The following is a 144,179-nucleotide window of genomic DNA, read 5'->3' on the forward strand; positions in this document are numbered from 1 at the left end:
TGGAATTCTCTGCCTTGGGAACCTGTAGAGGCTACCTCATTAAGTATATTTAACACAGTTAGATTTTTGCACAGCTGGGAATTAAGGATTATGGGGAAAAGGCAGGTGGGAGGAGCTGAGTCCACTGCCAAATCAATTATAATCTTGTTGAATGGCAGAGTAGGCTCAACAGGTCAGATGCCCTAATCAGAATTAGGTTTAATATTACTGGCATTTATTGTGAAATTTGCTAACTTTGCAGTAGCAGTACAATGCAATACATGAAAATATAGACAAATAAATAAGTAAATCAATTACAGTAAGTATATTAAATAGTTAAATTAAAAATAGCACAAAAACAGAAATGAAAAAGTGAGGTAGTGTTCAAGGGTTCAATGTCCATTTAGGAATCCGATGGCAGAGGGAAAGAAGCTGTTCCTGAATCATTGAGTGTGTGCCTTCAGGCTTTTGTACCTACTTCCTGACAGTAACAATGAGAAGAGGGCATGTCCTGGGTGATAGGGGTACTTAATAATGGATGTCACCTTTCTGAGGCACCGCTCGTTGAAGATGTCTTGGAGACTAGTACCCAAGATGGAGCTGACTAATTTTACAACTTTCTGTAGCTTCTTTCAATCCCGTACAGTAGCACCTCCACCCCAAACCAGCCCCTATGCCTATTATGCTCTTTGTTATGATGCCATCTGCAAGTATGTAGTATGCCTGTAGGTGTGATGAACCTGTGGCACATGTATCAAAGATGGCACTCAAAAAAATATTTGTTGCCATGTGCACAGGAATTGTACAGTGTAGCTGTGGACCAGGGAGGCATCACAGTGAAAGTGAAGCGTTGGTGAAAGCAATGTCACAACTAGATACATTGGTAATAATGTTGTTGGGCACACTGGCCTTCATAAGTCAAGGCACTGAGTTTAGGAGTTGAGAGGTTATGTTGCAAAAGAGCTTTTACCATCGGGCAATTGGACATCAGAATTTGGACAGGAGGGGACTTCAGTCAGGACCACTGCTGGAGGATAAAAGGCAGCAGCAGGTCATGGCAGTGACAAAAAGCTCTGAACAGTGGCCAATCTGGACATCAGAAGTTTGGAGAGGAGGGGACTTCAGTCAGGACCACTGTCTTAAGGATAAAAGGCAGCAGCAGGTCATGGCAGCGAAAAAGAGCTTTGATCAGTGGCTAATTGGACATCAAAAGTTTGGAGAGGAGAGGCTTCAATCAGCTCCACTGGCTGAGAATAAAAGGGAGCAGGGGGTTGCAGCAGCAAAATGGAGCTTTGACCTGTGACCAGTCGGCGTTTGGGATTAGAAACATTAAAGATTCAATTCTGTCACGAGCCTTGTGGCCCATCAGGCTGGTGCTTATGCTGGTTAGAAACACAGAAACATAGAAAACATACAGCACAATACAGGCCCTTTGGCCCACAAAGCTGTGCCACACATGTCCCTACCTTAGAACTACCTAGGCCTTACCCATAGCCCTCTATTTTTCTAAGCTCCATATAGCCATCCAGGAGTCTCTTAAAAGCCCACTTCATGCACTCACCACTCTCTACGTAAAAAAATTACCCCTGACATCTCCTCTGTACTTACTTCCAAGTATTCTAAGGATTGATTAGTAAGAGCAAATTAAAGGAAGGCAGGGGCAAGTGCAGTGGCCATCATCTGAGTGGACAGACCTAGAGTGGTGATCTTAAAATTTTAGCTGTTCGAGGCTTCAACGAAGAGTGGCCTCACGCAGAGAAATCAAAGAAAAGAAAAGTTAAATTTCTTTCTTTCTTCTCTTCTTTATATCTGCTTAGCTAGGACAGTAGACATGCCAGGCAGGATAGGGAAATGCTTCTCTTGTGGGATGTGGGAAGGCAGAGACATCCTGACAATTACAACTGCAAGAAGTGCATCCAACTACAGCTTCTAACTACCCACTTTAACGAATTGGGCCGGCTGGTGGCGCAGTGAGATCAGCGCTGGACTCCGCAGTGAAGGTTCCCGGGTTTGAATCCAGGTTGGGCCACCCCCGAGCACGCTTTCCATCCGTGCCGGGTCGAGTGTCGAGCTAGCCTCTCGGCCTCGCAAAAAATACAAGGGTTGAGTCAGGAACGTTCATAATGTGACCCGGTTAATCCTGACACCATGTGCCAGACAAGAATGGCTGAATGTCTGGTATGACACGCTTAAAAAAAAAAAAAAAAAAATGAGTTGGAGCTGGAACTGGTTGAACTCCAGAGCATTCAGGTGATAGATAAGACATGTAGAGAAGTAGTTACACCCACGCTGCAGGACACAGGAGACTGGGTGACAGTTTGGAAGGGAAAGGGGTTAAGGAGCCAGTGCCATTCCCCTCAACAACTGGTCTAACACTTTGGATACTTTTGGGGGGGGGTGTTGACCTAACAGAGGAAAGTCACAGTGGGCGGGTCTCAGGCACTAAGTCCTCTGTGATTCTGAAGGGAAGGGGAGAGAAGAGGCACACTGTGGTGATAAGGGATTCATTAGTTACGGGAACAGACAAGAGGCTCGGTAGGTGAGAACAAGATTCCCAGATTGTATGTTGCCTTCTGGTCAGGGTCCAGAATATCTTGAATCGAGCCCTCAGTACTCTTAAGTGGGAGGGTGAAGAGCCAGAAGTCGTGGCCCATGTAGGTACCAATGACATAGATGGTATTAGTGACAAGGTGATGCAAAGGGAGTTCAGGGAATTAGGTGCTAAGTTAAAGGACAGGACCTCCAGGATTGTGATTTCATAATTGCTACCTGTGCCACATGCTAGTGAGGCAAAATCTAGAAATATTATGCAGTTTAATACATGGCTAAGGAGTTGGTGTAGGAGGAAGGGCATAAGATTTTTGGATCATTGGCCTCTCTTCCAGGGAAGGTGGGACCTGTATAGAAGAGATGATGGTTAGCACCTGGAGGGTTACTGGAGAGGTTGTGGAGGCAGATGTTGGTTAGACCTGAGACAAAGTTAGGAATCAGAAGTTGAGCATGGTGCAACTAGTGTCCTGAGCTGCCTATACTTCAATGCAAGAAATATTGTAGGAAAGTCAGATAATATTGCTGAAGATGAGATAGCTGGTTTACTAACAGAGGCAATGTGTAGTGAGGAGAAGCTGTTGATACGGGCAAAGTTGCAGTCAATGGGACGAGTTGCAACATAATAGGTGGACAAAATCTTCTTTTCCATCTGGATAGCCGCCAACCTGATGGCATGAACATTGATTTCTAGAACTTCCGGTTATGGGCCCCTGTTGTGTCTGCGCAACTACATATAAATTAAATAAAAGCACGCATGTGGGAGATGGCTTTAACTGGTGTATTTACAGTGCAGAGAGAACAATGTGCATGTGTAGACAACAAATCAATACACTTGCAAAGACAATAGATCAATATATAGTGCTAAGAGGGAAGTTATTGCTCTTAAAAAAAAAATAGATCCATACATTACACTTCCTCCTCCTTTAGATTAATGCAACATAAAACTGCATATGTACAAAACATTCAATTTCCCTTTCATAAACCATATTCTAAATAAACATGCTTTCACAATAACAGTCCACAACTAACTTCACTATACTAAAGATTTTGTCTTTTGGGTGCTGCTCTATTTCTTTCTAGATAGCACCTCTGGCTCTGTGGAGTGCACTTGGGTTTGGCAGATGCCTTGTCCATGATAACGTTCTCATAGTACTTCTGGACCTGTGGAGTGGTATCAGGTTTGGTAGGTGTGCCTTGTCTAAGACAATGTTCTCAGTTGCCGGTGTCATGTTGCTGTCAGTGACATCATTTCTAAGAATTAACTCTGGTGGCTGTAATATGTCTGTCTTGTTGGATGCAATTGACTCGGGTATGTTCTTTGGTTGAGCACCCAGTATCTGATCCACATGATGTCTCCATGTATGACCTCCAACATCCACTGTGTACATCAGTGACTCAGCTCTTGTAGCTATCCTACTAGGATTCCACTTGTCTTTTCGGTAATCATGGCTAGGACTTCCTTTCCAACCATGAAGCTCCTTGATGCTTCACTTGGCAACTGGTTGAACTGTGTGTTCTGCACTTCCCTTTGTAGTTCAGGTTTCTGGAGGTCTATGCGAGATCTCAGACTCAAGTTCATTAAGAGCATTTCAGGTGTTTGATTTGCTGTCATGTGAACAGAGTTCCAATACGCAAAAAGGAAATTGTCCACCTTGTGCTGTAGAGAAAAGTACTCCTTGTCCATAGCTTTAATGAGCTTTTTGAAGATTTGGATAAATCTTTCCATGGTGATGAGGGCCACTCCCATGGGTTTAACAGTGCCTGTGCGGGTGCATTTTGAACATCTTGGCACCCTGTAGAGCTTTTGGCCAAATCTCCAATCTGTTTATCTATTCCCGGCCACTACACATAGCTCCAGGTGAGACTCTTCACCTTGACTGTGCCTAGGTGTCCGCACAGTTTCTCTAACACTCGGGTGTGCAGTTTAGGGGGAGCCACAATATGAGATCCACGCATCAGCATTCTTTGACATACTGACAGTTGGTCTCGTCTCACTGAGAACTCTGGAAACATAGGGTTACCATGAGCTGGCCATTCTTGCATGGTGATTTCATAGACTTCTGACAATGTTGAGCCATTCCTTGTTTCCCTTTGTATTTCAGAATTTTTTACCAGCAACTGGTCTACCAATGCCGTGTGGAACACTTCTGCTGGGTCATGGTAGAACATGGAACATAGAAAACCTACAGCACAATACAGGCCCTTTGGCCCACAAAGCTGTGCCGAACATGTCCTTACCTGAGAGGTGACCTAGGGTTACCCATAGCCCTCTATTTTTCTAAGCTCCATGTACCTGTCCAGGTGTCTCTTAAAAGACCCTGTCGTATCCACCTCCACCACCATTGCTGGCAGCCCATTCCATGCACTCACCACTCTCTGCGTAAAAAAAAATTACACCTGATATCTCCTCTGTATCTATTTCTAAGCATCTTAAAACTGTGCCCTCTCGTTCTAGCCACTTCAGCCCTGGGAAAAAGCCTCTGATTATCCACATGATCAATGCCTCTCATCATGTTATACACCTCTATCAGGTCACCTCTCATCCTCCGTTGCTCCAAGGAAAAAAGGCCGAGTTCACTCAACTTATACTCATATTCTCAGTATGAAGACTTTTTCTTCAGTTACCAATAGTGGAAGACATGACAAACTGTCAGTGTTGCTGTGATGTTTAGCACTCTAGAATTTTATGTCATAAGAGTCTGCTCCTACAAACAGTGCCCAACCTTGTAACTGGGTAGCAGGCATCACTGGAATTCACTTCCCGGGATTGAAAATAGACGCCGGGGCTGGTGATCTGTCACTAGTGTAAACTTTTGTCTGCAGAAGTAGTGGTGGAACTTCTGTATTCCCCGTACTAGACTAAGGGTCTCTCAGTTGATCTGTGATTAGTTGCATTTTGCACTTTAGATTATGAGAACACTCAGTCCTCTTTTATTGTCATTTAGAAATGCATACATGCACTTGTCAGTGTTCTTGAAGCAAATTCAATGGACGTTCAGATCCATCTTTCATAGTGTGTGATAAAATGGCCCCAATGCCATAAGCAGTCACATTGTATGCCAGTCTGATGGGCAGAGATGGATCATAATGGATGAGCAGTTTATCGGATATTATTAGTCTCTTTTTTTTCTTGAATGCTCTTTCACATCTTTCTGACTATTCCCACTTTGCTCCTGTCTGCAACAGTTCATTGGAAGAAACCAGTGGTAGTAGTTTACAAGACCCAAGTATGACCTGAGTTGTGAACATTTCCAGTTTGGGTGCCTGTAGCCTCTTCTCTTGTGACTTCTGTAAACCACGTTTGTCAATAACACATCCACAATATGAGATTTCATTCTTGAAAAACTCACATTTCTCTCTCTTTGCACACAGACTATACTCTCTCAGCCTTGTAAGAACATTACCAAGGTTCTGGAGGTGCTGTTCATCATTCTTGCTAGTCACACTGATGTCATCAAGGTGACATTGTGTTCCTGGGATATCTTGGAGCACTTCGTCCATTGCTCTTTGCCAAATTGTTGGAACTGATGAAATGCCAAAGATGAGATGATTATACTGGAACAGTCCCTTATGAGTGTTGGTTGTGAAGAATTTCCTGCTTGACTTCTCCATCTCTATTTGCAGATCAATCTTTGAAAACCTCTCCCCACCTGTCATATATTCATGGCAGGGGATATTGCACAGTACGCCACACCAGGTTGATACTCACTTTGAAATCCCTACATGAATATGTGAATAGCTCTGACCTTTCCTTTCTTGATTACCGGGACAATGAGCATGGCCCAATTGCTTCACTCAGCCTTGGAGAGAATTCCAGATGCTTCCAAGCTCTGAAGTTCACCATCCAGTTTAGGACATTATGCGTAAGGCACTGGTCTTGCTTTATGGAATCTAGATGTTGCTGCCTCATCCAGTTTAATTCTCTCCTTCATGCCTTTGAGTTTACCAATACCCGTCTCAAAAACCTTCTCATTAGCATTAAGCAGCTGTGACAGTCTCTGGTTAGTGCTACTGTCTGGGCTGCAGTTGTCTGTTGTTGACATATTAAGAGCTTTGATTGTGTGCCAGTCTAGTTGGATTTTCCCCAAACATTCACATCTGAAAAGTACTGGTCCTCCACCTTTCAATACATGAAACTCTAACTACTGTGTTTGGCCTCCATATGTCCTATTCACCTTCAGTTTGCCTTTGGAAGACACCTTTTCACCTGTGTCAGTCTTTAGCATTTTTTTTCTATTGGTGGCTTAGAAAACAGTTTGTTGTTGTCAGCCTCTGAAATTAGAGACAAAGTATATCCAGTTCCATTTTCAGTTTTACACCAGACACATTTATTGTGATTCAAATGATTTTGTGATCTGCTTCAGTAATACTATGCAGTTCTAGGCATGACAACTCACTTTTGTCAGACTCTGTGTTGCCTGATTCTGTTTTACATTCAGGCACTTTATGCATTTGCTTAGTTTTATGTTTGAAACCGTTCACTTGGTGTGATGATTCTCTTTGGTTGTGATTTTTGTCTGCCTTGCATGCTGTCTCTATGTGACCTTGCCTGTGATACTTTCTGCAAACTTTGTCTTTCAACCAACATTATGGGAGGATTTGGCTCATCAATAGCATTTTTAGCTTTTTGCACCATTCAGGGGCATTTTGTGCATTTCACATTCTAATCTCTTTTTCTATAGTTCTGTTGTATTCTTTTCAGCAGTCTCTAACAATATTGCAATAGTCAATGCCCGTTCTAAGGTTAGTTCTTTCTGACAGTAGCCTCTTCTGAATGCATGCCACATACAAACCAGTCCCTTAATGCACCAGAAAGTCCATCTCTAAAGTCACAGTACTGGGAAGGTTTGTGCAGTTCTGTAATGTATTCAGAAATGCTTTCATCCTTTGATTGGTTCCTTTTGTAAAATCTAAATCTCTCAGCTATTACCAGTGGTTTAAGGCTCAAGCAATTTTGTAAAATTGTAATAATTTTGTTGAATGTCTTGCATGCTGGCTTTTCAGGGGTTGCTAAGTTGCATAAGAGAGGTTCATCCTAGGGCCCATTAAGCTAAGAAGTGTGGGGGCTTTCTTTTGCTCAACCATGTTTTTTTGCCTTACAATATAGTTCAACCTTCTCAACATATGATCCCCAGCCTTCAATAGCGCTATTGAATTCATCAACCTTCCCAAATGAAGCCATTGACACATTATTTTCACTTTAAATTTCCTAGTTGCATCTTCGCTGTGTACTATGTACTGTTACTCATGTGTTCTTTCTTAGTGTCCATAATGGCTGCCTCTGTACTGTTTAACTCTTTCTTCTTGTTGTCTCACCCCATAATTGTCGGTGCAGTTGCTGATATTCTCTGATATTCAGGTTTGTACCCATCACCAATCTGTTGTGTCTGTGCAACTATATATCAATTAAATAAAGCATGCACACGGGAGATGTCTTTAGCTGGTGTATTCACATTGCAGCCAGAGAACAATGTGCATGAGTAGACAACAGATCAATATGTAGTGCTAAGGGAAGTCATTTCTCTAAAAGAAATAGATCCATACATTACAACCTTTCCTTCACCATTACCCATTCACATTTCCCTATCTCACCTTGTCTCCTTATCTGTCCATCACCTCCCTCTGGTGTTCCTCCCCCTTCGTCACTGCCTTCTCTCCTCTCCTGTCAGATTTCCCCTTCTCCAGCCTTAATCTCTTTCACTAATTGACTTCCGAGTCAACATAAAAGCCAAAGGGAGGACATATGATGGAGCAAAAAATAATGGGAAGTTAGAGGACTGGGAAGCAGAAGACAACTAAAAAGTTATTAAGAAGGTAAAGATGAAATACAAAAGTAAGCTAGTCAATAATATTAAAGAGGATACCAAAAGTTTCTTCAGATATATAAAGTGTAAAAGAGAGGCGAGACTGGATATCGGACCACTGGAAAATGATGCTGGAGAGGTAGTAATGCAGGACAACAAAATGGCAGTTGAACTGAATGAGTATTTTGCACCAGTCTTCACTGTGGAAGATACTGCAGTATGGTGTAAGTTCCTGGTGTCAGGAGGCATGAAATGTGTATAGTTACCACTACTAGGGAAAAGGTTCTTGGGAAACTGAAAGGTCTGAAGATAGATAAGTCACTTGGTCCAGATAGTGTACACCTCAGAGTGCTGAAAGAGATAGTGAAGGCATTGGTAAAGATCTTTCAAGAATCACTAGATTCTGGAATGGTTCTGGAAGACTGGAAAAGTGCAAATGTCGCTCCACTCTTCAAGAAGGGAGAGAGGCAGAAGAAAGGAAACTAGGCCGGCTAGTCTGACCTGTGGTTGGGAAGATGTTGGAGTCAATTATTAAGGATGAGGTCTCAGGGTACTTGGAGACACATGATAAAATAGGCTGTAGTCAGGATGGTTTCCTCAAGGGAAGATTTTGCCTGAGAAATCTGTTGGAATTCTTTGAAGAAATAACAAGCAAGATGGGCAAAGGAGAATCGGTTGATGTTGTATACATGGATTTCCACAAGGTCTTTGACAAGGTGCCACAGATGAGGCTGTTTAATAAGCTATGAGACCATGGTATTACAGAAAGATTCTAGCATGGATAAAACAGTGGCTGATTGGCAGGAGGCAAAGAATGGGAATAAAGGGAGCCTTCTCTGGCATTCCAGAGGGGTCTGTGTTAGGACTGATTCTTTTTACATTATATGTCAATGATTTGGATGGTGTTCTGACATTCATTCTTCTAATCCCCAGAGAGCATTTATTAATGATTTCCAAATCCTGTGACTTTCAATGCATTACAATGAAGGAAATAACTTATTTACATTCTTTAGGTTCAATATGGTCAGTTCAGATTTTTTTTAACTGTATCTCCCTTTATTTTGTTTTTACACATAAATTACTTGCTTTAAGCACCATAGTACCCATTACTTCTAATGTAAAATGAATATAAATTAAGCTTGCTACTTCCTTATTATTCACCTTCATATCTGCATATCATTAATAGGTCTACGTTCACCTTCATAACTTCTCAATGCTCAGCACCCTCAATGTGTCAATAGCTCCTCAAGGTGCTTCAACAAAGTGCACAAAGTTCTTGTTATCCACTGATTATCCAAACATCTGCATCCTCTGAGAGGAAGTGCGAATAAATGTTTGTTTCTCCATAGCCCTCTCCTGAGATGCGATGTCTGTTGGATCCTGTGAGTTGGACTGTACCTGACAAAGTGAAACTTGCAGTGAAATGGTTATACCGTACATAGGTTGAGTACTGCATGTCAATGCACTCTTAGTAGCACTGCTAGTGGCTTTAGCGATTTCAACACGATATCCATGCTGCTAACCCTTGTGAATAACAGGGTGGCAAGGTAGCACAGCGGTCAGCACAATTCTTTACAGTACAGGTGTCCTGGTTCAATTCCTGCCACTTGTTTATTCTCCCCGTGACCGCATGGGTTTCCCCTGGGTGATCCGATTTCCACCCGCTGTCCAAGTTGGTAGATTAGTCATTGTAAATTGTCCTGTGATTAGGCTAGGGTTAAATCAGAGGATTGCTGGGTGGCACGGCTGGAAAGGCCAGAAGGGGCTATTCCACATTGTATCTCAATAATCATAAATAATAACAATAATGATTTAGTGTAGTGCATTACAAAATACTGACAACAGGCCAACTTTTTCCAAAGATGAGAGGATTTGAAGAATGTTTATAAAGAAGTGGAGAAATGAAAATAGCTCTCAATGCAGTTGAGGTGACAATCACAATACTGGGGTGGAGGAAGTCATATCCCACAAAAGAATCTGGCTGTGTAGGAATCCTCAGCTCTGTAGAAAGCCATATAGAGAGGACCAAGATATCAGGACTAATACAAGCACAAAAGGTAAAAATTCTAAAATCAAGATGCCACCAGTCTCAGAAGCATTACAGATCAAACAGCACAAGTGCGATGGTTGAATGGGTTCAAAGTTAGGATCTAGGTAACAGAATTTATATGTCCACTTATAAGATGTGGCAGATCAGTGATTCACCATATCAGTGGAATAAAAGTAGGGAGTCAACGAAGGGATGAATATATTTTCTTGGCAAAAGGTACAACATAAAGTGCAGTCACAGATGAATTTACTCCAATACAAAAGCAGCTCAGGACCCCAAAAAATCCATGTGTAGATACACAAACACAGTTGACAAACAAGGTGCAAAGCAATGTTAAACTAAAAAGTTTTACACCAGGGATGGGCAACCTGTGGCGCATTGGATGATTAGAAGTGGCGCATTGCACCCCAGTAATAATAATAAAAGTAAGCCTACTCATGCAAAAAGTATTGACCAAAAATCGATTTGTAGAAAAAAATCTATAACAGAAACTCAAGTAGCTTGGAGCTAGAAATGGGTTTTTACTGAGAATAAGCCTAAACTTAGCAATTATTTTTAGTGCTTTTATTATTTTGTGCACTTCTTTTGGTGAATGTTATTTTCTTTCACATTAATCTGTTTTCAATTAAAAAATGTTCAATGAGTCAAACTAGGAAAGAAGGACTTTTGTTCTGCAGTCGTTCCATAACAGTTCAATACACGTTTGATACTTGTTTGATCCTGAGGAGCCAGGCGTCTGCACCAGCGGTGCGTCACAGGTTTTTGCCAGTCACTTTACAATTGCCACTCGTGCGCTACAGAGTTGTGCTTTGTTCATCCTTTGTGAACATTTATAGATTTGTACTTTTTCGAAAATTAAGCCTTGTTTTTACATTCAGCTACCCATCACAGTGCAAAAGAAAATGAGCAAAAGAAAAGCAGAAAGTGATAGTAAACATGCATTCAATGAACAGTGGGAAAATGTGTTCTTATTTATAGCGGGTCTGTCAGGAAAACCGTTGTGCTTTGTTTGCGAAAACACTTTCGCACATAATAAAAGACATGATCTTAATAGACACGATAAAACACAACATCAGACTGAAATAGAAGGAAAACTGAAGCTAGCACTTGGGTCTGAGTTACGGAAAGAATATGTGATTAAGAAAAAGGAAGAAATCAAAAGAAGACAAAATATATTTGTTAAAAGAAGTCTCATTAAGGTAAGTAATGTTTATCTTGTTTTTATATTAAATCAATATATCACGTAAAAATGCTAAATATATCTATATTAACATTTTTACAAGAATTGAATGGGGGTACAAGAGTTGTGCGGCGCATCTGAACTCGTGCGTGAAAAAATTGACGCATGGAAAGTAAAAGGTTGACCACCCGTGGTTTACACTAATAAGAAACTTAGCAGGTCTCACAAACAAAGCAAAAGACTGGAGGTGCAAAAAAAGGTAAATAAATACAATTTTAACAAAATATGGAGTAGTAAGAGCTTTACAAATACTAAAAGAGAAATATTTACATTGCAAACAAGAGAAAATCTGCAGATGCTAGAAACCCAAGCAACACACACAAAATGCTGGAGGAATTCAGCAGGCTAGGCAGCATCTATGGAAAAAAGTACAGTCGACGTTTCAGGACAAGACCCTTTCGCAGGTTTTATTCTTCTTCTTACAGCTAGGAATTAATTGCAGTTGTTTGTCTATCCATTGTTACCTCAGATTCTTGGCATCTCTGTCACTGGGCCACTTACTTTTCATTTAGATTTTGACACTCAGCACATCAGTTTCACAGAGATGGGCATGGGCATTCCAGCCACAGCTACATTCTCCCTACTGTATTCATCTGACCTCCAGTGCAGTGCTCTTTTGTCCATCCCATATTATCCAAAAACAAGATACTAATTAAATGTCCAAGTTATGATTTTCACTGTAAAACTGAAAACTACCAAGTTCTATTGTAAGATCTCAAAATGAAGACACACTCAACCTTTTAGAAACAGCTTCTTCCCTTCCGCCATTGGATTTCATAACAGGCAATGAACTCACCATTATTTTTTTTTCATAACTTACTGTAATTTGTACTTTTTCATTATAATGTATTGCACTATACAGCCACCTCAAATTCAGCAAATTTCACAACATATACCAAAGATATTAAACCTGATTCTGATTCCCTCAGATTTCACATCTTTCTTCTATCTACAGGCTTGCAAATCCATGCAAAATGCAGAGTATAGCCAGAACACTGTAACTTTCTGTAGCTCATTCAGGTTTGCTCTGATCAGCATGACACTACTCATTGCTAATTCAAAAGAAAAGTCAATGTTCCACAGATGCTAATATTATATCTGATAAGAAATATAAAAATATGGATTTGATGCCAGTTTTATATTCCAGTTTTTCAACATGATTTATAAGATTTATAAAATGTACAAAAGATCTTGAGAAGATTCGAGCAAATAGACTGCACTAATTTTCCTCTTAGGCATCCGTTAGTCTTGCAAGACCATGGATCTGCGCCTGGAAGGTCTTCACTCTCCAGGGCGCAGGCCTGGGCAAGGTTGTATGGAAGACCAGCAGTTGCCCATGCTGCAAGCCTCCCCTCTCCACGACACCAATGTTGTCCAAGGGAAGGGCATTAGGACCCATACAGCTTGGCACCAGTGTCATCGCATATTTTAAACGGAAGAGATTCTGCAAATGCTGTAAATCCAGACCAACATGCACAAAATGCTAGATGAACTCAGTAGGTCAGGCAGAAGAAGACAGTGCCAGCGAACAATGGTCCCTCTCACTTGCTGCTGTCAGAGGAATGTGCTGATGGGCTTCTCTCGTGCTGCTCCTGGGGTCTTGGTTTAATTGGAGTGGTTAGTGGATTGGACTCTGTAGTTGATGTTGTGATGTCTTTCTCTTTACTCCCCTTTTATTGCTATTATGTGTGATTTTGAATGGGGTGGACTGCCTCTGCAGCCTGCAGTCAATGAACGATACAGTGTTAAATTGAACATCCCAAAACTGTTTCAATGGTTTGATGTTTTATATCACAGTCATACTTTATTGATCCCAGGGGGAAATTGGTTTTCATTACAGTTGCACCATAAATAATAAATAGTCATAGAACCATAAATAGTTAAATAGCAATATGTAAATTATGCCAGTAAATTATGAAATAAGTCCAGGACCAGTCTATCGGCACAGGGTGTCTGACCCTCCAAGGGAGGAGTTGTAAAGTTTGATGGCCACAGGCAGGAATGACATCCTATGACGCTCTGTGCTACATAGTGGAGGAATGAGTCTCTGGCTGAATGTACTCCTGTGCCACTCAGTACATTATGTAGTGGATGGGAGACATTGACCAAGATGGCATGCAACTTAGACAGCATCCTCTTTTCAGACACCAACGTGAGAGAGTCCAGTTCCATCCCCACAACATTACTGGCCTTACGAATGAGTTTGTTGATTCTGTTGGTGTCTGCTACCCTGAATATCATACTTTCTGCTCATTTTTTTTGCCATTTGTTTAATCTGTTTTTTTTTGTGCGTTGGGCATCTTAATGTTTTCTTTGAAAGGATTCCATGGTGTTTCTTTTTTCGTGGCTGTCTGCGGGAGATGAATCTCAGGGATGTAGACTGCATATACTGTACTCCGATGATAAATGTACTTTGAATTTATGGAAATTAATAAACATTTGATGTTTCAGCCCAAGACCTTTCGTTCTAGAACACAGAACAACACAGGAACAGGTCCTTTGGCACACGTTATGCCGAACCAATTAAATTAATAATCAAATGGCTAACTAATCTCTTCTGCCTACACAATGCCCATACCCTTCTATTTTCTGCACATTCATGTGTCTATCTAAACATTTCTTAAGTCTTTAATGTTTCTGTCTCTGCCACCATTCCAGGTACCCATTGCTGTGTAAAAATTTGCCTTTACATCTCTTTTGAAATTACCCCCACACCTTAAATACACGCCCTCTGGTATTAGACATTTCAACACTTGGAAAACATATTGTCTGTCCAATCTATCTATGCCTCTCATAATCTTATAAACCTCCATCAGATCTCTCCTCAGTTTCCGCCACTCCAGAGAAAATAGCCCAAGTTTGTCCAACCTCTCGTTATAGCATATGCCCTCTAATCCATTCAACATCCTGGCGAATGTCTCCAAAACCTCAACATCCTTCCTATAATGGGGACAACTAGAACTGCATGCAATACTCCAGGTATGGCCTAACCGAAGTTTAATAAAGCTGCAACATAACTTCCTGGCTTTTGAACTCAGTGCCTCAACTAATGAAGGCAAGCATGTTATATGCCTTCTTACCCCTGCTATCAACCTGTGTAGCCACTTTCAGAGAGCTATGAACTTGGACCCGAAGATCTTTCTGCTCATCAACACCATAAAGGATCTTACCCATAACAGTGTATTGTCTCTTTTACATTTGACTTACCAAAGTGCAACACTTTATACTTGGCCGGGTTAAACTCCATCTGCCATTTCTCTGCCCATAAATACAACTGAACTATATCATGTTGTATTCTTTGCCAGTCTTCAACACTATCCATAACACCACCAATCTTTGTATCATCTGCAAACTTACTAACCAGTATCTGTGTGTGTGTTTTACTAGAATTATATTTCATGCTTGTTAATACAATTCCTCTTTTTAAACTTAAGATGACAAGACATCAAATCAATAGTAGGTTTCAGCAACGAATCATTCGTTTAACAAAACCTTAATATTCCAGGCTTGATTTGATTGTATGTAACCTTGACAGGCTGAAATTAAAGGCCTTTGTTTATTTCTAGTGTAAGTTAGTGTTTTTATAAAAAAACAGGAGTCCTCCAGAAAGTATGCCTCACTTTTAAATTCTCTTGTAAAGAAGAAACCCCTGATGCAAATATTAAATTTATTTTATCTCAAGATTTCCAGAACAATGAACATCATGAGTACTTTATTTCTTGTCTACAAGTTGATAAGCCAATCAGGTACACACCAGGCAGTTCTAAAATTAGCCAGGCTGAAACTGATAAACATCAATTCAATTTCAGAGTTCAGAATCCATCCAATTCTGAGGGGCTAGGGGATTTTGGGGTTTTAAAGGTTTTATTTCTTTTTCTTTTTCATGTATAGGGAATTGATGTATGGTCTTTCTGTATTTCATTGCTATCTGGAGAAGACAAATATCAGAGTTATATTGTACATGCACATTTTGAGAATAAAATGAACTTTTTGAACCCTTTGAACACCTGAGTATTTCCAACATTCCCTGTAGACACACAAAAAGAGCTGAAAGTGCCACTGATCTATAGGTGGACCCTCACAACGTCACTGGTATAGATTGTCCGGTTGCATTTCAAGCAGGAAGGTGTTGAAGATTTCTGTCGCTCAGACAAACAGGGCCTGCAGATCAGGTGTCCACACAACAATCTGTACACTACCAAGTGTTTGGAATATGCGGAGAATGCCTCACTGCAGCCGCTGCAGGCTTCATCAGACCTAACTGGCCTTTGCTCTGTGGATAAGAAGTTAAAACAGTGAAAAAGTGAAGTTTGCATTGCTGTAGCCACAGTTTGAAGAGGTTGCATTTCTCTTGCCTATGATTCTGACTCTTAGTAAACCAATTTTCTTGATAAAAGCAAAATATTGCAAGGAATGCATACTAGCAACAGAAAAGACTGGAAGAATTTAACAGGTCAGGCAGCATCTTTGTGGAGAGACGGTGTGGCTCTGTTGATAAAAAATGAAATGCATTCTTTAGAAAGAGGTGACATAGGGTCAGAAGGTGTTGAATTGTTGTGGGTTGAGCAAAGGAACTTGAGAAGAAGAAAGCCCTTAACTCCAAGTGGAATCATCGGGACGCCGTCATGACGGCGTTTTTTTTTTAGCCGGCTGACTTGCTAGCTCGGCGCTCAACCCAGCACGGATGGAAAGCGTGTAAGGGAGCCGGCTGGATTCGAACTCGGGAGCCTTCATTCCAAAGTCCGGCGCTGAAGCCACTACACCACCAGCCGGCAAGCGAAGGAACTGTAAGGGTAAAAAAAAAAACCCTGCTGGGAATTACAGACTCCCAAAAGCTGGCCAAAATTGATTGGAAAAGAACGGGGGTGATGGCAGAGCAGCAATGGCTGAAATCTCTGGAAGCAATTCAGAAGGCAGAGGATATCTACATTCCAAAAAGGAAGATGTATTCTAAAGGCAAGATGACACAACTCTGGCTAACAAGAGAAATCAAAGCCAACATAAAAGGCAAAGAGAGGGCATAAAATAGAGCAAAAAATCTGGCAGTAAGTTAGATTGGGAAATTTTCAAATACCAACAGCACGCAATTAAGAAAGTAATTAGGAAGGAAAAGATGGACTACAAAAGTAAGCTAGCCAATAATATTAAAGAGGATATCAAACATTTCTTCAGATACATAAAGTGTAAAATAGAGGTGAGAGTGGATATCGAATCACTGGAAAACAATGTTGGAAGGTAGTAATGTGGGACAAACTGAATAAGTATTTTGCATCTGTCTTCACTGTGGAAGACACTAGCAGTATGTCGTAGTTTCAAGAGTGTCAGAAATGTGTGAAGTTGCCATTACTAGGGAAAAAATTCTTGGGAAACTAAAAGGTCTGAAGGCAGATAAATCACACAGACCAGATGGTGTACACCACAGGGTTCTGAAAGAGGTGGCTGAAGAGATTCTGGAGGCATCAGTAATGATCTTTCAAGAATCACCAGATTTTGAAATGGTTCTGGAAGACTGGAAAATTTCAAATGTCATTTCACTCTTCAAGAAGGGAGAGGGGCAGAAGAAAGGAAATTAAAGGCCAGTTAGTCTGACCTCAGTGGTTGGGAAGATGGTGGAGTCGAACGTTAAGGATGTGGCTCTGGGTACGTAGATGCACATAAAATAGGTGGTAGCCAGCTTGGGTTCCACAAGGGAAAGTGTTATCTGACAAATCTGTTGGAATTCTTTGAAGAAAGAGCAAGCAGATTAGCACTTGGATATTCAGAAGGCCTTTGACAAGGTGCCACACCTGAAGCTGCTTAACAAATTAAGAGCCCATGGTATTACAGGAAAGACGCTAGCATGGATAAAGCAATGGCTGATTGATAGGCAGCTAAGAGTGGGAATAAAGGGATCCTTTTCTGGTTGGCTGTCAGTGACCTCTGTTGGGACTGCTTCTTTTTACCTTGTATGTCAATGAGGTGGATGATGGAATGGATGTCTTTGTTGCAGTTTGCAGGTGACACAAACATAGGTGGAGGGGCAGGTAGTTTTGAGGAAGTACAGAGGCTACAGAAGGACTTAAATTAGGAGAATGGGCAAAGAGGTGGCAGATGGAATACAGTGTTGGGAATTGTATGGTCATGCACTTTGGTAGAAGAAATAAAACAGTAGATTATTTTCTAAGTGGAGAGAAAATTCAAAAGATTGAGGCACAAACGGAGTTGGAAGTTCTTGTGCAGGATTCCCTAAAGATTAATTAGCAGGTTGAATCTGCAGTGAGGACAGCAATGTGATGGTAGCAATAATTTCAAGAAGACTAGTATACAAAAGCAAAAATTTAATGTTGAGACTTTATAAAGCACTGGTGAAGCATCAATTGGAGTATTGTAAACAGATTGGGTCCCTTATCTTAGAAAGGATATGGTGAAATTGGACAGCATTCAAAGGAGGTTCATAAAAATGATTCCAAGATTGAACGGCTTGTCATATGAAGAGCATTTGATGGTTTTGGGCCTGTATTCACTAGAATTCAGAAGAATGAGAGTTGACCTAATTGAAACCTATTGAATGGTGAAAGGTCTTGAAAGAGTGGATGCAGAGGGTGTTATTTTCCTATGGTGGGAGAGTCGAGGACCAGAGTACACAGCCTCGGTATAGAGGGGTATCCTTTTAAAACGGAAATGAGGAACAATTTCTTCAGCTAGAGATTGGTAAATCTGTGGAATTCTTTGCCACAGGCAGCTGTGGAGGCCAAGTTTTTACTGATATTTAAGGCAAAGGTTGATAGATTCTTGACTGGTCAAGGATTGAAGGGCTATGGGGAGAAGACAGATTGGGGCTGAGAGGAAAAATGTATCAGCCAAGATGAAATGGTGCAACAGACTTGATGGGCCAAATGGCTTAATTCTGCTCCTGTATCATACAGTCTTATGGCCTTAATTGTTTTACGTTGTGACTGTTTATCATAAGATCATATGACAAAAGTCAATTGTCCTGAAAAATTAACTACGCCTCTCTACAGCTGCTGCCTGTCCTAAATACTTCCAGGACCTTTTGATTTACTTTAATTCCTTGGACAACTTGCTAATGTTGGTGAGATTTTGATAAAGAATTCTTGTTCAAGACAATGGATCGTAGCATATTGCTCACAGCATTTCTTCAAATTATTCCACTTCATTGTCTAAGTATTCATTTAGGGCCTGTGTGTAGCATACTATTCCAAAGCTGCCACCGCTGGTAGGTTTTAAAACCATTTAGTGCCGATGCATGGTTTTGCTGGCAGGTTGGCATTTGTTGCCCATCCTCAACTGCCCTCGTGAAGATGGTGATGAGTCATTACCTTAAATCACTGAGGCCCTTTTTGGTGACAGTACTTGGGGTAGAGAATTTCAGGATATGAAGGAAGGGCTTGGAGGTGTGATGTTTCTATACACTCTCCATCCTGGTCCTTTTTGGCAACAGAAGTGTTAGGGTGCAGCATCTGTTCAGCCTCTCAAACAGATATTTATATATTCATTTTAAGGGATATGATCAATGCAAGGCCATCATTTCTGACTTCTCTATTTAATTGAGAAAGCAGTAAAATCATACAGTGCAGCACAGTAAGAGCCCATCTCATCCTGTCCCACTGTGATGCCTCTCTATAGTAACCTATGTGGCATGTTTGTTTAGAGGATGTCACAGTAGTGTAATGGTTAGCGTAATGCCTTACAGCATTAATGACACAGGTTCAAATCAGCTGCTGTCTGGAAGGAGTTTGTATGTTCTCCCTGTGACCATGTGAGTTTGTTCTGGGTGATCTGGGTTTCTCCCGCATTCCAAAAACACAAAGTTAGGATTAATGAGTTGTGGGCATGCTATATTGGTGACAAAAGCACAGCAACGCTTGTGAGCTGCACCCAGCACAACTTCAGACTGTGTTGGTTGTGCACACAAACAACATATCTTTCTATAGGCTTCGATGGACATGTGACAAATAAAGCTAATCACTCGTTACCTAACTTTATATGCCTACTTTAGGCCTAAGTTCCTCCGAGCCTTTCCAATACATGTATCTGATCAAATACCAAATAAATATTGTATCTGCCTCTACCACCTCCTACTAAGGCAGCTCGTTCCAGATAACCACCACTCTGTGTGGTATAACTTGCCTCTCAAATCCTCTTTAAGTTACTCTTTACTGAGAGGGCAGGATCCAGTATTGAGTTACCATCTTGAACCACTCCACTTGCTTAAACTAACAGTGTGGGTTTGATCCCACTACTTCCAGATCACTGACACAGTAGGAATTTAAATATTTTATATGTATACTTACTGCAATTTAGTTTTTATTATTATATATTGAAATGTACTGCTGCCACAAACAAATTTCATGACACATGCCAGTGATATTAAAACTGCTTCTGATAATGTTGATATATGTGATAGAGGTGTATAAGATGATGAGAAGCATTGAACGTATGGATAGCTAGAGGCTTTTTCCCAGGGCTGAAATGGTTAACATGAGGGGGCATAGTTTAAAGGTACTTAGAAGTAGATCGGGGTAAGTTTTTCCACACAGAGAGTGGTGGGTGCATTAAATGCATTGCCGGAAACGGTGGTAGAGGCAGATACAATAGGGTCTTTAAAGAGACTCTTAGATACGTACATGGTGCTTAGAAAGATAGAGGGTTATGCAGTAGGGTAATTCTAGGCCAGCGGTCCCCAACCACCGGTCCGCAAAGCATGCACTACCGGACCGTGAGGAAACAATATGAGTCAGCTGCACCTTTCCTCCTTCCCTGTCACACACTGTTGAACTTGAACATAGGATTGCCAACTGTCTCATATATTGGGCTAAATTAGTTTGTCCCATACGGGACCACCCTTCTCCTGTATTTCCCCCGCTAAGGTAGAGCGTTCCTATGAAACCTTTCGTGCCGAAATGGTGTAAAGTGAAGAAGCAATTGCCATTAATTTATATGGGAAAAATTTTTTGAGCGTTCCCAGACCCAAAAAATAACCTAACAAATCATACCAAATAACACATAAAACCAAAAATGAGTAACAATAACATATAGTAAAAGCAAGAGTGATATGATAAATACACAGCCTGTATAAAGTAGAAATAATGTATGTACAGTATAGACGGGAAGGCGGCAAAACCGATTTGTCGGAGGAAAAAAATCGGCATGTAAGCACATGCGCACGTCATGCTTGTGCACACAGGTGCCCACACAAGGCTTCATGGTCATGGTGGTCTTTCTTGGGGTAAAGTGTCCCGGGATTTGACTGCTATTTTTGTCCCTTATTTGGGAGTGAGAAAGCTGGCAACCCTAACTGTAAAAGACATGTTGAGGTGACTTTATCCCTACTTGAACACCACCCCTCCCTCCACCGCGGTAGGCTGGTCCGCAAGAATATTGTTAATATTAAACCGGTCCGCAGTGCAATAAAGGTTGGAGACCCCTGTTATAGGCAGTTTCTAGAGTAGGTTACATGGTCGATACAACATTGTGGGCCGAAGGGGCTGTAATGTGCTGTAGATTTCTATGTTCTATGTCAGTTGACAATGACTGCAACACTACAAACCGGATCAGAATTACATTTCATATACAGTACCTTGCAGACAGTCAGCATTGCTGCCACCTGCTGGCTGTAGTTTGTATTGACTTTGTTTGGCAGTAAAGGATGGAAATGTGCTTAAGACGGAAGCCAATGCGCTGTCCAGACTCTGTGCTAACTTCTGCTCATGTGATACCAACCCTGTTGGACACAGATCATATGTCAATCACACTTAGTCAGAAAAATGCAAATCTCTACAGGATTATGTCAAACAAGAATGTGCACAGGAGATCCAATAGATGTTTCCTCCACGATGGGAAGTGTTCAAAAAGACAAAATTAGTATCTCCAACATGGGTCAATAACCACAGGTCATCTCAAATGTTATAATGCTTTAAAAAAAAAAAAAAAACAGTTTCTTAGTAGTCAAATATATCTATGTTACTACATGTCAGGAGATTCCTAGATTCAACACTCAGGCCAATGTTTGGCAAGATAGTCAACCTTGAGCAGGATAGTGACACACTTAATATAGGTGCTGGCTCACAGGTTCAGTGACTTCAGCTCAATCCTGATCCCCAGTGCAGTTTGTGCAGTTCACTCTCTCTATGTGACAAACAACAGAAAATCTGCTGATGCTGGAAATCCAAGCAACACACACAAAATGCTGGAAGAACTCAGCAGGCCAGGCAGCATCGATGGAAAAAAGTATAGTCGACGTTTCGGCAGAGACCCTTCATCAGAACTGAGAGAAAAGCCGAGGAGTCAGTGTTAGAAGGTGGGGGGAGGGGAGGAAGAAACACAAGGTGATAGGTGAAACCAGGAGGGGGGAAGGGGTGAAGTTAAATGCTGGGAAGTCGATTGGTGAAAGAGATAGAGGGCTGGAGAAGGGGAAATCTGATAGGAGAGGACAGAAGGCCATGGAAGAAAGAAGAGGGGGGAGGACCATCAGAGGGTGATGACGGGCAGGTAAAGAGATAAGGTGAGAAAGGGAAAAGGGAACGGGTAATGGTGGGGGGGGGGGCAATTACTCTTAAGTTCGAGAAATTGATATTCATGCCATCAAGTTGGAGGCTAACCAGAGAGAATATAAGGTGTTGCTCCTCCAGCTTGAGTATGGCCTCATCGCGACAGTAGAGGAAGCCATGGACTGACAAGTTGGAATGGAAATGGGAAGAGGAAGTGGATTTAAAATGGGTGGGCACTCTATGTGGGGCTGCCTGGAAGTCATTATTTCTAACATTCCAAAGGTGTGAGCTTGTGGGTTAATTGGACACTGCGATTTACCCCTAGCATATCAGAGTGTGGTAGAATATTTAAGGAATTGATATGAGTGTGGAGAGAATAAAGTGGGTTTCTTACATGATCAGTGTAAATTGATATTTTATGGTTGATAGAGTTGGCCAGCCAAGCTTTCACAAACCATAACAGGCTAACATGGTTCCCTTGACCACAGGCATGATAGCTGTTAGAAACTCAGCAAGTCAAAAAACAGCTGACGTTTCAAACACAGACCCTTCATCGGGAGCCTGAAATGTTGACTGTTTATCCCTTTCCATAGATGCTGCCTGACCTGTTGAGTTCCTCCAGCATTTTGTGTGTGTGTGTAACTGAGGAATTTATCAAGGATACCTACATTGATAACAGCTTCTTGAATTCAGCACTTTCCTGACTACCAGTCCTAAGACATCCATTGTCCCCTAACCAAAGAGTCAATATAAAAATTTTACGAGGCCAAAGAAACTGGAGTTGAAGAAACTGAGTATTAGAGCCAGAGTCACGCAGCATATAGCACAGCAGGTCCTTTGCCCCATCTACTCCATGCTGAACTATTATTCTGCCTAGTCCCTTTGACCCACAGCTGGACCAGAGCCCTCCGTTACTCTGCCATCCATGCATTCTTGTATGTGTTACAATGCATTTTCAGCATCTGCAGAATCTCTTGTGCTTGTAATAGAATTTGATTTGGTGATTCTGCTACAATACACTTTTTTTTGACAAAACAGAAGGAAAAATAAAGGATTCTAAAATTTACAGTGAAATCCACTCAAGTCTTGACAAAAACCCAAACCAAATAGGTGAGCATTATTGTTCTCTTGTCACAGTTTTGGAAATCTTCCTACAATCTTCATTTAGACTCGCTCCTTAATTTGCCAGATGGCTTATGGACTGTGGATTTTCCAAAGTGAATATATGAATATGAGAAGGTCACCCAGTAACCTGCTCCATTATTCAATAACACCATGGCTGACCTGACTGTAACATCCACCCTAAATTCCTGCTTCCCGCTGTAATAATTATTTCGCTCTCTTTTATACTTGTGTACCAGAAATGACATTGAACAATCTTGAATCTCTCATCCCTTGGCTGTTCTAAAATTTATCCAGTGTTTCCTTAAAATATCTGAAGACTGATCAGCACTCTTTGAGGAACAGAATTCCAAAACTCTCAGCCTTCTGAGAGGAAAACATATTGCCCCGTCTTTATCTGAAATGGACATCCCTTAATTTCTTCTATTCCAATCTTCCTTTTTTAACTTCACCTTACAAACATCTAGGCTAATTTCCCAGTATGCAAAAGCCTGCTCCATATTTGTACTGTTCTGAAAAAAGGATATGTCCTGAATTCTTTACATTAATATTAGATGGGTGTTCTCATTAGCCAATCACTGTTATCTCTTGCAACAACTCAGAAAAGATGGATCCTGACCTTGGATCATCTATAAACTGCCCTTGTTCTGTAATCTATCCACATGCCCATAAGGAATGGTCACTTGCAGAGAGATAATTGATATTGGGTAGAACAGGACCCCAGTTCTCATCCATAGCTTTGGAAGATAAAATTTGTAAATGCAGTATCACACACTGACAAAGTGTAAAAAACAATGAGAGTATACCCAAACTTTTCTCAGACTTCTGCGGTTCTTTCACTTCTGCTTTGAATCTCTTTTCATTAGAATCTGACACAGATGAATAATTTGAACTAGTGCAGGCACTTATTTGTTCAGAGACAGGATTCATGTCTGCATCCTGTATGGAGTCTGATTTTCTCTTCACTGCAGATGAGGCAACAAAACCAACGCGACTTCTCCCCACAATGTCATGGCCTGGTATTGTGCTGTGCAACACAAAGTAGTCTAGCCTTGCTTTAAGAGTCAAGTGAGGCACAGGCTTTGAGTGGTGGCTGAAAGGGACACCGGTGAAGGGATCATTTGGCACCCTGCCCCACGTAGCTTCATTCCGGCTATATTTGTCCAGTGTGCTCTGATCGATTACTTTACCACTAGGAAGCAACATTGGAAGGACCATGATTTCAGAAGTTATGGGGTCCAGAAACTCCTCTGGAATGCTCCCACCAGGTAGCGGAGATCCATGGGTACTGGGCTGTAGGCTATCACCAGGTGTATTGTTAGACGGTGCGGTAGAAGCAATTCCTTGCTTGATCACAGGAATTGATTGCTCAGCCTTGTATTCTTGGTAAGCCTTGAAGACACTTTCAATAAGTTTAAGAGGGGATGATCTAGATGGTTGTCCCCAGATGTCCAGCTTTCTGAAACAAGGCACACGACCCCCTGAAACATAAGTGATGCAAATCCTGAGGTGATTTATGTTCGTCAATGAAAATTGTCCCTTGTTCCACAAATCCTGTTTGGAGGTATGGCTGTCAACAGCAGAAAGCTCATTAAGCTCATTGAAAGGAGCTCTGGGTTTGTATGCTTTGTGCCTAAAGGATACTTTGTTTTGGTTTTTCAGCACAACCTTCCCAACTAATGTGAAAACATCTTTGTCAGTAAAGGTCTGGCAAGCAGGCTGAGAGCTCTGAAAGGAATTTTCCGTCCATGCCTGAGTCTTATTACATGTTGTACAGGTATAGATGTCCAATCCTAAAGAGTTTTGCAAGCCCGAGACTTCCAGGTCAATTCTACAAAGCTCCACATTAAATGGGAATGACACCGTAACATGTAGAGGAGGTTTGATGAAGTATTCGGCACGGAATCCACACCTTGTCTTCACGGGATCTGCAGATATCAAGTTGCTTACGTCATAGCCGTCAGCACAGACCTGAACAAAACGCACAAAAGTAAGTGAGAGTATTTTGTCACTATAATTACAGTACAAACTTTATCTGATGCATTGTTGATACTGAGCTGTCAGGCAAAGCAGCAGGAAGGGTTGGGCTAGATCTCCCATAGCAATATGTTGCCAATTAATACAGATTGATGAGGAAGTGGGTGAAGAATCTGTCATCTTTCTGCAACAAGAAAGAGACAAAAAGAGATCACAGATTGGCATCCTTGACTGCTATATCCAATTCAACTAACTAAGCAGCTGGTCGATTGTACTGTCTACCTTCTGTAAGGCCCTGGTTCATATTTTTACTGTTATGCTGTATGTATTTCATTTTGGCAGTTCTGTCAGAGCAGTTCTGTTTTCAGCTTATGTTTGGGTTATTGTTGAAGATAAGGGATGAGGAGAAATGTGTGCCATCCAATTAGGATGGTCAAATTTAGGGGAGGTTTCTCTGGTGAGAGACACTAAGGTTGGGCTTGGGGCTTTAGTTCGAGAGGAGATGAAGAGGGAAGACGCCGGAGTGAAGAGGTCGTGGGATTCGACCTGGAGTGGGACCGTGATTCGACAAAGCCCGGGATGAGATGGCTTGAGGATCGGTGACTTAGAGAAACGTGAGCTCCAACTGGTGAATATTTGACTGTTTCATTAAAATGGCCCCTTTTCTTTTTTTGTTCTTTTCTTTACTAACCCTTTAGTCAAATTAAGAATCATAAAGATAATCTTTTAATCGTATGTGGTGTGCTGTCTGTTATTTCATGGCACTAATTTGTAACAGGGTATCGAATTACACAGCATTTGCACAAACAGGAGTTTGGGGTGGGAGTGTGCCTCAATCTTACGAGTTTGGCGGGGACAGAGATTGCCTTCCCTAGACTTACGCAGCCGAGAACACCAGGGTGTTTCACTTCTCAGCAGCCGAGGGTCAGGTACAAGTGAGACACTATGTGCTGAGTTACAAAGACTTCACTGGGAGGCTAAAAACCAAATACGTTAAAGATCTTTAAGATTGAGGTAATTAGTAGGGTGGATGTTTATATGATATTTCCAAGTTATGGTTGGGCTGGAGTGACTGGCAGTGGCAGTGAGGTCTAAAATGATATAGTCACTAATAAACACAATAAAGAACCTTGGAAATACTTCTTTGCCCAGGGGATGCACACTTCATGGACAGCCAAGGTCTGAAGCAGAGACAGCTACAAGGAACAGATAGGGTACAATGAAGTACATTGGGAGGAAGCTCACATGGAGCATAAGTGCCACAGAGACCATGTGGAATAAATCAATCACAAATTAGTAGACTACAGAAAGAGCCAATGGGATTGAGTCTACACTCTTCCCCATTATTTTTACTACATATTGACCAAATTCACTTTTGAATGCCCTACCTAAATGCATAGTCACCACTCTACCATACGGTTCATTTAAAATCCTGTCCAAACATTGTACAAGTTATTCCATTACATTGCCTTTTTCTTTTGCCTGTTTGGTTTTAACTTAGTGACTGCATGAGGTTCTTCTTCCTTATTCTAAATCTGTCAGCTCTTAACAACTCTCCCCCTAAACATCTCTGCTCTGAGAAGAACTGTCTTCCACCACTATAAATGTACTCTTGGAATAATTCTGCTAAAATTTATTCTGCAACCTTGAAAAACCTCTATTTCCTTACAAAAATATGATGCTGAGAACTGGGTGCAAAGCACCATTTGGACATAGTAGATTTTCTTTAAGATAACTCACTGGACTTGCTTTTATGAAGTCCTGGATCCACATTGGAAATCACTAATCTCTCCACCATCTTCAAATATCTATCCGAGCACATCTTACAGTATACTATTTGAAACTTTAACACACTAAAAAGAAAAAAAAAGACAATAAATCCTCTCAGAAGGCATTTTTCCTGCACCTACTTCTACCTGTTATGCCTCTGTTAATAATTGCACCATCAAATCCATAAAGTCTTTTAATATCTTAACTCTGCTGTCTTTCTACAGATGCTGCCTGACCATAGATGAGAACCTCCAGTATTTTCTGCTTTACTTCAAGGGATAAATCTCCTTGAACTCATCCTGAAGCCACTTATTGGATCAAAGGGGTCTAATATCCTAGCAGGCAGGTTTAATAGAGCTGTCAGGGAGGGTTTAAATCAACTTGGCAATACATCCTTTTTGAGATATCTGGCCCAAAACTGTTGACAGTATTCCAAGTGTGGCCTGACTAGTGTCTTATAAAGGCTCATCATTATCGCCTTGCTTTTGTATTCTATTTCCCTTGAAATAAATGCCAACATTGCATTTGCCTTATCTACCACAGATCCAACCTGTTAATTAACCTACTGGGAGTCTTGCATGAGGACTCATAAGTCCCTCTGCACCTCTGATGTTTGAACCTTTTCCCCATTTTGATAATAGTCTGCACTGTTGCTCTTTTTACCAAAATGCACATTCGTACATTTCCCAACTCTGTATTCCATCTGCCACTTTTTGGCCTAGTCTTCCAACTTGTCTAAGTGCTGCTGCAATCGCATTGCTACCTCAGTATTACCTACCCCTCCACCTATCTTCATATCATCCAGAAATTTAGCCACAAAGACAGCAATTCCATTATCTAAATCACTGACTAACAATATGAAAAGTAGCAGTCCCAATACTGACCCCCACGGAACACCACTAAGTCACTAGCAGCCAACCAGAAAAGGCCCCTTTTATTCCCAGTTACTGCTCGTGCCTGTCAGCCATTCCACTATCCATGCTAATATCTTTCCTGTAATGACATAGGATTTTACCCTGTTAAGCAGCCTCATGCGTGGCACCTTATCAAACACCTTCTGAAATCCAAGTAAATGGCATCCACTGTCTCTCCCTTGTCTGCTCGTTACTTCCTTGAAGAAATTTAACAGATCTGCCAGGCAAGATTTCCCTTTACAAAAACCATGGTGACTTTGGCTTATTTTATCATTAGTCTCCAAGTACTTCGAAACCTCATCCTTAATAATAGACTCCAACACTTTCCCAACCACTGAGGTTAAGCTAAGTAGCCTATAATTTCTTTTCTTTTGCCTTCCTCTCTTCTTAAAGAGTTAAATGACACTTGCAATCTTCCATTCCTCTGGGACCATGCCAGAATCAAGTGATTCTTGAAAGATCATGACTAATGCATCCATTATCTCTTCAGCAACCTCCCTTAGTACTTTGGGATGTATGGGGTTGAATGGGACCCAGGATCAGCCATGATGGAATGGCGGAGCGGACTCGATGGGTTGAGTGGCCTAATTCTGCTTCTATGTCTTATGGTCTTATGGTACAAGTCCATAGCTTCCTGAAAGCAGGGATACAGGTAGATAGTGAGAAAGGAGTTTAGTATGCTTGCTTTCACACTCGAAACATTGAGTATATAAAAGATCAGATGTCATGTAACAGTTGTACAAAATACTGTTTCCACTGCACATGGAATATTAAATACAGTTCTGATGGTCACATTATAGGAAGGATTGGTAGCAATAGAGAGAATGTAGAAGAGATTCACCAGCATGATGCCTGGAATTGAGGGCTGTAGTTAAAAGGAGAGATTGGGTATGCTGAGTATATTCTCACTGGAACATAGAAGGTTGAGGAGTGACCTTATAGAGATTTATAAACTTATGACGTACATTCATAGGATAGGTAGTCAGAATCTCTTTTCCCTGGACAGGAGAGTCTAGAACTAGAGGGTACAGGTTAGAAGCGAAGGGGGAAATTTAAAGGAGATCTGAGAGAGTAAGTTTTTCATGCAGAGGGTGATGAATATCTGTTACAATGACAATCTTCAGAAGATTGGATAGGAAAGATGTAGAAGGATATGGGTAGGCCTATGGGATTAGCAGAGACAGGCATAACCGTTAGTATGGATGAGATGTTCCTACGCTGTGCATTTCTACAATTCTATTGAAATGGATCTGTTTTTATCCAGACAAATGGACAGTATTCCACCACTTGACTTGGAAAACCAATGAAAATATTAGTTTCGCTAAGGAAGAGAAAAAAATTGGCAAAGGTACCGGGGATAATCGGCCTGCTATTTGAAATTGTATAGTGGAATCCTTACATGCATCAGGAGAACTTGCTGGTTTTTAACCACCCTCCCTTTAGTACTGGGGCTTCTGATTCCGATGTTGTCATCATCTTTCTGGATGAATTAAGATAATCCATGGACAATCCTCACCACGAGGAATTCTGCAGATGCTGGAAATTCAAGCAACACACATCAAAGTTGCTGGTGAACGCAGCATGCCAGGCAGCATCGTTAGGAAGAGGTACAGTCAACGTTTCGTGCTGAGACTCTTCCTCAGGACTAACGTCCTGACGAAGCGTCTCGGCCCGAAACGTCGACTGTACCTCTTCCTAGAGATGCTGCGTTCACCAGCAACTTTGATGTGTGTTGCGACAATCCTCACCGATTACTTTTCCAATTTTATAACATTACTTTCCTCACTTCCCACTGATCACAGCAATTGGATCAGAGAGGGAACAGAGGTGGGATGTTTCAACAGGCCTCGGCCTCAGGTAAGCCATATACTAGTGCCAAATTCTCATGCTACTGGGAAAATACGAGCTGAGCCAGAAGAAGGATCTCAGAAAATGTTTAGCATGCCTTTTATATCACCAGTGATCGTCAGTATATATTGTCATGCCTATACCCCAAAAATAAGAGTTGTGGCTAGTATTTACATCTTAACATTGCCTACAGTAAGAAATCTCTCTCAAGCAAGCTGCATGAATGACTGGTATCCACTCTCCTAAAACGGGGTGTTTCATTCAATGAACTACAGAGCTTGGTATTCATGAATTATTTGCCTTGAAAAGCATTTGGATTTCATTATCAGCCAACACCGAGTGAAGACTGCAAGCAGTCAAAGAAATTGATGATTTCTAAACAACATCCCTTACCTCACCCCACCCTATCCCAGTCACTACAATCCCCTAAAGAGAAAAATAGATATTAGGGAGAAGTAATTTTGTTTGCACTGGGAACCAGACATTTTGATTTAAAATTCCAGGTAATAACTCTATAAAGTATTCAGATACCTTATTGCACTGTATCCTTGGGTGAAAGTTTGGGAGGCAAAGGTTTATCATCGTCTGCAATCAGATTAAGAATAAATCCAAAAGATGTTTCTTCTGTAATGGAGGGGAAAAAAATTAACATGAAGTCAACTTGAACCACAATCAGCATGTAATAACTCATGAATGGCATTCCATACGACCCTAAGACACAGAACCAGATTAGGCCATTTAGCCCATCAAGTCTGCTCTGCCATTTCATCACACTGATCAATTTTTTCCTCTCAGCCCCAATCTCCCGCATTCTCCATGTATTCCTTCATGCCCTGACTAATCAAGAACCTATAAACCTCTGCCTTAAATATACAGACAGACTCGGCCTCCAGAGGTACCAGCGGCAACAAATTCCACAGATTCACTACTACCTTGCTATAGAAATTGCTCCTCATCCCTGCTCTAAAAGGATGCCCCTCTGTTCAGAGGCTGTGTCCTCTGGTTTGAGACTCTCCCACCATAGGAAACATCCAATCCACATCCCCTCTGTCAAGGCCTTTCACCATTCGATAGGTTTCAATTAGGTCACCGCATATTCTCCTGAATTCTAGTGAATGCAGGCCCAGAGCCATCAAATGCTCTTCTTCTGACAAACTGTTCAAACCTGGAATAATTTTCGTGAGCATCCTTTGAACCCTCTCCAGTTTCAGCACTTCCTTTCTAAGATAAGGGGCTCAAAACTGCTCACAATTCTCCAAGTAAGGCTTCAATAGTGCTTTATAAATTCTCAACATTACCTCTTTGCTTTTATATTCCAGTCCTCTTGAAATGAGTGCTAACGTTGCATTTGCCCTCCTCACTATAAATTCGACCTGCAAATTAACCTTTAGGGAATCCCGCACAAGCACTCCCAGGTCCCTATGCATCTCAGATTTTTGTATTTTCTCTCCATTTAGAAAATGGTCAGCACTTTCATTTCTTCTAAGTACATGGATGGCCTGCACTTCCCGACACTGTATTCCATCAGCTACTTCTTTGCCCATTCTCCTAAATTGTCTAAGTCCTTCTGTAGCCTCTTGACTTCCTCAACCTGATCTGCCACTCCACCTATCCTCTCCAAACTTGGCAACAAAGCCATCAATTTCCTCATGCAAATTACTGACATATAACATAAAAAGAATCGGTTCCAACACAGAACCCTGTAGTACACCCACTTGTCACTGGCAGCCAACCAGAAAAGGCTCCCTTTGTATCCACTCTTGCCTCCTGCCAGTCAGCCACTGCTTCATCCATGCTAGAATCTTCCCCGTAGCTTGTTAAACAGCCTCATGTGTAGTACCTTGTCAAAGGCCTTCTGAAAATACAAATACACAACATCAACCGATTCTCCTAAGGCTATCTGCTTGTTATTTCTTCAAAGAATTCCAACAGGTTTGTCAGGCAAGATTTTTTTCTTGAGGAAACCATGCTGAGTATGGCCTATTTTATCATGTGCCAAGTGCCCCGACATCATATCCTTAACAGTCGACTCGAATATCTTCCCAACCACTGAAGTCAGACCAACCGACCTCTAATTTCCTTTCTTCTAACTCTTTTCCTTCTTGAAGAGTGGAGTGGAGTACAAATTTCCAGTTTTCCAGAATCATTCCAGAATCTAGAGATTCTTGAAAGATCATTACTAATGCCTCCACAATCTCTTCAGCCACCTCTTTCAGAACCTGGGATGTGCACCATCTGGTCCAGGTGACTCAACTACCTTCAGACCTTTCAGTTTCCCAAGAACCCTTACCCTAGTAATGGTAATTTCACACACTTAATGCTCCCTGACACCTGGAACTTCCACCATACTGCTGTATCTTGCACAGTGAATCCGCTTTTTCCTTATCCAATACTATTACCCCTCCAGCTTTGTTTTCCAAGGGTCCAATATCCACTCTCACCTCTTTTACATTTGAGGTGTCTGAAGAAACTTTTGGTATCTTCTTTAATATTATTGGCCAGCTTACTTTTGCATTCCATCTTTACCTTCTTAATTACTTTTTTAGTTGCCTTTAACTTACCAATAACCCACAAATTATTATATGCCCTTTCTTTGGCTTTTATGTTGGCTTTGACTTCTCTTGTTAGGCATGGTTGTGTCCTCTGCCTATAGAATACTTCCTCTTTGGTATGTATATGTCCTGTGCCTTCCAAACTGCTTCCAGAAATTCCAGCTATTGCTGCTCTGCCATCATCCCTGCCGGTATTCTTTTCCAATCAATTCTGGCCAACTCCTCTCTCATGCCTCTGTAATTTCCTTTACTCCACTGTAATACTGATATACCTGACTTTGGCTTCTCTTTCTCAAAATTCAAGGTGAATTCGATCCTATTATGTTCACTTGTCCCAACAGGTCGAAATCCAGCATCAAACCAATTTTTCCAAACTGCCTGCATATTGAATTCCACCCACCCACCCACCTGACGATTGTAACAGTACCCTGTTGGCATGCTGTTTCTATCTCCTATTGTAATTTGTAAACCACATCCTTACTACTGTTTGGGGTCTGCATACAACTCCCATCAGAATCTTTTTACCCTCACAGTTCCTTAGCTCTATCCACAATAATTCAACACCTTTTGACCCCAAGTCACATTTTTCTAATGATTTGATTTAATTTTTTACCAACAGAGCAACACAGCCCCCTCTGCCTTTCTGCCTATCCTTTCGATACAATGTGTATCCTTGGGGATTAATCTCCCAGCTATAACTTTCTTTCAGCCATGATTCATACATGCCAATATGTAACTGTGCAACAAATTCATTTAACTTATTCTGTGAACCGCATGCATTCAAATATAATACCTTCAGTCCTGTATTCACCCTTTTCGATTGTGCCCACCTTTTACATTGCAACTCATCCTGTTGACTGCGATTTTGTCCTATCACCAGCTTCTCCTTACTAGGAGTCTCACTATACATTGCCTCTGTTTGAAAACCAACTACCTCATCTTCAGCACTGTCACTCCAGTTCCCATCCCCCTGACAAATTAGTATCAACCCATCCAAACCACTCTAGCCAATGAGCCTGCAATGATATTGGTCCCCCTCAGGTTCAGGTGTAACTTGCTTATCCCTGATGAGTCAAAGCTGCTCTAAACACTGGCATGCTCCAAATGAATGGCCCTCTGCTTGAACTTGAATTATTCTTATTGGCCTTTTCTAATGAATCCCTCCTACTGATTGGTCACTCCTCAACTCAAGAGAAACTGCAGCAAAACTCTGCCTTTGAAATCTCAATCACCTTCCTGGTTAAAAGGTAGCTCTTTTTATGCAGTCTTTATGTGGATTTGGTGGCTTTGGGTCTGTACATGTAGTTCAAATGGATGTGGGAGTATCCCATTATTACAGACTGTTCTGAAAGGCCTAAATAGAGGGGACATGGAGAGGATGTTTCCATTAGGAGAGCCTGAAGGCACAGCTTAAGAGTAAAGGGATGTCCCTTTAGAACCAAGATGAGGACTTCTTCAACTGAAAGTAGTGAATCTGTCACCACAGAGAGCAGCAGACAAGTCATTGGGTGAGTTTAAGGCACAAATTCATAGATTCTCGATTGGCATAGGAGTTAAGGCAGAAGAAAGGGGCTAAGAAATTCAGCCATGATTGAATGAATGGAGCAGACTTGATGGGACAAATGGCCTAATTCTGTTCCTGTATCTTCTGGCCTTATGAGCAATAAACTTGCCCATAGCTGCACTGGAACACTTAAGTGACAATTACCCTTACCATTTATCATAGACCTTGTATCAGTCATGCACAGAGATGGAATAACTTGGGGCTGGTCCTCAGCATCAAATGGTTTTAACACTTAAGCTTTTGACATCTTGTCTTCGCTGTTGCATTTTAACCCTCATTCAGCAATTCCCCATACAGTAAAGATGGGCAAGTTACTTACTGCTGCGCTGATGAGATATCAGTCACATCCATGCAAAAATAAGTAATCTGGCATGCCAGACAAACAAAATCTATCATGTTCTTTTCTGATCACTTTATAAATCACTCAGGATTGCAAAACAGACAGCCACTGACATTTCAGTGGTTGTCAAATTCAATGCAACATATTTCAAAGTTTTTATTGGAGATATTCCTCTGAAATCAAGGGCTTTGAAGTACCTACTGGACATCAGACTTTTGGATCAAGAATGACTGATTTCATTTTCGAGGTTTTATAATTTTTTTCTTTTATTACCTTTTGCATTTTTGACAATGAATTTCTGTGTAAAGAACTGACTTTAGTCAATTAACATTTTGAACCCATAAGCAATTTTATTACTTTGCTAGGTTCTAGCAGCGATGCACAGAATCAGACAACTAATTTCTTCTGACACGGTGTCACAATTTACCAAACCAGCACAAGGCTTATCCCTTTAAAAATAAGCACAATTCTATTGTAGCACTTTTGAACATTTATCTACATAAAACAAATTTAGATACAATACATCTACAAAAAATCAGAAAACCTTCATAGATTCTTGTTTCTTCACATTATTGATGAGTCTTCAGAGCCACAATAAAATGATTCAGAATTACCCAAATGGTTAAATCAATATCATAAAAAATGCTGTTTTTGCATCACTAATAAGACTCAACATAATAAACATCTTTGAAAGTCCTCCACTGTCCCACCATGTAGCTAAACGTTTGTACTGTATGTAAACTACAGACTACAAAGGCTCCATGAGAAATGAATAACCTGATTAATGGAAATCCAGCCTAACACGAATTCTCTCATCCATGTTTAAAAGCAAGCAAACATGTGGATACTATAGAGAGACTGCAGAGGAGATTTACAAGGATGTTGCCTGGATTGGAGGGTGTACCTTATGAGAATAGGTTGAGTAAACTTGGCCTTTTCTCCTTGGAGCGATGGAGGATGAGAGGTGACCTGATACAGGTGTATAAGATGATGAGGAGCATTGATCCTGTGGGTAGTCAGAGGCTTTTTCCCAGGGCTGAAATGGCTAATGTGGTACTTGGAAATAGGTACCGAGGGGGTGTCAGGGGCAAGTTTTTCACAGAGAGTGGCAAGTGCGTGGAATGCACTGCCAGCGGCAGTGGTGGAAGCGGATACATTAGGGTCTTTTAAGAGCCTCTTACATAGGTACATGAAGCTTAGAAAAATAGAGGGTTATGTGCTAGGGAAATTTTAGGCAGTTTCTAGAGAGTTTCATGGTCGGCACAACATTGTGGGTTGAAGGGCCTGTAATGTGCTGCAGATTTCTATGTTCTTTCATGGTAATCATTAATGACTGGTTACAGTATATATTCCATTAGCTTTATGATGTGTAAAGGTCAGATGATTATTAAATGAAATGTACAATTATAGCAACATACATGGATTTCTCTTGGATATTTCTGACTTCCGGAGAAATCCTCTTACGGATAGCTCTCAGAAACATAACTGTGATGAAATCTGGGGACTGCCTGTATTCCAAATCAGATCAAATTATCAGAAGTTTTTAATAGTGACTTTCGCCACTTTTAAAAACACTAAATAGCGACTTTCGTCACTTTTAAAAACACTAAATAGCGACTTTCGTCACTTTTAAAAACACTAAATAGCAAGTTTTTCCTTTTACTCCAAATTATCTCTGAGGATCTAACCTGGTCTGAACATATTGATGCAGTTATAAAGAAGGCAAGACAGCGACTATACTTCATTAGGAGTTTGGAGAGATTTGGTATGTCAACAAATACACTCAAAGACTTCTATACATATACCGTGGAGAGCATTCTGACAGGCTGCATCACTGTCTGGTATTGGGGGGGGGGGATTACTGCACAGGACCGAAAGAAGCAGCAGAGGGTTGTTAGCTTAGTCGGCTCTATCTTGGGTACTAGCCTACAAAGTGTCCATTATTAAGTACCTCCAGCTCCCAGGGCATGCTCTTTTCTCAGTTACCATCAGGTAGGAGGTACAGAAGCCTGAAGGCACACACTCAGCGATTCAGGAACAACTTCTTCCCCTCTGCCATCCAATTCCCAAAAGGACATTGAACCCTTGAACACTACCTCATTTTTAATATATTATTTCTGGGTTTTTTTTGCATGATGTTTAATATATATATATATATATATATACATATATATACACACACACACACACACACACACACACACACAGTAATTGATTAATTTACTTATTTTTCTTTTTCCTCTATATTATGTATTGCATTGAACTGCTGCTGTAAAGTTAACAAATATCACAACACATGTCGGTGATAATAAACCTGATTCTGATATTGTTAAGAAACAGTTGCAAAAGTTTTTCCTTTTACTACATTAATTATGTGGTCAAGCAACATCAGTTTGTTTTAAGTTCCCTGGAATTTTTGATCATTCAGTATGATGACCTGTTGCTCTGTCCTCTAGAAAACACAAAACCATTGCCAGCTTTCTTTTGGCTAAAAGGACAATTCTCTTGTAGACATTTATTTGCCTATCCAAAGTAGACAACCTTTTGGAAACACAAGATGCTGGAAATCTGGAGCATAAAAAATAAACTACTGGACAGACTACTGAAATTCCTTCAGTAGACATAAGGTTTTACTTGGAAATAAATAACCCAACTGTATGGAACAGCACCTGGCTACAAAAATCACAGCACAAGACAGGAGCTGCTTTCCTCTCCACAGAAGGAGGAATTTTGAAGGAATCAGAATTATGATTAATTGATCATTTGAGTATTCTAGTGTTAACAGGTATGAAAGCATTCTGTCTGATAAATCTTTTGGCATACATCTCTTGTACCGATGTTCACTGTCACCACTGATGCCTTTGAACAAAATGGATCCACTTGCAATCATTCTGCACTAAACCCACAGACTGCTTAGCAATCAAAATCCCTACTGATTATATGTTCATAAATTACTTTCAACAAGTACTAGATGTACAATTTTAGAGCTCTTGTACTCAATTAGTATCAAAATAATCTTGATTATTTCAAACCCACTGCTGGTAACTATCCTTTATAATTGCCATCAAACAGTGGAGAATCACAGAGGTACTAAGATAGAGAGCTACTCTGTCCACATTGACAATCAGGCACCAATTAAAACCCTGCCCGAGCACACTTCATTCTCACCACATTCCCATCAGCTCCTCCCAGACTTTACCACTTACATCTACCCCAGGGGTCATTTTCACTGGCCATTTATCCTACCAACCCATGTTTTTGGGATAATGCTTTCAAAAATGAGATCTGGGACAGATGTCCAATTTCTATTGATCTAAATAGAATGGAGCTGTTGTTAATTCAGATTAGTTCAGTTCAGATCATGAAGGGTTGACACATTCCCCTTCTGACTGGGGAATTCTTGAACATTGTCCAGTTTTTAATGAGATTCCTAATTCTGCATCATGAAAAGCTGGTGAGACTGAATTGCAAACTGATCACTAGTAGCAGAATCACAGTAACTTTTACATAGAATATAGAACAGTACAGCACAGGGGCAAACCATTCAGCCCACAATGTTGTGATAAACCAGCTAAAAAGCAAATCAAAATCACTCAAATACTAATCCCACTCAAATACCAATCCCTCCTACCTACACACGTCCATATTTCTCCATCTTCCTTACATCCATGTGCCGATCCAAATGTCTCTTAGAAGCCTCCAATGTACTTTCCTCTAATACTATGCCAGGCAATGCATTGCAGGCATCCACGACTGAGTGAAAAACTTACCCCTCACATGCCCCTTGAACCTAGCCGCTCACCTTCAATGTATGCCCTCTGGTATTAACACATTTCAACCTGGGTAACAGATACTTTGTCCACTCTATCTATGCCTCATGTAATCTTATAAACCTCCAGTGAGTGAGTGGGCCAGTGAAGGAGTGGAGCTTGAGGCTTTGATGAGAAGAGGTGGAGGACAAGCTTCCTTGCAGTTAGTCTTTACAACGCCTCCTGAGACAGTGATGTGTCTCTCATGTGAGATGTGGCAGTCTTGGGGGAACGCCCCTCTCCCGCAGAGTCACATCTGCCAAAAGTGCATGCAGCTGGGCAATAGGGAAGACCGTGTAAGGAATCTAGAGCAGCAGCTGGATGACCTTCGACTCATAAGGGAGAACGAGGCGGTCATAGATAAGAGCTACAGGGAGGTAGTTACACCTAGGCTGTCGGAAGCAGGTCGTTGGGTGACAGTCAGAGGGGGGAAAGCGAAGTTGAGTAGACAGGTAGTGCAGAGCACCCTTGTAGCCATTCCCCTGAATAATAAGTTTACCGTCCTGGATACTGATGGTGGAGACGACCAACCAGGTGTGAGCCACGGTGGCAAGGCATCTGACTCTGTGGTGCAGAAGGGTGGGATGGAGAAGAGGAGAGGTGTCATCATTGGAAACTCTATAGTCAGGGGAGCAGACAGGAGATTTTGTGGACGTGAGGACACCTGCATGGTTTGTTGCCTCCCAGGTGCCAGAGTCCGAGATGTCTCTGACCGGGTGCACGACATTCTGGTACGAGAGGGAAAGCAACCAGAAGTTGTGATACATGTTGGTACCAACGATATAGGCAGGAAGAAGGATGAGGTCCTGAAGTGTGAGTTTCGGGAACTAGGCAGAAGGTTGAAGAACAGGACCTCAAGGGTGGCATTCTCAGGATTGCTGCCAGTGCTATGTGACAGTGATGGTAAGAACTGGAGGAGATGGCAGTTGAACGCGTGGCTGAGGAGTTGGTGCAGGGGTCAGGGTTTTAGATTTTTGGATCATTGGGATTTCTTCTGGGGAAGGTGGGATCTGTACAGATTGGATGGGTTGCACCTGAACTCAAGGGGGAGCAATATCCTTGCAGGTAGGTTTGCTAGCATGGTTCGGGAGGGTTTAAACTAATTTGCAAGGGGGATGGGACCCAGAGCGATAGAGCAGTGAAAGAAATGCATGAGGTAAATCCAGATCTAACATATAGAGGGGCTTTGAGGAAAGAGAAGCAGAATAAAGGGTGTAAAGGTAGTAAGGCAGAAGGGCTAAAGTGTGTGTACCTCAATGCAAGAAGCATCAGGAATAAAGGTGATGAACTGAGAGCTTGGATACATACATGGAATTATGATGTAGTGGCCATTACAGAGACTTGGCTGGCACCAGGGCAGGAATGGATTCTCAATATTCCTGGATTTTAGTGCTTTAAAAGGGATAGAGAAGGGGGAAAAAGGGGAGGAGGGGTGGCATTACTGGTCAGGGATACTATTACAGCTACAGAAAGGGTGGGGAATGTAGCAGGATCCTCTTTTGAGTCAGTATGGGTGGAAGTCAGGAACAGGAAGGGAACAGTTACTCTACAGGAGGTATTCTGTAGGCCCCCTGGTAGCAGCAGAGATACAGAGGAGCAGACTGGGAGGCAGATTTTGGAAAGGTGCAAAAATAACAGGGTTGTTATCATGGGTGACTTTAACTTCCCTAATATTGATTGGCACTTGATTAGTTCCAAGGGTTTAAATGGGGCAGAGTTTGTTAAGTGTGTCCAGGATGGATTCCTGTCACAGTATGTTGACAGGCCAACTAGAGGAAATGCCATACTAGATCTAGTACTAGGTAACGAACCAAGTCAGGTCACAGATCTCTCAGTGGGTGAGCACCTGGGGGACAGTGACCACTGCTCTCTGGCCTTTAGCATTATCATGGAAAAGGATAGAATCAGAGAGGACAGGAAAATTTTTAATTGGGGAAGGCCAAATTATGAGGCTATAAGGCTAGAACTTGGGGGTGTGAATTGGGATGATGTTTTTGCAGAGAAATGTACTATGGACATGTGGTCGATGTTTAGAGATCTCTTGCAGGATGTTAGGGATAAATATGTCCCGGTGAGGAAGATAAAGAATGGTAGGGTGAAGGAACCATGGGTGACAAGTGAGGTGAAAAATCTAGTCAGGTGGAAGAAGGCAGCATACATGAGGTTTAGGAAACAAGGATCAGATGGGTCTATTGAGGAATATAGGGAAGCAAGAAAGGAGCTTAAGAACAGGCTGAGAAGAGCAAGAAGGGGGCATGAGAAGGCCATGGCGAGTAGGGTAAAGGAAAACCCCAAGGCATTCTTCAATTTTGTGAAGAACAAAAGGATGACAGGAGTGAAGGTAGGATCAATTAGAGATAAAGGTGGGAAGATGTGCCTGGAGGATGTGGAAGTGAGCGAGGTCCTCAATGAATACTTCTCTTCGGTATTCACCAATAAGAGGGAACTTGATGACGGTGAGGACAATATGAGTGAGGTTGATGTTCTGGAGCATGTTGATATTAAGGCAGAGGAGGTGATGGAGTTGTTAAAATATATTAGGATGGGTAAGTCCCCGGGGCCTGACGGAATATTCCCCAGGCTGCTCCACGAGGCGAGAAAAGAGATTGCTGAGCCTCTGGCTAGGATCTTTATGTCCTCGTTGTCCACGGGAATGGTACCGGAGGATTGGAGGGAGGCGAATGTTGTCCCCTTGTTCAAAAAAGGTAGTAGGGATAGTCCAGGTAATTATAGACCAGTGAGCCTTATGTCAAAGCTGTTGGAAAACATTCTTAGAGATAGGATCTATGGGCATTTAGAGAATCATGGTCTGATCAGGGACAGTCAGCATAGCTTTGTGAAGGGCAGATCGTGTCTAACAAGCCTGATAGAGTTCCTTGAGGAGGTGACCAGGCATATAGATGAGGGTAGTGCAGTGGATGTGATCTACATGGATTTTAGTAAGGCATTTGACAAGGTTCCATACGGTAGGCTTATTCAGAAAGTCAGAAGGCATGGGATCTAGGGAAGTCTGGCCAGGAGGATTCAGAATTGGCTTGCCTGCAGAAGGCAGAGTCGTGGTGGAGGGAGTACATTCAGGTTGGAGGGTTGTGACTAGTGGTGTCCCACAAGGATCTGTTCTGAGACCTCTACTTTTCGCGATTTCTATTAACGACCTGGACGTGGGGGTAGAAGGGTGGGTTGGCAAGTTTGCAGATGATACAAAAGGTTGGTGGTATTGTAGACAGTGTAGAGGATTGTCAAAGATTGCAGAGAGACATTGATAGGATGCAGAAGTGGGCTGGAAGTGGCAGATGGAGTTCAACCCGGAGAAGTGTGAGGTGGTACACTTTGGAAGGACAAACTCCAAGGCAGAGTACAAAGTAAATGGCAGGATACTTGGTAGTGTGGAGGAGCAGAGGGATCTGAAAGTACATGTCCACAGATCCCTGAAAGTTGCCTCACAGGTAGATAGGGTAGTTAAGAAAGCTTATGGGGTGTTAGCTTTCATAAGTCGAGGGATAGAGTTTAAGAGTCGCGAGGTAATGATGCAGCTCTATAAAACTCTGGTTAGGCCACACTTGGAGTACTGTGTCCAGTTCTGGTCGCCTCACTATAGGAAGGATGTGGAAGCATTGGAAAGAGTACAGTACAGAGGAGATTTACCAGGATGCTGCCTGGTTTAGAGAGTATGCATTATGATCAGAGATTAAGGGAGCTAGGGCTTTACTCTTTGGAGAGAAGGAGGATGAGAGGAGACATGATAGAGGTGTACAAGATATTAAGAGGAATAGATAGAGTGGATAGCCAGGCCTCTTCCCCAGGGCACCACTGCTCAATACAAGAGGACATGGCTTTAAGGTAAGGGGTGGGAAGTTCAAGGGGGATATTAGAGGAAGGTTTTTTACTCAGAGAGTGGTTGGTGCATAGAATGCACTGCCTGAGTCAGTGGTGGAGGCAGATACACTAGTGAAGTTTAAAAGACTACTAGACAGGTATATAGAGGAATTTAAGGTGGGGGGTTATATGGGAGGCAGGGTTTGATGGTCGGCACAACATTGTGGGCCGAAGGGCCTGTAATGTGCTGTACTATTCTATGTTCTATCTTTTCTCCCCTCAGTCTCTGATGCTTCAGAGAAAACAACCCAAGTTTATATCAGCCTTTCGTGATAGCACATGCCCTCTAAACCAGGCAGCATCCTGGTAGACATCTTTGCACCCTCCCCAAAGCCTCAACATCCATCCAATAGTGGGGCAACTATAAATATACGCAATACTTCAGGTGTGGCCTAACTAACGTTTTATAAAGTTGCAACATAACCTCCTGATGTTTGAACTCATTGCCTTGACTAATAAAAGCAAGCATTCCATAAACGTTCTTAACTACTGTGTGGACCTGTGTAACACTTTCAAGGAGTTATGAACTTGGATTCCAAGATCTCTCTGGTCAGCAACACTGATAAGGATTATCCCATTTCCAAGGGAAAGATACATATCCAGATGAAGGAAATGAAATGACAGTGCTACCCTTAGGTATCAAATCATCACAAAAAACTTAATGCAGTGTGAAATATTTAGTCAAATTTATTTGAGCTACAACATGGAATAGGCCCTTCCGACTCTTCAAGCCAAGCCACTGAGCAATCCCCCAATTTTACCCTAGCCTAATCACAAGACAATTTACAACCAATTAACCTACTAAATGGTATGTCTTTGGAATGTGGGAGAAAACTAGAGCACCTGGAGGAAACCCATAAGGTCATGAGGAAAACATACAAACTCCTTACAGACAGTGACAGGATTTCTTACAACCTTTGAATTTTAATTGACAAAACTATACAAAAGCAGAATGACGATGTTTTCTTAAGTTAAGCATTGTACTCCTGTCCAATTTAGAACTACAGAAGTACCTACTTTAGGATCTTGCTGCAGTGCTGGAAGAATTCATATTAATCCACATATTAATGATTTAGATTCCAAATAAAATTCTTGCAATAAGACTTTAATTATTCTTAATTGACAATGATGTTTGATATATAAACAAATATGCTGACTTCTCATCTGCACAAGGTTATTATCATGTCATCTGGAAGTTCATTGATTTAATTCCAGATGAATTGAGTTGCTTGAAGAATTTTTCAGAACGAGGCACAAGGTGGTTAGCTGACAGCAGTCAGGCAAAGGGATCATAAAGATTATCTCATGGCCCTTTAGCTGGGAGGGGAAAATTATAGTAGCTCAAGTCTCATGTCCAATTGTAATTCAGTGGCTCACAGACCAAGTGAATATGCAAGTATTAGCACTGCACAAGAGAAATGTGTCTCGTTTCACAAAAATGAAACTATAGATGCTTAGGTGGCATAACAGTCAATGGTCATACGATGTAGTATGTGTGAAGGTCTTTGAACGAGTAAGGAGTAAAACAAAAAATTAGTTTTCAGGGAAAACATAACAGCTAATTTGGGTTACTAACAATAGCAGTTATAACAATACAAATCAAATCCAATTGTTCTTATGAAGCCAAGTTTCTTGCACCAGTAGATTCACTCCAAAAAAAAAATTTGTTCACAAAACAGAGCAAAGAGCTTGATATGGAATCATCTCATTCACTTTTTTTCTTAATTTAATTCAGGAAGTAAATATAGTATGTCCTTTCTGGAAGACAATTTATTTCAACCCAGTGAATTGTAGAGCTTCTGATGCAGGTAGGCTATTTTCTCAGAGCGAGTTCTTTTAAGTAATGGGACCCACTCCCAATAAGGAAGCTCTATGACGACATAGCCTGCTCGTACCAGCTGCCTCCTCTTCATACTGTGCAATCCCAGAAGGATGTGGGAACTGTGGCAGTAGTGATTACGGTTAGATACCTGAATGGCAAGTTTTCTGATTTCTGATTTCTGAGCAGCATTTTGGTTTGCAATCTTCGAGTTAGTCAATGAACTTAGGAGACTGTCTGTAAGGGAAACATCGTTTCTAAATAGTTTTAGATTCAAACCTACGTGGCTTCTTTCTTTGACGTCTTCAGTTTTGTGCAAATCTTTAACAAACCCATCTTCTCTCACGCACAAACCGTCAAAGTCACTTTTTAAACTGGATCTGCCGGTGCTGCCTTTGGCAAGTTGGGAAATTAGCTCATCAGTGACCTGAACACTATTGAACTTCAGCTCAAGTTTTTTCAAGTCCTTGTTTGTTGCTTCTGTGTTGAATGGCAGTGGCTCACCACTGGGGTCAAAGTGCACCTCAAGGTCAGCTGACCTGGTATGCGGCAAAATCAGATGTTTCTTTACAAACTGAGGGCCACCAAGCATGACTTGCAGCAGAGTGGCAGCTTCAACCATCTCTGGCTTCATACAAATATCCTGCCTGGCAAAATTCCAGAGCATTTCTGTGACTTCCTGCCGTAATTGCAAGGGGAGACGGTGACCTGTGTAATCGGGGCACTCAATTGCCACCGTTCCATCGAGTGTGAAGAGATCTTTCTTCAGCTCAAATGGACTCCCATCGATCGCCAACTTAATAAAATGTGGACTCAAAGCAACATTGATCAGGTTGTGAGGGAAGCGCTGACTAAACGCCAGTGCCAACAAAGCGGTGAGAAAATGCTCTGGGAAACGCTGATATTCATGTGTTTTAAGGTGCAACTGCTCAGTTAAGCTGGAAAAAAATTCAGTAGCATTTTCAGGCTCATAGTTCAAGGCCGAAAAGGACCAGAGGTATTTAGCAATGTCTTTGCTCCTACAGTACTGTACCTTTGAAGGCACCTTGGCAGCAACAGAATCCAGGAGATGAGTGTCTCGATAGCGCAACGATGCACATGCCAACACAATATGCATTACCCCCTGAGTGCCAATTTTAGGAATCCGTTCAGCTGCTACCTCCCCTAGACGCTCCAAGAAAGGCATGTGGCTCACGTGTGTGTAGCGGAACATCTTCAACACGTTCACCAAGCTATAATTGCTAATGTCTTCCATTTTTGCAGCAACCTTGTCACCAATTCTCCTCATCAGCTGCTCAGAAAATCCATTTTTTGACTTGAAGAAACCCAAGCAGGCAGCTCCAATCTCCTCCAGGTTCATCTGGTCCAGGTAATTGGACAGCAGCAGTTCCAGTTTCTGCATGAGATCTGCAGGGGCTTGGCGGCTTTCCCCAATGATGTAAAGGAGCTGAACTAGTTGGGGCATAGTCAGCTCTTTCCAACGCAAGCCCACGTAGCTCAGGACTAGTTCCATGTACCGTGGCACACTGTACCCAAGGTAGCGCCACATGTCGGCTACGTACAAGAGCTGATTAAACTCCATGTCCCACACACGGCGGCAGAACTCAGCGCTGAGGGGCTTCAGCAACGTGTGGGAAGGGGGCAGCTGAAGGCGGACCATGGCCTTGAGAAATTGGAAAAGCTGAGGCAAAGTGAATGCATCCAGGCTGTCGATGCTGTACTGGCAAAGCATTCCAAAACGGAAATCAGCCTTCAGAAGCACGTGTTGCTCAGCTGGCAACCAGCTGAGGTGCCAGGCATAGTCAGATATGATCTCTGGGGTCAGGCTGCTTTTCAAGATAGAAACGTTAGAGAGAATCTTCTGCCCCTCTTTCACAGTGAGTTCCTCTCTCTGCTCGGAGCTGCAAAAACAAAGACCCTTGTAGGCACTTCCAATTTTCTGGAATCCTCGAGGGTCTTCTTTTGTATCATAGACCTCCACAATGTCTAACCCCGCTTTTTCCTTTGAAGTCATGGTCCGCCAGGTATCGCTATGCTGGTCTTCACTGGGCTTGCTATAAGCCAGCTCCAGCAACGTGTTCCTGATGCTGGACAGTCGGCGAGAACAAGTCACCATGTAAGTGTTACATACTTGCTTGATTCCTACATTGGATGGAACGTGCTCCAGGAAAAATGGTAAAGCATTTCTGTCATCCTTCATCTCATTGGAAGCATTCTGCTGTGCCTGGATTTTAGTACTAGCATATGCTGCAGGACAGGAATATATTTTATAGTCTGTGCCAGACAAAAAGAGATTGGTCCTGTCAAACCTTACACCTGGCTTGTTGTTGTCATCCTCTTTCTTCTCTTCAAGTCTTGTCACTTCAGTGCATCGAATGGTCTTTGAATATGTTCGCCAGTTACAGATTCTTCTGGGAAGCTTCCAGGAGTTGACCGTAGCCATGTCAGTGAAGAGTATGACACTTGGCTTCTCTCCAGTACTGAAAAAAAGGCAGAATAGTAAGTGTATTGAAGTTCCAAGATGACCAGCATTAGTAATTCAGTGCAAAACTCCTGGGGATCTGCAATCACCTTTAATCATCAACATCTGCTTTATGACAAAGAAACAGTTCCTTTAAAAAAACTTAGAAGCACTTTCTAACTATTAATTCTATGCTAATATCCAACCGAACACTGATGTAGTGGATACAGGTGCTTTCCCTCATCTTCTGCAGTTCAACAAGGTATCAGACCAACTATAACTAGGCCTTCAATGGAGAATGACCTGGGTGAGAACAGCAGTGTTGGTTTGTTTGTTCTTCAGTGAATTTGGAGAATTGTGTGATGTATTTTTCCAAATCCCTTGAGATGTCAGGAACACATTGTAGGGTAGAGATCATTGTTGCTCATTAGACTGAGTTTTGTACCAGTTCTCAGATCTTGATTTTTATTCTGGTGTCCTTCCGTTCAATCAACCACGCCTGCCTTCAAGAGGTGGCCCCTAAGATATGGCTCAAGTACCAGTTTTTCTCTTGTTGATGTGTGGTGCAGCTGAGGGGTCACTTGCCTTGCGTCTGTTGAGCAGACAGCCCGCCCTCTCACATGATGAGAATGTTGATGATGATTTGGCTTCCAAGTATATGCAAGCACAAATCTCATGTCCAGAAGGCAGCTCAAATACTGAGGTTTGAGTAAGTCTGATTGTGGAGTGTGGTCATTTCGATTGACAACTTACCATTGGCTCTGAAGATTATCATTCCCTCATGAGGAAAATTGGTTGGAGGTGAGATGCAATGTTGCAGCAAGAAAGACTGAGAAATCATTGGGACGATACCATAGTTTTTGATTCCGCAGAGAATAGTTTTCTTGTAGACCCACTGGTTAACATTGTTAAGTAAATGCAAAATGGAGAGGTTGATATGCCACTGTCCCCTTTGACTGGTGAAAGTCTTTGGTGAGGTTACACTGAGAGACAGATGAGAAGATCTTCTAAGTATATCTTCAAGAAGCCAGTGCAAGCCTCTCTGCTTTTGAGTTCACCTCCTTTTCTGGCTCTCAGCAGGGTGGAGCCTTTGGAACTAGGACCGTATTTGGATTCGGCAATAAAGAAGAATATGTGTGTCATGACTAGCAGTTGATAAACCTTCTACACCATCTGTTCTGTTTGACCTCAAGGGTCCCCCTCCCCACTCCTGTGAGGAAAGGTGAAGCTTTCAATCCAGGATGTTCTTGCACCTGCAATTAACCAGCACCTAAAATTCCCAGTAATTCTCATCAAACCAACACTGGTTCTTCATGTTTGACAAATCAAACCCTCTTCACAGGTGCAAATTGGGGAAGGAGCTCAGGATAGTTTTTGAAGTGCATAGCACTGTGGTTCAATCACTGTATTTGCCTCTAGAGGTGTGGACTATAGATCTGGAACTACAAATTAAATTTAAATGCAGTTTATTAAATCTAGAATTAAAATATAAATATCAAATGCTTCCATCCATCAACTGGCACATTTAATAATCCACTTAAATGAGAATCAAATCAGCAAGCTATTCAATCATTCCGACTCCTTTGCCTTCTCCCAGATTATAATGAGCAAGAAGTGTGACTCTGCCTGTGTCATGTACAGTTGTGTCATCATTGGCTGCTCTATCTTTCCTAGCTAAGCAATCAGCACCTATTTTTTAATTAACCATGGAAAGCCATATAGAAAAAAGGCCATTTGACATACCATGCCAAAGCAGGTAAAAAAAAAAATGCCACAATCAAGACTAACCTCACTATTGGTACTTGTCCCTCCCCCCAACTTCTTATTCTGGTTTCTTCCTCCTTCCTTTCTAGTGCTGAAGGGTCCCAGCCCAAAATGTTGACTCTTTATTTCTTTCCATAGCTGCTGCCCGACTTGCTGAATTCCTCCACTATTGTGTGTGTGTGTTAGTCTAGATTCCAAGCATCTGAAAAATCTCATGTTTATTGGTCCATTTTCTCTAACATTTTTTAAGAACTGTTACAGTCTGAAATTTATTTCTTAAAGGATACAAGATATGTTTGAAAGAAAAAAGCTGCAGAGCTGTTTGGAGTCAGAACGAACTTCAAACAGCTGGCACAGACACAATGACCTGTTGGATGCCTTGTGTGTTGCAAAATATCATAACCGTCACCGCCACAAAACAACGTGCACTGGTTTCTCTTCTGAATCCTGCGCAGGTGGCAGGCCCCAATGGAGTATCTGGTAAGACTCTGAAAACTTGTGCCAACCAACAGGCGGAAGTATTCAAGGACATTTTCAACCTCTCACTGCCACGGTCTGAAGTTCCCACCTGCTTCAAAAGGGCAACATTTATACCAGTGTTCAAAACAGCAGCGTCAGCTGCCTTAATGATTCATCATCCAATAGCAAATACATCCACGGTGATGAAATGCTTTAAGAGGTTGGCCTTGGCTAGAGTCAACTCCTGCCCCAGCAAGGATCTGGACTCACTGAAATTTTCCTATCGCTACAATAGGTCTATGGCAGACACAATCTCAATGGCTCTTCACAGAGCTCTAGATCACCTGAACAATACAAACCCCTATGTCAGGATGCTGTTCGTTGACTATAGCTCAACATTTAACACCATCATTCCCACAGTCCCAATCGATAAGTTGCAGAACCTGGGCCTCTGTACCTCCCTCTGCAATTGGATCCTCAACTTAGACCATAAGAGCAGAATTAGACCATCTGGCCCATCTAGTCTGCTCCACCATTCAATCATAGCTGATCCTTTTTTTGTCCCCTACTCAACCCCAGTTCCTGGCCTTCTCCCCGTAACCTTTGATGCCATGTCCAATCAATAACCTATCAATCTCTGTCTTAAATACACCCAATGACCTGGCCTCCACAGCTGCATGTGGCAACAATTTCAACAAAGTCACCACTCTTTGGTTAAAGAAATTTCTCCGCATCTCTGTTTTGAAAGGAAGCCCCTCTACCCTGAGGCTGTGCCCTCTGTCCTAGGCTCACCCACCTTAGGAAACATCTACTCTGTCTTGGCCTTTCAACATTCGAAAGGTTTCAATGAGATCCCTCCTCATCTTTCTGAATTCCAGCGAGTACAGACCCAGAGCTATCAAACGTTCCTCGTATGATAACCCTTTCATTCCTGAAATCATCCTTGTGAACCTCCTCTGGACCCTCTCCAATGCCAGGATATCTCTTCTAAGATGACGGGCCCAAAACTGTTCACAATACTCGTGAGGCTTCACCAGTACCTTATAAAGCCTCAGCATCATATCCTTGCTCTTGTATCCTTGACCTCTTCAAATGTATGCTAACATGACATTTGCCTTCCTCACCACCAACTCAACCTGCAAGTTAACCTTCAGAGTGTTCAACACAAGGATTCTCAAGTCCCTTTGCATCTCAGATTCATGGATTTTCTCCCAGTTTTAGAAAGTAGTCCACACACTTATTTCCACTACCAATGTGCCTGACCATGCATTTTCCAACATTGTATTTCATTTGCCACTTTCTTGCCCATTCTCCTAATCTAAGTCCTTCTGCATCCTCCTATTTCCTCAACACTACCTGCCCCTCCACCAATCTTCATATCATCTGCAAACTTGGCAACAAAGCCATCTACTTCATCATCTAAGTCATTTATATACAGCATAAAAAGAAGTGGTCCCAACATCGATCCCTGCGGAACACCACTAGTCACTGGCAGCCAAGCAGAAAAGGATCCTTTTGTTCCCACTCGCTGCCTCATACCAATTAGCCAATGCTCTAACCACGTTCATAACTTTCCTGTGAAACCATGGGCTCTTAACTTGGTAAGCAACCTTATGTGTGGCATTTTGTCAAAGGCCTTCTCAAAGTCCAAATATACAACATCCACTGCATCCCTTTTATCTATCCTACTTGTAATCTCCTCTAAAAATTCCAACAGGTTCGTCAGGCAGGATTTTCCCTGAAAGAAACCATGCTGACTTTGTACTATATCGTCCTGTGTCACCAAGTACTCCATCACCTCATCCGTAACAATTGACACTAACATCTTCCCAACTACTGACGTCAGACTAACTGGTCTATAATTTCCTTTCTGCTGCCTTCCTCCTTCCTTAAAGAGTGGAGTGACATTTCAATTTTCCAGTCATCTGGCACCATGCCAGAGTCCAATAATTTTTGGAAGATCATTTCTAATGCCACCACAATCTCTAACGCTACAACTTTCAGAACCCTAGGGTGCAGACTTCCTCACTAGAAGACCACAATCTGTGCGGATTGGTAATAAAATAACCTCCTTGCTGATGATCAACACAGGTGCACCGCAGGGGTGTGAGCTTAGTCCACTGCTCTTCTTTCTCTGTACCCATAACTGTGTGGCTAGATATAGCTCAAATGCTACCTTTAAATATGTTGATGATAAAACCATTGTTGGTAGAATCTCAGATGGAAGTAAGAAGGCACACAAGAGCGAGATATACAAACTAGTTGTGTTGTGTTGCAGCAACAACCTTGATACTACGGAATTGTGGAATTCGGGAAGGGTAAGACAAGAGAACATGAACCAATCCACATAGAGGGATCAGGAGTGGAGAGCCTGGGCCATTTTTCAAGTTTCTGGGTGTCAAGCTGGCTGAGGATCCAACCTGGTCCCAACATATCAATGTAGCTATAAAGAAAGCAAGACAGCAGCTATATTTCATTAGGAGTTTGAGATTTGGTTTGTCACCTAAAACACTCGAAAACTTCTACAGGTGTACCTTGGAGAGCATTCTGGCAGGCTGCATCACTGTGTGGTATGGCGGGAAGGGGGGGAAGGCTACTGATCAGGATCAAAGTAAGCCACAGGAAGTTGTAGTTCCATCTTGGGTACTAGCCTCCGTAGTATCAAAGACATCTTCAAGGATCGGAGCCTCAGAAAATCAGCGTCCATTATTAATGACTCTCATCACCCAGGACATGCCCTCTTCTCAATGTTACCGTCCGGAAGGAGGTACAGAAGCCTGAAGGCAAACACTCTGCCGTTCATGAACAGCTTCTTCCTCTCTGCCGTTCAGTTCCCAAATGGACATTGAATCCATAAACACCACCTCACTTTTTTTTGACACTATTTCTATTTTTGTACTAGTTTTATTTTAACTATTTAATATACCTATATACGAACCTGATACCCGTCAATTTACTTCACGCTCTCGCTTTGTGTCTCAAACCTTTTCCAGCCTTGACGGTACAGAATATTTTCTATACCCCACGTCTAAATCATAGCTATATAAACTACTGTGCTTTCCTTTCCCATTGAAAAGTATTTGAATGTTTTAATTACCTTCAAAGCACCTCAAAGCCTGATTCCACAGGCCTCGCCAGCTTGAGGCCTCCACACATGCGCATAGAGCCCTGTACTCAGCGCGTGCGCATAAGGGATCGCTGCCGGCCTTCCGTATGCGCGTGCGCACTTTCCCGGCTGGCGGGAGCTGGCTATTTGCGCGTATTTCCACGTCCCTCCCTCTCCCCTGTTTCTCCCCTAATTGATTCCTTCTCGAATATCTTCATGATTTATTGAACATCGATTACTCTAACTTCGAGCAGCCAATCCCCTCGATTCTGTTTTCCCTTACCTCATTTTTTTTCTGTCCCTCAACATCTGCCCATCACCCTCACATTCCAACTACTGGTTTTCCACCGGTTTCCTTTTATTCCATGGCCCTCTGTCTTCTTCAATCGGATTCCACCTTATTAAAGTTCAAAGTAAGTTTATCATTTTAGTACGTAGATATTACCTAATACTACCTTGAGATTCATTTTGTTGCAGGCATTTACAGGAAAAAGAGCAGTACCATAGGGGAAAAAAACCTCTTTTCATTTCCACCTATCACCTTCCAGCTTCTTATATAATTACTTATCTTCTCCCCACCTTCTTCAGCTCTACTCCCGTTCACATGGATCGATCTATCATCCACTAGCTGTTCCTGCAGCCCCCTCACACATTTTAATGTACTTCTTTCCGGTCATGAAGAAGAACCTCAACCTGCAACATTTCATGGCCGTCTCGAGAAGACGAATCTTACAGTTGTAGACTGCAGACATACTTTGATAATAAATAAACCTTTGAACTTTGTCATTTCCCTCTGTAGAAGCTGCCGGAGTACCCCCCTGCCCAGCTCTGTAGTGTGTTGCTCCCTGCTTGGTTTTCTACACATGCACAGAAGTGCAGGTTGGGGTTTCTCAGCAAATGCAGAAGGCCTCCTTAGCTCTAGGCACCCTCCACATGTGTATCGCTGCCTCCTGTTGTGACGTTTGGGAGTCTCCCCTTACAGGCCTGCTGGTGCCACTGGGGGAGCGCAGTGTGTCAAGGAGCATCTGTGAGAGGAAAGAATTCGGGGTCGCAAGCAGAGAGGCAAAGCGGCCAGCATAGCGAGAGGAGCAGGAGTGACAATTAAAGAATCTGAGATGAATGGTAGATGGGGAGAGCTGTAGGATGACAGGCAGGTAGTGCGCCATGAGGAATGAGCAGGGGTGGAGTTGGAAGACTGTGGAAGGTGAACAATAGATCGAGGCAGACAAAGAGAGAAAGGGAAAAAACAACAGATGGAGTAAGCAACACACATCAAAGTTGCTAGTGAACGCAGCAGGCCAGGCAGCGTCTCTAGGAAGAGGTACAGTCGACGTTTCAGGCTGAGACCTTTTGTCAGGACTAACTGAAGGAAGAGTTCCTTCAGTCAACTCTTCCTTCAGTTAGTCCTGACGAAGGGTCTCGGCCTGAAACGTCGACTGTACCTCTTCCTAGAGACGCTGCCTGGCCTGCTGCGTTCACTAGCAACTTTGATGTGTGTTGCTTAAATTTCCAGCATCTGCAGAATTCCTCTTGTTTGCGTTTTTAGATGGAGTAAGGGAGTGTGAAGATGGGATACAGTTGCTGGAGGCAGATAAGTAGGGACACAAAGCATTACCAGACCTGGATTTGGAAAAGTGAAGGAGGTGAGAATGGGAAGAATAGGAGAAAGGGGATCTTTAGAAGTTGTAAAATGGCCAATTGCATTCTAACACCACTAGATGGAACACGGTTATCATCTGAGAGTGTTGAGTCCAATTCCGTCACTGACAGATCGAGGGGTCTATTTCCTGCAGAGAACAGGAGATCACTGGGCAGGAGGATAAAGCAATTGCCATTACCAACGCCAAACACAAGGTGACCCTATGAAGGGGATTCATATGTAGTTCAATAAAAAGAAGACAGAAACAAAATGTGCTACAACACACACAACACTGGAAGAATTCACCTGAATTCATTCAGCGCTTGGCGTGTTGTTCTAGATTCCAAAATCTGACGTCTCCAGAAAAAATGCTACGAACCCTCTACAGTTCAGGCAGCAACCATTGAGAGAAAAAACAGTCAGTATTCTAGATGAGAACTGGGGAATGATCGAGGCATAACAGGTTTTAAGCAGCCTTTAGATGGATGCAAATGACCCGTCAGTTTACATCTCAATACCGATTAAATAGCCTTTGTTGCTTGTGGAAGCTTTCTGTCCTAAAACGTGGCAAGCCACATATAAATTAAATGAACTTTATCCCCCAAGAGACAGTTGCAAGCATTCATTTAATCAACAAACCCCAAAAAGCAACACTTCTCATGAAAATGAAGCTTTTGTTGTTCTAGTGTACAGTGGGTATATAAAGAAACAGCTGATATGAACTAGTCATGTTCTAATCCAGGGGGCTGTATGATCAAGCAAGGAAATAAGTGAGACCCCTGTTTTAAGCCAAGAAGTCTTGCCACCGCTGGCTACCCACCGAGGGGATGATTAAACACTCTTTAGGGTGCCGATAAGTGGGGTCAAGAAAGTAACATTCGGGGCCCTCTCTCGCTCCCACTTCGCTATTGCCCATTCCGGAGCTTTATAGAGAGGAGGAGAATAATGTAACTCACTTTGATTCATTCGGATGGAAACTTGTGCAGCATCAGTTCAAACATCAGAGAACACTGGGGTAGAAACCTGCAGCATGACACAGGACTCCCATCGACGCGCTCAGGAGTAGGCAGATTTAGGGATCTATCGGGATTCTCCCCCTGAAGATCGTGGAGTACCCGATTCTGGGCTTTTAAAATTTCCTTGATGGCCAAAAGAAATGTGGCCAATTTCCGCAGCTGTTGTTCATACGAACTGACTAACTGATCAGTGCTGGGTCCATTGTTATTTGTCATCTATATCAATGATCTGGATGATAATGCGGTAAGTTGGATTAGCAAATTTTCTGATGATACAAAGATTGGAGGTGTAGTGGACAGTGAGGAAGGTTTTCAAAGCCTGCAGAGGGATTTGGACCAGCGGGAAAAATGGGCTGAAAAATGGCAGATGGAGTTTAATGCAGACAAGTGTGAGGTATTGCACTTTGGAAGGACAAACCAAGGTAGGACATACAAGGTAAATGGTAGGGCACTGAGGAGTGCAGTAGAACAGAGAGATCTGGGAATACAGACACAAAATTCCCTAAAAGTGGCGTCACAGGTAGATAGGGTCGTAAAAAGAGCTTTTGGTACATTGGCCTTATAAATCAAAGTATTGAGTATAAGAATTGGAATGTTATGGTGAGGTTGTATAAGGCATTGGTGAGGCCAAATTTGGAGTATTGTATACAGTTTTGGTCACCAAATTACAGGAAGAATATGAATAAGGTTGAAAGAGTGCCGAGAAGGTTTACAAGGATGTTACCGGGACTTGAGAAACCGAGTTATAGAGAAAGGTTGAAAGGTTGAAGGGACTTTATTCCCTGGAGTGTAGAAGAATGAGGGGAGATTTGATAGAGGTATATAAAATTATGGTGGGTATAGATAGAGTGAATGCAAGCAGGCTTTTTCCACTGAGAGAGGAGTGAATATCGCGGGAAAGTGAGAAAAATTGGCCCGACCCTCACCTCTATTCCCTACACCCAGCCTTTCCAACCCACCTGAGCTGGTGTTTAAATTGTCTAAACACAGAATTGCACCCCACATTTGGACCCACGCCCCGGCACAGTAATACACTCAGGGTCTAGTCTTTGCCGTCCAGCCCAAGTCCATTCTTGACCTCTCTGAGTTCGCTCAACGCTTACAGCGATCCAATCTTGCACCCAGCTTAGGTGGCTGGGGATCACATCTTCTCTGCCTCGACTCCTCCTCCCTCCAAGTCCATTTCCAACAGTGTCGCCATCTCCGTCTCAAACATGTTATACTTTGACTTTCAGTCAGCTTCACTTTTGCTTGCATCTTTATTGTTTGCCACAATTTACTTCAGAAAATGAGTTAGTAATAAATTTTCAGTCAAATTACTTGCCTTTTGAACTACCAGTAAGCTGTCACTCGCCTGACACAGAATGCTCTGGAACTCTCTGCTTGAAGGACTGGTTGAACTGAATGTGATATTGAAAAATTGTGACTTACAGTGTTACGGGTCAAGTGTGGGAAATATGAATTAGGCTGCATGCCTCCTTATGACACATATCTGGATGATGTGCTGAATTGCCCCCATCTGTCTTGTAATTTTTTTTCTATTTTGTGATCTCCTATAGTAGAGTAGAGTAGATATACTTTACTGATCCCCAGGGAAACTGGGTTTCGTTACAGCCGCACCAACCAAGAATAGAGCGTAAATATGGCAATACAAAAACCACAAACAATCAAACAACAGAATGCAAACTATGCCAGATGGAAAATAAGTCCAGGACCAGACTATTGGCTCAGGGTGTCTGACCCTCCACGGGAGGAGCTGCAAGTTCGATGGCCACAGGCAAGAATGACCTCCCGTGCCATAGACCAACATGAGAGTTCTATTTGGCCTCTAACCTCTCTTTGAAGAAAGAACTTGGTCACAAAGCTCCCAAATTTAGCTTAAATCATGTGAGCTAGTGAACCATTAATCTATTCTTGTCATTAACAAAAAAAAAGAGAATGGTAATTTTCTCATTTCCATTTCTCTAACAACCAAGTCCTACACTTTCCTTTTCATAATTGGACTGAAAACCCAAACATCACCATTTTTTCCTTCAGTCTGATTTATAGAATCATAGAAACATAGAAAACTACAGCACAATACAGGCCCTTCGGTCCATGATGCTGTGCCGAACATGTACTTAATTTAGAAATTACCTAGTGTTACCCATAGCCCTCTATTTATCTAAGCACCATGTATCATGAATGAATGAATATTATGAATGGATTTGAGCCAAAGATCAGGTATGCTCTTATTGAGTGATGATGGTACACAGTTGAGAGCTGAATAGCCTTTTCCTGATCCTCTTTCCTACATTCACAAGCTGACTTTTGGAACAGAGTTATCCCCAGCTTGAGTTTTTTTTCTTTTTGATAAGCAGTGAAAAGAGTGTTTTGGATGTATTGCTCTAGACTCCTTTGGAAATGCACTTCACTGGTCTGGTGGCTGTTGTATATTGGTTGTTCTGACTGAAAGGCAAATCCAGCAGCTTCACCCGAAGTTAATGTTGTACCTTTCATTCACTCTGCTGTGGTCCTTTCATTGGGATTTTGTTATCATGAACAACATTATTCTGAAACTTTCAAAGTCTTTGAAACTCTTTCGATGTTCAGTCCCACTTCCTACTTAATTATTTCATGATACTTTTAGCCCCAAAGACTTTTTTCTAAATCACAGTAATTTGAACTATTAATTTTCACTTTACCCTTGATTATGATGACCTTTATGCATTAAAGTACAAAAGTAATGCTTAATTGGAAAATGATATTCTGATTGGAATTATGTGTTGAATAAATTACTTATAAAATTAAAATGTTGAGGTTATGGAGTGACCTCAGGTGAATTGTGAGTAGTACAGTTTGAGAATTCATTATAATGGTTTAGAAAATATAATCAGAATTCAACAAATTAGCGAAGTTAATACATTCCGGCGCACTGAACATTTTCGTGGGTATAAAAAGAGAGCAGACGGGAAGTTGCTCAGAACAGTTTGGAAGGCTTCCTGTGTGCAGATACACCAGGAGAACATCATGCAGTCTACTTGCCTCATCGTTGCACTCCTCTGTTTCATCTCCTTCTCTTCAGCTTGCTACATCAACAACTGCCCCATTGGAGGCAAAAGATCCGTCCTGGACATGGAGATCAGACAGGTAAGGAGTAAATTTCTTCACATCTTTGATAATAATGCCTTGTAAGGGAATAACACCTTTATTTTTCAAAAGACTTTTTTACATTGGAAAACCAGTGCAAATATTGAAATTTCTCTTGACTTGAAGATCATACAGGGTTCTTTTCATGTTCCACAGAGATTCATTCAGATGGTTCTTAAGCAAGTGTGGTTCCTAACCAGGTGGTCTGTGTTGTAAGAATCAGTGATCTGACCTTCTTTCGTAAAGACACTGAATTCAAACCCTTTCATCAAAACCCATGGCTTCAGTGTGTCGTTGAAAATGATACTTGACACTCCAAACAGAGAGGAAGAATTTTTTGCAATTCCATAAAATTATTAATTCTAAAATTATCTTATGGAAACTTACTAAATAATTCTGAGAAAGGTAGAAGTTTCAGTGCTCGGTTATGTCTAACCAAAGTGCAGGGTGATGTAATTGGAATAAATGTACATAATTCACAACCACTGACATCGAGCTGGGGGTTCACTTTAAAAGGCTGCTCTGACATGATGATGGTACTACATAAAGATTTTCTGGCACATTTTTGGTGTTTAGGTGTTGGAGTTCAATAAAATGTGCTGTGGGTTCAATAAAACATAAAATGCCTCATTTTGTTTTATTTGTTAAACCTACATTGGTGACCCAATGCGTTAGAACGATTCCAGAGTTATTGAACATGTTGCCCAACACAGTTGCTTTGAAACTGCTGAAGTTTTGTGAGCAAAATGCTGTCACTTGGTTTCTACAAGAAATCACAGCCGATGACATCAAATTCTACTACACGGTGGAGTCCCTTAGCAACCCCATGGCTGTGAGATTGTTAAGTGAGCTTGAACACAATAAGTACTGATGGCTGAAAACTCAACTTTTATGGACTTTTGGGCTATCGGAGCTTGAGTGCGCCAAACAGTTGCTCCCCTTGCCTAGCTTTGGCAATACGAGGCCCTTGGAGCTAATAGACCACAAGCTGTCTCTCCTTGGAAATCAGAATTGTTGTTTTATTTTTCTTTCTTTCTTTTTAAATCTTTTTATTAATTTTCCAAAATTATAAACAGAATAACAATATTAATACAGAGAGATTGGAATAATCATATTGTTGATAAGCATGTGCAAAAAAGATTTCAAATAGTACAAGTATAATAGACTTCCAAACTCTTAATATAATTAATCATAGAGAAAAAAAGAAATAAAAAGAAAAAAAACACAAAGAAAACCCCCCCAAAAAAACAAACAAAAATACTAAACCCAAAAAAGAAAGCAAATGGAACAAAACAAGGCTAGACCATTATCTTAAATTGAACACGTCCAGTAATGTCGTCAACTCTGCTCATATATTTTAAGTTAATAAGAAGGATTCGGAAAGGTCAAATTACATCGTATGAAAATGTTGAATAAATGTTTTCCAAGTCTTTTCAAATTTAACTGAAGGATCAAAAATGTCACTTCTGATTTTTTCTGAATTTAAACATGATATAGTTTGGGAAAACCATTGAAATGTGGTAGGAGGATTGGTCTCCTCCTAGTTCAATAAAATGGATCTTCTAGCCATTAAAGTAACAAATGCAATCATCCGACAGGCTGAAGAGGATAAAAATCTATGTTCTACCATTGACAAACCAAAAATTGCCGTAATAGGATGGGGTTGTAAATCAAAACGCAAAACTGTTGAGATAATATCAAAAATATCTTTCCAAAATTTTCCCAAAAGAGGACAGGACCAAAACATATGAGTTAAAGAAGCCACCTCAGAGTGACATCTGTCACAAATAGGGTTTATATGGGAATAAAAATGGGCTAATTTATCTTTATACATATGGGCCCTATGCACTACTTTAAATTGTATTAGCATATGTTTGGCACATATAGAGGAACTAACTAATTGAAAATTTTTATCCCATTTCTCTATAGGTAGGCAAAGTTGAAGTTCCCTTTCCCATTAATTTTTAATTTTATCAGATATACCTGGCTGTAATTTCATAATTATATCATAAATAGATGCTATTAATCCCTTCCGAAAAGGATTTAAACCTAAAATTTTATCGATGATCTCAGTAGGGTATGAGATTGGGAAGGTAGGCAGCATGGTATTTAAAAAGTCTCTTATTTGTAAATATCTTAAAAAAAATAGGATCTGGGCAAATTAAACTTATTAGATAACTGTTCAAAAGACATGAAACAGTTATCCAGAAATAAGTCACGAAAACATGTTATACCTTTCATTTTCCATGTCAAAAAGGCATGATCCATAACTGAGGGTTGAAAAAAAATTAGATATAATAGGGCTTGATAACATAAATTTGTTCAAACCAACAAATTTACGAAATTGAAATCATATTCGTAATGTATGTTTAATTATTGGATTAACCATTTGTTTATTCAATTTAGATAGTACAAAAGGAAGAGAAATTCCTAAAATGGAAGCCAAAGAGAACCCTTGTGCAAAGTAGCCTTCAAGGTTTACCCAATGTGGACTTGGAATTATACTACAATCTTGTGTCCAAAATATTAATTGCCCAATAATAGAATCTTAGATTAGGCAATGCTAAACCACCATCTTTCTTGGACTTCTGTAAATATTTTTTACTTAACCTGGGATTTTTGTTCTGCCATATCTAGAGGAAATTTTAGAATCAGTAGTATCAAAAAAAAAGATTTAGGAATAAAAATTGGTATAGCTTGAAATAGATATAAAAATTTAGGTAAAATAATAATTTTAATAGCATTAATTCGGCCAATCTGTGATAGAGACAATGGGGACCACTTAGTAATCAGTTGTTTAACCTGACTAAATAATGGTAAAATATTGAGCTTGAATAAATCCTTATGTCTCTTAGCAATTTTAGCTCCCAAATAAGTAAAATAGTCAGTAATCACTCTGAATGGTGAACATCTACACATGGGAACCTGCATATTTAATGGAAGAAGTTCACTCTTACCTAGATTCAATTTGTAACCAGAAAAACTAATGAACTGAGCAAGCAGAGTTAATAGTGCCGGAATAGACTTCCCCGGGTTAGAAATATATAATAGTAGATTATCTGCATATAGTGATAATTTATGTGTCTCATTTCCACGGGTAATACCAAATATATTAGGGGAGTCATGATTATTAACAGCTTGCGGTTCCAAGGCAATGTCGAATAGCAGTGGACTAAGAGGGCAACCCTGCCTAGTACCACAGAATAATTGAAAGAGGGGAGATCTTTGATTATTAGTAAATGCCGAAGCCAATGGAGTAAGATATATCAATTTAATCCAAGATATAAAATTCGGACTAAAATTAAATTTCTCAAGCACATTAAACAAATATGTCGATTCAACTCTATCAAAGGCTTTCCCAGCGTCCAATGAAATGACACATTCTGGAGTCCTGGGTGAAGGGGTATAAACAATATTCATTAATCTCCTAATATTAAAGAAAGAGTAACGATTTTTAATAAATCCAGTCTGATCAGCAGAAATAATTTGAGGTAATACATTCTCCAATCTTATTGCCAATATTTTAGAAAAAATCTTAGAATCCATGTTCAACGAAGATATAGGCCTATAAGATGCACATTCTATAGGATCCTTATCTTTTTTAAGAATTAGGGAAATAGAAGCTCGATAAAAAGATTGTGGTAATTTACCTATAGATAACTAAAAATTCTACATAGCCAAGGAGTCAGTGTAGAAGGGAAAAATTTAAAAAATTCTGCTGTATATCCGTCTGGGCCAGGTGCTTTACCTGAATTCATCAAAAGAATAGCATTTTTTATTTCTTCTACCATAGTAGGTACATCTAGTTATAAACGTTCATTGGATGATAATTTTGGAATATACAATTTCTTTAAAAAATCATGCATTATAGTGGAGTCATCAGGAAATTCTGATTGATATAGGGAGGTATAAAATTCTTGAAAAGATTTATTTATCTCATCATGGTCAACTGTCAGAGTACCGTCTTTTTTACGAATCTTGCTTAACCGAAGCCGATTTTAATTGATTAGCCAATAGTTTCACAGTTTTATCACCATGTATATAGAATTGACTCTTAGTTTTAATTAACTGGCTTACAATCAAAGATGATAGCAATAGACTATGTTCCATTTGGAGTTCAACTTGCTCTTTGTAAAGCTCCTGATTAGGAGCTATAGAATATTTCTTGTCAATTTCTTTGATCTTGTCAACCAGTTTACGTATTTCATTATTAGTTCGCTCTTTTAATCCTGCATTATATGAAATAATTTGTCCATGAATGTATGCTTTAATAGTATCCCATAGTGTCCCACTGGAAATTCCCTCCGTAAAATTCGTTGTAAAGAAAAAATTAATCTGTTCCTCAATGAACTTAACGAAATTCAAATCTTGAAGCAAAGTAGTATTAAATCACTTTTGTCTAGAACTAGAAGATGTATCCCTTGACTTAATAGATAGTCTCAATGGCACATGATCGGGAACAGAAATGGAATCATATTTGCAGTCAATAACAAGTGGAATTAATCGAGAGTCGATAAGAAAATAATCAATTCTTGAATAGTGATGATATACATGTGAAAAAAATGAGAACACTTTCTCATTGGGATGCAAGAATCTCCAAATTTCTGAGATTCCAGAGTCAGTCATAAAAGAGTTAATAGGAGTAGTCAATTTATTTGGAAGTACTTGATTGGACATGGATCTATCCATCAAGGGATTTAAACAATAGTTAAAATCTCCGCCCATAATCAACATATAATCATTTAAATTAGGAAGAGATGCAAAGAGATTCTTAAAAAATTTGGGACAATTGACATTTGGGGTGTAAACATTAAGCGTAACAACTTTTCTGTTAAATGGCAAACCAGTAATTAACAAAAATCTACCATTCAGATCTGAAACCGTCTCATGATGTAAAAATGAAATTGACGAATCTATAAAAATAGAAACGCCTTTACTTTGGCCTGTGAATTCGAGTGATACTGTTAGACCTTCCAGAACCTAAAAAAACACTGATTATCCTCTTTCCAGACATGAGTTTCTTGTACAAAGATAATCATAGTCATAGTCATACTTTATTAATCCCAGAGGAAATTGTTTTTCGTTACAGTTGCACCATAAATAATAAATAGTAATAGAACCATAAATAGTTAAATAGTGATATGTAAATTATGCCAGTAAATTATGAAATAAGTCTAGGACCAGCCTATTGGCTCAGGGTGTCTGACCCTCCAAGGGAGGAATTGTAAAGTTTGATGGCCACAGGCAGGAATGACTTCCTATGACGCTCTGTGCTGCATCTCGGTGGAATGAGTCTTTGGCTGAATGTACTCCTGTGCCTACCCAGTACATTATGTAGTAGATGGGAGACATTGATCAAGATGGCATGCAACTTAGACAGCATCATCTTTTCAGACACCACAGTGAGAGAGTCCAGTTTCATCCCCACAATATCACTGGTCTTACGAATGAGTTTGTTGATTCTGTTGGTGTCTGCTACCCTCAGCCTGCTGCCCCAGCACACAACAGCAAACATGATAGCACTGGCCACCACGGACTCATAGAACATCCTCAGCATCGTCCAGCAGATGTTAAAGGACCTCAGTCTCCTCAGGAAATAGAGACGGCTCTGACCTTTCTTGTAGACAGCCTCAGTGTTCTTTGACCAGTCCAGTTTATTGTCAATTCGTATCCCCAGGTATTTGTAATCCTCCACCATATCCGCACTGACCCCCTGGATGGGAACAAGGGTCAACGGTAATTTAGCTCTCCTCAAGTCTACCACCAGCTCCTTAGTCTTTTTCACATTAAGCTGCAGATAATTCTGCTCACACCATGTGACAAAGTTTCCTACCGTAGCCCTGTACTCAGCCTCATCTCCCTTGCTGATGCATCCAACTATGGCAGAGTCATCTGAAAACTTCTGAAGATGACACCTGTAGTGAGGCAACCAGAACTGAGTACAGTACTCCAACTGGGGTCTGACCAGGGTCCCATATAGCTGCAACATTACCTCGTGGCTCCTAAACTCAACCCCACAGTTGTTGAAGGCCAATGCACCGTATGCCTTCTTAACCACAGAGTCAACCTGTGTAGCAGCTTTGAGTGTCCAATGGACTTGAACCCCAAGATCCCTCTGATCCTCCACACTGCCAGGTGTCTTACCATTAATACTATATTCTGCTAACATACTTGACCTACAAAAATGAACTACCTCATACTTATTTGGGTTGAACTTCATCTGCCACTTCTCAGTCCAGTTTTGCATCCTATCAATTTCCCACTGTAACCTCTGACAGCTGTCCACACTATCCACAACACCTCCAACCTTTGTGTCATCAGCAAATTTACTAACTGATCCCTCCACTTCCTTATCCAGGTCATTTATAAAAATCACAAAGAGTAGGGATCCCAGAACAGATCCCTGAGGCACACCAATGGTCACCATCCTCCAAGCAGAATATGATCTTTCTACAACCACACTTTGCCTTCTGTGGGCAAGCCAGTTCTGGATCCACAAAGCAATGTCCCCTTGGATCCCATGCCTCCTTACTTTCTCAATAAGCCTTGCATGGTGTACCTTATCAAATGCCTTACTGAAATCCATATACACTACATCTACCGCTCTACCTTCATCAAGGTGTTTAGTCACATCCTCAAAATATTCTTTTTTTTCCTTTTTCAATATTTTTATTAATTTCTACATAAAGAATACAGAGTACAAGTATATATTATAAGTAAAAAAAGATAAAATAATACCAATACATATTTGAATCACACTTGCAACCTCATTACTCTACATTCATGCAAATTAAATTAAATCAAAATGTTGAAATATGATAATATTATTATTACATAGAAAAAAAATCTAAAACCACTACCAAGATTGAAGCTGCTTGGTAAAGAAAGAAAGAAGGAAAAAAATCCTTATCGTATAGTGAAATATGTTATTAACCAACAACTGTACTTTAACAACAAATCAATGATTTTGAAAATAGTTCAAAAATGGTCCCCACAATGTGTGGAAGTCTTGGCTAGGTTCAGAAATTGAACAACGGATCTTTTCTAAATTTAAACATAACATAATATCACGTAACCATGAAGCGTGAGTAGGTGGGATGACATCCTTCCATTTAAGCAAGAGCGTCCTCCTAGCTATTAGAGAAATAAAAGACAAAATGTGCAAATCAGATGTCTCCAGAATAATATATTTTTCTCCAACATTACTGAATAAAGCAGTCAAAGGGTTAGGCTTAAAATTTACTTTGAAAAGTACAGAGAACGTTTGAAATATTTCCTTCCAGCATTTCCCGAGACTCGGACAGGTCCAAAACATATGAATTAGTGAAGCTTCTACATTATTACATCCATCATGAAAGGGAGATATATCCGAATAAAAATAAGATAGCTTATCCTTGGTCATGTGGGCCCTATGGACCACTTTAAATTGTAACAGGGAGTGGCAGACACAGATCAATGAAAAGTTAACCAATTTAAAAATTTTATTCCAAGTTTCCTCAGAAATTGAGGTCTGTAAATCTTGTTCCCAAAGATCTTTAATTTTGTCTAAAGGGACATTTCTCATTCCCAGCAACATACCGTAAATATTAAATACTGAAACATTATGAAAAGGTTTCAAATTAAAAATTACATCTAATAAGTTCTTATCAGGATTTTTAGGAAATGTATATAATTGAGATCGCAGAAGGTCTCTAATTTGTAGATATCGAAAACAGTGGGTTTTTGGCAGGCTATACTTAGCTGACAATTGCTCAAACGAGAAGAGACTTCCTCCACAAACAAAACCTGGAAGCATGTAGACCACAGAAGTAGCAAAGGAGTTCTGTGTCTTTATGGATCTCACTCTGTCAGCAGCTGGCCCCCTCAGACATTCAACCATTCACTGTCTTTACATCATCAGAGCCCTGCCACTCATTCAGCATCTGAGAAGTCTCTCCACCCAAGTCTCAGACTCCTCTTCCCTCTTGGGGGTGGGCTTCACTCCTGAGAACATTCTCAGCTTTCGATAGCTAGGAATCCCCAACTGTTCACTTTGCCATTTATTCATCAGGGAGGTAAGGGCTGATACCAACTCAGAATTCTCACTCTTTGCTGGAGGACTTGTTAGACGTTCCAAAGCAGACCACCACTTCCTCTCGCTAGGCACAAAGGAGAATAACCTGCCTTTGAAGTCCCCGCCCCCAGCTACGGGAGACTTGGCCTCTGATTTTGCACACTCGCCTACACTCTCCTCCTCTGGGAAAGTATGGACAACACACGGCACCCCACCCACCTCCCGAGGCCTCAATAGTACCAGGCAGTTCCACTGCCATTCTGTCAGTGCTAGTCTGAACTAAAACAACACCTTTGCCCATCATTTTATCAAACCTCTGTTTCACAATAGTAACTGCTCCTACTGATTTAACAGTACTTAAAGTTTGAATTAACAATTTGCTGGGAATATGAATGTCTACCCCACTCAATGCACGTGCATTCGTTACCGGTAACCCCATGGATTCGCACCTCCGCTCAACCCTGTACAACATCCGTAACCACGTATCATAATCACTTTACCGGACAATAGTTTAACACAGGCTTAAACACACAACTCACTGGATCAATGCTCAGGGCAATCACACAGCATCCGACGAAATCAATCCCAAATGATACCCCCACAATGAAATCCCCTGGTTTCCTGGGCTGCGTAAGTCTAGGGAAAACACTCTGCAGTCCCGCCAAACTCGTGGGATTGAGTCAGCTGTCCAGCCCCAAACCCCGGTTTGTGTGGCTGCTATGTAATTTGCTACCCTGTTACAAATTAGTGCCATGAAATAACAGACAGCACCCTGCATACCATGAAAGGAATTATATTTATGAATCTTAACTTAACTAAAGGGTTAGTAAAGAAAAAACAAAAAGAAAATGGCCCATTTTAATTGAACAGTCAAATGTGCACAAATTGGAGCTCAGCTTGAACTTCTCTGTCACACATGCACTGGGCCCTCGGTCAGCTGGAAAGCACACATCACCTTCCGATTGTCACTCGCAATCCATCTCGAACAAACATGTCCCCCACCAGGTCGCAACCTACGACCAGTTCTCCCCAGTGTCTTCTCTCTTCATCTCCAGCAGAGCCTAAAAAACCTCCAAGACCAACCTTAGAGCCCCACACCAAGAAAACCTCCCCCTAATTGGGTGGCACACATTGCACATATTCCTTATCTTTAACAATAACCCACAAAAGGCTGAAAGCAGAACAGACTGCTCTTACAGAACTGCTAAATGAAATACCTACAGCAGAACAGTAAAGATGTGAACCAGGGCATTACAGTAGGGTTTGGAATTCAATAAAATGTGTTTCAGGTTTCATTAAATGTAAAACCCCTCACTTCATTTTATTTATGAAAAGCTATAAAAGTATCTGGAATAGATTGGAATGAAATTCTATTTCCGAGATAGTTTAATGGTAGCTTGTGTGTAACTGGAAGCTGTCTGGTCGAAGAGTCAATAACTGAGAGGGATAATTTATAGGAACAGGCGATATTGATGAAATGGATAAACTGACCTAAAGAGTCGAAGTGGTATTAATCATCGCTCAACTGGAAGATGAATTTTCATAAGAGTTGGCTTTTAGTATATTCTAAAATGATCAAAATTTGATTTAACTTGTTCTTCTAAAAATAGAACATAACATTTCGGAGCAGATTTAGGCCACTTGGCCGATTGGATCCACTCCACAGTTTCATCACAGCAGATCCAACTTTCTCTCAATCCCAATCTCCTGCTTTCTCCCCGTATCCCTTCATGTCCTGACCAATCAAGAATCAATCAAACTCTGCATTAAATATACATAAAGACTTAGTCTCTACAGCTGCTTGTGGCAGAGAATTCCACGGATGCACCACTCTCTGGTTAAAGAAATTCCTCCTCATCTCTGTTTGAAGAGGCCGCCCCTCTATTCTGAGAATGTGTCTTCTCATTTTAGACACTCCCACAATAGGAAACATCCTCTCCCTATCCACTCTATCAAGGCTTTTTACCATGCAACGTGTTTCAGGGAGATCACCCCTCATTCTTCTGGATTCTGGTGAAAACAGGCTCGGGGCCATTACAAGCTCTTCATATGACAAGCCGTTCAACCTTGGATTCACAAAAAAATTTCACAAAGGTTAGTTGATTTGGCCCAGTGTATCACAGATAAAGCCCTCCCAACCATTAAGCTTATTGGCATGAAACATAGACATAGAAATGCAGCATCCATTATCAAAGATCCTCACCACCCAGGCCATGCTCTTTTCTCACTGCTGCTGTTAGGTAGGAGGTATAAGTGCCTCAGGACACGCACCAGCAGGTTCAGGAACAATTACTACCTCTCAGCCATCAGACTCTTGAGCAAAAGGGATGACTACGCTCATTCATTTTCTGGTGTACTCACAACCAATGGTCTCATTTTAAGGAATCTATCTTGTAATTTCATGTCCTTCCATTTCATGTCCTTCCATTTCATGTTATTTCGTACTTGTTATTTATTGCTATTTATTTATATTAGCATTTGCACAGTTTGTTGTGCATTGATCCTGTTTACAGTTACTATTCTATAGATTTGCTAAGTATACCTGTAGGAAAATGAATATCAGGATTGTATGCGGTGACATGTCTGTACTCTGATAATAAATTTTACTTTGAAATTTGAGAAAGTACAGGGTTAGTGTAAATGAGTGCTTGATGGCTAGTACGGACTCATTGTGTCAAAGGGCCCGTTTTCAAGCTCTATGGTTCAAAAACTCTGTAAAACACTTCTTGAAAATTTAATCAGTGTCGCCAACATACAGAAATGGTGCAACAAGACTGACTGCAAATGTGGCGAATCTGGATCAAGAACTGCAAACTGCTGGAGGAACTCAGCAAATCAAGCGGCATCCGTGGATGCAAAAAGATCTCAACCCAACACTCCAACTACCTCTTTGCCTCAGTCGATGTTGCTTGACCTGCTGAGTTCCTCCAGAAATTTGTTCTGTTTTTCATAACAAAAAAGATTTTCTTTCAAACTCAGTAATACTGTAAGACAGTAGTCTTTTCATCGAGCAGAAGGTTCAAATGCCTGAAAGTAAAGACCACAAAGCTCACAAACTGCTTCTATCCCACTCTTATAGATTCACTTTATTTATCACACGTACATCAAAACATCAAATCGTACAGTGAAGTGCATGACAATAATGAACCAATTTACCAAGAATTGTTTATAATTTGGAGTAAGACACAAATGCTGGAGGGCCAAGACTCTTCATCAGTTAATTCTTTATTCCTCTCTATAGTTGCTGCCTGATCTGCTGAGTTGCCTGAGCATTTTGTGTCTGTTACTCTGGATTTTGAGAATCTGCAGAATCTCTTGTGTTTGTGAACGGTCTTTGGGAGTGGCCTTGCTGATGTAATCTATTCTCTGCTCTTTCCCAGTGTATGCCATGTGGTCCTGGCAATCGGGGCCAATGCTTTGGAAACAACATTTGCTGTGGGGAGGAGATTGGTTGCTACTTCGGAACTTCTGAGACATTGCGGTGCCAGAAGGAAGTCTACCTGCCCTCACCCTGTGAACCCTCAGGCAGGGTCTGTGGCAGGAATGGCGGAAAATGTGCCACATCAGGAATCTGCTGCACTTCTGGTGAGAGGCTCACCTTTATCACACACTGTTTCAAAGAACATGACAATTTCAAAACAATCTTAGCTGTCAAGTTGAAAGGAATGTATGGTCAATTTTGTCCTACAGGTCAATCATGCTACAGATATAGCTGGGACTTGATTATATTAGAACATAGAACATAGAACAGTACAGCACAATACAGGCTCTTCAGCCCATAATGTTGTGCTGACATTTTAACCTATGGAGGAGTTAGGGGAGTTCCTCAATGAATAATTTGCTTCAGTATTCATCAGTGAAGGGGTCCTTGTTGAATGTGAGTTCAGTGTAGAACAGGCTGATTTGCTGGAACATGGTGATGCTCAGAAAGAGTATTTGCTGGAAGTACTGAGAATTTTATGATAGATAACTCCCTGGAATAAGACAGGATATACCCCAGGTTAGCATGGGAAGTGATGGAAAAGATTGTTGTGTCTTTGGCAGTGTTCTTGTCGTCATCAGTGGCCACAAGTACAGTACCAGAAGATTGGACGGTGGCAAGTGTTATTCCTTTGTACAAGAAAAGTAATGGGGATAATACAGGGAATCATAGACCAGTGAGCCTTATGTCAGTGGTGAGCAAACTATTAGAGAGGATGATTAGAGATAGTTGATGAGAATTTGGAGAAGCATAATCTGATTATGGATAGTCAACATGGCTTTGTGAAAGGCAGCTCATATCTCACAGGTCTGATTGATCTTTTTGATGAAGTGATAACACAAATTGATGAAGGTACAGCATTGGATATGGTGCATGAATTTTAGCAAAGCATTTGACACGGTTCCCCATGGTAGGCTTGTTCAGAAAGTTTGGAGGCATGTGATCCGGGGTTACTTGGCTGCATGAAATGCTTGTAAATCTTGTCTCTAAGAATCTTCTCCAGATCTTTATCCTCAGTGGTCCATCATTCCTATGTCCCTCCCTGTTACCTGCCCTGAACAAAGCAATAACAATTGTAACCCTGCAGTTTTCCAAAATCATCACCAATTGCAGAGCAATCTCTTCCTACAGCAACATAAGTGGCCCCCAGGAACTTAACTATCCAAATGATTTTCAAAAGTTGGAAAACACCCTCTTTCTTAATTTCAACACGTTCCAGCATGTTAGTCTGTTCTACACTGATCTCACAGTTATCAGGGTCCATCTCACTGGTAAATATTGAAAGGCCTGGATAGAGCATATAGAGTGTATAGAGTGGATGTGGAGAGAATGTTTTCAATAGTAGGGGAGCCTAGGACCAGAGGGCACAGCCTTAGAATACAAAGTTGTCCCTTTAGAACGGAGATAAGGAGAATTTTTTTTTAGCCATAAAGAGGGTGATGAATCTATGGAATTCACTTCAACAGACAGCTCTGGAGACTAAGTGTGGTAGAGAGGTGGAAGCAGAGTCACTGCCAGTATTTACAAAGCATCCAGATGAGAACTTGAATTGCCGAGACAGAGGAGGCTACACGTCAGGTGATGGAAGATGGGATAACACAGAACGGTCAGTGTGGATGAGTTGGGCCAAATGGCCAACTTCCATGCTATATGACTCTGTGACTAGTCACATAATGGATAGATAAGTCATCTGTTGGCCATGGCACTGACCCAGTACCAGGACTATCTGAACAAGTACATGGATAAGAGTCAAAATCCATATTCAAAAGTCAAAAATCAAAGTTAAGTTTATTATCAAGTTATGTATATGTCATCATACACCACCCTGAGATTCATTTTCTTGCAGGCATTTAAAGGAAAATAAAGAAATACATCAGAATTAATGGAAATCTATGCATAAACATCAACTGATGTGCAAAATAATTTCCCTATTGAAGATTTTGCAGGGGCTGTGAACTGGAGCCCCAGGTCAGTAAGGGAAGGATCAGATCAGAAGGTAGATCTCAGGGAAAGCATTGAAAGGGAAAATCGAAATAGCTGGTATGATGGGTCGGATAGTCTGAAGTGTGCATATTTCAATTCTAGGCATATTAAGGGTCAGGGTGATGAACTGAGACCATGCATCAGTACGTGAAACTACAATATTGTAGAAATTACTGAAACTTGGTTGAGAGAGGGGCAGGAGTGGGTGATTAATGTACCAGGTTTTTGAAGTTTTAGAAAAGATAGAGGAGAAGGAAAAGGGTGGTTAGTTGCACTACTATTCAGAGAAAATATCACAGCTGCACTTAGATGAGACATAATGGAGGGGTGAGACACTGAGTTCATTTGGAGGGAACTCAGGACTAAGAAGGGTGCAATCATGTTGATGGGACTGTACGACGTACCCCTAATCACCACTGGGACACTGAGGAACAGATGATATAATCAGATTAAAGAAAGGCATAAAAATAATAGGGTTGTTGTCATGGGGGATTTCAACTTACCTGAAGACACATACTCAGCAATTCAGGAACAGCTTCTTCCTCTCTGCTATCCAATTCCAAAATGGACATTGAACCTATGAACACTAATGCATGATCTTTAATCTATTCAATATGCGTATACTGTAATTGATTTACTTATTTTTTTCCTTCTTCTTCTTTGTCTATATTATGTATTGCATTGAACTGCTGCTGCTAAGTTAATAAATTTCACGACACATGCTGGTGATAATACTCCTGATTCTGATAAACTGGGACATGTTTTATGTAGGGGATTGAGATGGGGCAGAATTTGTTAAGTGTATCCAGGAGGATTTTAAATCAACATGTGAATAGTCCAACAAGAAGAGGGCCAAATTGGACCTGGTTTTCGTTCATGAGCCTGGCCAGATGACAGACCTTTCGGTGGGTGAACAGTTAGAGAACAGTCTGACCACAGCACTTTAACTTAGGCCTTGTGGGAGAATTTTAAGTTGGAGTTGAGCAAATGATGAGTGTATTAGGCAGGAACTAAATGTTGATTGTGAACTCTATTTCTCTGGCAAGTCCACATCAGACATGTGGAGGGTGTTCAAAGATCAATTGCACAGAGTAGCAGAAGGGTACGTTCCTGTTAAAAGGAAGGATGAGGATGGAAAGATAAAAGAACCTTGGATGTCCAGAGAGGCGATGAATTTAGTCAAGTATAAAAAGGAAAAATATGTAAAGCTTTCGAAGTTAGGATCAAAGGAAGCACATGATAAGTATAAAGAACCCAGAAAAGAACTAAAGAAAAGTCCTTGGCAAGTCAGATTAAGATGCATCCCAAGGTATTCTATATATACATCAGAGGAAGAGTGTTAGCCAGAAGAAACTACAGTATGATCAAGCACAGGGGAAGCAGACAAGCCATTTATCCTTGTTTCTCCCCCCGCCACATTCTGTGGACTCTGAACTGATTCTTGTTCTTGGTTAATCTAATCAGAACAACTAATTGTGGACACAGGAAGCTTCAGGTAATGACCGTAATGTGTACTGAAGAGCCTCGTAAAGAGTATTAAAGTGTATGTTCCCAGGGCCTGATGGAATTCACCCCAGGTTATTAAAGGAGGCAAGAAATGAGATTGCTGGGCCTTTGACCAGTATCTTTGTGTCCACTTGAGCCACAGGCGAGGTCCTGGAGGACTGACAAGTGTCTAACGTTGTACCTTTATTTATGAAGGGGACATGGAAAATTCCTGGAAATATAGTCCAGTGAATCTCATGTCAGTTGCAGGGAAATTGCTGGAGAATATTCTCAGCAATAGGTTTGTGAGCATCTAAAAACGCATGGCCTAATTAAGGAAGCCAGCACAGCATTCTGCATGTCAGGTCATGCCTGACCAAATTAATTGAGTTTTTTGACAAGGTGATGAGGGTAGGGTAGTGGATGTTATCTATATGGATTTCAGCAGGGCATTTAACAAAATCTCTCATGGGAGGGTAATCGAGGAGATTAAGATGCATGGGACCTGTGGCGAATTGGCTGTTTGGATTCAGAACTTGCTTGCGCATAGAAGACAGAGGGTGGTGTTTGAGGGGACTTATTCAAGCTGGAGGTCTGTAATTAGTAGAGTTCCGCAGGGATCTGTGCTGGGACCTCTGCTGTTTGCTATGTATGTAGATGACCTGGATGAAAATGTACTTGGCTTGGTTAGTAAATTTGCGATGACACCAAGACTGGTGGATTTGTGGATAGTGTAGAAGACTGGTAAAGAATACAGCACGATAAAGAGCAGTTGCAGATATGGGCTGAGAAATGGCAGTTGGAGTACCCAGGTAAATGTGCGGTGTTGCAACTCATTAGGGCAAATGCAAGGAGAGAGTGCACTGTTAAGGGCAAGATTCTTAACAGTGTTGCTGAGTAGAGTGATCTTGGAATCCAAGTTCATAGCTCCATGAAGGTGGCTACATGGGTCAAAAAGGTGGTTAAGAAGGCTTCCTTTTATTAGTTGAAGCATTGAGTGTTGGCGCGTGGCCAAGTGGTTAAGGCATTGGTCTAGTAATCTGAAGGTTGCTGGTTCGAGCCTCAGCTATGGTAGCATGTTGTGTCCTTGAACAAGGCACTTAACCACACATTGCCCTGCGACGACACCAGTCCCAAGCTATATCGGCCCCACTGCCTTTCCCTTGGACAACATTGGTGGCGTGGAGAGGGGAGACTGCCGGTCTTCCATACAACCTTGCCCAGGCCTGTGCCCTGGAAACCTTCCAAGGCGCAAATCCATGGTCTCACAAGACTAACGGATGCCTATATATGAGTGCAAAAGTCAGGAGGTTATTTTGCAAATTTAAAAATCTCTGGTTAGGCTACGTATAAGGCAAATACCTTCAAGGCACATGGATATAAGGAATATGGTGAGATATAGACATGGTGCAGGTTGGAGCGATGAGTGTTTGGGTGCCTTTGATTTGCTATTTAGCAGGTTTGGGGCTGAATGGCCTGTTCCCATGCTGTACTGTTCTATGTTCTATCTGCTTTCAGATGATTTAAACAGAAGTTGCGTTATCTGACTAAAACTAACTTAAATCATAGCAATGTTGTCTCCTGAGACATGGAACTGGAATTATTATCCATTTTAGATTAGTGAATAATCTAATTAGTGAAATAGAACAGAGAATGCAGGAAATACTTGGCCACTTGGGCAGCAACCACAGAGAAACTACTAACACTTCAGGTCCATGTCTTTTTCCTCACAACAGGGAAAAGTGACAGTAAATGTTTGACCGTGGCTCTGAGCCAGCACTGACCACCTGGGCGAAGTGGCCTCATTTGAGATCATAAGCAATTATGAGAATGAGACTGTCTGACTTCAAATCCCAAAGTATCCTGCAGTCTCATTCTCGCAGTTCCTCCAGCTGAGTGAAGATGATGTAGTTATTGGAGATGGTTTATGATGGTGTATGTCAATTACAATAATGGCATTTGTGCTGTTCATTTATTTCAGACAGCTGCACCATGGATCCCACATGTGACACCAGGAATATCTTCTCCTCAAGTTCTGGTGCACTTCTGGGTTAAATCTGATCAATAGCACAAGATCAGAAACCCAGAGTCACTACCGAAAGATCCAGCCAATAATTGTTCAACACTATCTGTTTTTAATGCTGAGTAGATAAAAATTACAGAATGTAAAGATCTTCAAACTTGTATAGGTGTGTGTTAAAGAAATGTGAAATAGTGCAACACTTGTAAGAATAATTAACAATAAATGAAACACACAAAAGGACTTGCTCTTCATTAGTTTTTATTGTAAGACTGGATGTGGTTACTACTGATATTGGCAACATTTATTCTCCATACTTAATGTCTGTGCTCTTGAGTTTGTTCCCATTAAACACACCATTATTTTAAACAATTAATATTAGACTTGCACACTATATAAGAGCATAAGACATGGGAGCAGAATTAGGCCATCTGGCCCATCGAGTCTGCTCCGCCATTCAATCATGGTTGATCCTTCTTAAAATTTCCTCCTCAACCCCAGTTCCCGGCCTTCTCCCCGTAACCTTTGATGTCATGTCCAATCAAGAACCTATCAATCTCTGCCTTAAATACACCCAACGACCCGGTCTCCACAGCTGCATGTGGCAACAAATTGAACAAATTCACGACCCTTTGGCTAAAGAAATTTCTCCGCATCTCTGTTTTGAATGGATGCCCTCTATCCTGAGGCTGTGCCCTCTTGTCCTAGACTCTCCCACCATGGGAAACATCCTTTCTACATCTACTCTGTCTAGGCCTTCCAAAATTAGAAAGATTTCAATGAGATCCCCTTCATCCTTCTAAATTTCAGCGAGTATAGACCCAGAGCCATTAAACGTTCCTTGTATGATAACCCTTTCATTCCTGGAATCATCCTTGTGAACCTCCTCTGGACCCTCTCCAATGCCAGCACATCTTTTATAAGATGAGGGGTCCAAAACTGTTCACATTACTCAAGGTGAGACCTCACCAGAGCCTTATAAAGCCTCAGCATCACATCCTTGCTCTGGTATTGTTGACCTCTTGAAATGAATGCTACCATGGCATTTGCCTTCCTCACCAGTGACTCAACCTGCAAGTTAACTTTCAGGGTGTTCTGCACAAGGACTCCCAAGTCCCTCTGCATCTCAGATTCCTGGATCTTCTCCCCGTTTAGAAAATAGTCCGCAGATTTATCTCCATGCATTTTCCAACGTTGTATTTCATTTGCTACTTTCTTGTCCATTCTCCTAATCTGTCTAAGTTCTTCTGCATCCTACCTGTTTCCTCAACACTACCTGTCCCTCCACTAATCTTTGTATCATCTGAAAACTTGGCAACAAAGCCATCTATTCCATCATCTAAGTCATTTATATACAGCTTAAAAAGAAGTGGTCCCAACACCGACCTTTGCGGAACACCACTAGTCACTGGCAGCCAACCAGAAAAGGATCCTTTTATTCCCACTCGCTGCCTCCTACCAATCAGTCAATGCTCTAAGCATGCTAGTAACTTTCCTGTAATACCATGGGCTCTTAACTTGATAAGTGTTCGCGTGTGGCCAAGAGGTTAAGGTGTTCGTCTAGTGATTTGAATGTCGTTAGTTCGAGCCTTGGCTGAGGCAGTGTGTGTGTCCCTGAGCAAGGTACTTTACCACACATTGCTCTGTGACGACACCGGTGCCAAGCTGTATGGGTCCTAATGCCCTTCCCTTGGACAACATCTGTGGCGTGGAGAGGGGAGACTTGTAGCATGGGCAACTGCTGATCTTTAATAAAATCTTGCCCAGGCCTGCACCCTGGAAACCTTCCAAGGCACAAATCCATGGTCTCATGAAACTAACAGATGCCTATAAAAATAACTTGGTAAGCAGCCTCATGTGTGGCATCTTGTCAAAGTCCTTCTGAAAATCCAGATATACAACATCCACTACAACCCCTTTATCTATCCTACTTGTAATCTCCTCAAAGATTTCCAACAGAATTATGTGAATTATTAATAGAGTAAGCTAAAAGACTAAGCTCAGAGTTGGGGTGCTAGCTGATGATTGACTTAATTTTGAAACAATTAAAGTGTCTATTAATCACTGATTGAAGCATCATGGAAGATTGAAGATTGTCACCATCCAGTCTTTAGATGATTGTAGATCTCTGGGCAATTCCTATTCTACAACACAAGATCAGAAAAATTCATTTGTTACCTAAAGCTTGGTGCCTTCAAAAGTGGAATACAATCAACTTGAAAGTTGAATAGGATAGAAACCATGATTCATAAAGGTTTCGAAACGAGAGGAAATTGATTGGGGCACGACTGCGTAAGCACGTGGACGTCAGCCAGTGAGAACAGCAAGAAGAGTTTAAAAGTGTGAAGAGTTTAAAAGGAGATGGTTATTTCCAACTGTGGTAAGACTGCTGAACGGATCCTGACCCAGAAGTGGGCTGTACCCTCCAAATATCCGGACCCGCCTCTCGGTTTTTTTTCCCACTACCTTACTTTCCATTTTTCTATTTTCTATTCATGATTTATAATTTAAATTTTTAATATTTACTAATTTTTTTACTATTTTTAATATTTTAATATTTAATATTTGTAATCCAGGGAGCAGAAAGCGCAGAATCAAATATCGCTGTGATGATTGTACATTCTAATATCAATTGTTTGGCAACAATAGAGTATAAAGTATTTCTTCAGCGGTTTGATCGGGGCACGACCTCACAAGTGCGTGGACGTCAGCCAGTGAGAACAGCGAGAAGAGTTTAAAAGGAGACAGCTTTATAGAGCGGGTGCCAGAGGAGCAGGCAACAGAGTAGAGGGAGACATAGTAGGAAGGGTTTGGCTCAATGGGGCTTAGTCGTTAACAGGTCGAGGCGAGGTAGGTTATCTGTGTAGATTACAGACAGGAAGAATATATGTGAGGCCAGTGTTCTGTGTTCGGTGTCAGATGTGGGAGCTCCCAGACTCCCGGACGGCCACATCTGTGCCAGGTGCGTCGAGCTGCAGCTCCTTAGGGACCGCGTTAGGGAACTGGAGCTGCAGCTCGATGACCCTCCTCTAGTCAGGGAGAGTGAGGAGGTGATAGAGAGGAGCTATAGGCAGGTAGTCACACCGGGACCTGGGGAGACAGATAAGTGGGTAACAGTCAGGAGAGGGAAGGGCAGGAGTCAGAGGCTAGAGAGCACCCCTGTGGCTGTACCCCTTGACAATAAGTACTCCTGTTTGAGCACTGTTGGGAGGGACGGCCTACCTGGGGGAAGCAACAGCGGCCATGCCTCTGGCACAGAGTCTGGCCCTGTGGCTCAGAAGGGTAGGGAAAGGAAAAGGAAGAGGATGGCAGCAGTGATAGGGGACTCCCCTCCCTGAATCACAATATATAGGAAGATAACCAACCGAAACCTAATACAGCAGCTCAGGGAAAGCAACTGTGAGTTCCTTGTCACAGGTAAATCTGAGTTTTCTGAGTCTTTCATTCTTTCAGAAATAATTATTGCCAAACTTAAATTTGACTTTAATTTATAGGAATAAGTTTATTTACATTCTGTTAATAATGTCATAGATGAATTATTTAACTTTTTTTTCCACAAGGTAACGAGAGAGTTTGATGAGGGTGGGGGGAGGGAAGGGAGGGTGGGAATGTCGACTCAGACCATGAGAGGCCTGCATCAGGCACTTTCATGCCTTACAAGATGCAGATTGGAAGTCTGTGTGCGGCGCCACTCCTCGCACAGACACTAGAGCAATGTGTGATTAAGTGCCTTGCTCAAGGGCACAAACACACTGCCACAGCTGAGGCTCGAACTAGCGACCTTGAGGTAACTAGATGAATGCCTTAACCACTTGGCCACGTGCCCAACACAAAGGTAGGGAGTGGATGTATCTACATGGATTTTAGTAAGGCGTTAGGCAAAGTCCTTCTTGGGAGGCTAATCCAGAAGATTAAGGTGCATGGGGTCGGCAGCAAATTGGCTGTTGGGATTCAGAATTGGTTTGAGCATAGAAGACAGAAGGAGTGGTTGAGGGGACTTTTTTGAGCTGGATGTCTCTAATTAGTGGAGATTCACTGGGATCTCTGCGTTTGTGATGTATATAAATGGTCTGATGAAAATGTAGATGGGTGCGGAGGTAAATTTGTGAATGATATCACGACTGATGGAGCTGTGGATACTGTAGAAGACTGGCAAAGAATACAGAACAATATAGATCAGTTGCAGACATGGGCTAAGAAATGGCAGATGGAATTTGACCCAGATAAATGTGAGGGATTGCACCTCAGTAGGGCAAATACAAGGAGACAGTTACACTGTTATGGGCAACGTCCTTTAGAGTGTTACTGAGCAGAGAGATCATGACATCTAAGTTCATAGATCCTTGAAAGTAGCTAGACAGGTTGATATGTTGGTTAAAAAGGCTAACAGAATGATTACATTTATTAGGTGAGGCATTAAGTTCAAAAGTCAGGTGGTTATGTTCAAACTTTGTAAAACTCTATTTGGGCCACTTCTGGATTATTGTATATAATTCTGGGTGCAGAATACGTTTACTGGGATGCTGCCTGATTTAGAAGGCATGTGCTATCACAAGAGGTGTAGTAAATGGATTGTTTTCACTGGAGCTCCAGAGACTGAGGGGTGATTTGTTAGAGGATTAAAGGAAGATGGAGGGAACTGGAAATGGTGTAGGTAGGAGGGATTAGTGTTTGGGTATTTTTGATTTGCTTTTTAGCTAGTTCAACACAACATCGTGGGCCAAATGGCCTTTTGCTGTGCTGTATTATTCATTGTTCTACTTAGCTCTCAAAGCATTTTCATAGCAAACAGACATGTTTGACTGTTACTTTGTAGCTGTAAGTTAAATCCTTTGCAATTTACAATTTGCTATTTCTAAATTCAAGGTAAAGATTGCATACGAGATCTTACAGGATGAATAATTTTGTCACAATATCATCAATCATTAATGGCTCCTAAACTACACAAGCAGAAAATTGTGTTAAACTAGTTTCGAGTGCCGTGTGTTCATGAAATGTTCTTCTGCACACCTCTGATGTAACCTGTGAGTTAATATCACCTTCCTGTCAGTTTAACCAGTCTGGCCATTCTCCTCTGACCTCTCATAAACAAAAGTTTTCACCCATACAACTGCAACTGATGAGATGTTTTTATTGTTTCTCACACCATTCCCTGTAACCTCTGGAAACTGTTGTGCATGAATATCTCAGCAGTTTCTGAGATACTCAAACCACCCGGTCTGGCACCAATGATCATTTCATAGTCAAAGTCACGAAGATCACACTTCTCTCCCATGCTGATGAGCAACAACTAAATTTCTTCTACTATTTCTGGCAGTTTAGATGCATCTGGGTGTATTACTGCCCTCTGCAGGATGCATGATTAATCATAGAATTTCAAGAAACTCGAATTCTCAAATATAAACTCGTCATACGTAGAAACAGAATAATAAACTCTTCAATCAGATGGTGCTTCTCTTGGTGGCCAAACAAAGATTTAATAGAAAAACAAAATACACTTAAGTCAGGCAGCCTCTTGAACAATATGCTTCTTTCAATTTTATATCAAAACATGCTGGACTGTCTCTGGACTACCACAGTCACATAATCCAGTAGGATGTTTTCCTATCATATTTAAATAATAGTTTAGCCCACAATGCCCCAACCCAAGTCTTGTTAATTTCACCATATCGCTATGATTTAAAGAGTAACAGTTTCAAACTCGTGTAAATTGTAAACCACTCTGATAACTTGCCAGCATTCCCCTCTTCTCAAGCTCATACGATAACCTTTCTGTTATCATCCTTTCTATTATCTTACATATATTTGATGTTAATGCAATTGGTCTGTAGCCAGTGGGTTTTGATGGATCCTTGCTAGGTTTCCTTATTGGAATTACTACTGCTTCTTTCCATGCACTTGGTAATCTTCCCTCTTCCCACACTCTGTTATAAAAATGCAGCAACTTCAAGAGCACTCCTTCTCCTAGATTTTTTAGCATCACAGAGCATATCAGATCTTTCCCTGGGGAGGTTGGTCTCAATCTCTTTATTGCTCTCACCATTTCTGCTAACATAAATGGATCAGCAATTATATTACCTGTTCCTTTCCTCCTGTTTAACACACCTGGATGTTGACTCATTGTTCTTTCCCTTCTCCTTCTCTCTTCTTCAGACAAATTTTCTGAACTGTGTACCTGTACAAATGACTTGGCCATAATCTCAGCCTTATCCCTACTGGAGACTGCCATTTCCTCCTCAGATATCATTACTGGATATTCCCATTCCCTCCTATCTCCTCCCATCCTCTTAATCATTCCCCTTACCTCTCCCACAGATGTTGTTCTTCCTATTTTGCTGCAAAAACTCCTTCAGCTTGCCCTTTTAGCTTGACGAATAGTTCTTCTCACCACTGCCTATGCTTTCTTATATTGAACCAAATGCTGCATATTATGGGTTAACCCCAAAGCCTTGGTAACCTGAGGCTTATAACTGCTAAGCCCCGCCCCCTAGACCAATGAAAAGCTAATTAACTCAATTATCCAATTAAAGATGGTATCCTCCACCATCAGCACACTGTGCAGGTTGCTGCTGACTCTATATGAGACAGCTCCATGCAGCAGCTCTGTTTCAGACCCAGTCACTATTACTGCTGGGGACGAGTGTTTTACCGAGTGAGCCATGTGCCGTCCGTAATCAGTGATGGGCCTTCGTCGCATTACCACCCTCCTCTCCTGCAGCCGCAATGTTTGGCAGTCTTGACAGGAAGTCCGTTGTGATGTTCTCCTTGCCTGCTTTGTGCCGCACACAGAACCTGAAAGGTTAAAGTTCCAGGTACCACCTAGTCACCCTGGCATTCCGATCCTTCATTGTCTGGATCCAGGTCAGGGCTCTGTGGTCCCAGCATTGCACAGACTACCACACAAGGCTGGCGAAGGTTGTATTCCAGACAGAGCTTGGGTTTTTGCCTGGGACCGTGTCATGACAAAACAAGAGACATGCATTTTCGGTTCTGGCACAGGTTCACGAGCATTACAGAGACTTCTACCCCTGCTTAGGAGATAATACAGAAAAGGCAAATCCCACCCCAAAAACATCTCCACTGGTAAATTCTCCACCATCCCCACTGCCATCAGATACTTTTGTCCATCTATCTCCACTATAAGTTCTACCTGTGGCTCCAGCTTACAGTCACCATGTACACATAAAACCTCTGTTTGCTGGCTGTAAGTCAATAGCACAGGGCACACAACTTTTTCTTATGAATGACATGGAACTACCAGAATCAAGGAGAGTAGTAAGGGGTTTACCATTAACGTTTACTGGAATAGATCTAGACTCTCCCTCCCTGTCCTGGCCGTCACTCTGCTCACCTTGTCTAGGCACATAACACAGTCCAGTCAGTTTTGGTCTCTTCAGGGGGCAAACAGATGCTTTATGTCCCTGCCGCTGACAATGATAACGTACCAAAGTCTTAGTAAATGACTGAGCCGTGTGTTCCTTGTCATTTGCCCCCCGATTATCTTCAAAGTTTCTTCGTAAAGCTGTCCCTGGGTTGGTTGTAGTCCCTGGAATCCACCCATGTTGGTCGTGATGGGGTCCCCTTTCTGGCGTTCAGGTATGCATGGCCAACTTCGTTGCCGTCAGTCCATCCCTCCGGTTCATGCTCTCTCACCCACGTCCCGATGTCTGGAGGAAGCACCTGCAGCAGCTGCTCCAGGATGATGGTCTCCCCCAGCTGATCCTTACTCCTCTGCCCTGGCCGCATCCAGCGACGATAGAGGCCCTTCAGCCGGTGATACGTCTCTGTCGGTGTCTCGCCAGATGGTGTTGAGGTGGCCCGGAACCGTTGACGGTAGGTCTCTGAAGAGATGTGAAATTTGGCCAACAGCACCTCCCTCAGGTCCGTATAACAGTTGGACTTGTTTTCATCCATGGCCGTGTAGGCCTCCAGGGCTTTCCCGGTCAGCAGGGGAATTAGTCGACAGTGCCACTCCTCCCAGGGCCACTGCCATGTTTTTGCCATGCGTTCAAAACGTAGAAGGTAATTTTCAATGTCCTCACCTTGTTGATACACTGGTATCTTGGGTTCCTTACGCTGGACTGCTGGGGATCGCTGTAGGACAGGCTGTCGAGAGGCCTCCAGTGAGATCCACAGGCCCCGGAGCTCTTCTTGGAGAATATCATCTCTCTTCTGCTGGGCGGCTAAAAAGTCCCTGAAAAGATTTACCACCTCTAGGGTCGAGGGACCCCCTTCCAGCGATGGCCTAGGCTGCAGCTGTCAGGTTTTGGATCTTGCCCCTTGTGCCTCTTCGTCTGATGTCACCGCTGTCTCCCACTCATCCTCATTCTTCATCTGAAGTTGCTGGTTTTGAGACCGTAACCCAGTTTGTTTTTGAAAAGCACACAGTTTTGCGACTGGCCATCCCACTGCTGCCACCATATGTCACAAAAAACTGTGGGTCAATTGCTTAAGAAAAATAACTAGATGGCTTGAGTTGCAAAAATAAATTGAGGTGCTTTTATTTACCTCAAAACAAGACAAAAACTGGGAAAAAAAGAAAGATTAAAATAGCAATCACAAAAATGTATATCAAACCCAAACAATAAACCTTGAAATATATTAACTAAGCAACAGAATTGACTGGATTCCCAATCAGCTTCAAGATGAAAAGACTCCCCATCCCTCCTCTCCCTCCCAAAGAGAGACACTCGGTCATAGAGCAACCGTTTTCTACTTCCCCTAAACACATTCCCTTAGAGAGCCTGTTGGAACCGCTCCAAGAGTTCAAGGTTATTATACTATTCAAACCAAGATTAAATAATATACATCGAGAAACAAGCTTAGATGGGTTTATCAAACAGAAGTAACAATTATTCGTACTAAAATATTAATCAGTCATTTTTAATGTGTAGTATTTCTGTTTTTGCAAGATGTTTAGTCTACTCTATACATATATATACAGTCATTCATTTTTTTAAGTCTAAAAATTCTTGCGCCTGTTCCTTCGTATAAAACCATGTAAATAATCCGGCTTCCAATGTAATCCTCAGTCGAGCAGTAGAACAAAGAGAGGGTTTAAAATTTTGACTGTATAACTCCGTCATAATTTTTGTGAACTGAACACGTTCTGCCATAACTTCTGATGAAAAATCTTGAACAATACTATCTTCTGATCCTGGTAGTCAATCATATCTTTTCCATGGGCAGCTTGAATCAGGTGATCCTTTATTTGAAATTCATGGAAACATATAATGACTGATCTTGATGTGGATTTTGAAGACAATCCATAGATAGGTGACCTGTGAGCATGGTCAATCAAAGGCAGAGACTTTATAATATTAGGGAATAATTCCATCAAAAGATTTTCAAAGAATTATTCAGGATTATCTCCTTCAGTTTGTTCTTTAAGTCTTCATGTTCCTTTATCTTCTTATCATGTTCGGTTAGAATTGCTTGAATATCTTCTAGTTTTTTACCTATTTGTTTAATTTCAGCGCTGATTTCTTTTCTAAACTGTTGAAACTCCTCAGTAAGCTTTTGAATTGAGCTCGTAATAGCTTCTAAAGCTGCTTTAGCAGTAATATTAAAATAATATCCAATCTAACAATAATATTTCAAAAGGTTGGAAAGAAAAGTAAATAAATTAGGAGCAGCAGTAAAGAGCTGTTACTCCATCAGTGGCCAGCAAGAAATCTCACACTTATTATCAAGGTATGTATAACTCATACAACATTGAGATTTGTCTGCTTACAAGCAGCTAGAAAACAAGAAACCTGAAAGAACCAAATTGAAAACAGGAAAGACCAACACCCAATTCACAGACAAAGAGAAAAAAAACTCAAATCATATAAACTGCAACAATTCAAATCAAATTGAGTCCAGAGCTCCAAATCCTTAGAACATCCGGAGAAGGGACAATTCTTTGAACTCAGTTCATCATAGTAGCAGGGCTAATCGCCATGAAGCTTGCCGACATGAAACACAGCCAACAGAGAGTCTCACAATCTCAGCATTGCAGAGAGAGGAGTGAACAGTGAGGGAAAGCAAGAAAAATCGGCCCTACCCTCGCCTCTGTTCCCTACAGCCTGCCTTTCCAGTCTTTTTGGGCTGTTTAAGCTGTCTAAACACAGAATTGCACCTCGCATTGGGACCCAGGCCCCAGCACAGCGATACATTCAGGGTCTAGTCCTTGCTATCCAGCCCAAAGCCATACTCAACCTCTCCAAGTTGGCTCGGCACTTAGAGCAATCCAATCTGGCACCCAGATTAGATGGACGGGGATTTAACCTCCTCTTCCTCGACTCCTCCCCACCACATTGATCACTCCAACTCCATCTCCGACAGTGACACCATGTTACGCTTCGACTTTGAATCAGCTTCACCTCCATTCATCTCTTGATTGTTTGCCACAATTTACTTCAGAGAAGGTGTTAGTAATAATGTTTTCAGTTAAGTTTCTTGCCTTTGGAACTACCAGTAAGCTGTCAAACACCTGATACAGCAAGCTCTGAAATCCTCTGCTTGAAGGACTGGTTGAACTGAACATGAAGTTGAGATGTTGTAACTTACAGTGTTATGGGTCAAGGGTGGGAAAACTGAATTAGGCTGCATGGCTGCTTATGATGGGCTGAATTGTGTCTATCTGTCTTGTAATTTTTCTTCTATTTTGTGATCTCCTATGTGTGGGCACATGGTCAAGTGGTTAAGGCATTGGACTAGCTACCTGAAGGTCGTGAGTTCGAGCCCCAGCCGAGGGAATGTGTTGTCTCCTTGAGCAAGGCACTTAATCACACATTGCTCTGCAACGACACTGGTGCCAAGCTGTATGGGTCCTAATGCCCTTCCCTTGGACAACATTGGTGTCATGGAGAGGGGAGACTTGCAGCATGGGCAACTACTGGTCTTCCATACAACCTTGCCCAGGCCTGTGCCCTGGAGAGTGAAGATTTTCCAGGCGCAGATCCATGGTCTCGCAAGACTAATGGATGCCTTTACTTATGGACCAGCATAAGAGTTATATTCAGCCTCTGACCTCTCTTTGATCGCAAATCTCCTAAATTTGAAAGAATTGATCGCAAATCTCCTAAATTTAGCTTATATATTCTGAGCTAGTAAACCAGTAATCTATTCTTATGCATCAACAAAAAAAAGAATGGTAATTACTTCATCTTCATTTCTCTAACAATCAAGTCCTACACTTTCTTTTTCATAACTGGACCAAAAGCCCTACCATCCCTATCTTTTTCTTCAGTCTGATTTATGAATGGCTTTGAGCCAAAGATCTGACATGGTCTATTCGAGTGATGATGGTACACGGATGAGGGCTGAATAGCCTGTTCCTGATCCTATTTCCTGGATTCACAAGCTGACTTTTGGAACAGAGTTGTCGCCAACTTGATTTGTTTTCCCCTTTTGATAAGCAGAGAATAGAGTGCTCGGGATGTATTGCTCTAGACACTCACGGAAATGCACTTCACTGGTCTGGTGGGTGTGGTATATTGGTTGTTCTGACTGAAAGGCAAATCCAGAAGCTTCAGTTAAAGCTAATGTAGTACATTTCATTCACCCTGCTGCAGTTGTTTGGGTTGAGACATAGACATAGAAACATGTGTAACTAGGTCTTGGTTACACTGGCTGCTGAAGCGTCTAAAATGGCTTTTCTGTAATAATAACTGCAATGTAAGGAGTTCTCTCTCTCTTTGCTTGTTCGGGTTATATTATTGATAAAGGAGAGAACTAACCAATGAGTGTCAATGTTATGCTTTTTGTGGGTGATATTCTGTCTCATATGGCGGGGGATTGTGTGGTTTGGCGGGTTTTTTGGATGGAGAAGACAGAGGAAGGTCGGATTCGGAGGCGCTCTGGTCGACAACCCGAGGAGTGGTCCAGTGCGGGTCGTCAGAGGCTGAGGACGGCGGGGCAAGGTTCTGTGGGATATTGAGCTCTAACGAAACCTTAAGTGCACTGACTTTTAAAACTCTATTCGAACTTTGGTGCCTTTCTTTGTTTTATTCTTTTAGACTGTATTCTTTGTTAACCAATATTCGCAGTAAGATTTATAAAGTTTACGTATTTATCCGCCTATGGTGTTCTGTCTGATCTGTGAATTGGGCCATTCCGCAACCTCCACATAAACTGGCTTACATAGTTGGCAGGTTGCGGGGTTTCCCTAGACACTGAGGAGCAGGATTTGTCTATAGAAAGCTGTGCCGAACATGTCCTTACTTTCGAAATTACCCAGGGTTACTCATAGCCCTCTGTTTTTCTAAGCTCCATGTACTTATCCAGGATTCTCTTTAAAGACCCTATTGTATCCACCTCGACCACCATTGCCGGCAGCCCATTCCATGCGCTCACCACTCTCTGCCTAAAAAACCTTATCCCTGACATCTCCTCTGTACCTACTCCTAAGCACCTTAAAACTGTGCCCTCTTGCATTGGCTATTTCAGCTTGGATTGGTTATGATGCACAACATTGTTCTGAAACATTCAAACTCTTCGAAGCTCTTTCGATGTTCAATCCCACTTCCTACTGAATTATTTCCCAATACTTCTAGCCCCACAGACTATTTTCTAAATCACAGTAACTTGAAAGATTAATGTTCACCTTCCTCTTGATTGCGACGATCTTTGTGCATGAAAGTACAAAAGTAATGTTTAATTGGTGAATAATATTCAGACTGGAAATATGTGTAGAATAAATTATTTATAAAATTAAAATGTTGAGGTTATGGACTGACCTCAGGTGATTTTTGAGTAGTGCAATTTGAGAATTCATTATAATGTTTCAAAAATATAATCAGAATTCAACAAATTAGCGAAGTTAAACATTCTGGCCACTGATTATTTTCATAGGTATAAAAAGGGAGCAGATGGGAAATTACTCAGAACAGAACAGAACAAACAGAAGGCTTCCTGTGTCCAAATACACCAGGGGAACATCATGCTATCTACTTGCCTCATTGTTGTACTCCTCTGTCCCATCTCCTTCTCTTCAGCTTGCTAAATCAACAACTGCCCTATCGCAAGCAAAAGATCCATCATGGACATGGAGATCAGACAGGTTAGGAGAAAATTTCTAAACAGTTCTGATAATCATTCCTGCAAGGGAATAACACCTTTATTTTTCAAAAGTCTTTTTTACATTTGGTACCAGTGCAAATACTGAAATTGCTCTCAATTTGAAGATCATACAGGGTTCTTTTCATATGCCACAGAGATTCATTCGGATGGTTCTTAAGCAAGGGTGGCTTCGAACCACAGCATCTGTGGTATAAGAATCAATGATCTGACCTTCTTTTGTAAAGGCACTGAATTCAAACCCTCTCATCAAAACCTGTGGCTTCAATGTGTCATTGACAATTATCCTTGACATTCCAGACAGTGAGGAAGAGTTTTCGCAATTCCATAAAATGGATAATTCTAAAAGTACCTGACTGAAATTTACTGAATAATTCTGAGAAAGGTGGAAGTTTCAGTGCTCAGTTATGTCTAACCAAAGTGCAGGGTGACGTAATTCGGAGAAATATACATAATTCACAACCACCAAAATTGAGCTGGGGTTTCACTTTAAGAGCCTGGTCTGACATGACGATGCTACCACATAAAGATTTGTTAGTGCGTTTTTTGGTGTTTAGGTCTTGGAATTTGATAAACTGTATTCTGGGTTTCATAAAACATAAAATGTCTCACTTTGTTTTATATGTAAAAACCTACATTGGTGACCCCTATGCCTTAGGAAGGATGATTTGAGAGTTATTGAACGTGTTGGCCAATGCAGTTGCTTTGAAACTGCTGGAGTTTTGGAAGCAAAATGCCATCACTTGGTTTCTGTGATACCAAATCACCACCGATAACACCAAATTCTACTTTGTGGTAGTGTCCCTCACTCCATGAACCCCTGCTGGGATGCTGTCAGGTCTAAGAAGTCGATAACTGAGAGGTATAATTTATAATAATGGGCAACATTGACCAAACGGACAAACTGATTTTAATCATTGCTCAACAGGGAGATGAATTTTCATAAGATTATGGCTTTACAATATTCGAAAGTCTTAGCCTCTGCAGCTGCTTGTGGGAGAGAATTCCATAGATTCACCACTCTCTGGCTAAAGAACTTTCCCCTCATCTAAATTCTAAAAAGATGCCCCTCTATTCTGCGGCTGTGTCCTCTAGTCTCAGACTATCCCACCATAGCAAACATGCTTTCCAGATCAAGGCTTTTAACCATTCGATATGCTTCAATGAGGTCACCCCTCGTTCTTCTGAATTCCAGTGAAAACAGGCCCAGAGATCTCCATATGACAAGCCATTCAATCTTAGATTCAAAAAAGTCTTACAAACGTTCGTTGACATGGCCCAGTGCATCACAGATAAAGCCCTCCTAACCACTGAGCACATCGACGTGAAGTGTTGCAGAAGAAGTGCAGCATCTGTAATCAAAGATCGTCACCATGCAGGCCATGCTCGTTTCTTGCTGCTGCCATCAGGTAGAATGTACAAGTGCCTTAGGACTCACACCATCTCGTTCAAGAACAGTTACTAACTTCAACCATCAGGCTCTTGAAACAAAGGAGATAACTACACTCATTATGTTTCTGGTTTTCCCACAACCAATGGTCTCACCTTAATGACCCTATCTTGTAATTTAATAGTCATAGTCATAGTCATAGTCATGCTTTATTGATCCTGGGGGAAATTGGTTTTCGTCACAGTTGCACCACAAATAATAAATAGTAATAGAACCATAAATAGTGAAATAGTAATATGTAAGTTATGCCAGGAAATTATGAAATAAGTCCAGGACCAGCCTATTGGCTCAGGGTGTCTGACCCTCCAAGGAAGGAGTTGTAAAGTTTGATGGCCACAGGCAGGAATGACTTCCTATGACGCTCTGTGTTGCATCTCGGTGGAATGAGTCTCTGGCTGAATGTACTCCTGTGCCCAACCAGTACATTATGTAGTGGATGGGAGACATTGACCAAGATGGCATGCAACTTAGACAGCATCCTCTTTTCAGACACCGCCGTCAGAGAGTCCAGTTCCATCCCCACAACATCACTGGCCTTACGAATGAGTTTGTTGATCCTCTTGCTGTCTGCTACCCTCAGCCTGCTGCCCCAGTACATAACAGCAAACATGATAGCACTGGCCACCACAGACTCGTAGAACATCCTCAGCATCATCCAGCAGATGTTAAAGGACCTCAGTCTACTCAGGAACTCAGGAACAAATGCACTTTCATTTCATGCTATTTCCTGCTTGTTATTTATTGCTAATTATTTATATTTTCATTTGCTCAGTTTGTTGTTGATTGATGCTGTTTGCAGTTACAGTTCTATAAATTAGCTCAATATGCCGGTAGGAACATGAATCTCAGGGCTATACATAGTGAAATGTCTGTGCTCTGATAATAATTTTTTTCTTTGAACTTTGAGAAAGCACAGGGTTAGTGTAAATGAGTGCTTGATGGTTCATGTGGACTCAATTTGTCAAAGAGCTTATTTCCAAGCTCAATGGTTAAAAAACTCTGTAAAACACATCTAGAAAATGTAATCAGGGTCACCAGAAGACAAAAACGGTGCAACAAGAGAGATTGGAAATGTGACGAACCTGGAGCAAGAAATACAAACTGCCGGAGAAACTCTTGAAGACAAACAGCATCCATGGAGGCAAAAGGATCTCAACCCAATATTCCAACTATCTCTTTGCCTCAGTAGATGTTGCTTGACATGCTGTGTTCCTCCAGAAATTAGTTACGTTGATCATAACAGAAGAGATTTTCTTTAGAACTCAGCAATACTGTAAGACTGTACTCTTCTCATCAAGCAGAACTTTCAAATGCCTGAAAGTACGTAGCAAAGGCTCACAAACTGCTTCTATCCCATTCTTATAGATTCACTTTATTTGTCACATAAACATAAAAACATCAAATCATACAGTGAAATGCATGACAATAATGAACGAATTTACCAAGAATTATTTGTAATTTGGAGTAAGACACAAAATGCTGGAGGGCCAAGACTCTTCATCAGTTAATTCTTTATTCCTCTCCATAGTTGCTGCCTGACCTCCTGAGTTACTTGAGCATTTTGTCTGTGTTACTCTGGATTTCCAGGATCTGCAGAATCTCTTGTTTTTATGATTTATTATATAACTGTCTTTGGGAGTGGCCTTGCTGATTCAATCTATTCTCTGCTCTTTTCCAGTGTATGCCATGTGGTTCTGGCAATCAGGCCAATGCTTAGCAAGGAACATTTGCTGTGGGGAGGAGGTTGGTTGGTACTTCGGAACTTCTGAGACGTTGTGGTGCCAGAAGGAAGTCTACCTGCCCTCACCCTGTGAACCCTCAGGCAGGGTCTGTGGCAGGAATGGCGGAAAATGTGCCACATCAGGAATCTGCTGCACTTCTGGTGAGAGGCTCACCCTTTTTCACACACTGTTTCAAAGAACATGACAATTTCAAAACAATCTTAGCTGCCAAGTTGAAAGAAATGTATGGTCAGCTTTGCCCTTCAGGTCAAGCATGCTAAAGATACAGCTGGAAATCCATCATATTAGAACATAGAACATAGAACAGTACAGCACAATACAGGCCTGTCATCCCATGATGTTGTGCTGACATTTTAACCCATGGAGGAGGTAAGGGGAGTTCCGCAATGAATAATTTGCTTCAGTATTCATCAGTGCGGGGGACTATGTTGAATGTGAGTTTGGCGTAGAGCAGGCTGATTTGCTGGATGTACTGAGATTTTTTTGATAAATAACTCCCTGGAATAAGACAGGATACACCCCAGGTTAGCACGGGAAGTGATGGAAAAGATCGTTGTGTCTTTGGCAGTCATCTTGTCTTAGTCACTGGCCACAGGTGCAGTTCCTGAAGATTGGACGGTGGCAAATGTTATTCCTCTGTTCAAGAAAAGCAATGGGGACAATCTTGGGAATCATAGACCAGTGAGCCTTACGTCAGTGGTGGGAAAACTATTGGAGTGGATGATTAGAGACAGTGTTGATGAGAATTTGGATAAACATAATCTGATTAGGGATAGTCAACATGGCTTTGTGAAGGGCAGCTCATGCCTCAGGAGCCTGGATTTTTTTGAGGAGGTGATAACAAAAATTGATGAAGGTAGAACATTGAACATGGTGCATGAATGTTAACAAAGTATTTGACATGGTGCCCTGTGGTAGACTTATTGAGAAAGTTTGGAGGCATGTGATCCAGGGTAACTTGGCTGCATGAAATACCTATAAATCCTGTCTCTGAGAATCCTTTCCAGTAGTTCACCCAAGACTGATGTAAACCTCACTGGTCCATTATTCCTGGGATTATCCCTGACACTTGTCTTGAACAAAGGAATAACATACGAAACCCTGAAATTTTTCAAAATCATCACCAATTGTAGAGCAATCTCTTCCTATAGTAACCTAAGGTCTGCGCCCCCCCCGGGGATTTGTTTATCCGAATGATTTTCAGAAGTTCCAAAACACCATATTACTTAATTTCAACATGTTCCAGCATATTAGCCTGTTCTACTCTGATCTCACAGTTGTCAGGGTCCCTCTCACTGGTGAATACTGAATCAGAGTATTTATTCAGGTCTTCCCCGTCCGCCGTGATCACATTCTCCCTCTTACAGCGATTTGCCATTTATCGCTTATGCCCACATCCTCTGAGCTGAAAATCTGAAATTACTTGGACAATACTGGAAACACTCAGCAGGTAGAAGAAGAATCTGAACAAACACTTCAGGTCCATGACACTTTATCTTTGGATCTGAATCATTGACTCTTTTCTCAATCCACAGGTGCTATCTGACCTGTTGGTTTTTCCATCATTTTACTGTTCCTTCACTAGAAGTTAGGAAGCTTGTTCAGAAACACACTGCTTCCTTCTTTGTTTTGTCGTAACTTCCAGTATTTCATTGGTGGTACCATTCTTGGTTTTAGCTACACTGCCTTGGACTTCACATTGGGTGAGCCAAGAGTTTATCTATTAATTAGTTAATTATTTAATTTGTCACGTGACTGGCAACAATGAATATAGAATTGAGTCAGGTTTTATAAACAAATAAACATTTATTAAACTCATCTCAAAATTGTATCCCTTTGTTTTGCTGTGAATGCCTGCATGAAGATGAATTTCAGGGTTGTATATCGTAACATATATGTACATCGATTAAAAAAAAAGAATTATTCTGCACTTAGAGCTTCTGAGTTCATCCCAAGAAAACTTTGGACAGATTTTTTCTTCACTTTGAGCCTGGGATTAAAGTGGGGAGGAAATACACATTCTTTATCAGGGCTTAGCAGAGGACTCAGGTCTGCTTGGGAACCTGACTCTGTATCATGAAGCAATGGTGACAATCTATTCCTGGGTGAGCTTGGATATGAATTCATGATTGCTTTAACTTACGGTGAAGGCAGAGAGTGGATCAGTCGCTCCTAAGTCATATCTAGGAGAGGCTCAGTCTGTTTTGTCTGGTGGAAAGCAAGTTAAATGGGATCATGATTGATGTATATAATATTATGGAAGTTATAGACAGGGTCCAAGTAGCTGTTTGCATGTGATATAGCTGCACCCCAGTACACCGTATTGACAGGCAGGCTAAACAATGTGAGGGTAGCCTCATATCCTGGTGACATACAAAGTCATCTTTGGTGGACTGGAAGGATGAGATCAACAGTGAGATCTAACGCCAGGAAGGCAGTTGTGCAATGCTTTGTGGAGAGCGGAAAGCACAATATTGCACAGAAGAAGTCAAAGATATCTATTACAACCAAGGAAGAATCCGGTTGTGATGATGACACATACAACTGGACCCAGACTTCCAAGGCAGAGAGAGTGGAACAGCCCCAGTGCAATGACTTTCCCCTTTTTAAAAACTCTTCCACACAGGTTTCTTCATGCAATTTGCATTAGATGAACAGCACAAATCTGACTCTCATTGTCAGATACAACGGACAAACAAATCAATTGATCAATCAATAAGGTTACAGGGAAATATATTCCCACACCAGAGGGAAGTAAAACTGGAGGATGTAAATCTGGGGTCACATGTTAATGATCCTGTGTGAATTTGTAAACACTGGGAAGTATGGATAATGTATGAGGAGCGTTTGATGGGTCTGGGCCCTTTCAGAGAATGAGGGGTGGGAGGAGTCTCGTTGAAACCTTTTAAATATTGAAATGCCTGGATAGAGTGTATAGTGTACAGACCAAGCAGAGCATAATACACTCAGTGGCCACTTTATTAGGTACACCTGTGCATCTCATTACACTGGTTAATTTCAATATCTCAGCATCCAATTGTGAGGCAGCAATTTAATGCATAAAAGCATGCGGGCATGATCAAGAAATTCAGGTGTTGTTCAGACCAAACATCATCTTTGGAGAGAAGTGTGATCTTAGTGACTTCTACCGCAGAATGATGATGAGTGCCGGACAGGCTGGTTTGAGTTTCTCTGAAACTGCTGAGATTTTCATGCGCAACAGTTTTCAGAGTTTACAGAGAATGGCGTGAGAAACAAAAAAAAATCTCATCAGTAGCAGTTCTGTGAGTGAAAACATTTGTTTATGAATGAAGACAGAGGAGAATGGCCAGACTGGTTCAGCTAACAGGAAGGTAATATTAAGTCAAATAACCACACGTTACATCAGTGATGTGTAGAAGAACATCTTTGAGCATATGGCAGGTTAAAACTAATTTAACACAATTGTCTGCTCATGCAGCTTAGGAAGCATTAATGACTGATGATACTGTGACAAAATTGCTCATTCTGTAAAATCTTATATGCAATCTGATATTTACCTTGAATTAAGAAATAGCAACTTGCAAATTGCAAAGGATTTAACCTACAGCTTCAAAGTAACAGTCAAGCATGTCTGTTTGCTATGAAATTGCTTTGAGAACTAAATAGAACATAGAACAATGAACAGTACAGTACAGCACAGAAAAAGGCCATTTGGCCCACAATGTTGTCCTGAACTAGCTAAAAAGCAAATCAAGCACTAATCCCTCCTACCTACACCATGTCCAGATCTCTGCATCTTCCTTACATCCATTTGCCTATCAAAACGTCTGATAAAAGCCTCTTATGTATTTGCCTCTACCACCAAACCAGGCAGCGCTTGTCAGGCATCCACTATACAATGAGGGAAAGAACATATCCCTCACATCCCCCTTAAACTTTGTCCCTCTCACCTTAAATGCATGCTGCCTTGTATAAGACATTTCAACCCTGGGGAACACAAACTCTTCGCTCTATCTATGCCTCTCGTAATCTTGTATTCCTCTTTCAGACCACCCCTCAGCATCTGGAGCTCCAGTGAAAACAACCCACTTATCAGGTCTCTTGTGATAGCACATGCCTTCTAAAGCAGGCAGCATCCTGTTAAACATAATCTGCACCCACTCCAAAGCCTCCACATCCTTCCAAATGTGCAGCGGCCAGAACTGTATGCAACAATCCAGATTTGGCCCAATTGGAGTCTGACAAAATTGGAATATTACCACCTGACTTTTGACCTCAATGCCTCCACTAATAAATGCAAGCATTCTGTTAGCTCTTTTAACCAACATATCAACCTGTGTTGCCACTTTCAAGGAGCTATGAACTTAGATGTCATGATCTCTCTGCTCGGTAACACTCTAAAGGACTTTGCCCATAACAATGTACTGTCTCCTTGTATTTGCCCTACGGAGGTGTAATTCCTCACATTTATCTGGGTCAATTTCTATCTGCCATTTCTTAGCCCTTATCTGCAACTGATCTATATTTTGCTGTATTTTTTTGCCAGTCTTCTACATTATCCACAGCTCCAACAACCATGGTATCATCTGCTAATTTACTAATGCACCCATCTACATTTTCATCCAGACAATTTATATATCTATATATATCACAAACAGCAGAAGTCCCAGCACAGATCCCAGTGAAGCTCCACCAATTAGAGACCTCCAGCTCAAAAAAGTCCCTTCAACCACTACTACTGTCTAATATGCTCAAGCCATTTCTAAATCCAAACAGCCAATTCACCACCAACCCCATGCATCTAAATCTTCTGGATTAGTCTCCCATGAAGGACTTTGCCCAGTGCCTTACTGAAATCCATGTAGGTACATCCACTGCCTACCCTCATCAAACTCTCTTGTCACCTTGTGAAAAGAAGTTTCATAATTCATGCATCTATGACTTCATTATCAGAGTGTAATTAAAAGGAACTTATTCAGATGAATTAAAGTCCTATTTAAAGCTTGACAATAATTATTTCAGAAAGAATGAAAGACTCAGAAATCTCAGGTTTACCTGTGACAAAGAACTCGAAGTTGCCTTCTCTGAGCTGCTGTATCAGATTCGATCGGTTGTCCCCCTATATATTGTGATTCAGGGAGGGGAGACACCTAAAGCGGAGTATTCTGCAATGATGCAAATGGTTACTATTTGGATAAAAATGTTTGTGAAGAGTAATCAACGCATGGTGACCGTGAACAAATAGTTCCTAACTCGGTGTATTTAACTGGGGATCTTATGTCCTCACTATCCCTGGAGATCAATTCCACATATTTACACATTAAAGTGAACACTGTTGCTGCCAGGAGAAGTAAGAACCAAGATGTACTAAATATTCCTGAGCTTTCCTCTTTGCCGATATCACTCAATGTTTTGAGTTGAGACCCTTCAAATGGGACTGGAAAGGAAGGGGGAGAAACCCAGAATAAGAAGCTGAGGGATGTGGAGGAGTACAAGCTGGTAGGTGATAGATGGAAACAAGGTGAGGGAGAACATAACAAATACAAGAAAGTCTGTAGCTGCTGGAAACCCAAAGAAACACACAAAAAATGCTGAAGGAACTCAGCAGACCAGGCTGCATCTATGGAAAAGAGTTAACAGTTGAAATTTTGTCCGACACCATTCATCAGAACACAAAGACTTGGTCTTGTGATCACAACACTCCATTGCCCATTGGTGGTGTGGGAAGTTAATTTATTCATTGACAGATGGTGGGGGAGCTGTGCGGTCCCGGTCATAGCAAGGACTAGGCCTCAAGCCGCGGAGTCGCCTGTTTGCTGTCATCCAGGAGGATTGTATCTGGGGCCGCCACCGGAGTGCTGGAGGTGGTGTGGTGCTGTGCCCATGCTGGAGTCGGTGCTGCTTCCCGTTATGTATGGCATAAGACACGCTGGATTGTTTTCAGCTGCAGACTACTGCTATATTCCTGAGCTCAGGGACTTAGACTACAGTACTGTACAAAAGTCTTACATGCACACACACAGATATTCGGGATGACTAACAGTACAGACTTTTGTACAGTACTGTAGTAATGTTATGTATCGCACTGTATTGCTGCTGCAAAAAATAAAATTTCATGACATATGAGAGTGATGATAAACGATTCTGATATGGGTCTTTATTGTAGACTGAAAGCGGGAAAGGGGAAAGAGAGGGGGATCATTGTTGGGAAAAGGGGAAGGGAGAGGGATGCTGCAGGAAGCAGAAGAGACATTCTTTAATGATCAATGAACCAATTGTTACAAATCGAATGACCTTGCCTAGTGTCGCAGGGGGGGGGCGGGGGGAGTATGCCTGCTCCCGTGCAGCCTCCCAAGCTGGCACTTTGTCTCTGCCACATCCATCCAGCAGCAGTCCACCATCACCATTCCCAAAATCCTTTGCTCTGGGTGATGCCAGACCCCACAAAATCTCATGACATATCTAAAATCGGTTAATGGAGACTCTTCATGATTTCCACCTACCATCCTCCTCAACAGCTGAGTCAATGTTCCTTCACATTGAAGAACACTCTTTCCTTATTTAGCTGCCTCATATGTGCACCTTGTCAAAGGCATTTTGGAAGTCCATGTAGACAACATCCACTGACTCTCCTTCATCTGTCCTGTTTCTTTCTTCCTCAAGGAGTTCCAAATGACTTGTCAGGCAATATTTCCCTTGAAGGAAACTGTGCTGACTTTGTCCTATTTAATCTTTCGTTTTCAAAACTTCATCCTTAATATGGGTGATAAAATTGCACCATCCACTGCAATCTGGCTAAGTAGCCTATAATTTCCTGTCTTTTCACTCCCTTCATTCTGAACGAGTGGAGTGACATTTGTGATTTCCCAGTCCCCTGGAACAATTCCCGATTAGTGATTCTTGAACTACTAAAGCCTCCACAATCTCTACAGCCACCTTTTGCTAAACTCTGGGGTCTTTTCCATCCACCTTTAAGAATTTCAATTCTCCAAGTAACTCCTCCTTACTAAAAGTGACAATACTCAATTCTGACCCAGGCTTGAATTTCTGGCATGGTGTTCGTGTTGGACACAATGGAGACTGACACAAAGTTTGTGTTCAGTTTTCTACCACTTCTGTGTTCCTCACTACTTCGCCAGTGTCATTTCCCAGCCGTCCGATATCCATTCTAACCTCTCATTTACTCATTATATATCTGAAAAAAACTTTTTGTATCCCCTTTTATATTCAGAATCAGAATCAGATTTAATATCACTGCTATAGATTTTGAAATTTGTTGTTATGCATGAGCAGTACATCGGAATACATAATAATAAAACCTGTAAATCACAGTAAGAAGTCTGTTTGTGTGTATATATATATATATATATATTTATTAAAATAAAGTTAAATAAGTAAGAAATCTGGTGACAGATGGGAAGAAGCTATTCCTGAATCACTGAGTGTGTGCCTTCAGGCTCCTGTACCTTCTCCCTGATGATAGCAATGAGAAGGGGGCATGTCCTGACTGGTGGTGGTCCTTCATGATGGATGCTGCCTGTTTGAGGCATCACTCCTTAAGGATGTCCTGGATGCTTTTATTTTATCAAACTTTTCCTTAGTGCTAATGAATTGAATTGAATTGACTTTATTTCTTACATCCTTCACATACATGAGGAGTAAAAGTCTTTACATTACATCTCCGTCTAAATGTGTAATGTGCAATCACAGTAATTTATAATAATTAATAATGACTAGAACAGTCAATCTAATATAGAGTACACTCAAGTCAATGTGGGTTCATCAGTCTGATGGCCTGGTGGGAGAAGCTGCCCCGGAGCCTGTTGGTCCTGGTTTTTATGCTGACCTGATGTTAGCAGCTGGAAGATTGTGGTTGGGATGGCTTGGGATCCTACGGATCATTGTCATTATAATTGTAATTATTCTGCATATTATTCTTCACCTTCATCCGCACTATTATTGTTTTACCTTGTCCTACCTCATTGCACTGTGTAAAGATCTGATCTGATTTGTCTGAACAGTATGCAAGCAAGATTTTCACTCTATCGTGGTACATATGATAATAATAAAATCATTCCATTTTCAAACTGTTGAACCCACTTCCCTGCTATTTAGTGAAAAGTTCTGTCTACAGCCCTAGTTATGTGATTTGTCAGGGCCTCAGTACCAGTATGTTCCAGCTGGAACCTGTCCAATCAAATCATCTCCATCCTTCCCCAGAAGTGGAACTAAAGTACCATGAATCTAAGCCCACTTCTCTTACACCAATCTTTGAGCCGCACATTTAACTCCCTAATCTTATTGATCCTGTGCCAAATTGCACGTAGCTTAAGTAACAATGTAGAGATTATTAACCTTTTGTTTCTGATCATAATTTAGTCACTAGCTGCTCATATTCCCACAGCAGTCACTTTTTCCTTGTTCTTCCTACATTGTTGGTACCCACATGGACCATGACAACTGGTTCTCTCCCCTCCCACCCAAAATTCCTCTGCAGGTGAAATGAGATGCTGCCAATCTATTGATTGAGATGTAACGTGGAACAGGGGCTTCCAGCCCCTCGGGCTGTGCCACCCAGTAAACCCTGATACAACCTTGTGTAATCATAGAACAATTTGCAATGACCAATTCCCAAGCCAGTTGGTCTTTGAACTGTGAAAAGAAACCGGAGCAATCGGGAATATCCCATGCTTTCCACACAGAGGATGTACAGAGACTCCGAACGTGATGGGACTGAAGTTGTTCTCCAAACTCCAGAACGCCCCAGTTGCCCCACTCTTCAAGAAAATTGAGTGGCAGAAAAAAGGAAATTAGAGGCCAGTTAATCTGACATCAGTGTTTGGGAAGACATTGGAATTGATTGTAAAAGATGAGGTTTTCAGATTCTTGAGGGCACTAATAGGCTATAGTCAGCATGGTTTCATCGAGAAAATCTTGCATGACAAATCTGTTGGAATTCTTTGAAGAAATAAAAAGCAATATAGAGAAAGGAGAATATATTGATGTTGTGCACCTGGATTTTCAGAAGGCCTTTGACAAGGCTGCTTAACAAGCTCTGAGCCCATGATATTACAGGAAAGATACGAGAATGGATAAAGCAGTGCTGAATGGCAGGAGGCAAAGAGCAGGAATACAGGGAGCAATTTCTGATTGGTTGCCGTGACTATTGGTGTTCCTCAGGGGTTTGTGTTGTGACTGATTATTTTTACGTTATATGTCAATGATTTGAATGATGCAATTGATGGACTTGATGGAATTGATGGCTTTGTTGCAAGGTTTGCAGGCGATACAAAGATAAGTGAATGGGCAGGTAGTTTTGAGGAAATAGGGAGAATATCTTTACCAACAGAGTGGTCAATCTGTGGAACTTGTTGCCACAGGCAACTGTGCAGATCAACCCTTTATGTGTATTTAAGGTTGAGGTTGATAGATTTTTGATTGGCCCGAGCATGAGGGGTTATTAGGGGAAGTCAGGAGATTGGGCTGAGTGGAAAACTGGATCAGCCATGTTGAAATGGTGGAGCAGACTCGATGGGCCAAATGACCTAATTCTGCTCTGACATCTTGTCACCTTGTGTCAATAACATCACGCTAACCGATATGCTACAGTGGTGAATTTGCAAAAAGGGGTGGTGGAATCAGGACCACATTGACACAAACTGCATGGAATAGGTAGTTGGAAAATCCTTCAGTCTGAACCAGTGATACACAGTCTGCGGCTCATGAACCTCATGTAGTTCCTTGAGGTGCAGCTTGTGGCTCTTCAAAGTTTCCAACTTCTGAATTAGAATGATACTATATGATAACTGATCATTGACTTTAAAGAGCGGGAATGGTGCACGTGTTCCTGTCTATATTAGTGACTCTGACATTGAGAATGGGAGCTGTAGGACGGACGAGCAACCTCACCATGGATCACAACACGCTGGAGGAACTCAGCAGGTCGGGCAGCATCCGTGGAAAAGATCGGTCAACGTTTCGGGCCGGAGCCCTTCGTCAGAACTGTAGGGAGAAGGGGCAGAGGCCCTATAAAGAAGGTGGGGGGAGGATAGGGAGGAGAAGGCTGGTCAGTTCCAGGTGAAAAACCAGTAAGGGGAAAGATAAAGGGGTGGGAGAGGGGATAGGCAGGAAAGGTGAAGAAAGAATAGGGGAAAACACAATGGGTAGTAGAAGGAGGCGGAACCAAGAGGGAGGTGGTAGGCAGCTGGGGGAGGGGGGTAGAGTGACATAGGGATAGGGGAAGGGAGGGGGAGGGAATTAACGGAAGTTGGAGAATTCTATGTTCATACCAAGGGGCTGGAGACTACCTAGACGGTATATGAGGTGTTGCTCCTCCAAACTGAGTTTAGCCTCATCATGACAGTACAGGAGGCCATGTATGGACATATCTGAATGGGAATGGGAAGCAGAGTTGAAGTGGGTGGCTACTGGGAGATCCTGTCTGTCGTGGCGGACAGAGCGGAGGTGCTCGATGAAGCAGTCCCCCAATCTGCGTCGGGTTTCACCGATGTAGAGGAGGCCGCACCGGGAGCACCGGATGCAATAGATGACCCCAACAGACTCACAAGCGAAGTGTTGCTTTGACCCCAGCATCTGCAGATTATTTTGTGCTCACCATGGCTCCATGGTTCAGGAGGCCTTTAAGGGAGAAGAGAGTAAGCAATGCACTCTTGTTGTGATCAGTGATAGTTTTATCAGGGGAATAGATGCAATTCTCTGCTGCAATGATCGAGGATGTAATGTTGAGGCTTTCTAAGACACTTCACTTGGACAATTGTGAGCAGCTTTTGCTCCCTTAACTAAGAAAGGATGTGCTGATAGTGGAGAGGGTTCAGAGGAGGTTCACTTGTAATGATTCTAGGACTGAAAGGGTTGCCTTATGAGGACAAACATGGCTCTTGCCCTACACTCATAGGAATTGAGAAGAATGAAGAGCGGTCCCATTGAAACCCATCAGATGTTGAAAGGCCTCAGTAGAGAGGATGTGGAATGGACATTTCCTGTCACGGACAATAGAAAATCTGCAGATGCTTGAAATCGAAACAATACACACACAAAATGCTTGAGGGACTCAGCTTGGCAGGCAGCATCAATAGAAAAAAGTACAGTCAATGTTTCGAGCCAAAACCCTTCGGCAGGGCTGGAGAAAAAAGCTAGGGAGTAGATTCAAAAGGTGGAGGGAGGGGAGCGAGAAAAACACAAGGTGACAGGTGAAACCCGGAGGGGGAAGGATAAAGTAAAAAGCTGGGACGTTGAAGAGACAGAAAGCATGGAAAAAAATGAAAATGGGGGAAGAGCACCAGAGGGAGGCGATGGGCAGGCCAGGAGATAAGGTGAGAGACTGAAAAGGGGATGGGAAATGGTGAAGCGGGGGTGGTGGGAGCATTACTGGAAATTTGAGAAATCGATGTTCATGCCATCAGGTTGGAGGCTTCCCAAACAGAATATAAGGTGTTGTTCCTCCAACCGTAGTGTGGCATCATCACGACAGTGACTGTGGGCAATGGACAGTTCCTGTGGTGGGGGTCAGCCTCAGGAACGTAGGATGTCCATTTACAATGGCGATTTATTTAGCCAAAGTGTGGTGAATCTGCGAAAATCATTTCCAGAGGAAGCTGTGGAGGACAAGGCATTGGGTATACTTAAGGCAGTGGTTGCTAGATTCTTGATTAGTCAGAGCACGAAGGATTATGGGGAGAGGGCTGAATGTTGGGGATGAGAGGGAAGTGGATCATCCATTACAAAATTGTCAAATGATTAGGTTATGGTTAATCTTGGTTATGGGTTTCCTGGGATGGGATGTTGTGAAGGGCTGGACTGGTCTGTTCAGCACTGTATCGCTTAATAAAAATAAATAAATTCACAGTGGTCTGCCAGCCTGTTACAATGCAGGTTAAAGATGGGTTTTTCTGCAAATGATACTTAAACTGGTGCTCATAGATTTCAGCTTTACCAAGTATGCATCCCACTTATAGGTATGCCAGCTGTGTCTGTCAGGCCTCTCAAGCTGATGGTAAAGATAGACCGAGATAGAGACTCAATGGCCACTTTAATGGGGTATCTACTCGTTAATGCTAAGATCTAATCAGCCAATCATGTCGCAGAAACTCAACGTGTAAAATCAAGCAGATATGGTCAAGCAGTTCAGTTGTTGTTCAGAACAAACACTAGGATGGGGAGAAATCTGATCTATGTGACTCTAACTTTGGAAGAATGATTGTTGCTGTTGGACTGGGTGGACTGAGTATCTCAAAAGTTGTTGAACTCTTGGGATTTTCATGTACATCATTCTATAGCTTTTACAGGGAATGGTGCAAAAAATAACAGAAACTATCCGGTGAATAGCCATTCTGTGGGTGTAAACACCCTGTTAATGAAAAAGGTCAAAGGAGAATAGCCAGAGTGACAGGCTGACAGAAGAGCAACCTAACTCTAATAAGCACGCACTACAACGGTGGCGTGCAGAAGAGCCTCTGAACAGACAACATATCAAACCTTGAAATGGATCAGCTACAGCAGTAGAAAAGCACACCGGGTTCCAATCTTGTACCTAATAAATTGGCCACTCTGTGTAAGAGGACATAATGTTATGCACCGTGACGAATGCAATTCTGTGCCATGGATAGCTTACACTGACTCAAGAAATTCCAATTTTGAAGATATGTTCTGAATCTTTTCCAAATCAGTGTGATTGCGGTGCCATTTAGAATGATAGAGAAAATCGTAGATTTTAGATTAGATTATGAGAACACTCAGTCCTCTTTTATTGTCATTTAGAAATGCATACATGCATTAAGAAATAATACAATGTTTCTCTGGAGTGATATCACAGAAAACAGGACAAACCAAAGACTAACACTGACAGAACCCCATAATTATAATATATAGTTACAGCAGTGCAAAGCAATACCATAATTTGATGAAGAATAAACCATGGGCATGGTAAATGAAGTTTCAAAAGTCCCCGAGTCACCGATAGCAGGCAGCAAAAGGGAGAAACTCCCTGCCATATACCTCCAGGTACTGTCAACTTGCCGATGCCTTGGAAGCGGCCAACCACAGCCGACACTGAGTCCATCCGTCCCAAAACTTCGAACTTCCGACCAGCCTCTCTGATACAGCCTCCCGAGCATCATCCTCTGCCAAGTGCCTTCGACCTCTCCCAGGCCGCTGAGCCGAGGATTTCGGGGGCTTCTGCTCCGGAGATTCCGGTTACCACAGTAGCAGCGGTAGTGAAGCGGGCATTGCAAGAGTTTTCCAGATGTTCCTCCGTACTCTTGCGTCCGTCTCCATCAAATCAGAATTGTGTATGGTCCCCTATCTGATAGATTACAGACATCACCACCGAAGTGGCCACACACGCTGCCACTTCTATGGGAAGTTGAGATCTCCCCAAGGCCCACATGATCATTATTCATACCTATACCACCCTGGACAGATGGATCTCCCATAGTTCGAATGATGAAATGAGGCCTTAAGATGTCCTCTTAAACTGGCTTGTTCACCACGTGCTGATACCTGGCAGCTATATCCTTCAGAACTCAGACACCCTGCATGGAGTCCATGTGGAATGGGAACAAAGTGTACATTCTATAATGAGTACATTCTATGTCATCTACCTCTCATGTACGTTCTCTACTGCAGCTATGAGGCCACACTCAGGTAGAAAGAGCAACACCTTGTATTCCATCTGGCTAGCCTGCAAATAGATGGCATGAACATTGAGTTTTGAACTTCCAGTATTGCCCCCTCCCCTCCTCTCCTTCACCATTCCCCATTCCCGTTTCCCTCTCTCAGTTTATCTCCTAACTTGTCCGTCACCTCCCTTTGGTGTTCTTCCCCCTTCCCTTTATTCCATGGTCTTCTGTCCTCTCCTATCAGATTCCCCTTTCTCCAGCCCTTTATCTCTTTCACCAATCAGCATCCCAAATCTTTACCTCACCCCTCCCCCTCTCCTGGTTTGGCCTATCACTTACCACTCGTATTTCCTCCTCCCCTCCCACTTAGCTTCTTCAGCTGCCTTATCCTCTTCCTATCCAGTCCTGATGAAGGGTCTCTGCCTCAAATGTTGACTGTTCACTCTCTACATTGATGATGGGTGGGGGGGGGCGCGGTGGTGTGATGTTTGAGCAGAATTAAGGACCACTGTCAGAAATTCTGGACAATCTTCCAGGTCTTTTTCCAGCAGATGTTGAAAGAACGGGCAGATAGACATTCTCATTTAAAGGCTCGATGGGGGAATCAACTTTAATAACATTTTGAAAGATATTTTGATTTTGGAATATTCTAAATGACTGAAGTTTGATGTAAGTTGTTACTTTAAAGATGGAGCATAGTGTAACAAGAAAGAAGCAGTATTCAGATCAAAATAGATGTCCTTTAAATCCAAACTGAAGAACAATAAATGAGGTTTCAATAAAATCGCATTATAAAGAACAGGGTTAGTGAATGCTTGACAGTTGGTGTGAACTCAGAGGGTTAAAGGACAATTTCAATGCTCTGTGATTCAACAAATCAGCACTCTGACTATTTTTTTCTAGGATAGCGAGGGTAAGACTCGAGGACCGAGATTTAAAGAGAGAGGGAAAATATTTTACGATGTCCTGAAGGGCAAGTTTTTCATGCAAAGTGTATATGGAACAATGTGACAGAGGTGGCGGGGCAACTATGTTGTTCCAAGAAAGCACTTGGACAAGTGTATGGAAGTGAAATGTTAGGGGTGAATATGGGTACAATACAGGCAAATATCACTAGATCAGAAACGCACTAAGAATGCAGTGAAATTCTCTTAGAACCTTCTTGCTATAAAGGTTGAACAGGTCAGACAAAAGAACACGACCCTGTGTGACCCCACGTTGAATGTGGACAAAATCACTTGTCTCATTTTCAACTCTCATTCCTGCTCTTTGTTCCTAATACAAATTTCTGATGATTCTGATATCTTTCCCATCAATGTCCAAGTGCTGAATGATTTTTAGAAGCTCTTCATGTCTCACATTATCAAGGTTTTGTTACATTCAATGAAACATGGGTGTAGGTCTTTCTGCACCTCTGTTGCACACTTACAAGTCTTTGACTTCCAGAAAGTACAAAACCCAAACTTTAAGTCTCCTACTTATAAGTTAAGGAAAGGACACTGATGGATTTAACTAGGTCTTTTTAACCCAGTGCCTGCAGTGTATTTCTGTCACAGTAATTCCATCTAAAATGGACACAATTGGAAACAATGGGCATTTTTCAATGGATACTACTCTATCTTAAACTCTTTTTTTGAATTGTTAAGGAGAAATAAGTTTCATTATGAACAAATTGGCAATGTTCTGGGCCTGATAGAGTTGCTACCTCACACCTGCTGTGAATAGTGGGGAGGATTAATTACAAGGAAATTCAGAGAGGGTGTGGAATTGCTCCATAAACTGGGATAGACTTGAGGAAACAAAGTAACTGACGATGTTCCAACAAAAACTGTGGAAAGTTACGATTTTGAGATGGCAATTGGTTTAAAAGGATGTTGTTTTCAAAAGCAAGTATTTCAAGAGTCAGGAGGTGCTAATTTAAAATGTTGGTGAGAAAGTAGTGGGAAAATTTCATCTATTCAAGTAGTTATGATAAGGATTTCATTGCCTGTCGGGTGAGTGACCCAAAATTGACCAATGCCTGACAGAGAATAACTTGAAGGGTGCGTGGGAGATGAGAGAGGAAATGTATGGACTGGGGCTGACATAGACTTGATGAGACAAAAAGCCATTGACAATTCTCTAATTCTGAACCTCTTTTCATGTGTCCTTCCAGATAACTGTTCCTGCCTGGGGAACACAAGCAAATCAAAGTGCTGTTGGGTGAAACTTGAGCCTGTTAGCAATGCTGTAGCTGATCACTTGCTGAGACTTTTGGGGTCCCTCTCTCTGGAAGACTGCAGGGAAGAATTAGCTATTAATTAATGTTTATAATGTGCTCCTTTGTTGCCTTTGCATAGATCTAGTTTTATCAACAGAGCAGAACAGTTTCTGATAGATGAGGCTGGAGAAGTAATAGCAGGGGCCAAGGAGAAAGTAGACAAACTAAAATGAGTATTTTGCATCAGTCTTGCCTGTGGAAGATGATAGCAGTGTGCCCAATATTGAATGGTGGGTGGGAAGAGAAGTGAGTGCAGTTACTATTTCAAGGGAGACAGTGCTCAACAAGCTTAAAGACCTAAGGGTATACAAGTCTCCTGGGCCAAATGAACTGCACCCAAGGGTTCGGAAAGAGGTAGCAGTGGAGATTGTGGAAGCATTAGTCATGATCTTTCAAATGATCAGTTGACATCTCTGTGTTTCCTTTTCAATGTTCTTTTGAAGACCGTGACCTGGAGTTATACCCTGACTTTGGTTCTTTGCGGGAGTGATACTTACTCACAGCGCCTTATGACCGGCTGCATTTTGATATCCCAAGGACGCGGCCTGGAAGACAAGTGTGCCTTCAAGGAGCTGGATTTTTGTGGATCAGGAGACAGACTGATACAAGGCTGGTGCCCTGACTGAGGTGTTGCGGGGAAACACAGAACAACGGGAGCAGCAGGATAGCTGCTGGCTCTGTGGCTGGAGACCCGAGCCTTTCCGGGGCTGATTCCCTGAGTGCAGAGCTCCGAAAAAGCAATACAACAGACGTTCAACATCATAAATCTGCAAGCTGATTGTTATGTTTCCCTTTTTGCTGTGAAACAGGGACACTTCTTTGTCCCTTACGGGGGAGAGAGAGAGCCTGTGGTGAGTTGAACTACTGGGTGAATGAGTAGTCTTTGGTTTTCTGCATGTCTGCGTCTTTATTGATGCTTTGCTGCATGTTCCAGTGTTCAGTGGGGGCCGGTGCTTTTTTGCTGGTGCAGGGTGGGGATGGGGTCATTGCCTTGCTGCTGCCTGTGAGTGGGAGAGGGGAGCTGGGGGGGGGGTTGGGTTTAATAACGTTTGACTCTCATTCATTCATTGGGGTAGTTTTCTGTTTTCGTGGATGATTGCGAAGAAAATGATTTCAAGATGTATATAGTACAGGTCGACCTTCACTAATCTGACTACCTGTAATCTGGTTCCTTCGATAATCCGGCACAGATTATGCTTAATGTGATCCTTCTGAAATTCAGCATTTTCACTAATCCAGCCCTCCTCAGGTCCCAGTGGTGCCAGATTAGGAAAGTGATTTCTCTAACATTAAATATACCTATTGAATATATTGAAAATCATTGGATTCTGCAATGGTGGCCTGGTGCCACAGGACGGGAAATTTGCAAACGTTACTCCAGTCTCTTAGGAAGGAAGAAGGCAGCAGAATGAATAGTATAGACCAGTTAGCCTGACCTCAGTGGTTCGGGAGGTGTTGGAGTCCATTGTTAAGGATGAAGTTTGGAGCACTTGGTGACACAGGACAAGATAAGACAAAATGAGCACAGTTTCCTTAAGGGAAACTCCTGCCTGATAAACCTGTTGCACTACTTTGAAGAGATTACAGGTAGATTAGATAAAGGGGTTGCAGTAGATGTTGTATATTTGGGCTTTCAGAAGGCCTTTGATGAGATGCGGTGCATGCCGCTGCTTACCAAGTTAAGTATTCGTGATTACATTAGAAAATTACTGACATGGTTAGAGCATTAGCTGATTGGTAGGAGGCAGCAAGTTGGAATAAAAGAATCCTTTTCTGGTTGGCTGCCAGTGACTAGTGGTGTTCCAGAGGTTAGTGTTGAGACTGTTTCTTTTCATGCTGTATATGGAACATTTAAGTGATGGAATAGATGACATTGTTGCTAAGTTTGCAAATATTACTGAGACTGGTGAAGGGGCAGGTAGAGTTGAAGAAACAGGTAGGCTGCAGAAGGACTTGGACAGATGAGGAGAATGGGCAAGAAAGCGGAAAAAGAAATACAATGTAGGAAAATGCATGGTCGTGCACGTTGGTGGAAGAAATGAATGGGCAGACTATTTTAGAAACTGGGAAAAAAATCCAAAAATCTGAGATGCAAGGAGACTTGGGAGTTCAAGGTTAACTATCAGGTGGAGTTGGTTTTGGGGAAGGCAAATACAATGTTAGCATTCATTTTAAGAGGTCTAGAATATTAGAACAGGGATGTGATGCAGTGGCTTTATAAAGCACTGGTGAGTCCTCACCTTGAGAATTGTGAACAGTTTTGGGCTCCACATCTAAGAAAGGATGTGCCTGAATTGGAGAGGGTTCAGAGGAAATTCACAAGAATGATTCTGGGAATGAAAGTGTTATCATATGAGGAAAGTTTGATAGCTTGAATTTAAAGAATGGGGGTGGAGGATCTCATTGAAACCTTCCGAACTTTGAAAGCTCTAGAATAGTAGATGTGGAAAGGGTGTTTCCCATGGTGGGGGAGTCGAGGACAAGAGGGCACAACCTCAGGATAGAGGGGTGTCAATTCAAAACAAAGATGTGGAGAAATTTCTTTTGCCAGAGGGTGGTGAATTTGTGGAATTTATTACCACAGGCAGGAGGACAGGTCGTTGGGTGTACTTAAGGCAGAGCTTCATCGTTTCTTCATTGGACAGGGCATTAAGGGTTATGCAGAGAAGGTCAGGCAGTGGGGCTGAGGAGGGTAAAAAGGGGATCAGCTTTGATTGAATGGCAGAGCAGAATTGATGGGCTAAACATCCTAAATCCTGCTCCTATTTCTTAGGATCTTACCATCTTATACTTTGAAGGCTGGTACCCATGATGGAGTCTACTAATTTTACAACTCTCTTCAGCTTAATTTGATCCTGAGCAGTAACCCTATCCCCATATCAGATAGTGATGCTACCAGTCAGAATACTCTGCACGGTACATCTGTAGAAATTTTCAAATGTTTTAGGTAACATACCAAACCTCTTCACACTCCAAATGAATTATAGCCACTATTTTGCATTCTTTATAGCCGCATGGTTATGTTGGGACCAGATTAGGTCCTCAGAGATATCAACACCCAAGAACTTGAAATTGTTCACACTCTCCACCTTTGATCCCTCTGAGGACTGGTGTGTGTTCCCTCATCATATCCTTCCTGAAGACCGCAATCATCTCTTTAGTCCTATTGGCATTGATTGCAAGGTTACAACGTTACTCAACTAGTTGGTATATCTCACTGTTGTATGCACTCTTGTCACTATCTGATTCTGCCATCAATAATCGTGTAACATCAGCAAATTTATCGATGGCTTTCGAGCTGCGTCCAGTCGCACGGTCATGGGTGCAGAGAAAGTAGAGCATTGGGCTAAGCACACATCAGTGACGTGTTGATTGTCAGTGGGGTGGAGATGTTGTTATCTATCTGCACAGGACAGTGGTCTTCCTGTTACGAAGTCAACGATCCATTTGCAGAGGGAGATACAGAGTCCCAGGTTCTGTAGCTTTTTGATTAGGACTGTAGGAATGATGATGTTAAATGTTGAGCTGCAGTCTAAAAACAGCATCCTGACATTGATCCTGCTGAAGGGTTTTGGCCTGAAACGTCGACTGTACTTTTTCTCATAGAAGCTACCTGGCCTGCTGAGTTCCTCCCGCATTTTGTGTGTGTTGCGTGGATTTGCATCAGCTGCAGGTACTCTCTTGTTCCTGACACAGATATTTGTATTGACCTGGTGATCCAAGGCACTGTGCAGAGCCGTTGAGTTTGAGACCACTGTAGACTGGTTTTGGCGACCGGCAATCTGCAATGGGTCCAGGTCCTTGCTGAGGCAGGAAATGAATCTCGTCATGACAAACCACTTTATCATCATAGATGTGAGGACTGCTGGATATTTGTTAAAGCAGCTCATACTGCTCTTCTTTGGCACTCATCTAATCATTGCCCTTCTGAAGCAGGTGGGAACTTCTGACTGTAGCAGTGAGACTGGAAATGTGTGTGCACACCACTGCCAGTTTTTTGGCATAAGATATCAGAGTCTAATCAGTTACACCATTGGAGTCTGCCCCCTTGCGACTGTTCATCCTCCTGAAAGAGAGACTGACATCGGCCTCCAAGTCACAGATCACAGGGTCACCAATGCTGCAGGGATCCTGATAGCTCTAGTTTTATTCTCTCTTTCAAAGTGAGTAAAAAGTGTTGAGCTTGCTTACTATCATGATGTTGAGTTTTGTTTTGTAGTTAGTATTGGCCTGCAGACACTGCCAGAGTTGACGTGCACCTGATGTCACCTCCAACCTCACCTGGAAATGTTTTTAGCTTTTGAAATAGCCCTCTGCAAGTCATACCTGATTTCCTTGTGCAAACCTACATCACCAGACTTAAAAGTCACAACTCTAGCCTTCAGCAGATGACAAACCTCCTGGTTTATCCACAGCTTTTGGTTTGGGAATGTAGAGCAAGGTTTTGTGGGCCCACACTCATCCACACAGGCTTAAACAAAGTCAGAAACGGCCGTGGTGTATTCATTCAGACTCGAAGATGAATCCCTGAATATAGTCCAGCCCACCAACTCAAAACATCCACTATGTGTTCCTGCATCTCCCTTGTTCATACCGTCTTGGTCCTCACTCCTGGTGCTGCAGTCTCCTGTCTCTGTCTGTACTCAGGGAGCAGAAGTACAGCAGGTGATCAGACTTTCCAAAGTGTGGACGTGGAGTAGTATGGTCAGCACTCTTGATCATAGTGTAACAGTGGTCCAGTATGGTGTTTCCTCTGGTACTCCAAGTAATTTGTTGGTAATAGTTATTTGGAGATTTTTCCAAGCTGGCCTTTCCTAGCTGACCTGTTGTACAGAGCTGCATTTTAAATTTAACCTACAGTCCATGTTCAGATCTAAATATTGTTGGCTGAAGTTAGATGGTGAATTTAATATTTTGCTATGCACCTTAAGTCCAGAATATGCTCTAAATAAGGCACCAGAAATGCTCTGGTTTGGAACCCTCCCAATTACTCTATCTGCATTGAAAACTACGCTAACATCCCTAATGTCTACTTAAAACATGCCAACCAGAAATTTGACCTACAGTCTTTAAAATGCAGCTTCGTCACTCGTATACCTGTTGGCATTTGTCAATGGTACCATCTGTGGTTCCATCCATCTGGGAGCAAACACTGCCTTTTCAACCAGCAGCTTCACCATGACTTGGTCACCCGACTGTGGAAGGCCTATCTCCTTTCCCTCTGCCTCTCTTATCAGAGATGTGCTGCTTTTGTTTTGCTGTCTTTCAGCACTTCAAGTTGATTATAAAGGTCCTTCATATCTCCATTTAATCTTACTGAACTTGTGTTGTAGTTTTGTCTTGTCTTTCCTCTGCCCTCCTCACACTGATCTCTCCCAACTTGTTCCCTTTCTGCTTCTTCTATCCCCTTTCTACTGAGCCTTTCCTTCAATCACTGCTCCGTCCTTAGACAGCTGTCCGACTTCTAACAGCTCCTGACTGTGCTTGGCCCTGACCCATGGGACCTCCTGACATGATTCCCACACATCTCACTGTCTCTCCTGCCTGCTTGGGGCTGCTGTCTCTCAGTGGGCCAGGTTAGCTGGTTTGTGGGTCAGACAAGTTCGTCGTCCCTGTCTTGTCCATGTTATTTCTCCTTTTCTGGAGTCTATGATAGCACTTGCCTGAATCAATGTGTCCATCCCCAGGATAATACTCTCTACTTTTGGGCACACCCAAAATTCTACAGGAAGCTGCATTCCCTCAACCTCAAGTACTTGGGCTGACTTCTCTCCACCATTACAGTTTCACCTCCTGCACTGGTAATGTAATTGCCTCTCCACTCACGGGCAAATGAAGATCAGTCCTCAATACTGACGACCCCACGTCCACTAACTTTACACATTGTTGGCCCCCTAACAAACTTCTTCTGTACATCCATGGATGACTGCCACTGGCAATAGAGGTGGCCATCAGCTGATACTCTGACCTCTCTCAGCAGCATAATCTGGTCATCAGTCTTCCATAATCAGGAAAGAACACGCTGCAGTGGATTCTGCTGCCTTTGGTTCGTGATTTTCACACTTTTCTCATTTCTCAGAGCACTGCCTCTGTCCCATAGCCTGAGAAGCTACAGCTGCAAAAAATCATTTACCATGCCGTGTCTATTCCAGCACTTCCTTGCTTTGTGCCTCAGAGCTGGAACACAGAGTGAGTCCTCTGTGACGCCAGAGCGGCTACTTTCACTACAGCTAAATCTCAACTTCTCGTCCCTCTCTCACTAGCCCATGACACAATTGCGGAGTAAGTCAACCCCACTGCTATCCCCAAATCTAAAACTTCCTGCTGGGCTGAGCTCAGGCCTTCCTTCAGCATTTTCAAGAAGACTGGGTTATCCCACACTGGATTATCCAACCTTGAATACTCCTCATACGCTCAATATTTACATCCCGTTTAATCAATGGCTGGCTCATCAGCTCTCAGAATCACTGACATTATCGTTCCCCAGTTACTCTCACCTCCCCTCATTTGCTGCCTCATTTGCCCTTTAAAGAAGGAATATCTGTCTTCATCGTTGGTGTTCTCAGTTGTTGCCCGTGTATCACCCGGCACTCCCTGGGTCGTTCTGTCTCACATATTCCTCAAACACTTCACTTTTACCAGCACGTGTATATCTTTGGGGTGCATCTGGTGAATTTCAATTGTTTCCTCGAGCTTGCACCAGATTTCTGCATCCCAGCGGACACCTTAAGTGAGGGCAGCTCTGACAAAATGCTTTGGTTCTCCCTGAGTGTGAAGTGCTGGTAGATTGTCGTAACCAAAGTAAACGGCTCCCTCGGATCATCAAAGTTCTTGACCTGATTTTGCTTGATCTCAATCAGTGCCATCCTGTCAGATATATCTGGAGTAAACCTCTCCCTGAAATATCTTCACACTAATTTCCACACTTCACAAAATATACATGACAGAGACAAGCTAAACAGAACACATTCAAAACCATAGAGTAATCTGCTACTGATAAGCATCAAAACTCATAATCCTGTTGTATTCCTTTGCATCTGACTGTTACACAATGGTTACAGACGTATTGGTAAAACACACACATTCTCGCAAACACGTATGCTAAACTACAGTTCCTGGAATAAGTATACACATCCCACTGGTAACCCAAACCTTCAGAAACCACCCTTTGCAACTGGTGGCCCTGTCTCACTAAATTAACACACACCGTTTAGTCTCTTACTTAAACACACATGCACGCACACACACCGCACTACTTTTATTTCTGCCAGTGCAGTGGAGGCCAAGTCATTGGGTGTATTTAAGGCAGAGATTGATAGGTATCTGAGTAGTCAGGGCATCAAAGGTTATGGTGAGAAGGCAGGGGAGTGGGACTAAATAGGAGAATGGATCAGCTCATGATAAAATGGCGGAGCAGACTCAATGGGCTGAATGGCCGACTTCTGCTCCTTTGTCTTATGGTCTTATGCATCTGTCCACTGTATTCGTGATGGCTCACATTCTCATAGTACCGAACCAAATAGGCCCAACTGTAAGTGCTAATTTTACCAATGTTCACCAATTTAGAGTGCTGAGAATACTGGCCACATGGCGAGTCACTAAGATACCCGGGGCAAGCCCCTAAATCTTGTAATGTGCACGGTCAGCAGAGAGACACAGCTGGTGTATAGAAAGTGGTCTTTTATCCGACAAAAGGACATGCAGCATGTATCAGATTGAGACCCTTTATAGAGGAAAAGGTCTGATTCACCAATATTAAATGACATTTTATATGCTGGAGATCAAAGGACAATTTTATATTTACAATGTATCCTCAATGCTTCCCTTGAATTACATATAACTTTCATACCTCATTCTTCACACCCACATTTGAGACAACCAAAGTGAATGCAATCCACATTGCCTAGTTTTTCAATGAGTAGTTTTAGGAACCTATTGTCCAGACCAGAGCTGCATTTTAAATTTAATCTTCAGTCCTGGTCCAGATCTAATGATTGGTAGCTGGAGTAAATATTTTGATATGCACTAACAGTTGGGAGTCGGCAGGTTGCACAGAGTTCTGCACTGGAATCACGTCTTTTTACATTATATGTCAATGATTTGGATGACAGAATTGAAGACTTTGTGGCCATGTTTGTGGATGATATGAAGATAGGCGGAGGGGCAAGTAGTTTTGTGGAAGCAAAGAGGCTACAGAAGGACCTAGACAGATTAGGAGAATGGGCAAAGAAGTGGCAGATGGAATACTGTGTTGGGTGTGCACGGTCATGCACTTTGGTTGGAGACATAAAAGCCAAGAATATACTCTAAATTGAGAGAATATTCAAAAATCTGAGGTGCAAGGGCTCGGGAGTCCTCGTGCATGATTCCCTGAGGGCTAATTTACAGGTTGAGTCGGTGGTGAGGATGTCAGCATTCCTTTTGAGAGGATTAGAATATAAAAGCAAGGATGTAAATTAAGGTTTATAAGGCCCTGGTGAAGTCTCATTTGGAGCATTGTGAGCAGTTTTGACAATGTGAGCAATCCTGACATTGGAGAGAAGGCTCAAAAGAGGTTCATTAAAATAATATCAGGATTGAAGGGCTTATCATATGTGCAGTGTTTGATGGCTCTGGGTTTGTTGCTTACTGGGAGGATCTTTTGAATAATGAAAGGCTTTATCCAAGTAGATTTGGAGAGGATGTTTCCTACCATGGGGGAAGTCTAAGACCAAAGGCCACAGACTCAGAAAAGATGGATGTCCCTTTAGAATGCAGATGACAAAGTAGTCTTTTATCCAGAGAATGGTAAATGTGTGGAATTCGTTGCCACAGGTGACTGTGGAGGTCGGGTCTTTGGGCATATTTAGGCCAGAAGTAGATAGATTCTTGATTAGTCATACTAGTCAGGGCATGAAGGGATACAGGAGGAGATTGGGCCTGAGAGAAAATGTGTCAACTGTGATGATATGGTGGAGGAGACTCCATGGGCCAAATAGCCTAAATCTGCTCCAGTATTAAAAAGAGGGAAAGAAGGAGAAGAGGGTAGCAGTAGTGATAGGGGACTCTATAGCCATGGGAACAGACAGGAGATACTGTGGATGTGAATGAGACACCAGAATGGTATGTCGCCTCCCAGGTGCAGGGGTCAGGGATGTCTCGAATTGTGTCCACAGCATTTTAGAGGGAGAAGGAGAGCAGCCAGATGTCTTGCTACATATTGGTACAAATGACGTAGGAAGGAAAAGCAACGAGGTCCTAAAATAGAATTTAGAGAGAGAGGCAGAAAGCTAAGAAGCAGGAAACCCAGAGGAATAATTTCTGGATTGCTGCCTGTGCCACTTGCCAGTGAGGGTTGAAACAGGATGATTTGGCAGGTTAATGCTGGGCTGAGAAGCTGGTGCAGGGGGCAAGCTTCAGGTCCGTGGATCATTAAGGTCTCTTCTGGGGGCAGGTATAACCTGTTAATAAAAAATAAGTGATGGGTTGCACCTGAACCTGAGGGGAACAAATATTCTTGTGGGCAGGCTTGTTGGAGCTGCTGGGGAGGGTTTAAACTAATTTAGCAGGGGGTGAGGACCAGAGTGAAGGGACTCAGGATAAGATGGATGGTAAAAAAAAAACAAAGATAACATGCAGTCAGACTGTCAGGAAGGGCAGGCAGACGACAGGACAAAATTGCAGCAATCAGGGTGAGTATCAGTGCATTAGGGATGCAGAATCAAAAAGGGTAGCAAATATAGTACTCAAAAGTGTTAATTCTCAATCCACTATCAGAAATAAGATGCATGATCTTGTTGCATGATTACAGATTGTCGGGAATGATGTTGTGGCCATCACTGAACTGTGGCTGAAGGATGGTTGTAGTTGGGAATGTCATAATTCCATGTGCTGATCCATGCTCTAAGCTCACCTGCCTTTCCTACAATACTCAGATGCAACTGAAAACTTTATTCCCACTATGTTCAATTGTTCAATTCCTGTTTTTGTATGTAGGCTTAACCTCATCTTTCCTCACAAACATTCCACTATCTGCCCTGAAATTTGTACCTGGATGGTTCAGGTCAAATCTGTGCGGCAGATCCTTGGGTTGTCAGAGAGCCCACTGATCCACAAATCTGATGCTTTCCCTCCTTATACATGTCAAGCTGCATGATCTTCCTATTTCTAACCACACTAGAATGAGGTTCAAGTAACAATCAGGTGATCAGAACCCTGGAGGACCTGTCCTGTATTTTAGCACCTAACTCTCTAACCTCCCTTTGCAGGACCTCATGACCTTTTCTGCCTATGTATTTGTTGCGATGTGACCATGTTTTCCGGATGCTCACCCTGAAGAAAGCTACACCCTCACTTTAACTTAGCACTGACTGTAACTCTCCATCTCACTTTGCAGGACCTCGTCACTCTTCCTACCCAAATATTGGTACTGTATTAGGCCATGACTTCTGACTGTTCGGAAACCACTCCCACAGTTGAATAACGGCCCTGCTGTTAGTTGGTGATGCAATCAAGCTCATGACTGTCCAATCAGTCTACTGTTAATTATCAGCAACGTGAGGGAACAAACTTTGTTAGAACTGCTGTGGTGGAGCTCCCTCATTAGTGTCTTACATATTGTTTGTTCATGAGGGAATATTGAAAGGAGTGGTCCTGCTTGCAGGATAATGGGGCTTTTAAAGCAGAGGGACTTTGACATTTCTATTGAGTAATGTGAATCTCTGGAGTTCTCTACCCCATAGCGTTGTGCAAACTCGATCATCAAAAGGTTGAGTTAGTTAACTTGCTGAAAGATGAGAGATTTGAAGTTTTTGGGGAACTAGCACTGAAGATGAGGGCAGCATAGCTCATTCATGATGGCTTGAGAGGCCTGTTGAACTACTTTTGCTCCAATTCTTGTGTTTGTTTGCCATTAGTTCGAACCAGAGTTTAGCTTGCATTTTGTTTAATTTATTGTCCGGGAGGTGATTTCAGTGAAGCTGCAGTCCCAGCAGACCAGTCAACGATATGGTGAGTAATAGAAACATAGAAAACCTACAGCAGAATACAGGCCCCTCGGCCCACAAAGCTGTGCCGAACATGTCCTTATCTGAGAAATTACCTAGGGTTTCCCATTGCCCTCTATTTTTCTGAGCTCCATGGACGTATAAAGCCAAGATGATTTGCTGCTGTTGAAAATAGATGAGGTGCAGTTGTGTGAAATGACCCATCTTGAGCAGAACCTGCCGAATATAAGCAATTCCTTCCTAATTCCCAATGTGCAACCTGGCTGATGCTGGTTAAACCATCCTGGGTAGTTCTGGATGACTGGATGGTAGAGCTCCATCTCAACAATCTCAACAGATTGTTGGACTATCTTATTATACCAGAAATATTGAGTTCATACCTCTTCAACCTGGCTTATATGTACATAGACCTGCAGCACAGCACAATGCCGTGAGAACGTAATATATATTGTAAGAAATGAGAGACCACAGGGAGATGTAAATGTGATAGCAGCACATTGCTGAGCAGTAGGAGGATCTACATCATTTCTTACCCATTCTAATCCCTTCCACTGAGTAGGTGTTGCCAACAGAAAATACAGATGGTAATGTCCTCCTGTAAAGAAATCTTTCATCTTCGCAATACTGATATTCACTATAAAGATATAATACTTTTTCTTAATGTTACTTTCCACACTGCCGAGCTTGTATGAACTCATTTGCAATGATTTTCTCATTTGGAAAGATCTATTTTAAGCATCATATAAAGAGACCATTGGTTTTGGATATTGGAGATGGAATGTGCAGTGGGAGTGATACTATATTTAAGGTATAGGAACATCAATGGATAATACAACTGACACCATTCAGTTATCAGATTATTGTAGATTGCTGGGCAATTCCTAAGCTGTACCGTAACATCAGAAATCTTGTAACCTTAAGCTTGATGCCGTAAAAAGTGGAGTGAAATCAATTTTTAAAGTTGAAGGGGATAGAAATCATAATTCATAGAGGTTTGGTAATAAGAGCAAATGTTTTAAGCTAGACCTTTATACACAATGGAGTCAGACTACATGGCAACTGTAAGCATGGGTTACAGTAGATCAGGTTGAGAACTGATCGTCTCCCTGGTTAGCCTGCTAACTGCACAACAGCGAGGTCCAGGGAACGCATGGACACTCCCAAAGCAAATCGCCGCTGTGTGACAGAGCAGCCTTTGACAATCAGTGAGGATCTTTTCCCGCAACTCAATACTAACCATTCACCAAAGACTCAAAAGACATCCACACGATTACAAATAATTAAGGAAATAGATGCATTGTGATATACTGCATGGAGAACAGGCTCTCTGGACAAACTCATTCATGCTGATGAATTTACCTGAATGAGCTCATTTCATTCACCTGCGTTGACCCTCTTATCCTTTCTAATCCAGGCAGGGCAGCTGACTCAGATCATTCATGATCAGGGGTTCAAAACACATGCACACAACCACAAAGAAAAGAATATTTGAATTACTAAATGAAATAGCTTTGGAGAAATATACTGCATAGAAAACAGGCTCTTCAGCCAAACTCATCCAAGCTGACCGGGTTTCCTTAATGAGCTGGTCTCATTTGTCTGCACTGAACCTCTAAACCTTTCCAATCAATGCACTTGCCCTGATGTCTTTTAAGTGTCATATCTCTGTCCACTACCTTAGTTTTTACTTAGTTAATCTGGGATAAGTTCAGTCAGAGGATCTTCCAGTTTAAGAACTGGGAAAGTCTGTTGAAGGTCACTCTCTCTTTTTCGGTCTCTGTGAATTCTGCCAAATGGGATTCATGGTTTACAATCGTCCAGTTACGGGGACTTCTCTCCACAGATACCTATCAACCTCAGTGGAAGATCATCCTTGAGGTCTCAGTTGTTGCACACAGGACAGCTGACTCAGATCATTCAAGATCTTGGGGCATTCCTCAGCTGACAAGAAGAAAATCTCATTAATTTATTCATGATACCTCATGCCCAAACTTTTGCCATACAGCTGGGTTCAAACATATTAGATGGTGTGAAGTGCTCATTGGCGATTTGCTCTGTGGAAGTGGGTGAGATGATTCTGTATTTGCAGAAGAGCTGCTGTTGCCTAACAGTGGAACTTACAGTTTTTAACTGAACATTTGTTTTATTGTTCTTTATGAAAAACATCTACTTTATTTGACAGAGACCATGACAGATCATAAGCCTGATGGCTGTTTAAACTCCATCTGGAGGACTAATGGAGACCTGGATCAGGAGGACGTGTGACTCTCATCCCGATGTCAAGACTTTTGACTCTTATCTGCCGCCTGACAAACCTCTTAAGAGTATCAAGTCACGAGTGGCTATTGAGGATGGTAACTCATCAGTAAGGCAGTTTCAATTTGCCAGCTGTTATGGTAGGATTTGAACTTATGTTGATGGCCCAGACCGCTGCATTACATGCAGGTAATTTTCCCACTGTGCTACAGTCCCCATCGGACACAGCTCTGCCCAGGGTCACCTGCTTACTCGAGTCTCCACGTCTCACTCAGAATGACTTGAGAAGATGACTCAACTCTGGGACTGACAGATTTAGTCCTTCCTTTCTAAAAAAAAGTGAAGGATTTCTCAATGTCACATGAGAACAAAATTAATCAATGGCTTTGACTGTTTCAGGAACTTATTTTTACTTCTGTTGTTTGACTAGCATGATTTTCCAAACAGAATTCCAGGACAATGTGATCCAATCAGTTTGCAAAGCAAGTCCACATTACGCAATAATCTATTTCACTTTGGTATGTGTGTACAAATTTTCTCAATGTTCCTGTTAACATGTTACTCAATAAGTGAAAATACAGTTGGAGCTGTCAAAATTATTTGAATTGCCTTTTTATTTAATTAAAATTGTCATTTGATAATGGATATTGATGACATTCACAATAGTAATCAGACTACAATGTTAGCTAAAAAAAGTCTCATGTATCACATATCAGGAAATGTTTTTGCCCTCTTGATAAAACTACATCTATGTCAAGGCAACAGAGGAGCACATTATAACTATAAATTAATATTAGCTAATTTTTCCCAGCAGACTTCCAGAGAGAGGGACCCCAAAAGTCTCAGCAAGTGATCAGCTGCAGCATCGTCTAACAGGCTCAAGTTTCCTCTCAGGAAATGACGCATTCACTTGCTTGTGTTCACCAGGCAGGAAAAGTCTGTGGTGCAGTTCAATGGAAAGACACAGAACAAGACCTTCAGACCACATAAATGTGAATGGCCTTTCGTCCCATTGAATCTACGTTGGCTCCCAGACCGCACATTCGCGCTTTCATCCCCAGTGACCCTGCAAATTATTTTCACTCAGGCACTGGTTGATTTTGTGTCTCTCACCTCAGAGGCAATGAGATCCAGATCATAACTACTTAAGTAAATGCAATTTTCCCATGACTTCCTCAACAATATTTTGTATTAGTACCTTCTGGAACATAGAAGATAGAAATCTACAGCACATTACAGGCCCTTCGGCCCACAATGCTGTGCTGACCATGTAACCTACTTTAGAAATGGCCTAGAGTTTCCCTACCGCATAGCCCTCTATTTTTCAAAGCTCCATGTACCTATCTAAGAAGCTCTTAAAAGACCCTATTGTATCCGCCTCCTCCACCCCCCCCAGCAGTGCATTCCATGCACTCACCACTCTCTGAGTGAAAAACTTACCCCTGACATCTGCTCAGTACCTATTTTCAAGCACTTTAAAACTATGCCCCCTCATGTTAGCCATTTCGGCCCTGGGAAAGGTCCTCTGGCTATCCACACGATCAATGCCACTCATCAGCTTATACACCTCTGTCAGGTCTCCTCTCATCCTCTGTTGCTCCAAGGAGAAAAAGCCAAGTTCACTCAAACTATTCTCATATGTTACACCCTCCAATCCGGCAACATCCTTGTAAGTCTCTTCTGCATTCTCATTATAGTATCCAGATCATTCCCGCAATGATATGACCAGAACTGAACACAGTACTCCAAATGGGGTCTTACCAAGGTCTTATATAGCTGTAACATTAACTGACAGCTGTTGAACTCAATCCCATGGTTGATGAATGCCAACACACCATACGCTTTCTTAACAACACCGTCAATCTTCACAGCAGCTTTGCGAGTCCAATGGACATCGACTCCAAGATCACTCAAATCCTCCACACTGCCAAAAGTTTTACTATTAATGTTATATTCTGTCTTCAGATGTGACCTACCAAATTGAACCACTTCACACTTATCTGGGTTGAAGTCCATCTGCCTCTTCTCAGCCCAGTTCTGCATCCTATTGATGTCCCACTGTAACCTCTGACAACCCTCCAGACAATCCACAACACCCCCAACCTTTGTGTCAATGGCAATCTAACTCACCCATCCTTCCACTTCTTCATCCAGGTCATTTATAAAAATTACCAAGAAGAAGGGTCCAAGAGTAGATCCCTGCGGAACACCACTGGTCAACAATCTCCATGCAGAAAATGAACAACCTACAACCACCCTTTGCCTTTTGTGGGCAAGCCAATTCTGGATCCACAAAGCAGGGTCTCCTTGGAAATGCTTTTAAAAAGCTCCTCCACATCCTCTTTCTTAATGTCCATATGCTCAAGCATTTCAGTCTGCTTTAAGTCATCTCCACAATTGCCCAGATCTTTTCCCTGATGAATACTGAAGCCAGGTATTCATTAAGTACCCCCGCTACCTCCTCTGACTCCATGTACACAATTCCACTATTGCACCTGATCGGTCCTATTCTCGCTCGGCTCACCCTCTTGCTCTTCACATACTTGTAGAATGCCTTGGGGTTTTCCTTAATCCTGCTCACCAAGGCCTTCTCATGGCCACTTCTGGCTCTCCTAACTCCACTCTTCAGCTCCTTCCTTGCAACACGGTAGTTTTCTAGAGCTCTAACAGTAGCTAGTTTCTTGAAACATTCATAAGCTTTTCTCTTCTTAACTATATTTTATGCATTCTTTGTACAACATGGTTTGTTAACTCTGCCATCCTTTCCCTGCCTATGCAGAACTCCATGTAAAAGTTCCCTGAAAATTTGCCACTTATATGCCGTCCATTTCCCTGAGAACATCTGCTCCCAATTTATGCTCCCAAGTTCCTGCCTAATAGCATCATATTTCCCCCTGCCCCAATTAAATGTTTTCCCAAATTGTCTGCCCCATCCCTCTCCAGCGCTATGGTGAAGGAGACAGAATTGCGGTCACAACCTCCAAATGTTCTCCCACCGAAAGATCTGACAGCTGACCTGGTTCATTTCCCAATACCAGATCAAGTACAGCGTCTCCTCCAGTTGGCTAATCTACATATTGTGTCAGGAAACCTGCTTGAACACACCAAACAAACTCCACCCCACTTAAACCCCTTGTGCTAAGGAGATGACAATCAATATTAGAAAAGTTAAAATCACCCATCACAACAACCCTGTTATTATTGCACCATTCCAGAACCTACCTCCCTATCTGCACCTCCTGGATGTCTCTGTTACTATTGGGGGGTCTATAAAAACACCCAGTAGAGTTATTGCCCCCTTCCTGTTTCTGACTTCCACCCACACTGACTCTATTGGCAATCCCTCCATGACTTCCTCCTTTTCAGCATCCACGGTACTATCCCTGATTGGCAATGCCACATCCACACCTCTTTTGCCCCCTCCCTGTCCTTAACTTTGATTTTAAAAACCAAGGTTTTTGAGGAAAGAATATGGCAGTAAATTTGTGAAAAAACAAGTTGGACTCTCAAGATTTACTGCTCAATCGGTAAAGAGAAATAGTCTTTGATCTTGACACAGCTACCTGATGTGGTAGATCAGTGGTTGAGAGTGGTTGAGTGGTTGGAAGATAAATCAGCCATGATGTAATGTCTGAACAGACTCGATGGGCCAAATGACCTACTTCTGCTCCTATGTCTTATGGATTTATCTATGCTACAGTACTGTGGGAGTTATGTGGGATAGGTGGCAGAGAAGGAGAACCAGGGATGGGGGTAGCTTCTGTGCAGACAAAAAACAGCCCTGAGACACCAGGCAATGTCATTTGATACCAAGACAATTGATTTATTGATCAATACAAAATGTGTCTCTGGTGCTTCCTGCTCCCTTCCCTCTTACTTTCCCTTTCTCCAACCATGATTCCCCTCCCCATCCCACTCTGTCCACAATAGAGACTCATTATCATACCTTCATAGCAAGAAGACTCTGAGAGAAAGTTGCAGTATTCCAGGCATGATAATTGTTGGATCCAATTTGCACAACCTACGACACAAAGAAAGTGCTGATAGTTACTATTGAAGAGAAGCTTCAAGAAACACTGAAGTCATCGAAGAACGTGTGAAGAGACTATTGACCATCAACTGCAAGACCACTAATGTATGGTTTTCATAAAGAAGAAAGAAATACAGAAATGCAAACTGAAATTGGATATCAAAATAGTTCCATAAGCATGGTATTTCAATTACTTAGGGAGCATCATAGCAGAAGACAGTAGGTCTCACTTTGAAATTTATAGAAGGATTGGGATTGGTAGATGAACGTTCAAGCATCTGGGCAAAAGACTAAAGAATAACATAATGCCTATGGTAGGAAACTCAGAGTGCTGTGGTGCTATGTTCACTCCACACTGACACATGGAAATGAATGTTGGACAATATCAAAATGAAATAAGGGAAGACTTGAAGCTGCAGAAGTGTGTTTTTGAGAAGAATTATGAAAATATTGAGAATAGACAGAGTAACAAATGGGGAAGTGCAGCAAAAAGTCGATTTAAGAAGAAAGCTTGTGGCATCGATCAGGAAACGAAAGCTGAAATCTCTGGGACATGTACTAAGGAAACAGAAGCTCAAACAACTTGAAGTGATGGGATATGTTGTTGGAAGAAAAAGTAGCCGTCAACATTGCATGACATTCATGAGTCAGATTGAGGGATGGAAAGGCAAAAATTCTGAAGGGCTCGTTAGAACTTCTCAGAGTGAAGACTGATGGAATACCATGATCACCCACATCATCCAACACGACACAATGATGGTGATGATGAATGCTTGGGGCTTTCTGAAAAGATTGCATTTCAGTTAAATTATTTATCTTTGTGTTGAAGATGCTGGAAAATGCTGTCCCAGGAAGAATGAGTAGCCTGGAATGAACCTAATAGACAAAGATAGGAGGGATGGGAATGGGTTTGAGAACGGAATCAGGCCCTTCAGCCAAACACACTGATGCCAACCAAGATGCCATTCTGATCTTGTGATATTTCCCCTGATTTTACCCATATTCCTCCAAATCTCTGCAATCCATGAACTTGGCCAAATGTCTTTTTTTAAATAAAATTGCATCCACATCTGTCATACTGTTACATGGGCCTTCTACATGAAAATCTTGCCCTTCAGGACTCCATTAAATATTTTCCATCGCTGCTGAAATGTAGGCCTTCTAGTCTTAGACTCCCCAATTGCAGTGAAAAATATAGTCACAGAGCACTCATTTGTTGAATCACAGAGCATTTAAATTGGCTCTTTAACCCTCTGAGTTCACACCAACAGTAAAGGACTCACTAACCCTTTTCTTTATATTGCAATTTTATTGAACCCTCATGAATTGTAGTTCAGTTTGAATTTAAAGGACAAGTAATTAGATCCTAATAATGCTTCTTTCTTGTTACATTATGTTCCATTCATAATACAATTTAAATTAAAGTAAAACACACAAAATGCTGGACGAAGCATTTATAGAAAAGAGTAAACAGTCAGTGTTTCAGGCCGAGACCCTTTATCAAGGCTAGCAAGGAAGAGGAGAAGTTAGTGTAAAAAGTTGGGAGGGAGGGGAGGCAGCTGATAGATGAAACCGGGAACGGCAGAGAGCATGAGGTAAAGAGCCGGGCAGTTGATTGTTGAAAGAGATAAAGGGCTGGAAAAAGGGTTGTCTGATGGGGAGGACAGAAGACCATGGAAGAAAGGGAAGGGGTAGGAGCACCAGGGGGAGGTGATGGGCAGGTAATGAGACAAGCTGAGAGAGGGAAGCAGGGATGGGGAACAGTGAAGGAAGGGAGTAGGCAATTACTGGAAGTTCGATGTTCATGCCATCAGTTTGGAGGCTACCCAGAAGGAATGTAAGCTCTTCCAACTTGAATGTGGCCTCATCACAACAGTAGAGAATGTACATAGAATCTACATGCCATAGAATGACTTTATGCCCATTATAGAATGTATACTCTGTACCCATTGCACATGTACTCAATGCCAGGGTGTCTGAGTTCTGAAGGGTATAGCTGCCGTACTGAGCAGGTGGTGAACAATCCAGCTTGAGAGATCATCTTATGGCCTCACTTCAACATTGGAAATGTGGGAGATCCATCTGTCCATGGTGGAATTGGTATCGCAGGTCTTGGGCAAATCTCAACTTCCCATGGAAAATGTCCTCTATCATTCTGAATGGCACCACGATCACACTGATTTGGAAAAGATCCAGAACCTCAAAATTGGACATTCATGTGGTGCTGTAGGCTATCAGCAGCACAAAATTGTATTTGATGCAATCCATATCTTCATATCCCCCTACAAAGTGGCCACTTTATTGGGATAATTATTAGAATGATAAAAAAAGGACAAGTTTTTTTTTGACAAGGTGACAAGTGAGGGGAGGGCAGTGGATGTTGTCGTCATGGATTTTAGTAAGTTGCTGGGCAAAGTCCCTCATGGGAGGTTAATCCCAATGATTAAGCTACATGGGGTCAGTGGTGAATTGGCTGTTTGGATTCAGAACGGGCTTAAGCATAGAGGACAGAAGGGAGTGGTTGAAGGGAATTTGTTGAGCTGGATATCTGTAGTTAGCGTAGCCTGGAATGCACTGCCTAGTATGGTGGTAAAGGCAAATACATGGCTTTTAACAGATGCTTGGATAGGCACATGGACATCAGGAAGATGGAGGAATATAGACATTGTGTGGGTAGGAGCAATTAGTCTTTGGGTGTTTCTGATATGCTTTTTTAGCTGGTTTGGCATAACATTGTGGACCAAATTGCCTGTTCCCGTGCTGCATTGTTGATTGTTGTATATTGTATGTTCTACTTAGTTTTCAAAGCATTTTCATAGCAAACAGACTTGATGGACTGCCACCACACTCATAGTACCCTCACACCGCAACCATTTCATCCTCCTATCCAAGATCCACAAACCCACCTGTTTCAAAGTCTTTCTTTCCTTTTTCCCAGAGCCAGAAACAGTGAGATCTCTTCTACCAGATAATGCCCTTACAAAGTTCACTCAGCTTCCTGGTGTTTCTCCTACTGATTGTTAACCCTGAGTTTTCCAGAGCCCAATTTATGTTCAAAAGAATCAGAGGCAAACTGGATCTACCTCAGTCTGCACAGGTGAGCCGATTTACCCACACTTCTTTAACTGTTCAACAGGTTCATTAACTCAAGTTCAAGTACAAACTTACAACCAAATGAAAAAATGTTCCTCCAGACTGTGGTGTACCCATAAAACATACAACCACCAAACACAGTACATAAAACAAACTATTACCACAAATAAGTGAATAAAATATAATTCACAATGCATGTAGTGCGCAGCACAAGTAAACTATAAAGAGTAAACAGTTAACAGCCCGTGTTGCCAGTGATGAGACTTTGGTGGTGCCAGGATATTTATTAGGTTCTCAGTCTGAGGGAAGAAGCTGTTACCCAGTCAAGCAGTCCTAGTCCTGATGCTCCAGTAGCTCCTTCCTGAAGATTGTGGGTATCAAAGAGATTGGAGGATGTGTGGTAGGGATCCTCAACAATGTTTCGGGCCATTGACAAATTCAGATTTGTTAGTTCATTAATGCTGCCTCAAACCTTGCTTACATTCATTCCCTGTCTTTGCTGCTCTGACGTGTCCTGTCAACCAGCCAGTCCAGACTACTCGCTGTCGTGGAGAATGGGTGGCACTGGAAGCAGTACTTGCAGTCTCCTGTTTTCTAGCTTCATCTTTCCCCCTCTCTGAGGAACAACAAGACAAACAAGGCCACATAGTCGTCAGGCACCAGTGGAAAACACAAAGGGTGAAATATCTATTGTTCCTTCTGTATTTTTTATGACCGCACATAAAATATTTTGGAATCTAGTACTGAGAAGTGATGCACTGTTTTGATGTAAGTGAACGAGTGATGAGATGAGTACGTTGGGTCCTAATTTAAAAGTCTGGGTCTTATCGAGTTGCGTTCAAATCTGTCACTTGTGACGACAAACCAAGTTATCAGAAGATTGATACTGATGAGAGAGATAAGGGAGACAATGGAGAAGCATTCAAAATGTTAATGAGAGAGGAGAGAGAGATAACTGAAGAGAAAACACAATTAAGAGTATTGACAGACCAGTTGCTTTGAACCTGAACTGTTTGAAGTTTGATGGACAGGTGATACCACAGCAGGGGGATAAAAGGAATAGGTTTGCTAAGGCAAGACACACCACGAGATCACGAGATAACGAGACTCTGGAAAAGCAGTGTGCCCCCAGAAGTGGTGGGAGTTTGGAGGTCTGGTCGCGGGAACCGACCATAGACGCACAGGGTGAAAAGGTACGATCGGCGGGAACCTGGTTTGTGTGTCTGCCCTTGCCTGGGTGCCGGGTTCACCGCGGAAGAACGGTCATATCCGGAACAGAGGGGTCACAGTCGGTGACCACAGCGGAATAAAAGACATAAAAAGGGACTGCCCGAAAGCTAACTGCGAAGAACAAAGGTCTGTCTGAATCAGATTTGCCTATCTCCCTCTCTCTCTCTCCAACGGCACAACAGTGATTACTGCAAACTGTACTAAGCTGAACTGACCTCTGCGTCACTTGAGACTGATCATTTTACCCCTAGACTGCGATGGAGCTTGTTTGATTCCTATTACCCTAGTTCTGTGTACGTGTGTGTTTTATCATTGCTAACCTGTTGCATTCATATCTTTACGATTAGAGTACTGGGTTACTTATTTCTTTAATAAAACATACTTAGTTCCGGTAATCCAGACTCCAACTAAGTGGTCCATTTCTGCTGGTTTGGCAACCCAGTTACGGGGTACGTAACACACTGAATGGGTAGAAATGAGAGTACTGGAAATACAGGAGCAGCAGATAAACACCAGTAAAAGAAATAAACCTGATGTGAATGTAAGACAAAGAATACCAGGAATAGATCAAGTTCAGACAGTGACCAACCGTTGATCTCTGTTGGATGGTGGAACAGGCTTAGGAGTCCCACAGGAAACCCTGAGATACTAAAGTGTTTGAGAATATGCTCATCATTCACTCAAGATCTACTTCATGCAACCTGTCTTCTTACTCCAACTTTATCAACCCCAATAGCTCTCTGGAGAACCTGCTTAGAATGGCCTAAGACAATTGATCTGGATGTTGAATTCACTCTTCCCTGTTGCTTGTCAGGTTTCAGGAAAAAACTTAAAGTATGTGAAAGAGAGAATTGTATACACTTGCAAAGCTCTCAGAAAGACTTTGTGAGGAGCTTTCTGGTGAGAATTGTTTAGAGTTGTGACAAGCAGACACCCGTGAGGGTGGGATACCATGCTATTACTGAAAGATACTAGCATGGATAGAAAATTGCCTGACTGGCAGGAGGAAAGAGTGGGAATAAAAGGGCCTTTTCTTGTTGGCTGCCAGTGACTAGTGGTATTCCACTGATGTCAGTGTTGGGATAGTTTCTTTTCATGTTATATATGAAATATTTCTATGACGGAATTGATGGGTTTGTGGCCAAGTCTGCAGACAACAAAAAGGTACGTAGAGAGACAGGTAGTGTTAAAGAGGCAGGGAGTCTGCAGAAGGACCTGAACAGTTTGAGGGAATAGGGTAAGAAGTGGCAGATGGAATCGAGTATAGGGAAGTGTAAAGTCTTGCACTTTCCAGAATCAGAATCAGGTTTATTATCACCGGCATGTTTCGTGAAATCTGATAACAGTAGGAGCAATACAATGCAATACATGATAATATAGAAAAACAATAAATAAGTAAATCAATTATAGTATGTCTACATATGTGTATTAAATATTTAGATTAAAAATAGTGCAAAACAGAAATAATATATATTTTAAAAATGAGGTAGTGTTCATGGGTTCAATGTCAATTTAGGAATAGTATGTCAGAGGGGAAGAATATGTTCCTGAATGGCTGAGTATGTGCCTTCACGATCTGTACCTCCTGCCTGATGGTAACAATGAGAAGAGGGCATGTCCTGGGTGATAGCAGTCCTAAATAAGTGACACCACTCCACCTTTCTGGGCACCGCACCCCATTGCTCCTTGAAGCTATCTTGGATACTAGGGAAACTAGTACCCAAGATGGAGCTAACTAATTTTACAACTTTCTGTAGCTTCTTTCAGTCCTGTGCTGTAGCCACCATCCCACACCCTCAATACCAGACAGTAATGCAGCCTGTCAGAATGCTCTCTTCAGTATATCTATAGAAGTTTTTGAGTGTTTTAGGTGACAAGCCAAAACTCTTCAAACCCCAAATAAAATATAGCTGCTGCCTTGTTTTCTTTATAGCTACATTGAGATGTTGGCACCAGGTCAGATTCTCAGAGATAATGACATCCAGGGATTTGAAATTACTCAGTCACTCCACATCTGATCCACCTATGAGGATTGGTCCGTGTTCCCTTGTCTAAAGGTTATTTAAAGATATAGCAGTCGCATGAGGGTCATTAAGAGCAGTTGAGAAACACCTCACGTGTCCAATATCCGAAACCAAGGGTCTCTTTGTATGATGCTTAAAATGGATCTGTTGCATGGAGAATGGGTGAACCCAAACGCAGGACACTGACACGGAGGTAGCGTAATCAGAGGAGTGTTTATTAGTAGTTGCAGGGAAGGCCAGGGAGCGAGGATTAGGCAGAGTAAAGCCGAGGAGTGAGCGAGGTTGGACCAGGGATTGAACCCGGGTCACTACGGTGAGAACGCGGCGTTTAACCACTGAGACAACAGAGAGAGTAGATGGACGGTGGAGCGAGGCAGAGCAGGGAGGCGGAGAGACAGAGTTAACACAAGGAAAAAGCAGCGCAGAAACAGAACTTAGAATGCACAATTCTTAGCGGTCAAGAGACAAGGGTTAACACTGGCAAGCAGCACGGAAACAGAAGTTAGAATACAGAATTCTAAGCGGTCGAGAGACGCAGTTAACACAGGCAAACAGCACGGATGAGCAGAAAAGCAGGAGGCAGGCAAAACTTTTCTTGACACAGGACGTTGCTGGAGCTGAACGGCAAACAGGAGACAGGCGGCAGGCAACACTTGTCTTGACACGGAGCGTTAAATGGAAAGGCAAATGGCAGACAATACTTTTCTTGATACGGAGTGGCAAATGGAAAGGTAAATGGCAGGCAATACTTATCTTGACATGGAACAGCAAATGGAAAGACCAATGGCAGGCAATACTTATCTTGACACAGAGAGACAGAGTTACACAGGTAAATCTCGATGCTGACGTAAAACTTAGAATACACCATTCTAAGCGGCATGCAATGTGAATTACCACACTGGCTGAGACAACGATCTGGCAACGAGTGGATGCAAAGCCGGGGCTTTTATGCTGCGGGTTTAGATGAGAATCAGGTGCTGCAATCAAGGAGCCCAGGAGAACACGGGGAAAAGGGAATTAGGAGAATAAGAGGAATTACCAGTCGGGACCGTGACAGGATCTTTCCAAATAAGAAAATCATCATAAATGAGATCATACATAGAGTGGGAGGAATTAAGGGGGAAGAATTTCCCTGGCATCTCTATGTAGGGAAAGTATTACAGAAGTCCTTAGACAGGAGAGATTGGAATGCCAGTGTTCGGACGCTAGATGAGTGGAACTGAGGAATAAGAAAGTGACAACCAATCACGTAAATATGATTATATTTCTGATTACCCAATCATCAGCAGGGTTTTGAGGAGCAAATTTGAAGAGAGACAGCAGACAACAGTAAGAAAAATAATGTTGTGTTAGTGTGTGATTTTTATGTACCAGATATTAACTGGGATTCCCATTCTTTAAAAGGGCTGGATGGGAGAGGTTTGTCAAATGTGTCAGGAAAGTTTCCTGAATCAGTATCCAGAGGTCCCAATTAGAGCGAATGTACTTGTTTAGCTGCAATTAGTCTCTATGCAGATGTGTAAACCAAACTCAGTGACATTGTCACAAATGAGCTGGATAAATACTGTAGTAATAGAATTTCCTGACTTGGTAACGTTAGAGGTCGGAATAAACACAGACAAACAAGTCTTCAATTTGGCTGAAGTTTATTCTTGGGAGTGGTGGGGAGATGTAGGGAAGAAGATGAGATTCATTGCGGTGTGAACAAGAGTATTGAAACATATGGTACAGGAAGGGTAACCATTTTAATCATAGTAAGTTGTCCCAAGCCACTTTTAAAGAGAGTTCCTAGTAACATTTGAAGAGTGACACCAAGATACACAAGAGAATTTTAAGCAAACACACAAAATACAGGAGAAACTCAGCAGGTCAGGAGCAACTATGCGAAGGAATAAATAGTTGATGTTTCAGGCTAAGACCCTTCATCCGGACAATTTTAAATTAAATTATCATACATCACTGCAAAGTAAAACTGAATGTTGCAGCCAACCCTGCCGGTTGGAGCATTTGGCCCATCAAGTCTTCTCTGCCATTCAATCTGGCTGATCCTTTCTTTCCCCTCTCAGCATCACTCCCCAGCCTTCTCTGAGTAACCTTTGATGTTGTTGCCCATCAAGAACCTATCACACTCTGCCTCAAATAGACCTAAGGACCTGGCCTCCACAGCTGCCTGTGGTAATAAATTCCACAATTTCACCATCCTCTGGCTTTCTTTCTTTTCTTTTCCAATCTTTTTATTAATTTTCAAAATTATAAACATAACAACAATATTGATGAACAGAGATTGGGATTACATTATTAATAACTGACATTACAAATATAGCATTGGTGATAATACAAATATATAAAGTTTCCCAAACTTTACATATAATTAAACATGATAGAGAGATAAATGAGAAAAAGTCTAAAACAAAACCTCAAATTAGCAAAGAGAAAAAAAGACATAGTAATTAGCTGAGCGATATTAACCTAAACTAAATAAAACTAAAAAAGAACAGAACTATAGAAAAAAAAAGGACGGGCTAACATATTATATTGAATATAATCATTAATGTCGTTAACTCCACTCCTCTATCGTGTATTTTAAGTTTACAAAAAAGGGATTCGAAAAGGTCAAACTACATCATATGGAAATGTTGAATAAAATGTCTCCAAGTTTCTTCAAATTTAATCGAAGGGTCGGAGATGCTACTACTAATTTTCTCTAAATTTAAACAAGATATAGTTTGTGAAAACCATTGAAATGTAGTAGGGGGATTGACCTCTTTCCAGTTCCATAAGGTAAATTTTCTAGCCATTAATTTTAAAAAAGCAATCATCCGACAGGCTGAAGGGGATAAGTAACTATCTTCCGTCATTTGTAACCCAAAAATTGCAGTAATAGGGTGTGGTTGTAGATTAATGCGCAAAACAGTAGAAATAATATCAAAGATATCTTTCCAATATTTATGCAAGAAAGGGCAAGACCAAAACATATGAGTCAAGGAAGAAACTTCAGAGTGACATCTATCACAAATTGGGCTTATATGTGAATAGAAACAAGCTAATTTGTCTTTAGACATATGTGCCCTATGCACCGCCTTAAATTGTATCAATGTATGTTTAGCACATAAAGAGGACATGTTAACTAATTGACAGATTTTCCTATTTTTCTACAGGTAAATGAAGTTGGAGTTTTCTTTCCCATTCAATCTTAATTTTATCAGATATACCTGAATTTATTTTCATAATCAAATCATAAATGAATGCTATTAAACCCTTCTGAAAAGGATTTAAACTTAGATTTTTTCCATAACATCAATTGGATGTGACGTTGGAAAAGTGGGTAAATTAATATTTTAAAAGTTTCTAATTTGTAAATATCTGAAAAAGTGAGATATAGGCAAATTATATTTATTAGATAACTGTTCAAAAGACATGAAACAGTTATCCAAAAATAAATCACGGAAGTTTAATATACTCTTCCTTTTCCATACTGAAAAAGCTTAATCTATAATAAAAGGTTGGAAGAAAAAAATTAGACGTAATAGGGCTTGATAAAATAAATTGGGTCAAGCCAAAATATTTACGAAATTGAAACCATATTCATATTGTATGTTTAATTATTGGATTAACTATTTGTTTATTTAATTTAGAAATATCAAATGGTTATAGAAGTCCCTAAAATGGAAGTCAAAGAAAATCCTTGTATAAATTTACATTCCAGGTTTACTCATTGTGGGCATAAAGTTATATCCAAATCTTGTGTCCAAAATATTAAATATCGGATATTAATTGCCCAATAATAAAATCTAAAATTTGTTAAAGCCAAACCACCGTCCTTTTTAGACTTCTGTAAATATTTTTTACTTAATCTAGTATTTTTGTTCTGCCATATATATGAAGAGATTTTAGAATTTAAAATATCAAAAATGGATTTAGAAATAAAAATTGGTAATGCTTGAAACAAGTATAAAAATTTTGATAGGAGAATCATCTTAATAGTGTTAATTCAACCAAGCATTAATAGAAACAATGGGGACCATTTAATAAAAAATTGATTAATTTAATCAACTAAAGGTAAAAAAATTATACTTGAATAAATCCTTATGTTTCTTAGTAATTTTAACACCCAGATAAGTAAAATAATCATTAACCAGTCTGAATGGTGAACATCTATAAATTGGAACCTGCATATTTAAAGGAAAGAGTTCGCTCCTATTAAGGTTCAATTTATAGCCTGAGAAATTACTAAACTTATCAAGCAAGAATAGCAGTGCCGCAATAGATTTTTCGGGGTTCGAAATATATGGTAATAAATCATCAGCGTATAGTGATAACTTATATGTTTCATTCCTACGGGTGATACCAAATATATTAGTTGATTCACAAATAGCAATGGTCCAAGGTTCTAAAGCAATACCAAAGAGCAATGGACTAAGAAGACAACCTTGCCTGGTGCCACGAAACAACTGAAAAAAGGGAGATCTTTGATTATTGGTAAATACCGACACCGAAGGGGTAAGGTATATTAATTTAACCCAAGATATAAATTGTGACTAAAATTTCATTTTTCAAGCACACTAAATAAGTATGTCCATTCAACCCTGTCAAACACTTTCTCAGCACCTAGTGAAATGACACATTCTGGAGTTCTAGATGAAGGAGAATAAACAATATTCATTAATCTCCTAATCTTCTAAAAAAAGAATAACAATTTTTAATAAATCCCGTCAACAAAAATAACTTGAGGTAATACTTTTTTCCAATCTGGTCACTAATACTTTAGAAAAAAATCTGGGAATCTACATTCAACAAAGATATAGGCCTATATGATACAATTCAGTGGGATCTTTATCTTTTCTGAGAATTAAGGAAATAGAAGCACCATAAAAGGACTGTAGTAATTTACCTCTCGATAATGCATCTTTAAAAATTCTATATGGCCAAGGTGAAAGAATATTAGAAAAGGATTTGAAAAACTCCTCTGTGAAACCATCCGGACCAGGTGCTTTACCTGAATTCATCAAAAAAATAGTATTTTTAATTTCATCTTCAGTAATGGAAGTTTCTAATATTACACGTTCATCAGATGATAATTTCGGAAAATTCAATTTTCTTAAGAATTTGTGCATTATAGTAAGATCATTGGGAAATTCTGATTGGTGTAGTGAAGTATAGAATTCTTGAAAGGATTTATTTATCTCATCATGATCAACGGTCCGAATACCAACACTTTTCCAAATCTTAAGAATCTGGTGTTTAACGGAAGCAGTTTTCAATTGATCAGCCAATAATTTACCAGATTTATCACCATGTATATAGAACTGACTCCTAGTTTTACTTAATTGATTTTCGATCGAGGATGTTAGTAATAAGCTATGCTCCATTTGAAGCTCAACTCTCTTTTTATAAAGCTCGTTACTAGGAGCAGTAGAATATTCCTTGTCAATTTCTTTGATCTTATACCAACATTTGTATTTCATTATTAATTCATTTTTTCAGTCCGGCAGAATATGAAATAATTTGTCCACGTATATATACTTTAAAAGTCTCACATAATATTCCACTAGAAATTTCTTCTGTAGCATTTGTTGAAAACAAAAAAATTGATCTGATCCTTAATGAAATTAACAAATTTCGAATCTTGAAGAAGAGTAGAATTAAACCACCATTGTCTACTGTTAGAAAATGCATCCATTAATTTGATAGAAAGTTTCAAAGGCGCATGGTCGGAAATTGTGACGGAGTCATAGTTACAGTCAATAACAAATGGAATTAAACAAGAGTCAATAAGGAAATAGTCGATTCTAGAGTACTTATGATATACATGAGAAAAGAATGAAAATTCTTTATCCGTAGGGTGTAAAAATCTCCAAATTTCTACAATTCCTGTATCAACCATAAAATAATTAATAAGAGTAACAGATTCATTTGGAAGTGTATGATTAGAAGCAGATCTATCCATCAATGGATTTAGACAACTATTAAAATCTCCACCCATTATCAGCATATAATCATTTAAATTAGGAAGAGCTGTAAGCCAACGCTTAAAAAATTCAGGATGGTCAATATTTGGAGCATAAAGTTTCACCATAAAAACCTTTTTTATTAGAAAGTAAACCGGTAATTAACAAAAATCAACCATTTGGGTCTGAAATAGTTTCATAACGAATAAATGATACTGAAGAGTCTATGAAAATGGAAACTCCTTTTACTTTGACGTTCGAGTTCGACAGATATTGTTGATTCTGCCAAAACCTAAAAAAGCACTGATTATCCTCTCTCCTCATATGAGTTTCTTGTGCAAAAATAAGGTGAGCATTCATTCTGTGGAACACATTAAAAATAGTTTTTCCGTTCAATCGGGTAGTTTAAACCATTTGTATTCCACGAAACAAAGTTGATAATTTTGTGCATATTACTAAAGTTAACCATTTGGTATGTTAAAGGTTAACCAGAATAGAAACTCATGACTCTAGAAGAGGAAAAAAAAGGTTTGAAGAGGAACTGGAAGTTACGACATTTCGGACACATTTGCAGTTGCAAGTTAGCCCCTTTGAAGAAAACTAGACTAAGAATAGAAAGACCCCGCCCCCACCCATAAAGACCCAGAAAAAAGGCAAAGAGAAGCCAAACAGTAATCTAACACTAAATCTAACCCCATCTTTCTAAAAGGCAGCCCAAAAGGTATATATTTATAGAAAAAAACACCCGAAAAAAGAATTAATCTAAATAAATGAAAGCTACAGTTATTGAAAGCATGGGACAAAATATCATCTTATTAGTATTTTTTTAAAAAAACAATTAATATTGTCAGTACTTTTCAAATCGAAACAATAAAAAAATGACGCAACTAGATAGAAAAAAACAGCTTAGGGGAAGAAAGGCATAAACGCCATCTTGAAATGTAAAGAGAAGAAAAGAACCAAATATTTCCCCAAACCTTTCAAAAACAAAATTAAGCCCCAAGTCTTCTACTTAATTACCTTCAAAAATAGAGAAAGTAAGAATAAAAATAGAAATTAAAGAAAAATGGACAGAGTCATTAGGAAAGAAAAACTTTAATCGAAAAGTATATAGAAAATACCTACACTACAGACCAAGAACCTAAGCCCTCAGATTATCAGAGATCCAAATCTGTAAATCTATTACTAACAAAAAAACCCAATAGGAACAAAAATGAAAAAGAAGCAGTAAAATAATCAGTTCTTAGGCAAATTCAGATCACCGAGAAATTTTTGCGCTTCAATCGGGGATTTAAAGGGACGATGGGAATTATCGAGAAGGACAACTCTCGGATGAGCTGGGTGAAAGAGAGCTGGTTTGAAACCTTTTTGAAAAAATTCTGAAGACATTGGTTTAAAAGCTATCCATTCCCTTAAAACTTCGGGACTGAAGTCTTCAACCAAATGAAATCTGAAACTTTGAAATTCAATCATTCCTCTTCTTCGAGCAGCTCATATCAGATGATCCTTGATGTGAACGTAATGAAACCGAATCATAACATCTCTTGGTTTAGACCTACGGCTGGTTTTCTGAAAGGAATACGGTGGGCCCGGTCAATTAATGGAGGCGTATCCAAAACTTCCGGTCCAAAGACGTCCATTAAGAATTGAGAAAAAAATTCTCCGTATCCCCCTTCTCAACACCTTCAGTAAGTCCGATTATCTGCAAATTCTGTCTCCGGGAGCGATTTTCAAGGTCGATAATCTTGGATTTATAACATTCCAACATTTGAGATATTGAAGATAAATTTTGCTCCAAGGTTTCCATCTTTCAATCCCTTCGCTGAGCAGCTTCATCAAGTTCCGAGATTCTCAAATGTTGCTGTTCAAATTCACGTCTAAACGACCAAAGATTATCTTCAACCGTCTTTAAACATCACTGAAAATCTGTGGTTAAATTTTTCATCTAGAAGGTTCAAAATTGTGTCAAAAGCTAATGGGGTATCTGTAGATGATTTAGGGTCTCCGTGTTTTTTCCTTACTGTCGGAATCTTTGCCATTTTTAACATCTCTACGTCTGAGAGTTGCCATTTCCAACAACTTAAAATCAAAGTTCAAAAAAAAATAACTGTATATAAACCCTTTAGTGTAGGTTTAAACAAAATGAATAATTGTGGTTACAAGTTACAAAAAACGTAAGGGGAATGGAGCAAGGCCAAAGTAGAAAGTTTTCCTCTGGCTAAAGAAATTTCTCTGCCTTTCTGTTTAAATGGAAACCCCTCTATCCTAGAAATTCCCTAAAAACTTGTGCCAGAAAACTGGTGGTGGTATGCACAAATATTTCCAATCTCTCACCGCTACAGTCAGAAGTTTCCACCTGCTACAAAAGAACAACTATTATACGAGTGCCAAAGAAGAGCAGTATGAGCCGCTTTAACAAATATCCAGTAGCACTCACATCTACAGTGACCAAGTAATCTGAGAGGTTGTTATTGCGAGAATCAACTCCTGCTTCAGCAAGGACCCGGACCCATTGCAATTTGACAATTGCCATAATTGGTCTACAGCAGACTCAAACTCAATAGCTCTGCATGGGGCCTTGGATCACCTGGTCAATACAAACACCTATCTCAGGAGCAAGGGAAATCCAAGCAGGCCAGGCAGCATCTATGGAAAAAAGAACAGTTGACATTTCAGGCCGAGACCCTGCGGCAGGACCTCTGTCAGGATGCCGTTTTTAGACTATAGCTGAACATTTAACATCTTTTGTCCTATAGTACTACTCAAAAAAGCTACAGAACCTGGGCCTCTGTATCTCCCTCTGCAACTGGATCCGCTTCTTAACGGGAAGACCACAGTCTGTGGAGATAGGTAATAACATCTCAACCCCACTGACAATCAGCACAGTCACGCATCAGTGATGTGTGTTTAGCCCAATGCTTTACTTTTTCTGCACCCATAATTGTGTGGCTAGACACGGCTCAAAAGCCATCGATAAATTTGCTGATGATACACCATTGATGGCAGTACCTGAGATGGTGACGAGAGTGTGTACAACAGCAAGACATACCAACTAGTTGAGTGGTGCTACAGCAACAATCTTGCACTCAATGTCAATAAGACCAAAGAGATGATTACGGTATTCAGAAGGTAAGATGATGGAAGGCAAACTAGTCCTCATAGAGGGATCAGAGGTGGAGACCGTGAACAATTTCAAGTTCCTGTGTGTCCATATCTCTGAGGACATAATCTGGTCCCAACATTACGATGCAACCATAAAGAAGGCAAGATAGTGGCTATATTTGATTTGGAGCATGAGGAGATTTGGTATGTCACCTAAAATTAGAGAAAATTTGTACAGATGTACCATGAAAAGCATTCTGACTGGTAGCATTACTATCTGGTATGAGGATAGGGTTACTGCTGAGGATCGAAATAAGCTGCAGAGAGTTGTAAGGTTAGAAACCTCCATTGTATAAGACCACAAGATCATAAGAGATGGAAGCAGGATTTAGGCCATTTGGCCCATCGATTCTGCCCTGCCATTCAATCATGGCTGACCCCCTTTTTACCCTCCTCAGTCCCATTTCTCAACTATCTCCCCATAACCTTTAATGACCAGTCCAAATAGAACCAATCAAGCATTGCCTTAAATACACCCAACGACTTGGCCTCCACAATTTGTTCTGAGCAACAACTGAACCACTTAACCATGACTGCATGATTTTAAGCATTGAGTTACTGCCAGATGATTGACTGATTAGATATTAGCTTTAATGAGCAGGTGCACAGCTGTACCGCATAAAATGAGATCACAAGCCTAGAGGACTTGTCTTATAGAATAACATCTAACTCTCTGACCTCACTTTGCAGGACCTCGTCAACTTTCCTTCCTATGTATTGGTACTGATGTGACCATGACTTCCAGATGCTCACTGTCACGTGATCAGCAACAATGAATTATCAATTGAGGTAGGTTTCATTAAAAACAAACATTTTTTAAACTCTGCTCAACCATAGCGAAAAGTATTCAAACAACTAACTTAAACAGAAGCTAACCACTATATGGCCACTCTGGAACAGTTCTTAAAAGGGTAAATGCAAAAACCGTTTTTAAAGTGGTAAATTCAGAAGTCCAAGTGATTTACACAGTCAAGAAGGAGAGACTTCCCTGGAAACAGATTTCTTCGAAGACATGACGTTACTGCTGATTCTCCAAAGGATTCACGATGAAGGAAATAAAACGGCTTAAAGGAACTGACCTTTTCCTGGCGAGGGGACACTGCACAACTTCCCTGCTCTTACAGGAGTTACCTCAGATACAGGTCATCACCTCTGAAAGAATGCTTGATAAGGTCGATCCTCTATAAAACCGCCGAACGACTCCAACTTTATTCCGATCCTTCAGGTTCCCGTCCTTTAATAAGGTCTTCACTCTCCGATACTACTGTGAAGGTAAATCAAAAATACACCAACAAAGCTGGCAGCGATTAGTGAAACTGCTGACACAACTATTTTACCTTACAACAGAAAGTAGAACTCCTCTTTAAAACAAAACTGTGTCATGAGACAAACACGCAGTGTAACTGAGTGACTAACGAAGCAAACAACAACTCAGCTGAAGCTAACTGCATCACACCAGGGGTCTCCTTTATACCTGTTGAGAACAGGTCAACATGTGACCTCACACTGGTGGGGAAATTACATCATGTGTCCTCCACAAGACCATTACATCATGCTTATAAGACAGTCACAGGATACCCACGGGGGTATGTAACATCACCCTGAAGAATGGTGTACTCTCACTTTAATTTAGCACTGGCTGAAACTCTCTGGCTCACTTTGCAGGACCTCATCACTCTTCCTGCCTCAATATTGGTACTGACGTGGACCGCGACTTCCGGCTGCTCGGCACTAAGAATGCTGCGGACTTAATTTCAGCATCCCTGACCCTGACACCTGGGAGGCAACATACCATGGGGGATCTCATTCTCATCTACAGAACCTCCTCTGTGTTTCCCAAACCAACGAATCCCCCATTAGCATTGCTCACCTCTTCTCCCTTCCTATTTCTGAATCGACTTTAAATTCCAAAATAAATATCTTGTGTTAAAATAAGGAGGGAAGATTCGTAAGTTCATTGACTATTCAGAAATCTGACGTTGGAGGGGAAGAAGTTGTTTCTGGATCATTGAGTGTGGGGTTTCAAGCTCTTGCACCAACTCCCTGATGGCAGTAATCAGAAGAGGACATGTTACAGTTGGCAAAGGTCCTTAGAGATGGATGCAGTCTTGTTGAGGCAGCACTATGGTAAAGGAGATAGTGTTGCCATCACTGCCTCCAAAATGCTCTACCACTGAGCTGACACCTGACCAGGTTCATTTCCCAATACCTCATCAAGTACAGCCCCTTGTCTAGTCGGCTTATTTACATATTGCATCAGGAAATCTCCCTGAACACAAATAATCCCCTTTCACTATTGCTCACCTCTTCTCCCTTCTTGCTCTCTGAGTCACAGAGCTAAATTCAGCGCCAGTGACGTAAAAATACAAAATAGATAAATTATGCAAAATATAAATGTGGGAGTGTTCATATGTCCATGGACCACTCAGAAATCTGATGGTGGAGGGAAAGAAGTTGTTTCTGAATGATTGAGTGTGCGACTTCAGGCTCTTTTACCAACTCCCTTATCAGAAAAGATCATATTACCATAAAACCATAAGACATAGAAGCAGAAATTAGGTAATTTGGCCCATCGAGTCTGTTCCACCATTCAATCATGGCTGATCCTATTTTTCCTTCCTCCTGAACCCCGTATCCTGGCCTTCTCCTGGTAACATTTGATGCCATGACCAATCAAGAACTTACCAAGCTCTGCCTTAAATAGACATAACGATCTGACCACGACAACCGCCTGTTATAATAAATTCCACAATTTCACCACCCTCTTGCTAAAGAAATTCCTCTGCCTCTCTGTTTTAAATTTCACCCATCTATCCTGAGGTTGTCCCATCTTGTCCTAGACTCTCCCACCATGGAAAACATCCTTTCCACATCCACTCTTTCTAGGCCTTTCAAAATTGGAAATATTTTAATGAGAATCCCACCTCATCCTTCTAAATTACAGTGTTTACAGACCCAGAGCTATCAAATGTTCCTCGTATGATAACCCTTTCATTCCCGGAATCATTCTTGTGAACCTCATCTGGACACTCTCCAATGCCAGCATGTCTTTTATTAAATGAGGAGCCCAAAACTGTTCCCAATACACAAGGTGAGGCTCCTTATAAAGCCACTGCATCACATCCCTGCTCTTGTACTCTAGACATCTTGAAGTGAATGTTAACATTGCATCTGCCTTCCTCACCACCGATTCTACTTGCATGTTAACCTTTAGGACAGCGATAGGAGTCAGCTGCACCTTTCCTCATTCCTTCTCATGCCCACTGTTGCGCTTGAACGTACGCGAGGTCATTACCCGTGCGTCATCCATGTCAGCGCAGGAAGATCAACTCTACGAGCTTGCAAATGACGGCGGGCTGAAAAGTATGTTTGACATAACATCTCTGCCGGCATTCTGGATCAAAGTCAAGGCTAAATATCCTGAGATAGCCACGGAAGCACTGAAAATGTTGCTTCCATTTCCAACATAACTCTGCGATGAATGCAATGAAAACCAAATTGCGGAATAGACTGGACATAAGGAACCCCGTTCGAGTATCGCTGTCTCCGGTCACCCTTCGATGGCACTGTCTTGTTGCAGGAAAACAAGCCCAGGGCTCCCACTGATTCAGCGATATTGGTGTGTTGCTATGATTTTATATGTTCATACGGGGAAAATATGTGCTGTGTGTTTAATATCCAAACGTTACTTAAAATGTTATGATGCTATTGACTTATATAACCATATAACAATTACAGCATGGAAACACGCCATCTCTGCCCTTCTAGTCTGTGCCAAACGCTACTCTGAGCTAGTCCCACCGACCTGCACTCAGCCCATAACCCTTCATTCCTTTCCTGTCCATATACCTATCCAATTTTTCTTTAAATGATGATATCGAACCTGCCTCTACCACTTCTACTGGAAGTTCGTTCAACACTTCAAGCTCCCCTGTCCTCCCCTGATAATTGACTTATCGCTATGTTCATGCGAGGAAAATATGCGCTGTGTGTTTAATATTAAATTTGTTAGATAAATCCATTTAGAAACGAAATTGAGTGTATTAGCCACTTATCACCTATATTCTGGTCGTGATTAACAACCTCCCCACCACCCGAACAGAATCACCAAAAACAATTTGTTGAAAAAATTGGCACGTACACGCATGCGCAAATCACACATGCACACTGGTGCCCGTTCAAAGCTTCATGGTCATTGTAGTGTCTCGGGGTAAACAATGTATTTGATTGCTACTCTTGTCCGTTGGCAACACTAGCTGCCCCCGCCCCCCCGCCCCGGGTCGGCCGGTCCGCAAGAATATTGTCAATATGAAACCGGTCCAAAGTGCAAAAAAGGTTGGGGACCCCTGCTTTAGAATGTTCGACACAAAGAGTCCCAAGTCCCTTTGCATCGCATTTTAGGATTTTCACCTCATTTAGGAAATAGCCTGCACATTTATTTCTGCTACAAAAGAGCATGACTATGCATTTTCCAACATTATGTTTCATTTGCCAATTTCCAGCCCATTCTCCTAACCGATCTAAACACTTCTGCATCCTACTTGTTTCCTCAACACTAGTTCCTCCTCTACCAATCTTTGTATCATCTACAAATTTGCCAACAAAGCCATCTATTCCATCATATAAGTGATTGACATGGAGCATAAAAAGATGCAGTTTCAATACCGACCCCTTCAGAACACCACTTGTCACTGACAGCCAACCAGAAAAGGATCCTTTTATTCCCACTCACTGCCTTCAACCAATCATTCAGTACTCCAACCATTCCAGTTACTTTCCTGTAAGCAACATCAAGTGTGGCACCTAATCAAAGGCTTTCTGAAAGTCCAAGTATACAACATCCACTGCAACCCTCTATTCTGCTTGTGTCATCAATCACTCTATAACCTCAACCTTAAAAATTGACACCACATCTTCCCAACACTGAGATCAGGCTAACTGGTCTATAATTTCCTTTCTGCTGTCTGTCTTAAAGGATGAGTGACATTTGCAATTTTCTGGTCCTCTGGCAACATGCC

At 41.5% G+C, this 144,179-nt stretch overlaps 3 protein-coding genes across 4 annotated transcripts; 1 reads left to right on the top strand and 2 right to left on the bottom strand.

Annotated features, from left to right (window-relative positions):
• Window positions 1–13,420: 13,420 nt before the first annotated feature.
• On the bottom strand, window positions 13,421–51,560 carry ubox5 (U-box domain containing 5). 2 transcript variants are annotated; one of them, XM_072256679.1, is made up of 6 exons: window positions 51,486–51,559; window positions 31,460–31,599; window positions 30,276–30,368; window positions 24,042–25,206; window positions 21,204–21,347; window positions 13,421–15,896 (listed from the first exon to the last, which is right to left on the bottom strand). In XM_072256679.1, the coding sequence occupies exons 3-6, from the start codon at window positions 30,324–30,326 to the stop codon at window positions 15,688–15,690; spliced, it is 1,569 nt and encodes a 522-aa protein (XP_072112780.1). In that variant the 5' UTR covers window positions 30,327–30,368; window positions 31,460–31,599; window positions 51,486–51,559; the 3' UTR covers window positions 13,421–15,687. The 2 variants fall into 2 exon arrangements, with proteins under 2 accessions (XP_072112780.1, XP_072112781.1); XM_072256680.1 differs by lacking the exon at window positions 31,460–31,599 and having other exon boundaries at window positions 51,486–51,560.
• On the bottom strand, window positions 42,550–51,573 carry fastkd5 (FAST kinase domains 5). Its single transcript, XM_072256678.1, has 2 exons — window positions 51,486–51,573; window positions 42,550–46,184 (listed from the first exon to the last, which is right to left on the bottom strand). Exon 2 carries the CDS (start codon window positions 46,145–46,147, stop codon window positions 43,661–43,663), a length of 2,487 nt encoding a protein of 828 aa, XP_072112779.1. The 5' UTR covers window positions 46,148–46,184; window positions 51,486–51,573; the 3' UTR covers window positions 42,550–43,660.
• A 5,585-nt stretch (window positions 51,574–57,158) lies between these two features.
• On the top strand, window positions 57,159–74,335 carry LOC140197091 (neurophysin 1-like). Its single transcript, XM_072257007.1, has 3 exons — window positions 57,159–57,278; window positions 68,712–68,916; window positions 74,262–74,335. The coding sequence occupies exons 1-3, from the start codon at window positions 57,159–57,161 to the stop codon at window positions 74,333–74,335; spliced, it is 399 nt and encodes a 132-aa protein (XP_072113108.1).
• Window positions 74,336–144,179: the final 69,844 nt, after the last annotated feature.

The sequence above is a fragment of the Mobula birostris genome, chromosome 4, assembly GCF_030028105.1.
Source record: "Mobula birostris isolate sMobBir1 chromosome 4, sMobBir1.hap1, whole genome shotgun sequence".
In the NCBI taxonomy this organism is placed as follows: Eukaryota; Metazoa; Chordata; class Chondrichthyes; order Myliobatiformes; family Myliobatidae; genus Mobula; species Mobula birostris.

Coding starts and splice junctions, on each gene's coding strand:
- ubox5 (XM_072256680.1), bottom strand. CDS start 30,326: ATGATAAACCTTTGCCTCCCAAACTTTCACCCAAGGATACAGTGCAAT. Junction 21,348..24,041: donor GAAGTCTGAGAAAAGTTTGG/GTATACTCTCAT, acceptor TGTGTCCAACAG/GGTTGGTATCACATGAGCAG. Junction 15,897..21,203: donor CAATGCTGACTGTCTGCAAG/GTACTGTATATG, acceptor TCTTATCCACAG/AGCAAAGGCCAGTTAGGTCT.
- LOC140197091 (XM_072257007.1), top strand. CDS start 57,159: ATGCAGTCTACTTGCCTCATCGTTGCACTCCTCTGTTTCATCTCCTTC. Junction 57,279..68,711: donor TGGACATGGAGATCAGACAG/GTAAGGAGTAAA, acceptor GCTCTTTCCCAG/TGTATGCCATGTGGTCCTGG. Junction 68,917..74,261: donor AGGAATCTGCTGCACTTCTG/GTGAGAGGCTCA, acceptor CATTTATTTCAG/ACAGCTGCACCATGGATCCC.
- fastkd5 (XM_072256678.1), bottom strand. CDS start 46,147: ATGGCTACGGTCAACTCCTGGAAGCTTCCCAGAAGAATCTGTAACTGG.